This window comes from Ictalurus punctatus, chromosome 2 (genome assembly GCF_001660625.3).
Source record: "Ictalurus punctatus breed USDA103 chromosome 2, Coco_2.0, whole genome shotgun sequence".
Lineage (NCBI taxonomy): Eukaryota > Metazoa > Chordata > Actinopteri > Siluriformes > Ictaluridae > Ictalurus > Ictalurus punctatus.
In genome coordinates, this window is record NC_030417.2 from 20,935,214 (window position 1) to 21,077,329 (window position 142,116).

The 142,116-nt window shown below is 38.2% G+C and overlaps 12 protein-coding genes across 25 annotated transcripts in view; 2 read left to right on the forward strand and 10 right to left on the reverse strand.

Moving 5' to 3' along the window:
* The first annotated feature begins 9,629 nt into the window (after positions 1-9,629).
* On the forward strand, positions 9,630-14,425 carry LOC108276419 (GTPase IMAP family member 8). The gene is made up of 3 exons (XM_017488071.3): positions 9,630-10,960; positions 11,861-12,688; positions 14,279-14,425. The coding sequence occupies exons 1-3, from the start codon at positions 10,930-10,932 to the stop codon at positions 14,350-14,352; spliced, it is 933 nt and encodes a 310-aa protein (XP_017343560.1). The 5' UTR covers positions 9,630-10,929; the 3' UTR covers positions 14,353-14,425.
* A 51-nt stretch (positions 14,426-14,476) lies between these two features.
* On the reverse strand, positions 14,477-23,396 carry LOC128628829 (uncharacterized). Of its 2 annotated transcripts, none has more exons than XM_053673741.1 (5): positions 23,263-23,396; positions 19,227-19,814; positions 19,083-19,118; positions 16,189-16,290; positions 14,477-16,062 (listed from the first exon to the last, which is right to left on the reverse strand). In XM_053673741.1, the coding sequence occupies exons 1-5, from the start codon at positions 23,283-23,285 to the stop codon at positions 15,132-15,134; spliced, it is 1,680 nt and encodes a 559-aa protein (XP_053529716.1). In that variant the 5' UTR covers positions 23,286-23,396; the 3' UTR covers positions 14,477-15,131. The 2 variants fall into 2 exon arrangements, with proteins under 2 accessions (XP_053529716.1, XP_053529719.1); XM_053673744.1 differs by lacking the exon at positions 23,263-23,396 and adding an exon at positions 21,026-21,543.
* Positions 23,397-23,594: 198 nt separating this feature from the next.
* LOC128628700 (apolipoprotein L1) lies at positions 23,595-30,405 on the reverse strand. Of its 3 annotated transcripts, XM_053673754.1 has the most exons (6): positions 30,199-30,404; positions 28,752-28,839; positions 27,101-27,625; positions 26,986-27,024; positions 25,551-25,649; positions 23,596-25,399 (listed from the first exon to the last, which is right to left on the reverse strand). In XM_053673754.1, the coding sequence occupies exons 2-6, from the start codon at positions 28,766-28,768 to the stop codon at positions 24,457-24,459; spliced, it is 1,623 nt and encodes a 540-aa protein (XP_053529729.1). In that variant the 5' UTR covers positions 28,769-28,839; positions 30,199-30,404; the 3' UTR covers positions 23,596-24,456. The 3 variants fall into 3 exon arrangements, with proteins under 3 accessions (XP_053529732.1, XP_053529729.1, XP_053529735.1); XM_053673757.1 differs by lacking the exon at positions 28,752-28,839 and having other exon boundaries at positions 23,595-25,399; positions 30,199-30,405; XM_053673760.1 differs by lacking the exon at positions 30,199-30,404 and having other exon boundaries at positions 23,598-25,399; positions 26,986-27,021; positions 28,752-28,976.
* A 6,026-nt stretch (positions 30,406-36,431) lies between these two features.
* Positions 36,432-45,552, reverse strand: LOC128628831 (uncharacterized). Of its 2 annotated transcripts, none has more exons than XM_053673763.1 (5): positions 45,417-45,552; positions 41,366-41,953; positions 41,223-41,258; positions 38,153-38,254; positions 36,432-38,025 (listed from the first exon to the last, which is right to left on the reverse strand). In XM_053673763.1, the coding sequence occupies exons 1-5, from the start codon at positions 45,437-45,439 to the stop codon at positions 37,086-37,088; spliced, it is 1,689 nt and encodes a 562-aa protein (XP_053529738.1). In that variant the 5' UTR covers positions 45,440-45,552; the 3' UTR covers positions 36,432-37,085. The 2 variants fall into 2 exon arrangements, with proteins under 2 accessions (XP_053529738.1, XP_053529741.1); XM_053673766.1 differs by lacking the exon at positions 45,417-45,552 and adding an exon at positions 43,165-43,683.
* Positions 45,553-46,054: 502 nt separating this feature from the next.
* LOC128628834 (apolipoprotein L1) lies at positions 46,055-52,424 on the reverse strand. Of its 3 annotated transcripts, XM_053673774.1 has the most exons (6): positions 52,229-52,424; positions 50,782-50,869; positions 49,133-49,657; positions 49,018-49,056; positions 47,556-47,654; positions 46,055-47,404 (listed from the first exon to the last, which is right to left on the reverse strand). In XM_053673774.1, exons 2-6 carry the CDS (start codon positions 50,796-50,798, stop codon positions 46,462-46,464), a joined length of 1,623 nt encoding a protein of 540 aa, XP_053529749.1. In that variant the 5' UTR covers positions 50,799-50,869; positions 52,229-52,424; the 3' UTR covers positions 46,055-46,461. The 3 variants fall into 3 exon arrangements, with proteins under 3 accessions (XP_053529749.1, XP_053529750.1, XP_053529751.1); XM_053673775.1 differs by lacking the exon at positions 50,782-50,869; XM_053673776.1 differs by lacking the exon at positions 52,229-52,424 and having other exon boundaries at positions 49,018-49,053; positions 50,782-50,986.
* Positions 52,425-58,460: 6,036 nt separating this feature from the next.
* Positions 58,461-67,587, reverse strand: LOC108276392 (uncharacterized). 2 transcript variants are annotated; one of them, XM_047150820.2, is made up of 5 exons: positions 67,453-67,587; positions 63,396-63,983; positions 63,253-63,288; positions 60,183-60,284; positions 58,461-60,055 (listed from the first exon to the last, which is right to left on the reverse strand). In XM_047150820.2, exons 1-5 carry the CDS (start codon positions 67,473-67,475, stop codon positions 59,116-59,118), a joined length of 1,689 nt encoding a protein of 562 aa, XP_047006776.2. In that variant the 5' UTR covers positions 67,476-67,587; the 3' UTR covers positions 58,461-59,115. The 2 variants fall into 2 exon arrangements, with proteins under 2 accessions (XP_047006776.2, XP_017343520.2); XM_017488031.3 differs by lacking the exon at positions 67,453-67,587 and adding an exon at positions 65,195-65,710.
* Positions 67,588-68,090: 503 nt separating this feature from the next.
* LOC124627613 (apolipoprotein L1) lies at positions 68,091-74,526 on the reverse strand. 3 transcript variants are annotated; one of them, XM_053673793.1, is made up of 6 exons: positions 74,322-74,525; positions 72,820-72,907; positions 71,169-71,693; positions 71,054-71,092; positions 69,592-69,690; positions 68,091-69,440 (listed from the first exon to the last, which is right to left on the reverse strand). In XM_053673793.1, the coding sequence occupies exons 2-6, from the start codon at positions 72,834-72,836 to the stop codon at positions 68,498-68,500; spliced, it is 1,623 nt and encodes a 540-aa protein (XP_053529768.1). In that variant the 5' UTR covers positions 72,837-72,907; positions 74,322-74,525; the 3' UTR covers positions 68,091-68,497. The 3 variants fall into 3 exon arrangements, with proteins under 3 accessions (XP_053529768.1, XP_053529775.1, XP_053529778.1); XM_053673800.1 differs by lacking the exon at positions 72,820-72,907 and having other exon boundaries at positions 74,322-74,526; XM_053673803.1 differs by lacking the exon at positions 74,322-74,525 and having other exon boundaries at positions 71,054-71,089; positions 72,820-73,750.
* Positions 74,527-78,958: 4,432 nt separating this feature from the next.
* On the reverse strand, positions 78,959-94,318 carry LOC128628844 (uncharacterized). 3 transcript variants are annotated; one of them, XM_053673810.1, is made up of 5 exons: positions 94,235-94,318; positions 84,651-85,175; positions 84,536-84,571; positions 83,004-83,102; positions 78,959-82,851 (listed from the first exon to the last, which is right to left on the reverse strand). In XM_053673810.1, exons 1-5 carry the CDS (start codon positions 94,294-94,296, stop codon positions 81,918-81,920), a joined length of 1,656 nt encoding a protein of 551 aa, XP_053529785.1. In that variant the 5' UTR covers positions 94,297-94,318; the 3' UTR covers positions 78,959-81,917. The 3 variants fall into 3 exon arrangements, with proteins under 3 accessions (XP_053529785.1, XP_053529781.1, XP_053529788.1); XM_053673806.1 differs by having other exon boundaries at positions 84,536-84,574; XM_053673813.1 differs by lacking the exon at positions 94,235-94,318 and adding an exon at positions 89,320-89,683 and having other exon boundaries at positions 84,536-84,574.
* Positions 93,957-104,679, reverse strand: LOC128628847 (uncharacterized). Its single transcript, XM_053673816.1, has 5 exons — positions 104,318-104,679; positions 99,649-100,173; positions 99,534-99,569; positions 98,002-98,100; positions 93,957-97,849 (listed from the first exon to the last, which is right to left on the reverse strand). Exons 1-5 carry the CDS (start codon positions 104,332-104,334, stop codon positions 96,916-96,918), a joined length of 1,611 nt encoding a protein of 536 aa, XP_053529791.1. The 5' UTR covers positions 104,335-104,679; the 3' UTR covers positions 93,957-96,915.
* Positions 104,680-110,449: 5,770 nt separating this feature from the next.
* LOC108276380 (apolipoprotein L3) lies at positions 110,450-114,219 on the reverse strand. Of its 2 annotated transcripts, XM_017488009.3 has the most exons (5): positions 114,110-114,195; positions 113,743-113,808; positions 112,496-113,170; positions 112,277-112,372; positions 110,450-112,175 (listed from the first exon to the last, which is right to left on the reverse strand). In XM_017488009.3, the coding sequence occupies exons 1-5, from the start codon at positions 114,118-114,120 to the stop codon at positions 111,242-111,244; spliced, it is 1,782 nt and encodes a 593-aa protein (XP_017343498.1). In that variant the 5' UTR covers positions 114,121-114,195; the 3' UTR covers positions 110,450-111,241. The 2 variants fall into 2 exon arrangements, with proteins under 2 accessions (XP_017343498.1, XP_017343489.1); XM_017488000.3 differs by lacking the exon at positions 113,743-113,808 and having other exon boundaries at positions 114,110-114,219.
* A 6,725-nt stretch (positions 114,220-120,944) lies between these two features.
* On the reverse strand, positions 120,945-125,030 carry LOC108276408 (uncharacterized). The gene is made up of 5 exons (XM_017488059.3): positions 124,949-125,030; positions 123,106-123,693; positions 122,985-123,020; positions 122,050-122,148; positions 120,945-121,909 (listed from the first exon to the last, which is right to left on the reverse strand). Exons 1-5 carry the CDS (start codon positions 124,957-124,959, stop codon positions 120,970-120,972), a joined length of 1,674 nt encoding a protein of 557 aa, XP_017343548.1. The 5' UTR covers positions 124,960-125,030; the 3' UTR covers positions 120,945-120,969.
* A 7,795-nt stretch (positions 125,031-132,825) lies between these two features.
* Positions 132,826-142,116, forward strand: part of gtpbp1 (GTP binding protein 1) — a 12,285-nt gene continuing 2,994 nt past the window's right edge. The window contains exons 1-10 of one of the 2 annotated variants that reach the window (XM_017487979.3): positions 132,826-133,344; positions 136,621-136,732; positions 136,835-137,015; positions 138,876-139,224; positions 139,374-139,497; positions 140,144-140,258; positions 140,408-140,552; positions 141,115-141,297; positions 141,411-141,546; positions 141,768-141,946. In XM_017487979.3, coding sequence (XP_017343468.1) covers positions 133,165-133,344; positions 136,621-136,732; positions 136,835-137,015; positions 138,876-139,224; positions 139,374-139,497; positions 140,144-140,258; positions 140,408-140,552; positions 141,115-141,297; positions 141,411-141,546; positions 141,768-141,946 — 1,704 coding nt within the window. In that variant the 5' untranslated portion in view covers positions 132,826-133,164. The remainder of the gene's footprint in view (positions 133,345-136,620; positions 136,733-136,834; positions 137,016-138,875; positions 139,225-139,373; positions 139,498-140,143; positions 140,259-140,407; positions 140,553-141,114; positions 141,298-141,410; positions 141,547-141,767; positions 141,947-142,116) is intronic. The other variant, XM_017487988.3, reaches the window with a different exon arrangement.

Consider the following 142,116-nt stretch of genomic DNA (forward strand, 5'->3'; position numbering starts at 1 on the left):
AAGGTCTCTTTAATGTCCTATGTTATTGTAACTGTGACCTTTATTGCCTAATGCCTGTAAACTATTAGTGTCTTAAGGACTGTTCCACAGGTGCATGTGCAATAATTGTTTATGGTTCATTGAACAAGCATGAAAAACATTGTTTAAACCCTTTCCAATAAAGATCTGTGAAGCTTATTTAGATTTTACAAAATTATCTTTAAAATACAGTCTCCTGAAAAAGGGATGTTTCTTTTTTGCTGAGTATGTACACATACATATATTGTGTGTGTGTGTGTGTGTGTGTGTGTGTGTGTGTGTGTGTGTGTGTGTGTTAGAGATGCACGATACTAAATTAATCAGCCAATACCGATAACCGATTATTCAGAGTGATATCGGCTGATACCGATAACTGATACTAATAGTTCTGCCTTTTATGTCTTCTTATAAATTAATAATGATTGATTTAAAAGAATTTTGAAGGAAATGGAAATAAAAACTTTATTTTTTCCATTTCAACAACTTGTTTCACAGTAACTGGTCTCATAAACAGAAAACACATTACTCTAATCAACATTAACACATGAACTCAATTCTGAAGATTAAATGAAGATTTCTTAACTTATTGAATGTTATTAATTCATATTAATATTGACTGAATTCTAAAAAACCTCCTGTTAGTCTCACATTCACTCACCACAGACAAAAGCATTTCTACTTCATCACTGAACATCAAACTGGTAATATATAATATCAACTTTTTCTGCCCAATATATACTTTTTTTGTCAACTCATCTTCATTTAAATCTTTCACGGTGTACTGGCCCTTAAATTCAGCATGAGGGCGAGTGGGGGGGCGGGGTTTGACTCTACGCCGAAACTTCTGCGTCATAAAATTTACTTCCAGTGTAAAATTTTAGTAGTGCAGAGATTACCGAGTTTACAAACTGCAGTTTTGTCATCATTCCACACAAGAGACATCCTCTTTACACACAGCACGAAATTGATGTGTTTTCCCGCTCTCTTTTGATTGACAGGGTACAATCGGCCTGATCATCGGATGTTTTTAAACTATCGGCCGATAGAGGAAAATTAGCCTTTATCGGCCAATACATCGGAGATTTAGGAGCCTTCTGATGATCTTCAAGTAAGCCATTATGTGGTTTTCACTGAGGAGTGGCTTCCACTTCCACTGGGCTGTCCATAAAGTCCTGAATGATGGAATGCTTCAAAGGTGGTGGTTCTTCTAGCTGCTTCTGGAGTTCCATCAGAGTGAACTTTGGGTACTTGCTCTCCACCCCAGGTTGCCTCCAGGTCTAGTTACAGTTACATTTATATTGCACATTTGTAGACACTCAAAGTGCTTTTTTTTTTTACATAGTCTTGGGGGGGGGGGGTCTCCTTAACCAACACTTGTGTGTCATACCACTTAATAACTCCTTAATTACTTAATCGGTGCATCTCTAGTATGTATATATGGATGGTTAGTGGTTCTAATTTCTATTTAGATCCTTTCTGTAAAGTTCACCTCTGCTGTCAGGTTCTACCTGGAAACTTTACTGCTTCATCCAAATGATTAAACTGAACATTTTATTAGGAGTCATTTTTATTTTTTTTTCTAATGTAAAACACATTTTAGTTTAAATTTTAGTGTTTCTAAAATGTTTATACTCTTAGGAAACCTGGAGGGATTTCATATAGTTATAGTGCAAATTACAGTGATCTGTCGTTTTTGCAAAAGAGAAGAGACAAATATTAAGACATTATGATTATTTGTGAAAAACATTAACTAACATTTCCACATGGTAATACATCTTTCCACTTTTGAGCCAGTTCTTCACTTTACAGTTTGATTTAATTAATTTGTAGGAGGTTCCATGTCTAGGTCTTGTTCTGGGCTTCTTTTGTATACATTAACAAAATATACCCACACCTGGGCGATGTTCAAATACTCAATAATTCAGATTATTTAAAATATTAATTTACCTCTGAGGTCACCCTGCTTTACCTACAGGTGGATGTCTAAGGTTTGGAAGAAGACTGTTACCGTATACCTCATGGATTAAGTAGAAAAAAAATACTGTTAGTAGAGAGATTTGAACCTACAAGACTTTGTGGACAATTCATTATCCATTTTTTCTTCGATTAGTTGTCAGCAATATCACAAGAGGACTTTATCATACACACAGCAATCAGATAAAGAAGAGAGTATAAGGACATCAACTTTTAAATGAGTAGCCTAATTACCACTTTGTGAAATATTTTTATAGTTTATCTGAATCTGCTACCAATACCGTATAACACTGCGGGGATTACAATTTACTGATAGTTATTTTATTGTTTACAATTAAAATTACTTTAGGATTCATGTGAATTAAAATATAACCTACGCATTTACACGGTCAGTTGTGATTTTTTTTTTCTTCACAGTACTGTTTTTTTGCTGGTATTATATATTTGAATTCCTTTAAAACAGGGGTCTTCAGCCTTGTCCACAAAGTGCCCATGTGGCTTCAGGCTTTCATACCAGCCAAATAAAGGCACAGCTGATAGTTGATTGGAGATGAAGGTAAACTGATTTAACAAGTGGAATCAGGTACGGCTCCTGCCTGGTTGGAATGAAAGTCTGCAGACACACTGGCCCTTTGTGGATAAGATTGAAGACTGATGCTTTCATGGAATTCATTATAATAATTTGGATTTTGGCTGTAAATATCCTAAATCACTCCATCTCTGGCTTTTCCAACAAGTATTACAGCCAATGTGAGCACCACCCTTTTTAAAGTGAACACCAACAGGACTTGATGAAGAAAGCCTGGCTCAACTTAATAATGAGACTTTATTGATCACATATACATATGTACAAGGAAATTCATTTCTTCACATACCCCAGCATGTCAGGAAGCTGGGGTCAGAGCACAGGGTCAGCCATGATACAGCGCCCCAAGAGCAGAGAGGGTTAAGGGCTTTGCTCAAGGGCCTAACAGCAGCAGCTTTGCAGTGGCTTGAACCCCCAACCTTCCAATCAGTAACCCAGAGTTTTAACCACCAAGCCACCACTGCCCTTGAGTTGTGAGGTGAAAATGCTACCTACTGCACCATCAAAACCATCAGGGTTCTGTTATAGAGCTCGATATGATATGTTCATGCGTTTCATAAGACCAGGCCCTGTAAAAGTGGAACTGTAAAAGTGGGGAGAACTCTGAGAACCTGGGCTGGTTCTTCTCTGTGCTAGATAACCAGCACCCCCTGAAGACTCTTGTGTATGGAGGAGATGAGGAGATGTTGGTGTGGAAACTTCATTACTGGGAGAGAAAGAGGTGTGTTAAATCAGGAAAACACTGAAATGCGGAGGACAGAGTGTCCTCCAAGACCAGATTTGGGAACCTCTGTTCTACAGAAACCTCTTCTAGTTTTTATGCTCTTGGACTTAGTGTGGACTCCTGGTGATCTGCATTAGCATAATAATCCTATTGAATGTTTGTTTTCCAAGTAGACAATCAAGAATTTTTCTACATTATTCTAAACGGGAGGCATAAATGGAAATTGTAAATGAAAGAAGGAATGGCTATTTTTTTCATTAGATAAGGATGAGGCCAAACTCAAACCAAGGAACATGATGGGCATTTTAGCAGCCATCTGTGTTTCCATAAATAGATTAGACGTAAAGAGATTCAGAAGGTTTATCGTATCCGTTCATCAGATCACATCCATTCGAATTTGACGATGAGGATATTTTCATTATGGAATCCATTAGTATACAACAAATGTGCTCATGTGAAATAATCAAATGATTTTTTTTTTCACCAAATGGAATTACGCCGGATAAAAACCCACTGACGTTCAGCAAGCTGTTCATCTGTTTGTGTGACAGCGTCTCGATTTTAATTATGTTTAAGCTGAATGGGTGGGAAATTGCGTCATTTCTGCTGAAACAATGAAGAGCGATGGTGAGGATGGTGATGGGGTGTTTGAGAAGAACAATTACTGTAAAGTGATACAGCCTCTCCATTTCACATCGCCTTCATGATTACTGAGATCTACTGCTGCAGTGATGTTCTCCTGGACCAAACTACCTTCTCAGAGAATAAATTCAAGATGCTAAACACTGCAAAGGCACCAGGTGCATGAGAGGCATTTTTATTTTTAGTCTTCTAATAAAAATGCATGGATTCAGAATATAATGCAATACCACAGGTTTATGAGGGTTTTTTATGCCTCACAGCCTGAAGTGAAGGTAGTGGAAAATTCTCTTCATATTAAATATTATAGTACTGTTGTTTTTCCACATTGCAATATTACTGATGCTTTTACTGTGACATAGTCCACTAAACCTGCACTAAACTGACCTCAGGAGCTCCAGACCAGACCAGCTCCACCTGTCCTATGTACACAGACCTCCAGAACTTTCCTCCAACATGATCATCTAAAATATTTATCACAAGGACCCTTGCATTTAATTGTGGAGAAATGCTCACTCGTACTGTGTTTTATATTATTGTTTATAAGAAGGTTTTAGAATTTCAGAATAGTGATCTAAATCTTTCTGCACTATTTCTAGGTTCCTATCTTAACATAAGTAAATTTGTGATATTGAGAATTCTGTTAACTGCTTTGTAACAAAGTTCAAATCAAAGATTTTCCTCATGCCTAATCTCTTCTATTGACGCATGTGATCAGATGGCACTCCAATTTCTTTGATCTAAAATGGATCATAAGGTTTTGCACAAATGTGTGGAGTCCATGCCTGCTCGAGTGAACACTGTCATTAAAGCAAAAAGGGGATGAACAAATACTAAGAAGCACTGAAATGAATGTAAATATTTCAGAAATTCTACATTTCACTCAAGTTGCTGTCAATAATATAATTTGTACTGAAAATTGTTCATATATATATATATATATATATATATATATATATATATATATATATATATATATATATATATATGGTCACGTCATAAATATCACATTACATTTTAACAATCATTGAAAAGATGTTAAACTCTGAGAGCTGTGTATTTAGTGTGTATAAGAGTGGATTTAAAACATTAGCACTGAACTTGTGCCTTTGTATCTGCTTAAATACCTCATTTACCACACACACACACACACACACACACACACACACACACACACACACACACACACACACACACACACACACACACACACACACACACACACACACACACACACCTGCACTTCATTACACTAATAAACAAGTTCACACTTGTCTTTGTGAAGTGAATTTCTTCCGAGGTTAATTTTTTGCCTCAAACACACTCTGGAGATTTTGTGCAGCATTGAATGAAAGCTTTCAGTAAATGTAACAAGCACATAATATAGAGTATGTTTTATTTAATTTATTACTAAAGAACTGAGTTTGAGTGATTTCGCAGTCTTATAAAGCTCAATCAGGATGATTTTAGGCATTAAAATCTGAGCTTTTTATTAAAATATAATCAGTAACCATGTTTATCAGATGACATTCTGTCACTTTTTTAAAAGCATAAATAAACTGTTTCATCATGTTTGTTTTAAATGAAAATCTCACAAACCTGCTGCAGTTTCAGCTCCAGCCTCTAGGAAATGGCTGAAAATGGCTGTCAAGGACATACACACACACACACACACACACACACGCACAGAGAGAGGGAGGGAGGGAGAGAGAGAGAGAGAGAGAGAGAGAGAGAGAGAGAGAGAGAGAGAGAGAGAGAGAGAGAGAGACACACACAACCGGTGAAATGTAAACTGCTGTAACACAAATTGTTTTGTAACACATTTTATTGTAATATTCGATATTGCTATAACATCTTACACTCCCATACATGCACTCCCTTTGTGTTAACCAGCCCTTTTCCATTTCTCTTTTCTTCCTTTTGTAAGCCTTACTTATGCAAACCTACTTTGCAAGAGTAAATGTTTCAAATATCCAGAGACCCCATACACATAAGAAAATGTCTTTAATTAGTCACAAATGTTTGCCTGTGTGTGTGTTTGACTAGTTAAAGCCTTCTGAACTACGGAATTCTTACTTACTCATTATATTGTAGCTTTGTAAACTGAGTAAACGTCCTAAAATCCTGTGAGTTGAGCCGCTGTAATGTTTTGTATTTTGAATCATGCTCCTGAGGCACATTTTGCCCTGCTGTATAAACCTGTGAATTGATTGAATAACAATAAAATAAGATTTGAGTTCAATAGTGGCACCAAAGCACTAGCGCTGCTAATAAATTACATTTGTTTTAGTTCACAACAAGAAAATACATGTATTTAATATGAAGAAATATTTGTTTATAGCAAATGCACTGCAGTGAAGTGCTCTTGTCTAGCTGAATCTGTCTCCAGGCAATCAAGGACAGTCACACCACTGAATCATCCTCAAACACTGCAGGTAAAAGTTTTATAAAAGATAGAGGACCACGACGGTACACACCATCAGTGCACTGATGTATAAAAGATGCAACATGTATTTCATCCTCATTTTTCACAATGCAAGATTTGAATCCTTTTTTTGCTACTTTCACCTAGTTTTGGTGTCTGTTTCTCAACATTTAACAAGGACAAATAAATAGATCTTGTGGCATCGAGGATCATAATCCTCTCCTCTAGTAGCTCAGTATGATGTCAACCATATGTTCTGAAATAGAGAATGTTAAAACTGAAGTAAATGCCACTGAAGAACATAACTCACACAGGCACTATTATTAATAATCTCTGAATTGACCCTGAACACAGCTCTGAGTCATTTTGATGTGTGTGTGTTCTGTTTTGTTGATACGTGATGATGTCACTGATTATTGTGTATCAGTCTATTGAAATTTTATAACACTGCTCTGTTGTGTGCCAGACGTAATTCACAAGGGGAAAAATTCAAACCCCACCACCGCTGTGTGATTTTCAGCACACTTCAGTATAAGACCGAGCTTACTTTACCATCTGCTAAAGTACAGACACCATCCCAAACCTTTAAATCCCAGCCTTATAAATTTCTGTTCCATTCCTGAAAATTAATGGAATTGTTTTCACTTCATGCCAATGCGCTTTTGAATCCTGGATTGTGAATGGTCAGAAGGTGTTGATTCATTTTCTATAACAGCTGCTCTGACAGCAGTTCTGCCGGGACTGCCGGTATCCCCAGCTGCCCTCTGAAATCCTGTGCTTTCTCTGCAAATGGGTTCTCAGCTCCTTCACCAGCTAAGCTCAAGTGTCTAAGGTGGGAGACTACACAATATATATATCCAGTACACTCACCCTGAACATCGGAGCCCCCAAGGCTACGCCCCACTATTTTCCATCTACACTAACCATTCTGTGGTCACCAACAGCTCCAGTTTGCTGATGATATAGTGGTGAGTGATATGAGAACGATCTGGTCATGAGAAGGCCTACATGAAGCAAGGGGATGATCTAGCTTACTGGTGCCTGGCTAAGGTCAGTCAAACCAAGGAGATTGAAATAGCATCTTTTTGATTATTGAAATAATCATCAACAGGACTCGGGGGAAAGAGTGACCAGCTTTGAATACCTCGTTGTGCACATCACCAAAAACCTCTCTTGGTCACTCAACATCCATAACACAATAAAATAAGTGAGGCAACAGCTTTACCACCTCAGACATCTCTGGGTGGTCACAGTCTCTTCCCACATCCTAAGGACATTCTATACCTGTGCAGCTGAGCGCATTCTGACAAGTAACATCGCTACCTGGTACGGCAACAAATTTTCTGCAAAGAGTGTTTTGTTCAACAAATGATTTACCAACACTTCCCTCCCTGCAGGACACCTACATCAGGCAGGTCAGGCTGCGAGTCCTGAAAATTATCAAGGACACTTCCTACCCCAAGCACAGACTGTTCAGGCTGTTGAGGTCAGCAAACACCTCTGCAACCATATGCCCTACACTGAACGACTCAGGACGAGCTTTTATCCACAGGCCATTAGGATCCTGAACTCCCACTAACCGAACTGCTACTGCATGCACACACCACGTTAGTCCACCTAGCTGCCTGCCACCTACATATACACATGGTACAAAAAGAAAAAAAAAAAAAAGTTCAATGATTGGATATTATTAGTGACAGCAGATAAACGTGTCTGCCAGAGAAGTAAATTCTAATTGATTTGGTGTTGTAATCCTGGAAGGCACGATTGAATAAAGCAGCTTTGCAGGTTGATCTTGCTGCAGGAAATGTTTTAATTTTTGGCAGGAATTCGGTTTGCGAACTTGCTCACAATTCACAGCCATATGCACAAACATTTACTGATATTTGCTGGCTTAATTTTGTCGATGCTTCAGGAAATTCTGCAGTGCAACAGAGTAAGGATGCCATGAACATCTGATGATCCAGAGAATGATAAATACAGCAGATATTTAAATATGTTGGCTTGATTTCTATTTACTGCAATTTGACAGTGTTCTCTGATCTATTTCTGCTTATCCAATATGTGGTCTGTTAAATAGACAGTAAGTGAGATGCACTCTGGTCATAGAGGCCATATTTATCCTAGCCATGATAGTTATATCTCTTTTGAGCCACATGTAATCACAGGAATGCAGAGCCATAACTATAGGCAAAGGGATTCAAGAATGAAGTTTCACGCATTTGCCAGTCCATTGTGGGAGAATGGTTTTGAATATCAGAGTTCCACAGATAACTTTTGTTTAGACAGCTCTCAAGATGATGTGAGCCACATTTGGTGAAGATTGGACGGAATTTGAGGGAGAAGTAGCAAAAAAAATATACAATTTTTGACAAAATTGGACTCATCTTGACTCAGGGAATCCAGAGATGTACATTTACTACTCCTTTGGCGTACTGTTTTTGCCTACTGTGTAGTATGGTAGTAGGGATATTCGGACACAGCTGAAATTACAACTTTACCTCTAACTGTTACAAAGAGCTGACGCTGGAGATAAATGATACATAAAACGTCTCCTTCATATCAATGATTACACGTTTTTAATCTGTTTGTGTGGAGCGTTCACTGTACACGTCCTTGTGAATGATCTGTTACTATAGAAACGATAATGTATTAGAAAGAGCACATCAATTATAAATAAACCTGTGATTCTCAGCTGCAATACTATCAGAGCTGCTGTTATAGAAAATTAAAAAACACCTTTTGATCAATCAGGATCCAGAACTCAGCAGCACTGTGGGAGAAATGTCTATACTTTGGTCTTTGTGCGTTTTTATGGATCATGTGACCCCAGACAATCAGATTCCACATTCATTGAATGTGAGATTGAATCCAGCACCAACAGCACCAGAGAACAGCTAAATGTACCCCCGGGGTAACCTGGGTGTAGAGGAGAGTGTAATGATGTAGAGGGTGTTGTGTAACTTGCAGGTGTGTTCTGCCCCCTGCTGGCCATTACTGTTACTGCACTGAACGCTCCATCGCAGTGATGGATTGATGCTGTGCAGGAAGTGCGCCATCATTATTGCTTTACTGAATAAGTACGTACCATGGAGTGATAACGTACAGTACTTTATTAATACGCAAAAAAAAAATTAAATAGTGGAAAACACAGCTCTGTTTTACAGTGAAACTAAACACACTGCTGTGAATGCATTTCTTTGTTCATCAAATACATTCCTTAAAGTAAACCCTGAAACACAATTAATATGTTTATATTCAAATATATGTGATGTGTTTAATGATTCTGGTGGTATGCAGACTTTGAATTCATTCGTTGTGAAAAACAATGTGAGGTTTTCTTCTCATTCTGCTTCACTGACTCGATTTATAGCACAAATCAGTCAAGAGGAGAATAAAATCATCTTCACCATAACTGACAATCCCATGGTAGGCGATCATTGTAGTGGTTTCTTCTTCCAAATGATTATAAAGTGAATTTGCTCTATATTTCATCAGAACAGGCAAAAAAGTTTGTTTTGTTTTGTTTTGTTTGTTTTTTTTAAATCACATAACACTGGACTGAATTATTGATATTCTTTAACACCACTTAATATTCCTGAGACACAAAATACACTAATATCCTAGTGATCAGTTCTCATTTCTTTTATTCCCATGTGAATTGAAATGGCAGATTCTTTATCCTCTCCTGATAAATCTGCTGAAACATCTCGTTCTGGGCCACTGTGAATGTATTCTACCCATCTTCCAGCCTTCTTCAGGTTCTTGAAGGTTGTTTTCTCCATGACATGACGCAGAGCAGCTTCACTCAGATCTCGACGCAAGAACCTGCTGATCTTCTCCACAGCTGACCTCAGATCCTGAAATGTGCAGGACACATGTCCAGACACCAGGCTGACATCACGCTCAACAGAACTCATCAGAAGAGTGTAGGTTCTGCTGTTTATAACACAAACCTACAATATCTTCATAACTTTTTTAAATTCTATAGTACATTCCCACTGAACACAAATTCAGCATCTGAAATTCTTTATAGTCAGTTTCTATAAGAAGAAATGTTTCATTTAATTCTTTCTGAAGTGTCTTTACTTTAGAGAAATCCTATCTTTCTTTCTTTCTTTCTTTCTGTCTTTCTTTCTTTCTTTCTTTCTTTCTTTCTTTCTTTCTTTCTTTCAGATGCACTGAATATATCCTATGCTGTATATACTGTATATAAAAGGAGCTTTTTTTCTGTTCATAACCATCATGTGCTATGTTAATCTACCTTTAGCCCTGTTACAGTGCTTGTGTGTGTACTTTGAGTTAGCATGATAATAAAATAGGTTGTAAAAGCAGGTTAATCACAAACCCTGCAATCCATACGAGGGAAAAGATTACTGCGGTTAGATTTACTGTCATTCACACTGTCTTCCTGATCAGTTGTATGACTCAATACAGGTAAAGTTCAGGGTTTTATTTTGGAGTTTATTGGTTAAGCTTGAAACAGTGAATGAGTTTTAGAATTTAGACTCTTAAAGTTTCTTGAAAGTTTGATCAAAAAGGGATGCAACAACACTGAAGGCTATGGGAGAACCACGAGGATCACTCAGTCACGGTCAGTTTAAACATTTAACTGTATTTAAACCACCGCGATGTTCAATTCTTGAGTCAGAAGGTGTTGATTAATTTTCTATAACAGTGGCTCTGACAATAGCACAGGCTGTAATTCAAATTACAGGTTTATATTACGTTATTGTTGTATATGTGTTATCATTTCTATAGTAACAGCTCATTCACAGGGATTTGTGTATAACATAAATGGATTAAACAAACTTGTTGAAGTGAAAGAACAACTGTTTATAACTGCTATAAGGGAGAACAAGAACTAACTTGCTTCAGCGAGGTTACAAAACATTATATGTAACTATAAACAGATCAAATGTATGATGTGTTGTGCCTTATTAAATAACAATTGTAATCGCTGGTAAATTGCTGTGGTGTGAGAGGAATAAAACACTTGGGGTCATGCTGTTATAGGAAAATAATCAGCTTCAGGGTGGTAACAGTAACTCTGCTTCATCACACTACATCATCGTTAATTGTTTTGTTAATATACCACAGAGTGTTTTATTCTTTGTGTATTATATTTCTATTCAAATACTGGTATACTGTATGTCCCAAATCTAAGCTATAATCACACAATCTTTTAATCAACCTACTGTACATATAAATCTATTTCTAGTCTTGTTGTGAAAATCTGTTAATATCAGTTTATATGCTATGTTTAATAATAATTGTAACCTTGTATATTCCATTAAGTCATTATGTCACATGACCTCGGTATTCTATATAAATCAGTCACTGAATTTTTAATGAATTTTCCAGTTAGAGTTCAGTTGAGTTTTAAAATGGGAAAAACAACAAATGACTTTTGCCGGTAGTAAGTTCTTCCAAACTGCCGTGGTTCTTTTTTTTTACTTGTGGCAATAGACGTTGTTTCACTTTATTCCTCCAGACCATTCTCAGACCCTGTCTCCTGTCCAGACCATAAACCTGGTCCTGATTGGTGAGAGAGAGGCTGGGAAGAGTGCAGCTGGAAACGCCATCTTGGGAACCATGGCCTTCGACCAGGTCGGGGTGAGAACCAGGACAAGCGTGCGTCGAGAAGGTGTAGTAAGAGGAAAGCGTGTTGTGGTGGTGGACACACCAGGCTGGGACTGGTTTAACCTGAGCGGCTCCTTTGCATCCCCTGTCACTGTGAGGAAGGAGATGATCTCAAGTATGACCCTGTGCCGCCCAGGTGCTCACGCTCTGCTGCTGGTGGTTCCTCTATCGTTCTCCTTCACCGCAAGGGAGCGCCATGTTGTGGAGGAACATGTAGATCTGTTTGGACCACAAGCCTGGAGACACGCACTGGTCCTGTTCACTGTGATGGACACCAAGCGCCTCCGTGACTCCACCTTGCAGGATGAGGTGGAGGTGAATAGCGAGCTGCAAAAGCTGGTGGAGAAGTGTGGCGGGTGGTACCATGCTCTCCATGGAAGACCCACGAGAGGAGAAGACCAGGTCGCAGAGCTTTTGTCTAAAATCCAAGAGATGGTGTTTGCTGACGGAGAATCGATGCTCCTCAGTGACCAAGTGCTCAAATGGTACAGGGAGAGAGAGGAGCAGGAGGAGAGGCAAGAAGAAGAAGAGATGAGAAAGAGAGAAGAGAAGATGCAAAGAGTCAAGCAGTCTCTCAGGAAGAAGGAGATGGAAAGGAGGATGAGAAGAGATAAAATAAAAGTTGGTGAAAAGGAGGAAAACAGATGGCAGAAAAAAGATGTTCACAAGGAAATGAATGGTGAGTAGAAAAGCTCGTTGGCACTAAATACAAAATAATTCCACAGTACACAATTTCATTCTCAAACACTTTTACACTATTAGCTAAAATGTTGTGGAAATGTAACAGTAGTGTTAAAATGTGTCATTAAGCATGCCAGACATTTACATTTGCATATTTTGCATCTTTGATGCAAAGACCAGGTACAGGTTTCTGTTCAACCAAATAAAAACCACATGTAATAGCCACTTAACAAGCAAGGCTAGATAATTAAAATGAGTGGAACCAGGTGTGTCTCCTGATTGGCTGGAATTAAAACCTGCAAACTCACCTATTCTAAATCATCACATAAACTCCACATGCTTCAGAGAATTACTCAGACATACTTATTAAGTTTACAATATTACCAAATATAAAAAGCCTTGTTTAAAAAAAGAACTCAGAAATGATGTTCAAACTAAAGATCTTAACAGTATAATTCAATTATGTTTCATTTATATACTATTTTAAAAATGGAGATTGTCACAAAGCAGCTTCACAGAAATCCAGATATAGATTTAAATCTACAGTGCCTTTCAAAAGTATTCAACCCCCTTAAAATCATCTGATTCATCTGGACTACGAAGGACATGTACACAGACTGTTCCAGTCAGTATTTTTATTGCAACCCAAAATGATCTTAAATTAACACTTCAAAGAGAAAATTCATTCGCTGTTGACAGAGCTTGAATAAATTATTCAAAACTGAAAAATGTTGCCCCTTTCAGACTAGTACTTGGTAGAAGCAGCTTTTGCTGCAGTAACAGCTGTAAGTGTGTTGGGGTCGAAGTTCATACCAGCTCTGCACACTGTTTGGAATTTTCCCAATTCTTTCTGGCAGATTTGCTCTGCAAAATCTGCAGGATTTTGTTTGTTGACTGCAGTTTTCAAAAGGTGCCATAGATTCACAGTGGGATTCAGATCTGGACCACTGTAGAACATTTTTTTAACCACTCCTGCATTGCTTTGGCCTTGTGTTTGGGACCATCATCCTGCTGAAGAATGAAGTATCTCCCAAGCTTTAGTTTTGTTTTAGTTTTGTTTTAGCAGAAAACACAATACAGTATCCCCCTGTATTTTGCTCCAGTCATTCTCTCTTCAATTATGACAAGAAGCCCAGATTCTGAGGATGAAAAGCATCCTTAGAGCATGATGCTGCCAACACCATGTTTAACTATAAAGATGGTGTTATTTGAGGTACAGCCCACTTGGTTTGCACCACAATTTCGGTCTCATCACACACATAAAACAAAATCTTCACTGGGTCATTCTCATGCTTTCATACAGCTATACTTGAGCAACGGTTTCTTTCTAGCCACACCTCCCATGCAGTCCCCAGTTATGCAGAGCATCAAAGGAGACGTATATTGCATAATCTAAATGGATTGAACAAAAAAATCTATATAAACGTGTGTAACCCATATCTGAATGTTATGATCTTTCAGATTTTAAGTACTGATGTCAATTTTGGACTCTGAAAACACCCCTTTTCTTTAGTAATTTTAGTATTTTTTGCAAACAGATTGAAATATGGTGTTGCACTAATGTTGTAATAACGTGTTTAATCCACAGGTACAGAACTTCAGGAGCCATCAGTGACTGTGCGAGATGGGACATATTTCACTCAGGTCTGTAAGACACAGTAGAAGAAACAGGAAAAGATGGAGAGGTGCAAGCTACTACACAAGTTGATTTATTTATTTTTTGGAGACTCTTGGACTTTTGTATTCAGTCACACCCAAACCACAGACACACACTAGTGAGTTAAGCCTCTTTTGTAATGACAACATTTATTTGACTGTGTACACAGTGGTTTAATCATACAAGAGATTTACAGTCAACAAAGAGTTAAGAAAACGCAAGCAAAATGCACATATATGTGACTGAATAGTCTTCTTTACCAGCCTAACCACAACATGTTTCCTGTTTGATTACTTAATTTTGTTTATAAAGTTTATACAGCACTGCTTAGAAATAGAAAAAACATTTACAGTAGCACAGAAATTTTGTGTAGAAATAGAAGAGATGTAAAAAGTCATTTCAGGTTTTTTTTCAGGAATTTTGGAGTATTAATCAACACTTTGTGATTGTCATCTGCATGTTAATTATTGAAATAGTCATTATTTATACAGTTACGTTGATTACCTGTTTAACAAAATGAAATTTGAACATGACAACAATGGAAATAAACAAATCCCAGACATGATCCAAAGCTGTGCCATATATTTAGTGACATCACACACTTAGCCCCACCCCAGAATGAGTTTTAGACAGAAACTCTCTGTATTGTGTCTATGTTTGTGTGCACTGTTACAATCTTGACCCTGACACCCAAACCAAAATACTCAAAATCAGCTATCAAACAGGAGTTTTAACAACATTTTACCAAACCATCTTGTTTGAGTTCAAGGTGATGTTAAGGATGTTAAGGACGGAACGGTTGCTCTAGTATTTCCCGACTGTTGTAAAAGCTTGACATTGCTTCACACAGCTGGTTATGGATATTCTCCCACGCCTTCACCTCTGAGCTCCACAAAGCTGATCTGGAGCGAATGAGCTGAGCCACTTCATTTTTGCTTCCTTTGGCCAGACTGATACTGTCTTTGCAGATAAACAGAACATCCAGACCAATAAATAAGGCATTTAAGCCGATGAACCCTGCCCTGGCTGACTTTGAAAGGGCCAGAGGAGTTCCTTTAGCCAGTTGCCCAATGTCAGGAAGATCAGCAGCAAGCTGGGGAATGTTCCGAACTGCTTTAGCTTCCTGAAGTCCCACGTTAACTGCAGCTGAAACCATTTCCTCCGCTCTGAGAGCCTTTGTAGCCAAAGCTCCATCCACAAGAGCATCAATACGATTGCCTGCTGCTACAGCCAGTTTCCCAGCTTCAAGGCCTTTAGCATCCCCATCAGTACCTGGTACAATACCTTCCCTGTTGGCCACTTCTTCTACACAATCTAGGATCTTCTGCACATCTTCCATAAACCTGATGAAGATGTTGTTGGCATTTTTCCCATGATGACTGTTGACTGCCATTTCAGTGATGCCAGTAACAATGCCATTAACACCACTGGTGACTCCGAGACCAACACCTGTTAGCGTGAGAGCCAAAGATGCGCCTGCAGTGACGGGAGCGAGAGCTAAACCTACGATGGACAAAACACCTCCTGCAATACCGACTGAACTTCCAGCCACAGTGGAAATGTTGGAGCCCTTCTTCATGTTGTCCAGCTCAACTGCAGCCTTCTCTAAATCATCCAGAAACTCAAGCATTCTACAGTGGCGCTCACTGAATATAAAGATGAAGTCCTGTGCCTTTACATCGAATAGGAAAGTCAGCCTGAATGACTCGTCCATCCTGTAAAGAAAAGGTTCTGAATACTAATAGCAGATTTCTACATTTCAAAAGTCAATCACTAAACCTCTAAGAACAATCTGGTCAGAATCTTCAAAATGCTAAATAAATAAATGGAAATGCTTTTACCTGATTTTGGTTAGCTGGAGTAAATGGTCATATAGTTTTTGCACAGACTCCTCACTCATGTTCAAATAAAACGTTGTGTGTGAAGATTTTCCATTTTTACATCTGTAACACAATAGATACGATGTAAAACACCTAAACCCTGTGTGAACGTGATTTTCCACAAGCAGGACATGTTCTTGTTTGACCAATCATTTGCTGTTCTTACCATAACAATTCTTTTAACAAATCACTGTCACCTGACATAATCAGTATGCACCTCCTACTCCATTCCAAGCAAGAAATGTATCATGTAGTTATGTATTTTCTATTTGAGCAAAATTGTTTTCAATTGCACTGCAAAATTTTCAGCACTTTGGTATTGTAAGAAATTACAGACTGCCTCTAAGTGGATTCCACTCCAAGGTAGGTTTTACAACAAGCTCATCTCCCAAAAAGGCTTAATTATCATAGACACGATTCATCTCTGTCTCAGCACTATATGGATAATACCACCTGAAGTGACATTCAATAATTTATTGCATGGGAGCAGCAATGGGACATCAACAGCCATCCTTGAACAAATGGGTATGTGACCATAATTATTATTCAGACAGACATCTATGTAGACAATCAAATCACCCACACCATTTGGGTAGTCACACCTGTAACATCAATAATGTAAGACTTCATTTATAGTACAGGCAGGAAAACTGGGATGAAAAACAGTATAAAATGTCTGAGCTGATATTGCTCGTGGTTCACTTTGACTCCGATGAACCCAAAACGTTCCATGTACTTTTTCAGTGCGAAGTTATTCTTCGTTAAGATCTTCGACGTCCTCATATATTTTTCTTACAGCACTCAAACTTGTCTACTGCTACAAGACATCTAAACAACTATTTCTGAAAACTGTCAAAGTACAGCATTTCAAGATCGTAGAAAAGGTTTCAGTTCTGCAGTTAGGGTCATACTTGCACAGAATGGTGAATGGCCTGCACTTATATAGCACTTTTTTCTAAAGTGCTTTACACTGTGTCTCATTCACCCATTCACACAAATAACAATGGCAGCAGAGCTGCCATGCAAGGCGCTAACTTGCCATCGGGAGCAACTTGGGATTCAGTGCCTTGCCCAAGGACACTTCGGCATGTGGAGTCATTTGGGCCAGGAATCAAACCGCCAACCCTATGATTAGTGGACAACCCGCTCTACCGCCTGAGCCACAGCCGCCCTATAAGAGCACTTTCATGAAATCTTTCAGTTGGAATTTTGGCCTCATCATGGTACTGAGACAACACTGGTTAAAGTAATAAATGACCTACTACTGCCATCTGATTAGGGATGAAACGGTTACCAGTTTCACGATAAACCACGATCAAATTTCCAGACGGTCAGCATTACCGTGTCACATTTAATTATCATTAAAACCGTGCGCGATTATCGTGATTTTAAAACTCATGATTTCATATATCACGTGACGAAAGTGAGGCGAGATGGCGGAAGATTTGGTTTAATATAAGCGAGTTGGTCATTGTACTGTTTTGTTATTGTTGTGCTTTTCATTAAGAGTAATAATGAACACACCATTCAAGTAATTGCTGCCTCCAAATTGCCGCAAATTCGAAAGCAAAAGTGAAACGCGTGTGGACGCACGAGCATTCGTAAGGAATTTAAAAGCGATTGGGAAAAGAGGGAAAAGCACCAACGAAGCACCAAAACCTCCTTTCACATAAACTTTCTTCTGGCAAGCTATGCAGACAGGGTTTCCATCTTCTATTAAGTTTCCCTCAGCATCTTTAAAAAATCCAAAATATGACCACACTTGGGATTTGGTCCTCTTGGAAGGTTGGAAATTCTCCGTCGCTGATTTCCGCCATGTTCTCTAACTGAAATAAATGATCGCACCAAGCCTAGTGACAACCATCCATCACTTTATAGTCAGATATAAAAACCTGTTTAAACGATCTCAGTGTGTGTATCTTTTTGGATATTTTCAGCACATTTTAACAATACCATGATAATACTGATAAACATGATAGTTTTGGTCACGATAATCATGATATAAATTTTTCATACAGTTACATCTCTACATCTCTGATCAGGTCTCTGCTTCTGTTGCTTGATATCAGTTTAGCTCTTGATACCAAAGATCATAATATACTTCTAGACAGACTACAAAATGTTGTCAGGGTTAAGGGAACGTCTCACTCCTGGCTCAGGTCTTATCTAGCTAATCATTAAGTTTGTAGATGTAAATGGTGACTTCTGTGAGCATACAAATGTAAAGTCTATTTTAGGCCCACTGCCTTTTCTCTATATACAGTATTCTACCTCTGGGTGCAATTATTTGTAAACATGGTGTTAGCCTTTACTGCTATAATGATGAGATACAGCTGTATGTTTCATCTAGATTCCTCAATAGAACGCATCAAGATTATCCAAAATCTTGAATTGTAAATAAAATATTACTAATGGCCTCTTAAGCACCGAATGGTCTCACCCCACAGTACCCAAGCAAACGTTTGGTTTATTGTGATTTGTGACACCGGCTTCAATCAAAAGACTCTTTATTAATACCTAGAATAATAAAGACTACAGTCCCCCCACCTATGGAACACCCTTCCGATTACTACTCAGGATTCAGACACTGTCTCAGTATTTATCTCTCCATTGAACACCCGTGTTTAATCAGGCTATTCATGAGGTAAAGATCCACATCTGGGATATGTGATATGGGTGAATACGTCCTCACACCTTCTAAATCTGCCTGATAAAGACACATTTATCTAGGAACATGCCATACTTGAAGAAATAATTGAAAAAATCCAGATATAGCAAACTGGCCTTAAAGTTAAGCTCTAAGTATTTATAAGCCAACATGAAAGGAGAGAAGACCTTATCTGGATGACACTTACTTATGAATATCACCATAACATGAAATGCTCTTGGACCTGCAAAGAGAAATCACAGTTTGTCAAAACTATTTGGTTTAACGACTAAAAGCTCTATTCATGCAATCCAGTTAGACTTTTTTTTTAGTATAAGGATATGTTCAATACTTTTTCTCCATCTTCTCACAGATCTGCTGAGTGATACAGATGTATTTGTCCAGCTGGATGGCCAGGACATCCACATTCCTGAGGATCGGCAGAAAGAACGCTCCTGCATCTCTCTTGAAGTAGACGAGGAGTGGAGACACGATTCTGGCTGCAGAGATCACTGAACGTACGGACATGGAGCTCACACCCTTTGGCATGAAGCTCTCGCCCACGAACACAAACAGTGAGGTGACGGCTAGCTTCTCCACTGCATCCAGGAAGTGTTGGAGTTTCTCCAGTCCTTCTAAAGTGTTCTTCAGAACTTCTCCTAGCTCCTTCTCCAGCTCCTGCCTTCTGGAATCTGCTGTAACCTGAGTCAGGCCACTCCACATGTACTCTCCAAAAGCTTTGGCCTTGTCCTCAGCCTTCTGAACATGGTCAAACTTCAGAGTGATCTGATCGGCCCGGTCTTTGATGTCTCTCATCATATCGAGCTCGGTCTCTCTCTGTAAGGTCCATTTTGATTCTCCGTCACAAAACTCCTTTATGGTTTCAATGTATTTGACAGTATCTAAGATGTACTCGCCCAGCTGCTCCTGCAGTTTCTCTCTGTGATAAAAACATCACTGAATCAGTACAAATTCCTAAAGCTGCCCTACAAACTGAGGTTAAAATTTAAAGTCATCACATGCTACATATTGAAAAGGTGTTATTTTTTAGAAACATGAACACTATCAGATAAACCTGAATACCCAACATGTGGACAGTGATATATATATATTTTTTTAAGTTGACTAAGTCAGGGGTTTGTCTGTGTAGATTAAAAATAGATTTAAAAAACATGCATAATCAATGATCTAGGGAAGATTTGGATAAGGAGTGGTAACAGTAACTCATCACACCACGCCACCAATCGGTATTCTACCATAACAGCAACACACGCTTATTATTTATTACTTAATCGTTTAATATGATCTCTAAAGTCCACCGTGGTGCCACTGTGGCGAAGTTAGAACCAGGAAGTGTTTAACACAGTGTTTAAAACCTGCCACACATGAATACCACACATCACATCAACACAAGAGGAATGCAAGGTGTTGCACTTTAACTTGTATTATTAAAAACACTGACATTTAAATTAAAAAAGCTTAATTCTTAACCCAAATTGTAATGACCAACTCTAAATAAAGTTCAATGAATAAAAGCAGTGACCATTAATCAAGATAAAATTTTACAGATTTTACAGAATCTTCTACAGAATATAGAGAAGAAAATAATTCTGATGTACAGCACTGGAACCTGCAGTATCTGACATTATGCAAAATAAAGAGCGAGGAAGTGCATGTAAATTAATCTCTAAATTAATTCTCGGACTCTCTGTACCACACCTGAACCCGTAATCGTTGTGTAATGCACACAAAAGCTCCACCTAATCCTGTTCTGATACGTTCTGATCTATTCTTAGGTTCTACATTATACACAGCACTTAAAGCAAAAAAAGATGTGAACATCTCTGATATCATTTAAGTTGAAATATTATTTCTATGAACAGTGACACCAAAAGAAATCAATCCAGTAAAAGCATTAATGCCTCTAAGGCCTAATAAGTGCAGATTCCAATATGGTTCTTTTAAAAGCAAATCTGTGTACACATTAAGGACAAAGGCACTGTTTATGGTGTGAAAATGTGCAGTACAGAACAGAACAGAGATGATCACTGCATTTACAGCTGTTTAACCAGAAACGTTTCATTATTATTATTATTATCTGAGCTGCATGGGAGGGACATTAACTCCTGTTCGATACCACAAACCACAAACCTGCTTTTGGAACCCATTGAATCAGAATTGTAGCTTTTCCTAGTCCACTTCGTCTGCTCTAAATCATAGAATGTGGATCAGTTCTTCTTCGTCGTCTCTTCTTCTCCTTCTTCTTCTTCTTTTTCTTCTTCTCTGTAGAATGAAGAAGTTTCTCAAAACTTGGTCACATTTGTCGACGTTTCCGGGTGTTTCAATTCGTTTACGACACTTTTAAACACAAATTCGTCGTAACTCTTTGCATGTCGCAGGGTGTATAGGCGTGTTAGAACAAAAACAAACGACGGGTTCAAGCTTTTCTCTGTATTCGCTTTCAGTCCTGAGCGAAACATCAAGAAAGGACGGTCAGAAAACACTGCTTAAGATCCAATAAAAAGTCTAATGTTAGCAAAAATAACAGGATGAAGATGATGATGAAGAAGAAGAAAAGGAATAATAGTGCCTCCACGTCTCGTTGAAAACACAGTGGACTTCACTTCACTGCTGTTAAAAAAAATAGTTATCAACGTTCGGTTCTTTTCCAAACGATTCTTTTCAGTGAGTCAGGAGAATCGATTCACTAAGAATAATAATCCTCTCACGTTGTCGCATTGCTATTTAAACAAAGTTATGTTATATATGTTATAGCATGAGATTGTGCCTCTTTTTAATACGTCAACGTTCTAAAACTGCATCCTATGGGATATTGACAGATCCTGCTCTGAGTGAATCAAATGAACCGAAACGTTTCGTTAAAACCGGTTTGTTCAAAAGAGTCAGTGAAGTGCCTGTTTCACTTTCTTTTCTGTGACGTATTAAATTGCGAGATTAGAGCACACATCTCAAGCTTTCTGCCGAGTTCAACGACAGAGGACGGGATCTGTTAGAGATCCTGTTTTAGTTCTGGGAGATTCCTTTAAAGCGCCCGGACCGGACTGAACACTGAAGAGACTGTGATATCAGTAATAATCCATCCATCCATTATCTTTTTCAGGGTCATGGGGAAACCTGGAGCCTATCCCAGGGAGCATCGGGCACAAGGCGTGATACACCCTGGACAGGGTGTCAATCCATCGCATGGCTCTACGGACACTTTGGACATGCCAATCAACCTACCATGTCTAGCATGTCTTTGGACTGAGGGAGGACTCGGGGAGGAAACCACCGCAGCACGGGGAGAACATGCAAACTCCGCACACACAGGTGTGTGTGGGAATCGAATCCCCGACCCTGGAGGTGTGAGGCGAACGTGCTCTCCATTAAGCCACCGTGCGCATCAGTAATAATATAAATATTTAATATCATAAATACATACCAAACATAAATGCATAAACTACTTGGAAATATTGATGGATGAATTTGAGTTAAAATAATAAAGATGTCTCATTCATTTATATATCAGGTTATTACAACATATTATGAAGACTGGCCTGAAGTTAGTCTACAAGTAAATGATTCTTACCTGCATCAGGTTTAAATAGCCTATAGTTAGCCTGAGGGTTATTTTTTGTGATTGTGTGTTTAACACTGTTTAGTGGATTCTCTGTAGAATATCTTCTTAAAAAGCACTGAGATTCTCTGGTTGATGAATTTTGATTCTCCAAGTGAATAAAGGACAACATCATACATATCAGCACTAACAACTTACTGAATGTGTGTATGTGGTTAGTTTCAGACACACAAACACCTAGTAGCTATTAACATTCCTGTATGAAATTTTATATATATATATATATATATATATATATATATATATATATATATATATATATATATATATATATATAAACTCCACTTTCTCATCTAAGAATTAACAAAAGACCCTCTTCAAGTTTACTTAATCGTACAATCCAGATACACACACTTTAGGAAAACTCCTTCTATTATTTTAGTTTTTCAGCTGTGTGGACTTGTTCAGATGTGCAGCTCAGTGTTTAATCAGTTTAAAATATGACACTGCTCCAGATAAACACCACGGGACAGGTCAGCTTCCAGCAGAACAATGAAATGTTTTGTTAAAGCACCAGTACTGATGAGGGAGAGTCACAGCACTGTGCCCCGTTATAGACACAAACTCAACCTCAACCAAGAAAAACAGGCCGTCTAGTCAAATCGCACAATCAGATGTTAGAGTCAACTTAAATACTACATTTAATCAACTACCAGCTCACATTGAGGTCCTCTATGACAAACACATCTCACAGGGTTTCTGTTCATCAGTCACACAAATACTACAGAAACATCATCATAATGTGCTTTACCTCAAGGATAAATGTGAAGCCATCCTGTAGAAGTGAATTACGATGTGTTGAATCAGGAGTTCATGGATGTGAAACTGTCAGTAAACACATGCTGGAAAAAGTTCAGGAGCAGAGTTAGCTGTCCTACTAACTGCACTGTCCCAAGTGTATGAGACAAAACTTCCTGTCACGAGCCTGAAACAAAGCCCTCACTGTCTAAACTCCTAGATTCAGTGTCCTGGATAATAGAGGGTCTGTATTTATTAAAAACAAATATGCTTAATATAAGTTCTCAACAATAAATAAAGAACTAAAGGCAGTAATGGATTTATTATCAAATGAGACACACCAGCTTGGATAACAGAGAAAGAGGAGGAGAAGGACGTTCTAGTGTGAACATTTTATTTAAAAAATAAACTAATTACTGATGCATGTATAGTAATTTATACTGATGGGGGAATTGGAGAATTATAAATAATTATTAATAAACGTGTTTCAGTAAGCGCTATTCTAAAGAGACTGTAGTTATCTCTCATATCAACTAAATAAACTGGAGAAAAACATTTTCTTTATAAAGCACACATCATAGAAACTTTAATGCATCATTTATTGAATTTCAACACATTTACTAACAGTATATTAATGATTTGTGACTCTGATCACGTTTATTCATTTGATTTTATTTTGATATGCACTTATTACTCATGAGTTACTCATTACCAAAATGAAAGCTGAATATGATAATAACATGATTGTAAAAAAAAAAAAAGAAAAAATAATAAATAAAAAAAGAAGCAATTTTTCATGAATCAAAAATTTTAAAAATGAAGCAGAAAATAATTCAGATCCAATACAGTGAAGCACATGTAGCAAGGAAAATAATTCATTTAATTTTTACAGAAAATGAATCTTCAATCAGGATTCCGGATTCTATTTTCTTTGGTGTTAACGAAAAGCTCGCTGAAAGCACTGCAGAGGCTATAAAGTGAGCCGAAGCACCATGGAAAAGATTAGCGTAAAAGAGTCCTCCATTATAAACAGATACCCACCGGGTTCTACAGACCGGGTTCTAGAGATAAACATAGAAATCAACTGCAGTAGCCTACAGTATGTGAATGACTGCAGACTAATTGATCACCATTAACAACTTCAGCATTTTAAACAGAATATTTAAGATCATAGGATAAAATAATCGCTTAAAGAATATAATCATGCTCACTGCCAGGTCAGCATTTTTATGTAATTCATTATTTTAGAGTAGAGAGGCTGTTCTAAAATTTCTTTATTCTTGTAAGACCCTGCGATTCCTTCAAACAGACGGTTATAGATCTTCTCCCACGCCTCAACCTCTGAGCGCCACAGAGCTGATCTGGAGCGAATGATCTGAGCCACTTCATTTTTGCTCCCTTTGGTCAGACTCATACTGTCTTTACAGATGAAAAAAACATCTACACCAATAAAGAGGGCATTTAAGGCAATGAACCCTGCCCTGGCTGACTTTGAAAGGGCCAGAGAAGTTCCTTTAGCCATCTGCCCAATGTCAGGAAGATCTGCAACAAGCTGGGGGATGTTCCGAACTGCTTTAGCATTCTGAATCGACAAATCAGCTGTTGTTGTAACCACATCCTCAGCTCTGACAGCGTTTACAGTTGAAGCTGCAACCACAATATCATCAAAACACTGGGCTACTGAACCAGCACTAGCGGCCAGTGTCCTAGCTTCAGTAACCTCCCTGCTGGCTACGTCTTCCACACACTCTAGGATCTTCTGCACATCTTCCATAAATCTCAAGAAGATGTCATTGGCTTTTTTCCCTTGATGACTGTTCACTGCAATTTCAGTGATGCCTGTAACAATGCCATTAACGCCGCTGGTGACTCCAAGACCAACACCTGTTAGCGTGAGGGCCAAAGATGCGCCTGCAGTGACTGGAGCGAGAGCTAAACCTACGATGGACAAAACACCTCCTGCAATACCGACTGAACTTCCAGCCACAGTGGAAATGTTGGAGCCCTTCTTCATCTTGTCCAGCTCAACTGCAGCCTTCTCTAAATCAGACAGGAACTCAAGCATTCTAGAGTAGCGCTCTCTGAATATAAAGATGAAGTCCTGTGCCTTTACATCGAATAGGAAATTCATCCTGAATGACTCATCCTTCCTATAAGAAAAGGTTTTGAAATACTAATAGCAAATTTGTCCATTTCAAATATCAATTACAAATTCTTCTGATAAAAATCTTGAACATAAAATACGAAAGTCACCATTCAGAATAAAATTAATGGAAAATTAAATGAAAGGAAATGTTTTACCTGATTTTGGTTAGCTGGAGTAAATGGTCATACAGATCCTGCGCAGACTCCTCACTCACGTTCAAAATCAAGTTTCGTGAAGATTTCCTATTTTTCCATCTATAACATAATACATGTGATGTTAAACATCTAAACCACATGTGAACAGAATTTCTTCAAATAGGACCCCTGGATGTTCATCCAACATTTCTAAAAACCAGTCACTGTCATATGCTGTCATCAGGATGTGCATTCTACTTCCCCCAAACCTGACCTATGGGAAATTCAGACAGCAAAGTTCAAGAGATATAGATACATAAAACTATGGGTACACCATTACTCACAATTTACCAGTAAAGTTAAATTAGCCAGGCCTTTGGTTAAGGTGTTGGACTACTGCTCAGAAGGTTGTGAGCACCGCAGAACAGCCACTGTTGGGCCTTTGAGCAAGGCCCTTAAACCTCAATTGTTCAGATGTATAATGTACATTACATTACATGTATAATGTAAATGTAAGTCACTCTGGATTAGAGCGTCTGCCAAATGCCGCAAAATGTAAAAAATGTAAAAAGCTATAATTAGCGCTCTGCTGGTTAAGCTTAAGCTTCATTCGGTAAGCTTAGAAGCAACAATGGTGTGATTATTAATTATAATCTGGTTACTATCTCGATCTAAATTTGATGTCAGCCAGCAGCGATAGTTATTCAGCTAAGCCCAAGCTCCAGGGAAAAGTTGATGGCCTGACTGCTGATTACAGTTTACAGTACACTTAATTTTAGCCACTGAATTCTCGATGAAATAGCATCATTTGGGTTTTTAGCCTTATTACTAAATTACTTCCTCTTGCCAATTCTGTATGTCCAGCTATGATTGTGCTTGTGCACTATAATAATCTATGTGGATGCTAGTTCTGCATTGAGCTTTTGTCTGTGCTCAGTTGTTTTAGCCTGACAAAACATGTTGATTTTCACATTCACTCTCATGGTCACATGCTGGATTTAATTTGTTCTACTGGTGTACACATCACCTCTGTTTCTGGGCGTCTGATTGGTGTTGCTGATCACAAACTCCACAAAATCCCTTATCTCCACCTGCAAATTCAAGCCTGTGGATCCTCACACCTTTTTGGCACTTCTTCAAATTCTCTCCCTTTTCATCTGTCTCTCAGCTCTCTGGCCCTGATCACATTCTGTGATGTTTTATGTTTGTATGCAGTGTATGTAGAGTCATGGCCCCCAAATTCTGGAACTCTTTACTTCAATATCTTCAACTTGTTCCGTTCTTCACTTTCCACCTACAAAACCCAAAACCATTCTTTTTTCCCAGCACTTTCACTTTTCTTCTCACTCCAGTTGATTTTTTAATTTATTTTTTTACACTCCTAATCACTTAAACTATATACAGAATTTATCAAAGAAAAATAAAGGAGAAAAGCCCCTGCCTGGATGATACTTACTCATGAACACCCCCAGAACCAGATACACTCCTGGATCTGCTAAGAGAAAACACAATTAGTCAGATGTATTTTGGAGTGACTATAATACTACATGAAATCAGGATATGTTCAATACCCTTCCTCCATCTTCTCAATGATCTGCTGAGTGATGCGGATGTATTTGTCCAGCTGGAAGACCAGGACTTCTACATTGCTGAGACTCGGCAGGAAGAACGCTCTTGCATCTCTCTTGAAGTGGACGAGGAGTGGAGACACAGTTATGGCTGCAAAGATCACTGAACGTACGGACATGGAACTGAAACTGTCATCCATGAAGACATCCAGTGAGGTGACGGCTAGCTTCTCCACTGCATCCAGGACGTGTTGGAGTTCCTCCAGGCCTTCTAAAGTGTTGTTAAGAACTTCTTCTAGCTCCTTCTCCAGCTCTGGCCTACTGGAAACATTTGTCAGGCTTTTCCATATGTACTGTCCCCAAGTCTGGTTCTTGTCCTCAGCCTTGGCCTTGATGCCTGTCATTTTATCGAGCTCAGTCTTTCTCTGTGAGGTCCATTTAGATTTTCCGTCACAAAACTGCTTGACAGTTTCAGTGTATTTGAGAGTGTCTAAGATGTACTCGCCCAGCTGCTCCTCCAATTTCTCTCTGTGATTTAAAAAAGTAATAATAATTAACACAATTCCTAAAGCATTAAACTATTTTCATCTGACTCTGCGATCATTTGCTAAAGTTTTATGTCCATTTATGTATTTTAATTAATAATCTTTGTCACACATTTATGACTTTATGTTGTATTACTTATACCTTTTTCTACCACAGGCTTACCAACTGACCTCAGATCCAGTAAATGTTCAAGTCATTACACACTTCATGTTGTATAATATGTGACACTATGGGACTTAATATGCAACAAGTGGACAGTGATCTTTTTTTTTTTTTATCAGTTAAAGATGGCTGAGGCTCTTCTTTGTCCCTGGACTAAAACTGGGTAATAACATTGTCTTAAAGGCATATAAGTGATGCCAAGGCTACATGGTAAATGGTAAACATCAGAGCTTGTAAATGCCTGTGGGTCACACCAGCCACAGTCAATTCCTTGCAACGCCACCAGAGGGCATCCTCTCCTCAAATTTTGAATGTATTTTTTGAAAGTGTTTTCTATTTACTGTTCACAGCAGATGAAAAGCAAAAGAAAAATGCCTTGGACCCATTCGTGTTAGTTCTGAGCCGTTATTATCCTTAATGAAACATTCAGTAATGTGTCAATCTTAATAAAGCATTTATATTTAATAGCTTTACTACTACAAAAACGTTGGGGTTACGCATGTAGGAAATTTTTTTTGAAGATTGTAAGATTTGTGATTTCATTCAGCCACACATTTAAAATATCATTGAGAACTGGCCTCATTTAGCAAGCTGTATACAAATTTATTCATAAATCCTAAGTTTTTACGTAAGAAATTTGGTAGTCCTATAATAGGGTACAGGTAAATCCTGCAAATTTCTACTCATGGTCTTCAGTGTGTGTAAATTTCCATATAAGAAGACTAACCTTGACTTCAAATGATATAATCTGCAAGGATCATACCCTAGATCTTTAGGACAAATACAATTTTTTGGTGTGAACAACAGTACAGTATACTACAGAACAGAGATGAAAATTCCATGTACTGCTGTTCCTTATTTTAAGACTGAATCAGTTACAGTACAAAGAAAATGATATGGTGATGGACAAACTTCTGTTCTATTAAAAATAACTTAAATCACCAACCTTATTGTGGAATCCATTTGAGCCAAAGCTGTAGATTTTCCTGTAGATTTGATATTCCCCAACTATATATCCCTTCAAATTGCAGTGTCTGTTTGTAAGTTGCAGAGCAAAATAAGCAACTTTTATTACCTTTAAGTGCTAAACAAAACTTCAGAAACTACCTCATCATCCAACTCAGCTCTCTGACTCTAACAGGAAAGATTAAGAATGATAAGAAATGACTCCTCCCCTGTGCTCTAGCTGACAAAAAACTTTTCAGACTTTAAAGCTGTTAAACAGGTTTAACATTGTATCCAGGGGAAGGCAGAGTTAATTACCCTGATTCCAGTTCAATGACAAACCTTGAACTAAAAGCACTGAAACTAAACTATGTGGCAGGACTGTTGCCTACACGTAACAAACAAAGCGCAAATGACACTTAAAAGACAGTATCTGAATAGTCAGACTGGCTAATTTGATACACAGTTTTGTTGTTTTGTTGTTCAGTCTCTACCTGTAAATGTTCAGTTCAGATTTGGCTAAATTAGCTGTGTAAAAGCAGGGAACTGAAATCTGTAATGATTACTCCAGATCTTACAGACCGATGTATGAAAATGTCTACAGAATATGAAATACGGTTGAATTGAGAGACTTGAGCCTGAGATTGTTATTTACCCACAGCCTGAGTTCTGGATGAACAGGAACATCTGCTGTAGTTATAACTTTAGTTTCAGTATGAACTAAAGGAATGAGGGAGTGCTTATAAATCTACTTTTCTATCTTTAAACAGGCAAAACAGGTAACTGCCACGTCACCTGATCATGGAAGGCCTATAAATAGGTATGATTTTACACAAGCTTCAGATACCAGTCACGCGCAAGAGGCGCTTCCCATAGTGTTATGCTAAACGCAACGTCGAAGTTCCCTTTGAAAGGGAACAGCTGTTTGTTTTCGACAAAAACATTATACAAAAATGTAAGCAAACAAAAATGAAGACTGTAAAATTTGTGATTTCATTCAGCCACACATTTAAAATATCATTGAGAACAGGCCTCATTTAGCAAGCTCGATACAAATGGATTTATTCATAAATTGTTTATATAAGTTTTTACAAAAGAAATCTGATACTCCTGTAACAGGGTACAGGTAAATCCTGCAAATTTCTATTCATGCTCTTCAGTGTGTGAAACTTTCCGCATAAAAAGACTAACCTCGACTTCAAATGATATAATCTGCACGGAGCATACCCTAGATCTTTAGGACAAATACAATTTTTATGGTGTGAACACAAGTACAGTATATTACAGAACAGAGATGAAAATTCCATGTACTGCTGTTCCTAATTTTAACTATAAAGTCTGAATTATTTTCTGAAATGCTGAATCAGCTACAGTACAAACAGTACAAATGGTTACAGTGTGGTGATGGACAAACTTCTGTTCTATTAACAATAACTTAAATCACCAACCTGATTGTGGAATCCATTTGAGTCAAAGCTGTAGATTTTCCTGTAAATTTGATATTCCCCAACTATGTATCCCTTCAACTTGCAGTGTATGTTTGTAACTTGCCGAGCAAAAATAAGCAACTTTTATTACCTTTCAGTGCTAAACAAAACTTCAAAAACTACCTCATCATCCAACTCAGCTCTCTGACTCTAAGGGGAAGGAAATAAAAATGAGAAGAAATGACTCCTCCCCTGTGCTCATGCTGACAAAATTTCAGACTTTAAAGCTGTTAAAAAGTTTTCAGATTCTGCTCTTTTCTCAACAACTGGGTTTTCTCAACAACTGGGATTATGGGTAACATAACCACAAAGAAAATCATTGACTTTATCATTTTCTTCTAAATGTACACAAACTATCTATATGTGGACAAACCAAGTGATAAGCCCGTAAAGTGAATAGTGAAGTTTCACTTTCTGTTCTGTGAGCTATCACCACACCACAGAGTTAAAACACAGAATCTGTTAAAGCTCCAGATTTATTTATAGGAGATTCATTTGTAGCACACACAGGAAAAATAAAAACATGCCTCATGTTTACTCCTTCTGACAAACAGTAAAATGGAAGTGTTCTTAGACATACACATGAGAATCAGCAAGGGTGTGTGGATCGAATTAGGCTTCTGATGCATTACTATATATTCTGTATAGTCTGTGTGACCAATACACTTCATATAGATAATTAATATCTGTTTTAGTAAAAACAATGTACAGAAGAGTTATCCTATAAAGGAATGAGGCAATACATGTAAATATGTAAACTAGTTTTCTGTACCACACCCAAACTTTTTTTTTTACGTTCACAAAAGCCCCAGCTAATCCAGGTTTTCTATCAAACAGCAATGCAGAAACTTGTGCTGTGGCTCTAAACTATACACTAAATTACATTTAAGCAAAATCACACAAGCAAGGCTGCGGTTATACTGAATATCAGCATGGCTATGATTTGGCAGCTGGTGTAACTGGGATGCTTGTCAACGAAATGTTTTGTCAAACTGTTGGCAAATTGCTGTGGTATAAGAGAAGTGAAATACTTGGAGATGTGCTGTTATATGAAAATAATCAACTTTGCAGTGATAACAGTAACTCATTGTTGGTTCGAATTTAGCCTATTACCCAAAAACATTTAAAATTCAACTTAGAAGCCAATACTCACATCTACCTCTGAGACCAGTTGGAGATAGAAAAAATACACCAGCCATGAGTGAGAAGAAGCAAGGGTCCAGCTTTATTGTTTCATTCCACCACACGAGATCCACACCGATGAGAATTCTCAGAAGTGATCCCCCTATCCTGAGCTTAAGCTCCAGTATTTATACTGTATTTACACACTAGATAACCCATAGGTTTCCAGAAAAGGCCTATTTCACTTACCCATAGAATTGAAACCAGGGGTTTTAATTTACACATAAAATCAGAACCCAGGCATTTCCAACAACCCAGGAAACAAAAACCCAGAGTTTCTAGTTACCTAGGTTGTCAAAAACCAGGATTCTCATTTACCTAGGTTTTCAAAAACCAGGATTCTCAATTCCCTAGGTTAAAAAAATGACGTAAGCAAGACGACTAAACAACCGGGAGGGACCTTGGTCTTATCGTTATCTCGAGGGGGGGGGCAGCCACCCTTATAACTGGCTTTCTTCATGGTTCTCTAAAAATTAAGGCTTTCCTTGCGAGACGAGAATCTTCACCATCTGAATCATGAGTAAGTTATATTTTCCTGTTTTTTCCTGTATTTCTCGTTTATAATTTATTTTCATATTTGCACTATATTTCTTATTTTATATATATTTATACTACTTGAAAAGCGGTTTACTGTACTTCCAACTTCTTAATATCATTACAGTTCTACTGTCCTGCATATCCTACAATTCTGCTTTTTATAGTTTCTCTATTACTATAAGATTCTATTAAAGTTATTCATGTGTGTGTATGAGGAAGAGAGTGTGTGTGTATGTATGTTTTTAGCACTCCTCAGCTCGTACACTTCTTTTTGACTTTTTTACTATTACTGCTCTTAAATTGCTCGTAATTCCAATCCGCCTAATCCCGCTTCTATGTGTCCAGGTGCCGGTGCCCGTCGTCAGTCCCCTCTCTCTCCGTTACTGGACCTGGATCAGGGTTTGGACCTGGATCTGGACACTCATTACCAGCTTGTGCATCTCACTGCTGATATCATGATGCTACTTAACTATCTTCGCAGCACCCCCCCTAAGAATGGAGATCCGGGGTTCCCCCCTCTTCTTCGGTACAGAATCTGCCCCACGAACGTGCGTGTTGACGCCTCTACACAGTCAGACCCAGAACCCCCCTCCAGCTTCCAATCCGAGGATGATGATGTTGTCTTCTCCGATCCGGGCCCCGACCATCCGTCCCTCTTCTCACCCACCAGTCCGCCCGACTCTCAGTGGTCCGCTCACTTCACCCACCCTGATTTCCCCATGTCCCCAGGACGCACCCCATTTTCCTCCCCCTCTTACTCTCCTCCAGACTACGCACCCACCCGTCCTGTGAATTACCAATAAAATTACATTTTTACTCATACTCAATCTCCCTCGTGTTTATTTCATGTCATTTTTATCCACAACATCATCAAGTTTTGTCCTTATCATGCCACCGGTGAGAAGAGAAATGAGGATGAAATTGGGCCCAATGCAAGACACACTGAGGAGCCTGTTTATGAGATCCATTTACCCTATATCTGTATGCAGTGGTTTATTCTCAGTACAACACTGACATTGTTATGATTGTGTTTATTGTGCAAGTATGAGTGGATCAGCTGCAGCAGTGCTGGTGTTGATATCTGTAAAGTAAGAAACATCCCATCAGAGTATAAAGGGTGATTAATACTCAGTATAAAGCATATGGAAACACTTTCAGTCTCTACCTGTAAGTGTTCAGTTCAGATTTGGCTAAATTAGCTGTGTAAAAGCAGGGAACTGAAATCTGTAATGATTACTCCAGATCTTACAGACCGATGTATGAAAATGTCTACAGAATATGAAATACGGTTGAATTGAGAGACTGAGCCTGAGATTGTTATTTACCCACAGCCTGAGTTCTGGATGAACAGGAACATCTGCTGTAGTTCTAACTTTAGTTTCAGTATGAACTAAAGGAATGAGAGAGTACTTGTAAATATACTTTTCTATACCACACCTGAACCAGTCATATTTACGGTATTCACTTATGCACACAAAACCCCACCAAACCACAAAACAGCTGTGTGTATTTTGGAATATACTTTGTGTCACGATGTCACCAAAGTGGGAAATGCAAAATCATTAGGAGACTGTTTACATGGTTTCAGTGTCAACAGTCTCTCTCTAACACTTCCCGTTTCCAGGTGATCGAATGCTTTACATAATTCTTGTTCAAAATTTGCGTAGGTTTGATACATCAGCATGGAGTTAAACATGTCTGCTTTGCTTAGCACCTGTCAGATTTTATATAAATCTCTGGAAAAATACACAAGAGCACTAACAAAGAGAAACTCATATTACATTAGGAAACCTTTTTGCATTTGCCTGAAGAACCATCATGTTTTTTTGAGGAATCACTTCTGGGTCAGCGGAAGTGGTTGCGTTACTCACATGGGAGCCTGGATGTGGTGTGGTTGCTGCTTGTTGGTCCCCTCTACCATTTTGGAGAATTTCCTCGATGACACTTATGGAATCTGCTGTTCATGGATGCCAAGCAACTGGCCTTGGGAGGTCAGTTGTCTGAAGGTTATGCACCTCAACTGGTTCAATGGTGTGAGGTGAAGTCTTCTGTAATGAAGGACTCATTTGTCTTTCAAGACAAAGATATTTTTGGGGATAAACCTGTGGGTTTTTTTTTTTTTTTTGAGAGCAGAGAATTTGTGTGATTTTTTAAACAAAAGCTCAAAAGGTTAAACAATAAAGCCAATTCTTCACAGCCTTTTTTTGCTCTTATTTACCAAGGGTGCCAATATTAGTGGAGGACACTGTATTAAAATCAAATATGAGAGAACATTTTAAAAGTGAATTAATGAGTATAGAATTCAAATGGAATTAAACAGGCTCAGACAATATAGAAAGTGGGGGAGTAGAATGTTATAATGTAAAGCTTTTATTTCCAAAAATGGAACATTTCAGGAATTTCAGTACAATTATTACCAATTTATTAACAATTTGTGTCTTTTATCATGTTTATTCAGTTTATTTCAATCTCTGGCATGACACATTTTAACTCACTCACCGAAATGAAACCTGAATATGATACAATAATAATGTTTTTAAACATACAATGCAAATTTTACTTTCTAAAACTGCAAAAATGCTCTGATTACACATTACTCTGCTTTCATTGAAAACTTAATTTTTTCCTGAAGTCTATAAATGTGAAAGATTTTAATGGAAAATTAATATTCATTCAGGAATATAGAAGGCAGAATTGCCTCTGGAAATGTAGTGATACTTTGGCACAGCCCAAGCCTCTGTATAGCTTTATTTTTGTACAATTTAAATCTAGACATCATGCTAAACAAATTACAACTCTACTGCATGTAAATAACATTTTACCATGTCTATGTGTGCTTAGTTTGATATTATTTTAATTTTGTACATTCTCTTTTATTTTTGTTTAAACATTAAAAAAAATATATTACATATGTCATATTACATAAGGCTAGATAATTAAAATGAGTGGAACCAGGTGTGTCTCCTGATTGGTTGGAATTAAAACCTGCAAGCTCACCTATTCTAAATCATCACATAAACTCCACATGCTTCAGAGAATTACTCAGACATACTTATTAGGTTTACAATATTACCAAATATAAAAAGCCTTGTTTAAAAAAAGAACTCAGAAATGATGTTCAAACTAAAGATCTTAACAGTATAATTCAATTATGTTTCATTTATATACTATTTTAAAAATGGAGATTGTCACAAAGCAGCTTCACAGAAATCCAGATATAGATTTAAATCTACAGTGCCTTTCAAAAGTATTCAACCCCCTTAAAATCATCTGATTCATCTGGACTACGAAGGACATGTACACAGACTGTTCCAGTCAGTATTTTTATTGCAACCCAAAATGATCTTAAATTAACACTTCAAAGAGAAAATTCATTCGCTGTTGACAGAGCTTGAATAAATTATTCAAAACTGAAAAATGTTGCCCCCTTCAGACTAGTACTTGGTAGAAGCAGCTTTTGCTGCAGTAACAGCTGTAAGTGTGTTGGGGTCAAAGTTCATACCAGCTCTGCACACTGTTTGGAATTTTCCCAATTCTTTCTGACAGATTTGCTCTGCAAAATCTGAAGTTTTTTGTTTGTTGACTGCAGTTTTCAAAAGGTGCCATAGATTCACAGTGGGATTCAGATCTGGACCACTGTAGAACATTTTTTAACCACTCCTGCATTGTTTTGGCCTTGTGTTTTGGACCATCATCCTGCTGAAGAATGAAGTATCTCCCAAGCTTTAGTTTTGTTTTAGTTTTGTTTTAGCAGAAACCACAATACAGTATCCCCCTGTATTTTGCTCCAGTCATTCTCTCTTCAATTATGACAAGAAGCCCAGATTCTGAGGATGAAAAGCATCCTTAGAGCATGATGCTGCCACCACAAAGTTTAACTATAAAGATGGTGTTATTTGAGGTACAGCCCACTTGGTTTGCACCACAATTTCGGTCTCATCACACACATAAAACAAAATCTTCACTGGGTCATTCTCATGCTTTCATACAGCTATACTTGAGCAACGGTTTCTTTCTAGCCACACCTCCCATGCAGTCCCCAGTTATGCAGAGCATCAAAGGAGACGTATATTGCATAATCTAAATGGATTGAACAAAAAAATCTATATAAACGTGTGTAACCCATATCTGAATGTGATGATCTTTCAGATTTTAAGTACTGATGTCAATTTTGGACTCTGAAAACACCCCTTTTCTTTAGTAATTTCAGTATTTTTTGCAAACAGATTGAAATATGGTGTTGCACAAATGTTGTAATAACGTGTTTAATCCACAGGTACAGAACTTCAGGAGCCATCAGTGACTGTGCGAGATGGGACATATTTCACTCAGGTCTGTAAGACACAGTAGAAGAAACAGGAAAAGATGGAGAGGTGCAAGCTACTACACAAGTTGATTTATTTATTTTTTGGAGACTCTTGGACTTTTGTATTCAGTCACACCCAAACCACAGACACACACTAGTGAGTTAAGCCTCTTTTGTAATGACAACATTTATTTGACTGTGTACACAGTGGTTTAATCATACAAGAGATTTACAGTCAACAAAGAGTTAAGAAAACGCAAGCAAAATGCACATATATGTGACTGAATAGTCTTCTTTACCAGCCTAACCACAACATGTTTCCTGTTTGATTACTTAATTTTGTTTATAAAGTTTATACAGCACTGCTTAGAAATAGAAAAAACATTTACAGTAGCACAGAAATTTTGTGTAGAAATAGAAGAGATGTAAAAAGTCATTTCAGGTTTTTTTTCAGGAATTTTGGAGTATTAATCAACACTTTGTGATTGTCATCTGCATGTTAATTATTGAAATAGTCATTATTTATACAGTTACATTGATTACCTGTTTAACAAAATGAAATTTGAACATGACAACAATGGAAATAAACAAATCCCAGACATGATCCAAAGCTGTGCCATATATTTAGTGACATCACACACTTAGCCCCACCCCAGAATGAGTTTTAGACAGAAACTCTCTGTATTGTGTCTATGTTTGTGTGCACTGTTACAATCTTGACCCTGACACCCAAACCAAAATACTCAAAATCAGCTATCAAACAGGAGTTTTAACAACATTTTACCAAACCATCTTGTTTGAGTTCAAGGTGATGTTAAGGATGTTAAGGACGGAACGGTTGCTCTAGAATTTCCCGATTGTTGTAAAAGCTTGACATTGCTTCACACAGCTGGTCATGGATATTCTCCCACGCCTTCACCTCTGAGCTCCACAAAGCTGACCTGGAGCGAATGAGCTGAGCCACTTCATTTTTGCTTCCTTTGGACAGACTGATACTGTCTTTGCAGATAAACAGAACATCCAGACCAATAAATAAGGCATTTAAGCCGATGAACCCTGCCCTGGCTGACTTTGAAATGGCCAGAGGAGTTCCTTTAGCCAGCTGCCCAATGTCAGGAAGATCTGCAGCCAGTTTTGGGATGCTCCGACCTGCATTAGCTTCCTGAAGCCCCATATTAACTGCCTTTGCAATCACCTCCTCACTACTGAGAACTTTTACAGCTGAAACTCCATCCACTATAGCATCAATACTTTTGCCTACTGCTCCAGCACGAGCGGCCAGTTTCCCAACTTCAACAGCTGCGGTAACTCCATGTACACTTGCTATAGGACCCTCAACTCTGGCAACTTCTCCCATATAACCTTGGATCTTCTGCACATCTTCCATAAACCTGATGAAGATGTTGTCGGCATTTTTCCCATGATGACTGTTCACTGCAATTTCAGTGAAGACTGTAACGAGGCTGTTGACGCCGCTGGTGACTCCGAGACCAACACCTGTTAGCGTGAGGGCCAAAGATACGCCTGCAGTGACGGGAGCGAGAGCTAAACCTACGATGGACAAAACACCTCCTGCAATACCGACTGAACTTCCAGCCACAGTGGAAATGTTGGAGCCCTTCTTCATCTTGTCCAGCTCAACTGCAGCCTTCTCTAAATCATCCAGAAACTCAAGCATTCTACAGTGGCGCTCACTGAATATAAAGATGAAGTCCTGTGCCTTTACATCGAATAGGAAAGTCAGCCTGAATGACTCATCCATCCTGTAAAGAAAAGGTTCTGAAATACTAATAGCAGATTTCTACATTTCAAAAGTCAATCACTAAACCTCTAAGAACAATCTGGTCAGAATCTTCAAAATGCTAAATAAATAAATGGAAATGCTTTTACCTGATTTTGGTTAGCTGGAGTAAATGGTCATACAGTTTTTGCACAGACTCCTCACTCATGTTCAAATAAAACGTTGTGTGTGAAGATTTTCCATTTTTACATCTGTAACACGATAGATAAGATGTAAAACACCTAAACCCTGTGTGAACGTGATTTTCCACAAGCAGGACATGTTCTTGTTTGACCAATCATTTGCTGTTCTTACCATAACAATTCTTTTAACAAATCACTGTCACCTGACATAATCAGTATGCACCTCCTACTCCATTCCAAGCAAGAAATGTATCATGTAGTTATGTATTTTCTATTTGAGCAAAATTGTTTTCAATTGCACTGCAAAATTTTCAGCACTTTGGTAGTGTAAGAAATTACAGACTGCCTCTAAGTGGATTCCACTCCAAGGTAGGTTTTACAACAAGCTCATCTCCCAAAAAGGCTTAATTATCATAGACACGATTCATCTCTGTCTCAGCACTATATGGATAATACCACCTGAAGTGACATTCAATAATTTATTGCATGGGAGCAGCAATGGGACATCAACAGCCATCCTTGAACAAATGGGTATGTGACCATAATTATTATTCAGACAGACATCTATGTAGACAATCAAATCACCCCAACATTTGGGTAGTCACACCTGTAACATCAATAATGTAAGACTTCATTTATAGTACAGGCAGGAAAACTGGGATGAAAAACAGTGTAAAATGTCTGAGCTGATATTGCTCGTGGTTCACTTTGACTCCGATGAACCCGAAACTTTCCATGTACTTTTTCAGTGCGAAGTTATTCTTCATTAAGATCTTCGACGTCCTCATATATTTTTCTTACAGCACTCAAACTTGTCTACTGCTACAAGACATCTAAACAACTATTTCTGAAAACTGTCAAAGTACAGCATTTCAAGATCGTAGAAAAGGTTTCAGTTCTGCAGTTAGGGTCATACTTGCACAGAATGGTGAATGGTCTGCACTTATATAGCACTTTTTTCTAAAGTGCTTTACACTGTGTCTCATTCACCCACTCACACAAATAACAATGGCAGCAGAGCTGCCACGCAAGGCGCTAACTTGCCATCGGGAGCAACTTGGGATTCAGTGCCTTGCCCAAGGACACTTCGGCATGTGGAGTCATTTGGGCCAGGAATCGAACCGCCAACCCTACGATTAGTGGACAACCCGCTCTACCACCTGAGCCAGAGCCGCCCTATAAGAGCACTTTCATGAAATCTTTCAGTTGGAATTTTGGCCTCATCATGGTACTGAGACAACACTGGTTAAAGTAATAAATGACCTACTACTGCCATCTGATTAGGGATGAAACGGTTACCAGTTTCACGATAAACCACGATCAAATTTCCAGACGGTCAGCATTACCGTGTCACATTTAATTATCATTAAAACCGTGCGCGATTATCGTGATTTTAAAACTCATGATAAATGCTCTCCACACTCAGCCAGCATGAGTCTCACGCAGGTGCAGCATGCAACATTGTTTTTTGAGCATGAAAGCGGACGCTACAATTTAAAACTGAACGCGTCTGCTCAGTTCAGCCGAATTAGTCAAAATGAGCTGAATGAGTCAGAGTCGCAGCACAGATCAGCAGGAGTCAGATTACATATATCACGTGACGAAAGTGAGGCGAGATGGCAGAAGATTTGGTTTAATATAAGCGAGTTGGTCATTGTACTGTTTTGTTATTGTTGTGCTTTTCATTAAGAGTAATAATGAACCCACCATTCAAGTAATTGCTGCCTCCAAATTGCCGCAAATTCGAAAGCAAAAGTGAAACGCGTGTGGACGCACGAGCATTCGTAAGGAATTTAAAAGCGATTGGGAAAAGAGGGAAAAGCACCAACGAAGCACCAAAACCTCCTTTCACATAAACTTTCTTCTGGCAAGCTATGCAGACAGGGTTTCCATCTTCTATTAAGTTTCCCTCAGCATCTTTAAAAAATCCAAAATATGACCACACTTGGGATTTGGTCCTCTTGGAAGGTTGGAAATTCTCCGTCGCTGATTTCCGCCATGTTCTCTAACTGAAATAAATGATCGCAACAAGCCTAGTGACAACCATCCATCACTTTATAGTCAGATATAAAACCTGTTTAAACGATCTCAGTGTGTGTATCAGTACTTTTTGGATATTTTCAGCACATTTTAACAATACCATGATAATACTGATAAACATGATAGTTTTGGTCACGATAATCATGATATAAATTTTTCATACAGTTACATCTCTACATCTCTGATCAGGTCTCTGCTTCTGTTGCTTGATATCAGTTTAGCTCTTGATACCAAAGATCATAATATACTTCTAGACAGACTACAAAATGTTGTCAGGGTTAAGGGAACGTCTCACTCCTGGCTCAGGTCTTATCTAGCTAATCATTAAGTTTGTAGATGTAAATGGTGGCTTCTGTGAGCATACAAATGTAAAGTCTATTTTAGGCCCACTGCCTTTTCTCTATATACAGTATTCTACCTCTGGGTGCAATTATTTGTAAACATGGTGTTGGCCTTTACTGCTATAATGATGAGATACAGCTGTATGTTTCATCTAGATTCCTCAATAGAACGCATCAAGATTATCCAAAATCTTGAATTGTAAATAAAATATTACTAATGGCCTCTTAAGCACCGAATGGTCTCACCCCACAGCACCCAAGCAAACGTTACTTGTGATCTGTGACACCTGCTTCAATCAAAAGACTCTTTATTAATACCTAGAATAATAAAGACTACAGTCCCCCCACCTATGGAACACCCTTCCGATTACTACTCAGGATTCAGACACTGTCTCAGTATTTATCTCTCCATTGAACACCCGTGTTTAATCAGGCTATTCATGAGGTAAAGATCCACATCTGGGATATGTGATATGGGTGAATACGTCCTCACACCTTCTAAATCTGCCTGATAAAGACACATTTATCTAGGAACATGCCATACTTGAAGAAATAATTGAAAAAATCCAGATATAGCAAACTGGCCTTAAAGTTAAGCTCTAAGTATTTATAAGCCAACATGAAAGGAGAGAAGACCTTATCTGGATGACACTTACTTATGAATATCACCATAACATGAAATGCTCTTGGACCTGCAAAGAGAAATCACAGTTTGTCAAAACTATTTGGTTTAACGACTAAAAGCTCTATTCATGCAATCCAGTTAGACTTTTTTTTAGTATAAGGATATGTTCAATACTTTTTCTCCATCTTCTCACAGATCTGCTGAGTGATACAGATGTATTTGTCCAGCTGGATGGCCAGGACATCCACATTCCTGAGGATCGGCAGAAAGAACGCTCCTGCATCTCTCTTGAAGTGGACGAGGAGTGGAGACACGATTCTGGCTGCAGAGATCACTGAACGTACGGACATGGAGCTCACACCCTTTGGCATGAAGCTCTCATCCATGAACACAAACAGTGAGGTGACGGCTAGCTTCTCCACTGCATCCAGGAAGTGTTGGAGTTTCTCCAGTCCTTCTAAAGTCTTCTTCAAAACTTCTCCTAGCTCCTTCTCCAGCTTCTGCCTTCTGGAATCTGCTGTAACCTGAGTCAGGCCACTCCACATGTACTCTCGAAAAGCTTTGGCCTTGTCCTCAGCCTTCTGAACATGGTCAAACTTCAGAGTGATCTGATCGGCCCGGACTTTGATGTCTCTCATCATATCGAGCTCGGACTCTCTCTGTAAGGTCCATTTTGATTCTCCGTCACAAAACTCCTTTACTGTTTCAATGTATTTGACAGTATCGAAGATGTACTCGCCCAGCTGCTCCTGCAGTTTCTCTCTGTGATAAAAACATCACTGAATCAGTACAAATTCCTAAAGCTGCCCTACAAACTGAGGTTAAAATTTAAAGTCATCACATGCTACATATTGAAAAGGTGTTGGTTTTTAGAAACATGAGCACTATCAGATAAACCTGAATACCCAACATGTGGACAGTGATATTTTTTTTTTTTTAAGTTGACTAAGTCAGGGGTTTGTCTGTGTAGATTAAAAATAGATTTAAAAAAACATGCGTAATCAATGATCTAGGGAAGATTTGGATAAGGAGTGGTAACAGTAACTCATCACACCACGCCACCAATCGGTATTTTACCATAACAGCAACACACGCTTATTATTTATTACTTAATCGTTTAATATGATCTCTAAAGTCCACCGTGGTGCCACTGTGGCGAAGTTAGAACCAGGAAGTGTTTAACACAGTGTTTAAAACCTGCCACACATGAATACCACACATCACATCAACACAAGAGGAATGCAAGGTGTTGCACTTTAACTTGTATTATTAAAAACACTGACATTTAAATTAAAAAAGCTTGATTCTTAACCAAATTGTAATGACCAACTCTAAATAAAGTTCAATGAATAAAAGCAGTGACCATTAATCAAGATAAAATTTTACAGATAGTGTATGAAATCTTCTACAGAATATAGAGAAGAAAATAATTCTGATGTACAGTACTGGAACCTGCAGTATCTGACATTATGCAAAATAAAGAGCGAGGAAGTGCATGTAAATTAATCTCTAAATTAATTCTCGGACTCTCTGTACCACAACTGAACCCGTAATCGTTGTGTAATGCACACAAAAGCTCCACCTAATCCTGTTCTGATACGTTCTGATCTATTCTTAGGTTCTACATTATACACAGCACTTAAAGCAATAAAACATGTGAACATCTCTGATATCATTTAAATTGAAATATTATTTCTATGAACAGTGACACCAAAAGAAATCAATCCAGTAAAAGCATTAATGCCTCTAAGGCCTAATAAGTGCAGATTCGAATATGGTTCTTTTAAAAGCTAATCTGTGTACACATTAAGGACAAAGGCACTGTTTATGGTGTGAAAATGTGCAGTACAGAACAGAACAGAGATGATCACTGCATTTACAGCTGTTTAACCAGAAACGTTTCATTATTATTATTATTATCTGAGCTGCATGGGAGGGACATTAACTCCTGTTCGATACCACAAACCACAAACCTGCTTTTGGAACCCATTGAATCAGAATTGTAGCTTTTCCTAGTCCACTTCGTCTGCTCTAAATCATAGAATGTGGATCAGTTCTTCTTCGTCGTCTCTTCTTCTCCTTCTTCTTCTTCTTCTCTGTAGAATGAAGAAGTTTCTCAAAACTTGGTCACGTTTGTCGACGTTTCCGGGTGTTTCAATTCGTTTACGACACTTTTAAACACAAATTCGTCGTAACTCTTTGCATGTCGCAGGGTGTATAGGCGTGTTAGAACAAAAACAAATGACGGGTTCAAGCTTTTCTCTGTATTCGCTTTCAGTCCTGAGCAAAACATCAAGAAAGGACGGTCAGAAAACACTGCTTAAGATCCAATAAAAAGTCTAATGTTAGCAAAAATAACAAGATGAAGATGATGATGAAGAAGAAGAAAAGGAATAATAGTGCCTCCACGTCTCGTTGAAAACACAGTGGACTTCACTTCACTGCTGTTAAAAAAAATAGTTATCAACGTTCCGTTCTTTTCCAAACGATTCTTTTCAGTGAGTCAGGAGAATCGATTCACTAAGAATAATAATCCTCTCACGTTGTCGCATTGCTATTTAAACAAAGTTATGTTATATATGTTATAGCATGAGATTGTGCCTCTTTTTAATACGTCAACGTTCTAAAACTGCATCCTATGGGATATTGACAGATCCTGCTCTGAGTGAATCAAATGAACCGAAACGTTTCGTTAAAACCGGTTTGTTCAAAAGAGTCAGTGAAGTGCCTGTTTCACTTTCTTTTCTGTGACCTATTAAATTGCGAGATTAGAGCACACATCTCAAGCTTTCTGCCGAGTTCAACGACAGAGGACGGGATCTGTTAGAGATCCTGTTTTAGTTCTGGGAGATTCCTTTAAAGCGCCCGGACCGGACTGAACACTGAAGAGACTGTGATATCAGTAATAATCCATCCATCCATTATCTTTTTCAGGGTCATGGGGAAACCTGGAGCCTATCCCAGGGAGCATCGGGCACAAGGCGTGATACACCCTGGACAGGGTGTCAATCCATCGCATGTCTACGGACACTTTGGACATGCCAATCAACCTACCATGTCTAGCATGTCTTTGGACTGAGGGAGGACTCGGGGAGGAAACCACCGCAGCACGGGGAGAACATGCAAACTCCGCACACACAGGTGTGTGTGGGAATCGAATACCCACCGTGCGCATCAGTAATAATATAAATATTTAATATCATAAATACATACCAAACATAAATGCATAAACTACTTGGAAATATTGATGGATGAATTTGAGTTAAAATAATAAAGATGTCTCATTCATTTATATATCAGGTTATTACAACATATTATGAAGACTGGCCTGAAGTTAGTCTACAAGTAAATGATTCTTACCTGCATCAGGTTTAAATAGCCTATAGTTAGCCTGAGGGTTATTTTTTGTGATTGTGTGTTTAACACTGTTTAGTGGATTCTCTGTAGAATATCTTCTTAAAAAGCACTGAGATTCTCTGGTTGATGAATTTTGATTCTCCAAGTGAATAAAGGACAACATCATACATATCAGCACTAACAACTTACTGAATGTGTGTATGTGGTTAGTTTCAGACACACAAACACCTAGTAGCTATTAACATTCCTGTATGAAATTTTATATATATATATATATATATATATATATATATATATATATATATATATATATATAGATAGATATATATATAGATATATATATATATATATATATATATATATATATATATATATATATATATATATATATATAAACTCCACTTTCGCATCTAAGAATTAACAAAAGACCCTCTTCAAGTTTACTTAGTCGTACAATCCAGATACACACACTTTAGGAAAACTCCTTCTATTATTTTAGTTTTTCAGCTGTGTGGATTTGTTCAGATGTGCAGCTCAGTGTTTAATCAGTTTAAAATATGACACTGCTCCAGATAAACACCACGGGACAGGTCAGCTTCCAGCAGAACAATGAAATGTTTTGTTAAAGCACCAGTACTGATGAGGGAGAGTCACAGCACTATGCCCCGTTATAGACACAAACTCAACCTCAACCAAGAAAAACAGGCCGTCTAGTCAAATCGCACAATCAGATGTTAGAGTCAACTTAAATACTACATTTAATCAACTACCAGCTCACATTGAGGTCCTCTAGAACAAACACATCTCACAGGGTTTATGTTCATCAGTCACACAAATACTACAGAAACATCATCATAATGTGCTTTACCTCAAGGATAAATGTGAAGCCATCGTGTAGAAGCGAATTACGATGTGTTGAATCAGGAGTTCATGGATGTGAAACTGTCAGTAAACACATGCTGGAAAAAGTTTAGGAGCAGAGTTAGCTGTCTTACTAACTGCACTGTCCCACGTGTATGAGACAAAACCTCCTGTCACGAGCCTGAAACAAAGCCCTCACTGTCTAAACTCCTAGATTCAGTGTGCTGGATAATAGAGTGTCTGTATTTATTAAAAACAAATATGCTTAATATAAGTTCTCAAAAATAAATAAAGAACTAAAGGCAGTAATGGATTTATTATCAAATGAGACACACCAGCTTGGATAACAGAGAAAGAGGAGGAGAAGGACGTTCTAGTGTGAACATTTTATTTAAAAAATAAACTAATTACTGATGCATGTATAGTAATTTATACTGATGGGGGAATTGGAGAATTATAAATAATTATTAATAAACGTGTTTCAGTAAGCGCTATTCTAAAGAGACTGTAGTTATCTCTCATATCAACTAAATAAACTGGAGAAAAACATTTTCTTTATAAAGCACACATCATAGAAACTTTAATGCATCATTTATTGAATTTCAACACATTTACCAACAGTTTATTAATGATTTGTGACTCTGATCACGTTTATTCATTTGATTTTATTTTGATATGCACTTATTACTCATGAGTTACTCATTACCAAAATGAAAGCTGAATATGATAATAACATGATTGTAAAAAAAAATTTAAAAATAATAAAAAAAAAGAAGCAATTTTTAACGAAAAGCTCGCTGAAAGCACTGCAGAGGCTATAAAGTGAGCCGAAGCACCATGGAAAAGATTAGCGTAAAAGAGTCCTCCATTATAAACAGATACCCACCGGGTTCTACAGACCGGGTTCTAGAGATAAACATAGAAATCAACTGCAGTAGCCTACAGTATGTGAATGACTGCAGACTAATTGATCACCATTAACAACTTCAGCATTTTAAACAGAATATTTAAGATCATAGGATAAAATAATCGCTTAAAGAATATAATCATGCTCACTGCCAGGTCAGCATTTTTATGTAATTCATTATTTTAGAGTAGAGAGGCTGTTCTAAAATTTCTTTATTCTTGTAAGACCCTGCGATTCCTTCAAACAGACGGTTATAGATCTTCTCCCACGCCTCAACCTCTGAGCGCCACAGAGCTGATCTGGAGCGAATGATCTGAGCCACTTCATTTTTGCTACCTTTGGCCAGACTCATACTGTCTTTACAGATGAAAAAAACATCTACACCAATAAAGAGGGCATTTAAGGCAATGAACCCTGCCCTGGCTGACTTTGAAAGGGCCAGAGAAGTTCCCTTAGCCATCTGCCCAATGTCAGGAAGATCTGCAGCAAGCTGGGGGATGTTCCGAACTGCTTTAGCATTCTGAATCGACAAATCAGCTGTTGTTGTAACCACATCCTCAGCTTTGACAGCGTTTACAGTTGAAGCTGCAACCACAATATCATCAAAACACTGGGCTACTGAACCAGCACTAGCGGCCAGTGTCCTAGCTTCAGTAACCTCCCTGCTGGTTACGTCTTCCACACACTCTAGGATCTTCTGCACATCTTCCATAAATCTCAAGAAGATGTCATTGGCTTTTTTCCCTTGATGACTGTTCACTGCAATTTCAGTGATGCCTGTAACAATGCCATTAACGCCGCTGGTGACTCCAAGACCAACACCTGTTAGCGTGAGGGCCAAAGATGCACCTGCAGTGACGGGAGCGAGAGCTAAACCTACGATGGACAAAACACCTCCTGCAATACCGACTGAACTTCCAGCCACAGTGGAGATGTTGGAGCCCTTCTTCATCTTGTCCAGCTCAACTGCAGCCTTCTCTAAATCAGACAGGAACTCAAGCATTCTAGAGTAGCGCTCTCTGAATATAAAGATGAAGTCCTGTGCCTTTACATCGAATAGGAAATTCATCCTGAATGACTCATCCTTCCTATAAGAAAAGGTTTTGAAATACTAATAGCAAATTTGTCCATTTCAAATATCAATTACAAATTCTTCTGATAAAAATCTTGAACATAAAATACGAAAGTCACCATTCAGAATAAAATTAATGGAAAATTAAATGAAAGGAAATGTTTTACCTGATTTTGGTTAGCTGGAGTAAATGGTCATACAGATCCTGCGCAGACTCCTCACTCACGTTCAAAATCAAGTTTCGTGAAGATTTCCTATTTTTCCATCTATAACATAATACATGTGATGTTAAACATCTAAACCACATGTGAACAGAATTTCTTCAAATAGGACCCCTGGATGTTCATCCAACATTTCTAAAAACCAGTCACTGTCATATGCTGTCATCAGGATATGCATTCTACTTCCCGCAAACCTGACCTATGGGAAATTCAGACAGCAAAGTTCAAGAGATATAGATACATAAAACTATGGGTACACCATTACTCTCAATTTACCAGTAAAGTTAAATTAGCCAGGCCTTTGGTTAAGGTGTTGGACTACTGCTCAGAAGGTTGTGAGCACCGCAGAACGGCCACTGTTGGGCCTTTGAGCAAGGCCCTTAAACCTCAATTGTTCAGATGTATAATGTACATTACATTACATGTATAATGTAAATGTAACTCACTCTGGATTAGAGCGTCTGCCAAATGCCGCAAATTGTAAAAAATGTAAAAAGCTATAATTAGCGCTCTGCTGGTTAAGCTTAAGCTTCATTCTGTAATCTTAGAAGCAACAATGGTGTGATTATTAATTATAATCTGGTTACTATTTCCATCTAAATTTGATGTCAGCCAGCAGCGATAGTTATTCAGCTAAGCCCAGGCTCCAGGGAAAAGGTGATGGCCTGACTGCTGATTACAGTTTACAGTACACTTAATTTTAGCCACTGAATTCTCGATGAAATAGCATCATTTCGGTTTTTAGCCTTAAAACTTAATCGATCCAAAATATTCAGTCTGAATTCATAAAATTATTTCCTCTTGCCAATTCTGTATGTCCAGCTATGATTGTGCTTGGGCACTATCATAATCTATGTGGATGCTAGTTCTGCATTGAGCTTTTGTCTGTGCTCAGTAGCCTGACAAAACATGTTGATTTTCACATTCACTCTCATGGTCACATGCTGGATTTAATTTGTTCTACTGGTGTACACATCACCTCTGTTCCTGGGCGTCTGATTGGTGTTGCTGATCACAAACTCCACAAAATCCCTTATCTCCACCTGCAAATTCAAGCCTGTGGATCCTCACACCTTTTTGGCACTTCTTCAAATTCTCTCCCTTTTCATCTGTCTCTCAGCTCTCTGGCCCTGATCACATTCTGTGATGTTTTATGTTTGTATGCAGTGTATGTAGAGTCATGGCCCCCAAATTCTGGAACTCTTTACTTCAATATCTTCAACTTGTTCCGTTCTTCACTTTCCACCTACAAAACCCAAAACCATTCTTTTTTCCCAGCACTTTCACTTTTCTTCTCACTCCAGTTGATTTTTTTATTTATTTTTTTACACTCCTAATCACTTAAACTATATACAGAATTTATCAAAGAAAAATAAAGGAGAAAAGTCCCTGCCTGGATGATACTTACTCATGAACACCCCCAGAACCAGATACACTCCTGGATCTGCTAAGAAAAAACACAATTAGTCAGATGTATTTTGGAGTGACTATAATACTACATGAAATCAGGATATGTTCAATACCCTTCCTCCATCTTCTCAATGATCTGCTGAGTGATGCGGATGTATTTGTCCAGCTGGAAGACCAGGACTTCTACATTGCTGAGACTCGGCAGGAAGAACGCTCTTGCATCTCTCTTGAAGTGGACGAGGAGTGGAGACACAGTTATGGCTGCAAAGATCACTGAACGTACGGACATGGAACTGAAACTGTCATCCATGAAGACATCCAGTGAGGTGACGGCTAGCTTCTCCACTGCATCCAGGACGTGTTGGAGTTCCTCCAGGCCTTCTAAAGTGTTGTTAAGAACTTCTTCTAGCTCCTTCTCCAGCTCCGGCCTACTGGAAACATTTGTCAGGCTTTTCCATATGTACTGTCCCCAAGTCTGGTTCTTGTCCTCAGCCTTGGCCTTGATGCCTGTCATTTTATCGAGCTCAGTCTTTCTCTGTGAGGTCCATTCAGATTTTCCGTCACAAAACTGCTTGACAGTTTCAGTGTATTTGAGAGTGTCTAAGATGTACTTGCCCAGCTGCTCCTCCAATTTCTCTCTGTGATTTAAAAAAGTAATAATAATTAACACAATTCCTAAAGCATTCAACTATTTTCCTCTGACTCAGCGATCATTTGCTAAAGTTTTATGTCCATTTATGTATTTTAATTAATAATCTTTGTCACACATTTATGACTTTATGTTGTATTACTTATACCTTTTTCTACCACAGGCTTACCAACTGACCTCAGATCCAGTAAATGTTCAAGTCATTACACACTTCATGTTGTATAATATGTGACACTATGGGACTTAATATGCAACAAGTGGACAGTGATCTTTTTTTTTTTATCAATTAAAGATGGCTGAGTCTCTTCTTTGTCCCTGGACTAAAACTGGGTAATAACATTGTCTTAAAGGCATATAAGTGATGCCAAGGCTACATGGTAAATGGTAAACATCAGAGCTTGTAAATGCCTGTGGGTCACACCAGCCACAGTCAATTCCTTGCAACGCCACCAGAGGGCATCCTCTCCTCAAATTTTGAATGTATTTTTTGAAAGTGTTTTCTATTTACTGTTCACAGCAGATGAAAAGCAAAAGAAAAATGCCTTGGACCCATTCATGTTAGTTCTGAGCCGTTATTATCCTTAATGAAACATTCAGTAATGTGTCAATCTTAATAAAGCATTTATATTTAATAGCTTTACTACTACAAAAACGTCGGGGTTACGCATGTAGGAAATTTTTTTTGAAGATTGTAAGATTTGTGATTTCATTCAGCCACACATTTAAAATATCATTGAGAACTGGCCTCATTTAGCAAGCTGTATACAAATTTATTCATAAATCCTAAGTTTTTACGTAAGAAATTTGGTAGTCCTATAATAGGGTACAGGTAAATCCTGCAAATTTCTACTCATGGTCTTCAGTGTGTGTAAATTTCCATATAAGAAGACTAACCTTGACTTCAAATGATATAATCTGCAAGGATCATACCCTAGATCTTTAGGACAAATACAATTTTTTGGTGTGAACAACAGTACAGTATACTACAGAACAGAGATGAAAATTCCATGTACTGCTGTTCCTTATTTTAAGACTGAATCAGTTACAGTACAAAGAAAATGATATGGTGATGGACAAACTTCTGTTCTATTAAAAATAACTTAAATCACCAACCTTATTGTGGAATCCATTTGAGCCAAAGCTGTAGATTTTCCTGTAGATTTGATATTCCCCAACTATATATCCCTTCAAATTGCAGTGTCTGTTTGTAAGTTGCAGAGCAAAATAAGCAACTTTTATTACCTTTAAGTGCTAAACAAAACTTCAGAAACTACCTCATCATCCAACTCAGCTCTCTGACTCTAACAGGAAAGATTAAGAATGATAAGAAATGACTCCTCCCCTGTGCTCTAGCTGACAAAAAACTTTTCAGACTTTAAAGCTGTTAAACAGGTTTAACATTGTATCCAGGGGAAGGCAGAGTTAATTACCCTGATTCCAGTTCAATGACAAACCTTGAACTAAAAGCACTGAAACTAAACTATGTTGCAGGACTGTTGCCTACACGTAACAAACAAAGCGCAAATGACACTTAAAAGACAGTATCTGAATAGTCAGACTGGCTAATTTGATACACAGTTTTGTTGTTTTGTTGTTCAGTCTCTACCTGTAAATGTTCAGTTCAGATTTGGCTAAATTAGCTGTGTAAAAGCAGGGAACTGAAATCTGTAATGATTACTCCAGATCTTACAGACCGATGTATGAAAATGTCTACAGAATATGAAATACGGTTGAATTGAGAGACTTGAGCCTGAGATTGTTATTTACCCACAGCCTGAGTTCTGGATGAACAGGAACATCTGCTGTAGTTATAACTTTAGTTTCAGTATGAACTAAAGGAATGAGGGAGTGCTTATAAATCTACTTTTCTATCTTTAAACAGGCAAAACAGGTAACTGCCACGTCACCTGATCATGGAAGGCCTATAAATAGGTATGATTTTACACAAGCTTCAGATACCAGTCACGCGCAAGAGGCGCTTCCCATAGTGTTATGCTAAACGCAACGTCGAAGTTCCCTTTGAAAGGGAGCAGCTGTTCGTTTTCGACAAAAACATTATACAAAAATGTAAGCAAACAAAAATGAAGACTGTAAAATTTGTGATTTCATTCAGCCACACATTTAAAATATCATTGAGAACAGGCCTCATTTAGCAAGCTCGATACAAATGGATTTATTCATAAATTGTTTATATAAGTTTTTACAAAAGAAATCTGATACTCCTGTAACAGGGTACAGGTAAATCCTGCAAATTTCTATTCATGCTCTTCAGTGTGTGAAACTTTCCGCATAAAAAGACTAACCTCGACTTCAAATGATATAATCTGCACGGAGCATACCCTAGATCTTTAGGACAAATACAATTTTTATGGTGTGAACACAAGTACAGTATATTACAGAACAGAGATGAAAATTCCATGTACTGCTGTTCCTAATTTTAACTATAAAGTCTGAATTATTTTCTGAAATGCTGAATCAGCTACAGTACAAACAGTACAAATGGTTACAGTGTGGTGATGGACAAACTTCTGTTCTATTAACAATAACTTAAATCACCAACCTGATTGTGGAATCCATTTGAGTCAAAGCTGTAGATTTTCCTGTAAATTTGATATTCCCCAACTATGTATCCCTTCAACTTGCAGTGTATGTTTGTAACTTGCCGAGCAAAAATAAGCAACTTTTATTACCTTTCAGTGCTAAACAAAACTTCAAAAACTACCTCATCATCCAACTCAGCTCTCTGACTCTAAGGGGAAGGAAATAAAAATGAGAAGAAATGACTCCTCCCCTGTGCTCATGCTGACAAAATTTCAGACTTTAAAGCTGTTAAAAAGTTTTCAGATTCTGCTCTTTTCTCAACAACTGGGTTTTCTCAACAACTGGGATTATGGGTAACATAACCACAAAGAAAATCATTGACTTTATCATTTTCTTCTAAATGTACACAAACTATCTATATGTGGACAAACCAAGTGATAAGCCCGTAAAGTGAATAGTGAAGTTTCACTTTCTGTTCTGTGAGCTATCACCACACCACAGAGTTAAAACACAGAATCTGTTAAAGCTCCAGATTTATTTATAGGAGATTCATTTGTAGCACACACAGGAAAAATAAAAACATGCCTCATGTTTACTCCTTCTGACAAACAGTAAAATGGAAGTGTTCTTAGACATACACATGAGAATCAGCAAGGGTGTGTGGATCGAATTAGGCTTCTGATGCATTACTATATATTCTGTATAGTCTGTGTGACCAATACACTTCATATAGATAATTAATATCTGTTTTAGTAAAAACAATGTACAGAAGAGTTATCCTATAAAGGAATGAGGCAATACATGTAAATATGTAAACTAGTTTTCTGTACCACACCCAAACTTTTTTTTTTACGTTCACAAAAGCCCCAGCTAATCCAGGTTTTCTATCAAACAGCAATGCAGAAACTTGTGCTGTGGCTCTAAACTATACACTAAATTACATTTAAGCAAAATCACACAAGCAAGGCTGCGGTTATACTGAATATCAGCATGGCTGTGATTTGGCAGCTGGTGTAACTGGGATGCTTGTCAACGAAATGTTTTGTCAAACTGTTGGCAAATTGCTGTGGTATAAGAGAAGTGAAATACTTGGAGATGTGCTGTTATATGAAAATAATCAACTTTGCAGTGATAACAGTAACTCATTGTTGGTTCGAATTTAGCCTATTACCCAAAAACATTTAAAATTCAACTTAGAAGCCAATACTCACATCTACCTCTGAGACCAGTTGGAGATAGAAAAAATACACCAGCCGTGAGTGAGAAGAAGCAAGGGTCCAGCTTTATTGTTTCATTCCACCACACGAGATCCACACCGATGAGAATTCTCAGAAGTGATCCCCCTATCCTGAGCTTAAGCTCCAGTATTTATACTGTATTTACACACTAGATAACCCATAGGTTTCCAGAAAAGGCCTATTTCACTTACCCATAGAATTGAAACCAGGGGTTTTAATTTACACATAAAATCAGAACCCAGGCATTTCCAACAACCCAGGAAACAAAAACCCAGAGTTTCTAGTTACCTAGGTTGTCAAAAACCAGGATTCTCATTTACCTAGGTTTTCAAAAACCAGGATTCTCAATTCCCTAGGTTAAAAAAATGACGTAAGCAAGACGACTAAACAACCGGGAGGGACCTTGGTCTTATCGTTATCTCGAGGGGGGGGGCAGCCACCCTTATAACTGGCTTTCTTCATGGTTCTCTAAAAATTAAGGCTTTCCTTGCGAGACGAGAATCTTCACCATCTGAATCATGAGTAAGTTATATTTTCCTGTTTTTTCCTGTATTTCTCGTTTATAATTTATTTTCATATTTGCACTATATTTCTTATTTTATATATATTTATACTACTTGAAAAGCGGTTTACTGTACTTCCAACTTCTTAATATCATTACAGTTCTACTGTCCTGCATATCCTACAATTCTGCTTTTTATAGTTTCTCTATTACTATAAGATTCTATTAAAGTTATTCATGTGTGTGTATGAGGAAGAGAGTGTGTGTGTATGTATGTTTTTAGCACTCCTCAGCTCGTACACTTCTTTTTGACTTTTTTACTATTACTGCTCTTAAATTGCTCGTAATTCCAATCCGCCTAATCCCGCTTCTATGTGTCCAGGTGCCGGTGCCCGTCGTCAGTCCCCTCTCTCTCCGTTACTGGACCTGGATCAGGGTTTGGACCTGGATCTGGACACTCATTACCAGCTTGTGCATCTCACTGCTGATATCATGATGCTACTTAACTATCTTCGCAGCACCCCCCCTAAGAATGGAGATCCGGGGTTCCCCCCTCTTCTTCGGTACAGAATCTGCCCCACGAACGTGCGTGTTGACGCCTCTACACAGTCAGACCCAGAACCCCCCTCCAGCTTCCAATCCGAGGATGATGATGTTGTCTTCTCCGATCCGGGCCCCGACCATCCGTCCCTCTTCTCACCCACCAGTCCGCCCGACTCTCAGTGGTCCGCTCACTTCACCCACCCTGATTTCCCCATGTCCCCAGGACGCACCCCATTTTCCTCCCCCTCTTACTCTCCTCCAGACTACGCACCCACCCGTCCTGTGAATTACCAATAAAATTACATTTTTACTCATACTCAATCTCCCTCGTGTTTATTTCATGTCATTTTTATCCACAACATCATCAAGTTTTGTCCTTATCATGCCACCGGTGAGAAGAGAAATGAGGATGAAATTGGGCCCAATGCAAGACACACTGAGGAGCCTGTTTATGAGATCCATTTACCCTATATCTGTATGCAGTGGTTTATTCTCAGTACAACACTGACATTGTTATGATTGTGTTTATTGTGCAAGTATGAGTGGATCAGCTGCAGCAGTGCTGGTGTTGATATCTGTAAAGTAAGAAACATCCCATCAGAGTATAAAGGGTGATTAATACTCAGTATAAAGCATATGGAAACACTTTCAGTCTCTACCTGTAAGTGTTCAGTTCAGATTTGGCTAAATTAGCTGTGTAAAAGCAGGGAACTGAAATCTGTAATGATTACTCCAGATCTTACAGACCGATGTATGAAAATGTCTACAGAATATGAAATACGGTTGAATTGAGAGACTGAGCCTGAGATTGTTATTTACCCACAGCCTGAGTTCTGGATGAACAGGAACATCTGCTGTAGTTCTAACTTTAGTTTCAGTATGAACTAAAGGAATGAGAGAGTACTTGTAAATATACTTTTCTATACCACACCTGAACCAGTCATATTTACGGTATTCACTTATGCACACAAAACCCCACCAAACCACAAAACAGCTGTGTGTATTTTGGAATATACTTTGTGTCACGATGTCACCAAAGTGGGAAATGCAAAATCATTAGGAGACTGTTTACATGGTTTCAGTGTCAACAGTCTCTCTCTAACACTTCCCGTTTCCAGGTGATCGAATGCTTTACATAATTCTTGTTCAAAATTTGCGTAGGTTTGATACATCAGCATGGAGTTAAACATGTCTGCTTTGCTTAGCACCTGTCAGATTTTATATAAATCTCTGGAAAAATACACAAGAGCACTAACAAAGAGAAACTCATATTACATTAGGAAACCTTTTTGCATTTGCCTGAAGAACCATCATGTTTTTTTGAGGAATCACTTCTGGGTCAGCGGAAGTGGTTGCGTTACTCACATGGGAGCCTGGATGTGGTGTGGTTGCTGCTTGTTGGTCCCCTCTACCATTTTGGAGAATTTCCTCGATGACACTTATGGAATCTGCTGTTCATGGATGCCAAGCAACTGGCCTTGGGAGGTCAGTTGTCTGAAGGTTATGCACCTCAACTGGTTCAATGGTGTGAGGTGAAGTCTTCTGTAATGAAGGACTCATTTGTCTTTCAAGACAAAGATATTTTTGGGGATAAACCTGTGGGTTTTTTTTTTTTTTTTGAGAGCAGAGAATTTGTGTGATTTTTTAAACAAAAGCTCAAAAGGTTAAACAATAAAGCCAATTCTTCACAGCCTTTTTTTGCTCTTATTTACCAAGGGTGCCAATATTAGTGGAGGACACTGTATTAAAATCAAATATGAGAGAACATTTTAAAAGTGAATTAATGAGTATAGAATTCAAATGGAATTAAACAGGCTCAGACAATATAGAAAGTGGGGGAGTAGAATGTTATAATGTAAAGCTTTTATTTCCAAAAATGGAACATTTCAGGAATTTCAGTACAATTATTACCAATTTATTAACAATTTGTGTCTTTTATCATGTTTATTCAGTTTATTTCAATCTCTGGCATGACACATTTTAACTCACTCACCGAAATGAAACCTGAATATGATACAATAATAATGTTTTTAAACATACAATGCAAATTTTACTTTCTAAAACTGCAAAAATGCTCTGATTACACATTACTCTGCTTTCATTGAAAACTTAATTTTTTCCTGAAGTCTATAAATGTGAAAGATTTTAATGGAAAATTAATATTCATTCAGGAATATAGAAGGCAGAATTGCCTCTGGAAATGTAGTGATACTTTGGCACAGCCCAAGCCTCTGTATAGCTTTATTTTTGTACAATTTAAATCTAGACATCATGCTAAACAAATTACAACTCTACTGCATGTAAATAACATTTTACCATGTCTATGTGTGCTTAGTTTGATATTATTTTAATTTTGTACATTCTCTTTTATTTTTGTTTAAACATTAAAAAAAATATATTACATATGTCATATTACATAAGGCTAGATAATTAAAATGAGTGGAACCAGGTGTGTCTCCTGATTGGTTGGAATTAAAACCTGCAAGCTCACCTATTCTAAATCATCACATAAACTCCACATGCTTCAGAGAATTACTCAGACATACTTATTAGGTTTACAATATTACCAAATATAAAAAGCCTTGTTTAAAAAAAGAACTCAGAAATGATGTTCAAACTAAAGATCTTAACAGTATAATTCAATTATGTTTCATTTATATACTATTTTAAAAATGGAGATTGTCACAAAGCAGCTTCACAGAAATCCAGATATAGATTTAAATCTACAGTGCCTTTCAAAAGTATTCAACCCCCTTAAAATCATCTGATTCATCTGGACTACGAAGGACATGTACACAGACTGTTCCAGTCAGTATTTTTATTGCAACCCAAAATGATCTTAAATTAACACTTCAAAGAGAAAATTCATTCGCTGTTGACAGAGCTTGAATAAATTATTCAAAACTGAAAAATGTTGCCCCCTTCAGACTAGTACTTGGTAGAAGCAGCTTTTGCTGCAGTAACAGCTGTAAGTGTGTTGGGGTCAAAGTTCATACCAGCTCTGCACACTGTTTGGAATTTTCCCAATTCTTTCTGGCAGATTTGCTCTGCAAAATCTGAAGTTTTTTGTTTGTTGACTGCAGTTTTCAAAAGGTGCCATAGATTCACAGTGGGATTCAGATCTGGACCACTGTAGAACATTTTTTAACCACTCCTGCATTGTTTTGGCCTTGTGTTTTGGACCATCATCCTGCTGAAGAATGAAGTATCTCCCAAGCTTTAGTTTTGTTTTAGTTTTGTTTTAGCAGAAACCACAATACAGTATCCCCCTGTATTTTGCTCCAGTCATTCTCTCTTCAATTATGACAAGAAGCCCAGATTCTGAGGATGAAAAGCATCCTTAGAGCATGATGCTGCCACCACAAAGTTTAACTATAAAGATGGTGTTATTTGAGGTACAGCCCACTTGGTTTGCACCACAATTTCGGTCTCATCACACACATAAAACAAAATCTTCACTGGGTCATTCTCATGCTTTCATACAGCTATACTTGAGCAACGGTTTCTTTCTAGCCACACCTCCCATGCAGTCCCCAGTTATGCAGAGCATCAAAGGAGACGTATATTGCATAATCTAAATGGATTGAACAAAAAAATCTATATAAACGTGTGTAACCCATATCTGAATGTGATGATCTTTCAGATTTTAAGTACTGATGTCAATTTTGGACTCTGAAAACACCCCTTTTCTTTAGTAATTTCAGTATTTTTTGCAAACAGATTGAAATATGGTGTTGCACAAATGTTGTAATAACGTGTTTAATCCACAGGTACAGAACTTCAGGAGCCATCAGTGACTGTGCGAGATGGGACATATTTCACTCAGGTCTGTAAGACACAGTAGAAGAAACAGGAAAAGATGGAGAGGTGCAAGCTACTACACAAGTTGATTTATTTATTTTTTGGAGACTCTTGGACTTTTGTATTCAGTCACACCCAAACCACAGACACACACTAGTGAGTTAAGCCTCTTTTGTAATGACAACATTTATTTGACTGTGTACACAGTGGTTTAATCATACAAGAGATTTACAGTCAACAAAGAGTTAAGAAAACGCAAGCAAAATGCACATATATGTGACTGAATAGTCTTCTTTACCAGCCTAACCACAACATGTTTCCTGTTTGATTACTTAATTTTGTTTATAAAGTTTATACAGCACTGCTTAGAAATAGAAAAAACATTTACAGTAGCACAGAAATTTTGTGTAGAAATAGAAGAGATGTAAAAAGTCATTTCAGGTTTTTTTTCAGGAATTTTGGAGTATTAATCAACACTTTGTGATTGTCATCTGCATGTTAATTATTGAAATAGTCATTATTTATACAGTTACGTTGATTACCTGTTTAACAAAATGAAATTTGAACATGACAACAATGGAAATAAACAAATCCCAGACATGATCCAAAGCTGTGCCATATATTTAGTGACATCACACACTTAGCCCCACCCCAGAATGAGTTTTAGACAGAAACTCTCTGTATTGTGTCTATGTTTGTGTGCACTGTTACAATCTTGACCCTGACACCCAAACCAAAATACTCAAAATCAGCTATCAAACAGGAGTTTTAACAACATTTTACCAAACCATCTTGTTTGAGTTCAAGGTGATGTTAAGGATGTTAAGGACGGAACGGTTGCTCTAGAATTTCCCGATTGTTGTAAAAGCTTGACATTGCTTCACACAGCTGGTCATGGATATTCTCCCACGCCTTCACCTCTGAGCTCCACAAAGCTGACCTGGAGCGAATGAGCTGAGCCACTTCATTTTTGCTTCCTTTGGACAGACTGATACTGTCTTTGCAGATAAACAGAACATCCAGACCAATAAATAAGGCATTTAAGCCGATGAACCCTGCCCTGGCTGACTTTGAAATGGCCAGAGGAGTTCCTTTAGCCAGCTGCCCAATGTCAGGAAGATCTGCAGCCAGTTTTGGGATGCTCCGACCTGCATTAGCTTCCTGAAGCCCCATATTAACTGCCTTTGCAATCACCTCCTCACTACTGAGAACTTTTACAGCTGAAACTCCATCCACTATAGCATCAATACTTTTGCCTACTGCTCCAGCACGAGCGGCCAGTTTCCCAACTTCAACAGCTGCGGTAACTCCATGTACACTTGCTATAGGACCCTCAACTCTGGCAACTTCTCCCATATAACCTTGGATCTTCTGCACATCTTCCATAAACCTGATGAAGATGTTGTCGGCATTTTTCCCATGATGACTGTTCACTGCAATTTCAGTGAAGACTGTAACGAGGCTGTTGACGCCGCTGGTGACTCCGAGACCAACACCTGTTAGCGTGAGGGCCAAAGATACGCCTGCAGTGACGGGAGCGAGAGCTAAACCTACGATGGACAAAACACCTCCTGCAATACCGACTGAACTTCCAGCCACAGTGGAAATGTTGGAGCCCTTCTTCATCTTGTCCAGCTCAACTGCAGCCTTCTCTAAATCATCCAGAAACTCAAGCATTCTACAGTGGCGCTCACTGAATATAAAGATGAAGTCCTGTGCCTTTACATCGAATAGGAAAGTCAGCCTGAATGACTCATCCATCCTGTAAAGAAAAGGTTCTGAAATACTAATAGCAGATTTCTACATTTCAAAAGTCAATCACTAAACCTCTAAGAACAATCTGGTCAGAATCTTCAAAATGCTAAATAAATAAATGGAAATGCTTTTACCTGATTTTGGTTAGCTGGAGTAAATGGTCATACAGTTTTTGCACAGACTCCTCACTCATGTTCAAATAAAACGTTGTGTGTGAAGATTTTCCATTTTTACATCTGTAACACGATAGATAAGATGTAAAACACCTAAACCCTGTGTGAACGTGATTTTCCACAAGCAGGACATGTTCTTGTTTGACCAATCATTTGCTGTTCTTACCATAACAATTCTTTTAACAAATCACTGTCACCTGACATAATCAGTATGCACCTCCTACTCCATTCCAAGCAAGAAATGTATCATGTAGTTATGTATTTTCTATTTGAGCAAAATTGTTTTCAATTGCACTGCAAAATTTTCAGCACTTTGGTAGTGTAAGAAATTACAGACTGCCTCTAAGTGGATTCCACTCCAAGGTAGGTTTTACAACAAGCTCATCTCCCAAAAAGGCTTAATTATCATAGACACGATTCATCTCTGTCTCAGCACTATATGGATAATACCACCTGAAGTGACATTCAATAATTTATTGCATGGGAGCAGCAATGGGACATCAACAGCCATCCTTGAACAAATGGGTATGTGACCATAATTATTATTCAGACAGACATCTATGTAGACAATCAAATCACCCCAACATTTGGGTAGTCACACCTGTAACATCAATAATGTAAGACTTCATTTATAGTACAGGCAGGAAAACTGGGATGAAAAACAGTGTAAAATGTCTGAGCTGATATTGCTCGTGGTTCACTTTGACTCCGATGAACCCGAAACTTTCCATGTACTTTTTCAGTGCGAAGTTATTCTTCATTAAGATCTTCGACGTCCTCATATATTTTTCTTACAGCACTCAAACTTGTCTACTGCTACAAGACATCTAAACAACTATTTCTGAAAACTGTCAAAGTACAGCATTTCAAGATCGTAGAAAAGGTTTCAGTTCTGCAGTTAGGGTCATACTTGCACAGAATGGTGAATGGTCTGCACTTATATAGCACTTTTTTCTAAAGTGCTTTACACTGTGTCTCATTCACCCACTCACACAAATAACAATGGCAGCAGAGCTGCCACGCAAGGCGCTAACTTGCCATCGGGAGCAACTTGGGATTCAGTGCCTTGCCCAAGGACACTTCGGCATGTGGAGTCATTTGGGCCAGGAATCGAACCGCCAACCCTACGATTAGTGGACAACCCGCTCTACCACCTGAGCCAGAGCCGCCCTATAAGAGCACTTTCATGAAATCTTTCAGTTGGAATTTTGGCCTCATCATGGTACTGAGACAACACTGGTTAAAGTAATAAATGACCTACTACTGCCATCTGATTAGGGATGAAACGGTTACCAGTTTCACGATAAACCACGATCAAATTTCCAGACGGTCAGCATTACCGTGTCACATTTAATTATCATTAAAACCGTGCGCGATTATCGTGATTTTAAAACTCATGATAAATGCTCTCCACACTCAGCCAGCATGAGTCTCACGCAGGTGCAGCATGCAACATTGTTTTTTGAGCATGAAAGCGGACGCTACAATTTAAAACTGAACGCGTCTGCTCAGTTCAGCCGAATTAGTCAAAATGAGCTGAATGAGTCAGAGTCGCAGCACAGATCAGCAGGAGTCAGATTACATATATCACGTGACGAAAGTGAGGCGAGATGGCAGAAGATTTGGTTTAATATAAGCGAGTTGGTCATTGTACTGTTTTGTTATTGTTGTGCTTTTCATTAAGAGTAATAATGAACCCACCATTCAAGTAATTGCTGCCTCCAAATTGCCGCAAATTCGAAAGCAAAAGTGAAACGCGTGTGGACGCACGAGCATTCGTAAGGAATTTAAAAGCGATTGGGAAAAGAGGGAAAAGCACCAACGAAGCACCAAAACCTCCTTTCACATAAACTTTCTTCTGGCAAGCTATGCAGACAGGGTTTCCATCTTCTATTAAGTTTCCCTCAGCATCTTTAAAAAATCCAAAATATGACCACACTTGGGATTTGGTCCTCTTGGAAGGTTGGAAATTCTCCGTCGCTGATTTCCGCCATGTTCTCTAACTGAAATAAATGATCGCAACAAGCCTAGTGACAACCATCCATCACTTTATAGTCAGATATAAAACCTGTTTAAACGATCTCAGTGTGTGTATCAGTACTTTTTGGATATTTTCAGCACATTTTAACAATACCATGATAATACTGATAAACATGATAGTTTTGGTCACGATAATCATGATATAAATTTTTCATACAGTTACATCTCTACATCTCTGATCAGGTCTCTGCTTCTGTTGCTTGATATCAGTTTAGCTCTTGATACCAAAGATCATAATATACTTCTAGACAGACTACAAAATGTTGTCAGGGTTAAGGGAACGTCTCACTCCTGGCTCAGGTCTTATCTAGCTAATCATTAAGTTTGTAGATGTAAATGGTGGCTTCTGTGAGCATACAAATGTAAAGTCTATTTTAGGCCCACTGCCTTTTCTCTATATACAGTATTCTACCTCTGGGTGCAATTATTTGTAAACATGGTGTTGGCCTTTACTGCTATAATGATGAGATACAGCTGTATGTTTCATCTAGATTCCTCAATAGAACGCATCAAGATTATCCAAAATCTTGAATTGTAAATAAAATATTACTAATGGCCTCTTAAGCACCGAATGGTCTCACCCCACAGCACCCAAGCAAACGTTACTTGTGATCTGTGACACCTGCTTCAATCAAAAGACTCTTTATTAATACCTAGAATAATAAAGACTACAGTCCCCCCACCTATGGAACACCCTTCCGATTACTACTCAGGATTCAGACACTGTCTCAGTATTTATCTCTCCATTGAACACCCGTGTTTAATCAGGCTATTCATGAGGTAAAGATCCACATCTGGGATATGTGATATGGGTGAATACGTCCTCACACCTTCTAAATCTGCCTGATAAAGACACATTTATCTAGGAACATGCCATACTTGAAGAAATAATTGAAAAAATCCAGATATAGCAAACTGGCCTTAAAGTTAAGCTCTAAGTATTTATAAGCCAACATGAAAGGAGAGAAGACCTTATCTGGATGACACTTACTTATGAATATCACCATAACATGAAATGCTCTTGGACCTGCAAAGAGAAATCACAGTTTGTCAAAACTATTTGGTTTAACGACTAAAAGCTCTATTCATGCAATCCAGTTAGACTTTTTTTTAGTATAAGGATATGTTCAATACTTTTTCTCCATCTTCTCACAGATCTGCTGAGTGATACAGATGTATTTGTCCAGCTGGATGGCCAGGACATCCACATTCCTGAGGATCGGCAGAAAGAACGCTCCTGCATCTCTCTTGAAGTGGACGAGGAGTGGAGACACGATTCTGGCTGCAGAGATCACTGAACGTACGGACATGGAGCTCACACCCTTTGGCATGAAGCTCTCATCCATGAACACAAACAGTGAGGTGACGGCTAGCTTCTCCACTGCATCCAGGAAGTGTTGGAGTTTCTCCAGTCCTTCTAAAGTCTTCTTCAAAACTTCTCCTAGCTCCTTCTCCAGCTTCTGCCTTCTGGAATCTGCTGTAACCTGAGTCAGGCCACTCCACATGTACTCTCGAAAAGCTTTGGCCTTGTCCTCAGCCTTCTGAACATGGTCAAACTTCAGAGTGATCTGATCGGCCCGGACTTTGATGTCTCTCATCATATCGAGCTCGGACTCTCTCTGTAAGGTCCATTTTGATTCTCCGTCACAAAACTCCTTTACTGTTTCAATGTATTTGACAGTATCGAAGATGTACTCGCCCAGCTGCTCCTGCAGTTTCTCTCTGTGATAAAAACATCACTGAATCAGTACAAATTCCTAAAGCTGCCCTACAAACTGAGGTTAAAATTTAAAGTCATCACATGCTACATATTGAAAAGGTGTTGGTTTTTAGAAACATGAGCACTATCAGATAAACCTGAATACCCAACATGTGGACAGTGATATTTTTTTTTTTTTAAGTTGACTAAGTCAGGGGTTTGTCTGTGTAGATTAAAAATAGATTTAAAAAAACATGCGTAATCAATGATCTAGGGAAGATTTGGATAAGGAGTGGTAACAGTAACTCATCACACCACGCCACCAATCGGTATTTTACCATAACAGCAACACACGCTTATTATTTATTACTTAATCGTTTAATATGATCTCTAAAGTCCACCGTGGTGCCACTGTGGCGAAGTTAGAACCAGGAAGTGTTTAACACAGTGTTTAAAACCTGCCACACATGAATACCACACATCACATCAACACAAGAGGAATGCAAGGTGTTGCACTTTAACTTGTATTATTAAAAACACTGACATTTAAATTAAAAAAGCTTGATTCTTAACCAAATTGTAATGACCAACTCTAAATAAAGTTCAATGAATAAAAGCAGTGACCATTAATCAAGATAAAATTTTACAGATAGTGTATGAAATCTTCTACAGAATATAGAGAAGAAAATAATTCTGATGTACAGTACTGGAACCTGCAGTATCTGACATTATGCAAAATAAAGAGCGAGGAAGTGCATGTAAATTAATCTCTAAATTAATTCTCGGACTCTCTGTACCACAACTGAACCCGTAATCGTTGTGTAATGCACACAAAAGCTCCACCTAATCCTGTTCTGATACGTTCTGATCTATTCTTAGGTTCTACATTATACACAGCACTTAAAGCAATAAAACATGTGAACATCTCTGATATCATTTAAATTGAAATATTATTTCTATGAACAGTGACACCAAAAGAAATCAATCCAGTAAAAGCATTAATGCCTCTAAGGCCTAATAAGTGCAGATTCAAATATGGTTCTTTTAAAAGCTAATCTGTGTACACATTAAGGACAAAGGCACTGTTTATGGTGTGAAAATGTGCAGTACAGAACAGAACAGAGATGATCACTGCATTTACAGCTGTTTAACCAGAAACGTTTCATTATTATTATTATTATCTGAGCTGCATGGGAGGGACATTAACTCCTGTTCGATACCACAAACCACAAACCTGCTTTTGGAACCCATTGAATCAGAATTGTAGCTTTTCCTAGTCCACTTCGTCTGCTCTAAATCATAGAATGTGGATCAGTTCTTCTTCGTCGTCTCTTCTTCTCCTTCTTCTTCTTCTTCTCTGTAGAATGAAGAAGTTTCTCAAAACTTGGTCACGTTTGTCGACGTTTCCGGGTGTTTCAATTCGTTTACGACACTTTTAAACACAAATTCGTCGTAACTCTTTGCATGTCGCAGGGTGTATAGGCGTGTTAGAACAAAAACAAATGACGGGTTCAAGCTTTTCTCTGTATTCGCTTTCAGTCCTGAGCAAAACATCAAGAAAGGACGGTCAGAAAACACTGCTTAAGATCCAATAAAAAGTCTAATGTTAGCAAAAATAACAAGATGAAGATGATGATGAAGAAGAAGAAAAGGAATAATAGTGCCTCCACGTCTCGTTGAAAACACAGTGGACTTCACTTCACTGCTGTTAAAAAAAATAGTTATCAACGTTCCGTTCTTTTCCAAACGATTCTTTTCAGTGAGTCAGGAGAATCGATTCACTAAGAATAATAATCCTCTCACGTTGTCGCATTGCTATTTAAACAAAGTTATGTTATATATGTTATAGCATGAGATTGTGCCTCTTTTTAATACGTCAACGTTCTAAAACTGCATCCTATGGGATATTGACAGATCCTGCTCTGAGTGAATCAAATGAACCGAAACGTTTCGTTAAAACCGGTTTGTTCAAAAGAGTCAGTGAAGTGCCTGTTTCACTTTCTTTTCTGTGACCTATTAAATTGCGAGATTAGAGCACACATCTCAAGCTTTCTGCCGAGTTCAACGACAGAGGACGGGATCTGTTAGAGATCCTGTTTTAGTTCTGGGAGATTCCTTTAAAGCGCCCGGACCGGACTGAACACTGAAGAGACTGTGATATCAGTAATAATCCATCCATCCATTATCTTTTTCAGGGTCATGGGGAAACCTGGAGCCTATCCCAGGGAGCATCGGGCACAAGGCGTGATACACCCTGGACAGGGTGTCAATCCATCGCATGTCTACGGACACTTTGGACATGCCAATCAACCTACCATGTCTAGCATGTCTTTGGACTGAGGGAGGACTCGGGGAGGAAACCACCGCAGCACGGGGAGAACATGCAAACTCCGCACACACAGGTGTGTGTGGGAATCGAATACCCACCGTGCGCATCAGTAATAATATAAATATTTAATATCATAAATACATACCAAACATAAATGCATAAACTACTTGGAAATATTGATGGATGAATTTGAGTTAAAATAATAAAGATGTCTCATTCATTTATATATCAGGTTATTACAACATATTATGAAGACTGGCCTGAAGTTAGTCTACAAGTAAATGATTCTTACCTGCATCAGGTTTAAATAGCCTATAGTTAGCCTGAGGGTTATTTTTTGTGATTGTGTGTTTAACACTGTTTAGTGGATTCTCTGTAGAATATCTTCTTAAAAAGCACTGAGATTCTCTGGTTGATGAATTTTGATTCTCCAAGTGAATAAAGGACAACATCATACATATCAGCACTAACAACTTACTGAATGTGTGTATGTGGTTAGTTTCAGACACACAAACACCTAGTAGCTATTAACATTCCTGTATGAAATTTTATATATATATATATATATATATATATATATATATATATATATATATATATATATATATATATATATATAGATAGATATATATATATATATATATATATATATATATATATATATATATATATATATATATATATATATAAACTCCACTTTCGCATCTAAGAATTAACAAAAGACCCTCTTCAAGTTTACTTAGTCGTACAATCCAGATACACACACTTTAGGAAAACTCCTTCTATTATTTTAGTTTTTCAGCTGTGTGGATTTGTTCAGATGTGCAGCTCAGTGTTTAATCAGTTTAAAATATGACACTGCTCCAGATAAACACCACGGGACAGGTCAGCTTCCAGCAGAACAATGAAATGTTTTGTTAAAGCACCAGTACTGATGAGGGAGAGTCACAGCACTATGCCCCGTTATAGACACAAACTCAACCTCAACCAAGAAAAACAGGCCGTCTAGTCAAATCGCACAATCAGATGTTAGAGTCAACTTAAATACTACATTTAATCAACTACCAGCTCACATTGAGGTCCTCTAGAACAAACACATCTCACAGGGTTTATGTTCATCAGTCACACAAATACTACAGAAACATCATCATAATGTGCTTTACCTCAAGGATAAATGTGAAGCCATCGTGTAGAAGCGAATTACGATGTGTTGAATCAGGAGTTCATGGATGTGAAACTGTCAGTAAACACATGCTGGAAAAAGTTTAGGAGCAGAGTTAGCTGTCTTACTAACTGCACTGTCCCACGTGTATGAGACAAAACCTCCTGTCACGAGCCTGAAACAAAGCCCTCACTGTCTAAACTCCTAGATTCAGTGTGCTGGATAATAGAGTGTCTGTATTTATTAAAAACAAATATGCTTAATATAAGTTCTCAAAAATAAATAAAGAACTAAAGGCAGTAATGGATTTATTATCAAATGAGACACACCAGCTTGGATAACAGAGAAAGAGGAGGAGAAGGACGTTCTAGTGTGAACATTTTATTTAAAAAATAAACTAATTACTGATGCATGTATAGTAATTTATACTGATGGGGGAATTGGAGAATTATAAATAATTATTAATAAACGTGTTTCAGTAAGCGCTATTCTAAAGAGACTGTAGTTATCTCTCATATCAACTAAATAAACTGGAGAAAAACATTTTCTTTATAAAGCACACATCATAGAAACTTTAATGCATCATTTATTGAATTTCAACACATTTACCAACAGTTTATTAATGATTTGTGACTCTGATCACGTTTATTCATTTGATTTTATTTTGATATGCACTTATTACTCATGAGTTACTCATTACCAAAATGAAAGCTGAATATGATAATAACATGATTGTAAAAAAAAATTTAAAAATAATAAAAAAAAAGAAGCAATTTTTAACGAAAAGCTCGCTGAAAGCACTGCAGAGGCTATAAAGTGAGCCGAAGCACCATGGAAAAGATTAGCGTAAAAGAGTCCTCCATTATAAACAGATACCCACCGGGTTCTACAGACCGGGTTCTAGAGATAAACATAGAAATCAACTGCAGTAGCCTACAGTATGTGAATGACTGCAGACTAATTGATCACCATTAACAACTTCAGCATTTTAAACAGAATATTTAAGATCATAGGATAAAATAATCGCTTAAAGAATATAATCATGCTCACTGCCAGGTCAGCATTTTTATGTAATTCATTATTTTAGAGTAGAGAGGCTGTTCTAAAATTTCTTTATTCTTGTAAGACCCTGCGATTCCTTCAAACAGACGGTTATAGATCTTCTCCCACGCCTCAACCTCTGAGCGCCACAGAGCTGATCTGGAGCGAATGATCTGAGCCACTTCATTTTTGCTACCTTTGGCCAGACTCATACTGTCTTTACAGATGAAAAAAACATCTACACCAATAAAGAGGGCATTTAAGGCAATGAACCCTGCCCTGGCTGACTTTGAAAGGGCCAGAGAAGTTCCCTTAGCCATCTGCCCAATGTCAGGAAGATCTGCAGCAAGCTGGGGGATGTTCCGAACTGCTTTAGCATTCTGAATCGACAAATCAGCTGTTGTTGTAACCACATCCTCAGCTTTGACAGCGTTTACAGTTGAAGCTGCAACCACAATATCATCAAAACACTGGGCTACTGAACCAGCACTAGCGGCCAGTGTCCTAGCTTCAGTAACCTCCCTGCTGGTTACGTCTTCCACACACTCTAGGATCTTCTGCACATCTTCCATAAATCTCAAGAAGATGTCATTGGCTTTTTTCCCTTGATGACTGTTCACTGCAATTTCAGTGATGCCTGTAACAATGCCATTAACGCCGCTGGTGACTCCAAGACCAACACCTGTTAGCGTGAGGGCCAAAGATGCACCTGCAGTGACGGGAGCGAGAGCTAAACCTACGATGGACAAAACACCTCCTGCAATACCGACTGAACTTCCAGCCACAGTGGAGATGTTGGAGCCCTTCTTCATCTTGTCCAGCTCAACTGCAGCCTTCTCTAAATCAGACAGGAACTCAAGCATTCTAGAGTAGCGCTCTCTGAATATAAAGATGAAGTCCTGTGCCTTTACATCGAATAGGAAATTCATCCTGAATGACTCATCCTTCCTATAAGAAAAGGTTTTGAAATACTAATAGCAAATTTGTCCATTTCAAATATCAATTACAAATTCTTCTGATAAAAATCTTGAACATAAAATACGAAAGTCACCATTCAGAATAAAATTAATGGAAAATTAAATGAAAGGAAATGTTTTACCTGATTTTGGTTAGCTGGAGTAAATGGTCATACAGATCCTGCGCAGACTCCTCACTCACGTTCAAAATCAAGTTTCGTGAAGATTTCCTATTTTTCCATCTATAACATAATACATGTGATGTTAAACATCTAAACCACATGTGAACAGAATTTCTTCAAATAGGACCCCTGGATGTTCATCCAACATTTCTAAAAACCAGTCACTGTCATATGCTGTCATCAGGATATGCATTCTACTTCCCGCAAACCTGACCTATGGGAAATTCAGACAGCAAAGTTCAAGAGATATAGATACATAAAACTATGGGTACACCATTACTCTCAATTTACCAGTAAAGTTAAATTAGCCAGGCCTTTGGTTAAGGTGTTGGACTACTGCTCAGAAGGTTGTGAGCACCGCAGAACGGCCACTGTTGGGCCTTTGAGCAAGGCCCTTAAACCTCAATTGTTCAGATGTATAATGTACATTACATTACATGTATAATGTAAATGTAACTCACTCTGGATTAGAGCGTCTGCCAAATGCCGCAAATTGTAAAAAATGTAAAAAGCTATAATTAGCGCTCTGCTGGTTAAGCTTAAGCTTCATTCTGTAATCTTAGAAGCAACAATGGTGTGATTATTAATTATAATCTGGTTACTATTTCCATCTAAATTTGATGTCAGCCAGCAGCGATAGTTATTCAGCTAAGCCCAGGCTCCAGGGAAAAGGTGATGGCCTGACTGCTGATTACAGTTTACAGTACACTTAATTTTAGCCACTGAATTCTCGATGAAATAGCATCATTTCGGTTTTTAGCCTTAAAACTTAATCGATCCAAAATATTCAGTCTGAATTCATAAAATTATTTCCTCTTGCCAATTCTGTATGTCCAGCTATGATTGTGCTTGGGCACTATCATAATCTATGTGGATGCTAGTTCTGCATTGAGCTTTTGTCTGTGCTCAGTAGCCTGACAAAACATGTTGATTTTCACATTCACTCTCATGGTCACATGCTGGATTTAATTTGTTCTACTGGTGTACACATCACCTCTGTTCCTGGGCGTCTGATTGGTGTTGCTGATCACAAACTCCACAAAATCCCTTATCTCCACCTGCAAATTCAAGCCTGTGGATCCTCACACCTTTTTGGCACTTCTTCAAATTCTCTCCCTTTTCATCTGTCTCTCAGCTCTCTGGCCCTGATCACATTCTGTGATGTTTTATGTTTGTATGCAGTGTATGTAGAGTCATGGCCCCCAAATTCTGGAACTCTTTACTTCAATATCTTCAACTTGTTCCGTTCTTCACTTTCCACCTACAAAACCCAAAACCATTCTTTTTTCCCAGCACTTTCACTTTTCTTCTCACTCCAGTTGATTTTTTTATTTATTTTTTTACACTCCTAATCACTTAAACTATATACAGAATTTATCAAAGAAAAATAAAGGAGAAAAGTCCCTGCCTGGATGATACTTACTCATGAACACCCCCAGAACCAGATACACTCCTGGATCTGCTAAGAAAAAACACAATTAGTCAGATGTATTTTGGAGTGACTATAATACTACATGAAATCAGGATATGTTCAATACCCTTCCTCCATCTTCTCAATGATCTGCTGAGTGATGCGGATGTATTTGTCCAGCTGGAAGACCAGGACTTCTACATTGCTGAGACTCGGCAGGAAGAACGCTCTTGCATCTCTCTTGAAGTGGACGAGGAGTGGAGACACAGTTATGGCTGCAAAGATCACTGAACGTACGGACATGGAACTGAAACTGTCATCCATGAAGACATCCAGTGAGGTGACGGCTAGCTTCTCCACTGCATCCAGGACGTGTTGGAGTTCCTCCAGGCCTTCTAAAGTGTTGTTAAGAACTTCTTCTAGCTCCTTCTCCAGCTCCGGCCTACTGGAAACATTTGTCAGGCTTTTCCATATGTACTGTCCCCAAGTCTGGTTCTTGTCCTCAGCCTTGGCCTTGATGCCTGTCATTTTATCGAGCTCAGTCTTTCTCTGTGAGGTCCATTCAGATTTTCCGTCACAAAACTGCTTGACAGTTTCAGTGTATTTGAGAGTGTCTAAGATGTACTTGCCCAGCTGCTCCTCCAATTTCTCTCTGTGATTTAAAAAAGTAATAATAATTAACACAATTCCTAAAGCATTCAACTATTTTCCTCTGACTCAGCGATCATTTGCTAAAGTTTTATGTCCATTTATGTATTTTAATTAATAATCTTTGTCACACATTTATGACTTTATGTTGTATTACTTATACCTTTTTCTACCACAGGCTTACCAACTGACCTCAGATCCAGTAAATGTTCAAGTCATTACACACTTCATGTTGTATAATATGTGACACTATGGGACTTAATATGCAACAAGTGGACAGTGATCTTTTTTTTTTTTTATCAATTAAAGATGGCTGAGTCTCTTCTTTGTCCCTGGACTAAAACTGGGTAATAACATTGTCTTAAAGGCATATAAGTGATGCCAAGGCTACATGGTAAATGGTAAACATCAGAGCTTGTAAATGCCTGTGGGTCACACCAGCCACAGTCAATTCCTTGCAACGCCACCAGAGGGCATCCTCTCCTCAAATTTTGAATGTATTTTTTGAAAGTGTTTTCTATTTACTGTTCACAGCAGATGAAAAGCAAAAGAAAAATGCCTTGGACCCATTCATGTTAGTTCTGAGCCGTTATTATCCTTAATGAAACATTCAGTAATGTGTCAATCTTAATAAAGCATTTATATTTAATAGCTTTACTACTACAAAAACGTCGGGGTTACGCATGTAGGAAATTTTTTTTGAAGATTGTAAGATTTGTGATTTCATTCAGCCACACATTTAAAATATCATTGAGAACTGGCCTCATTTAGCAAGCTGTATACAAATTTATTCATAAATCCTAAGTTTTTACGTAAGAAATTTGGTAGTCCTATAATAGGGTACAGGTAAATCCTGCAAATTTCTACTCATGGTCTTCAGTGTGTGTAAATTTCCATATAAGAAGACTAACCTTGACTTCAAATGATATAATCTGCAAGGATCATACCCTAGATCTTTAGGACAAATACAATTTTTTGGTGTGAACAACAGTACAGTATACTACAGAACAGAGATGAAAATTCCATGTACTGCTGTTCCTTATTTTAAGACTGAATCAGTTACAGTACAAAGAAAATGATATGGTGATGGACAAACTTCTGTTCTATTAAAAATAACTTAAATCACCAACCTTATTGTGGAATCCATTTGAGCCAAAGCTGTAGATTTTCCTGTAGATTTGATATTCCCCAACTATATATCCCTTCAAATTGCAGTGTCTGTTTGTAAGTTGCAGAGCAAAATAAGCAACTTTTATTACCTTTCAGTGCTAAACAAAACTTCAGAAACTACCTCATCATCCAACTCAGCTCTCTGACTCTAACAGGAAAGATTAAGAATGAGAAGAAATGACTCCTCCCCTGTGCTCTAGCTGACAAAAAACTTTTCAGACTTTAAAGCTGTTAAACAGGTTTCTAATTCTGCTCTTTTCTCAACAACTCTTTTACATCTCAAGCAAATCCCAGTTTGACCATTGTATCCAGGGGAGGGCAGAGTTAATTACCCTGATTCCAGTTCAATGACAAACCTTGAACTAAAAGCACTGAAACTAAACTATGTGGCAGGACTGTTGCCTACACGTAACAAACAAAGCGCAAATGACACTTAAAAGACAGGATCTGAATAGTCAGACTGGCTAATTTGATACACAATTTTGTTGTTTTGTTGTTCAGTCTCTACCTGTAAATGTTCAGTTCAGATTTGGCTAAATTAGCTGTGTAAAAGCAGGGAACTGAAATCTGTAATGATTACTCCAGATCTTACAGACCGATGTATGAAAATGTCTACAGAATATGAAATACGGTTGAATTGAGAGACTTGAGTCTGAGATTGTTATTTACCCACAGCCTGAGTTCTGGATGAACAGGAACATCTGCTGTAGTTATAACTTTAGTTTCAGTATGAACTAAAGGAATGAGGGAGTGCTTATAAATCTACTTTTCTATCTTTAAACAGGCAAAACGCGTAACTGCCACGTCACCTGATCATGGCAGGCCTATAAATAGGTATGATTTTACACAAGCTTCAGATACCAGTCACGCGCAAGAGGCGCTTCCCATAGTGTTATGCTAAACGCAACGTCGAAGTTCCCTTTGAAAGGGAGCAGCTGTTTGTTTTCAACAAAAACATTATACAAAAATGTAAGCAAACAAAAATGAAGACTGTAAAATTTGTGATTTCATTCAGCCACACATTTAAAATATCATTGAGAACAGGCCTCATTTAGCAAGCTCGATACAAATGGATTTATTCATAAATTGTTTATATAAGTTTTTACAAAAGAAATCTGATACTCCTGTAACAGGGTACAGGTAAATCCTGCAAATTTCTATTCATGCTCTTCAGTGTGTGAAACTTTCCGCATAAAAAGACTAACCTTGACTTCAAATGATATAATCTGCACGGAGCATACCCTAGATCTTTAGGACAAATACAATATTTATGGTGTGAACACAAGTACAGTATATTACAGAACAGAGATGAAAATTCCATGTACTGCTGTTCCTAATTTTACCTCTAAAGTCTGAATTATTTTCTGAAATGCTGAATCAGTTACAGTACAAACAGTACAAATGGTTACAGTGTGGTGATGGACAAACTTCTGTTCTATTAACAATAACTTAAATCACCAACCTGATTGTGGAATCCATTTGAGTCAAAGCTGTAGATTTTCCTGTAAATTTGATATTCCCCAACTATGTATCCCTTCAACTTGCAGTGTATGTTTGTAACTTGCCGAGCAAAAATAAGCAACTTTTATTAACTTTCAGTGCTAAACAAAACTTCAAAAACTACCTCATCATCCAACTCAGCTCTCTGACTCTAACAGGAAAGAATTAAGAATGAGAAGAAATGACTCCTCCCCTGTGCTCATGCTGACAAAATTTCAGACTTTAAAGCTGTTAAAATGTTTTCAGATTCTGCTCTTTTCTGAACAACTGGGTTTTCTCAACAACTGGGATTATGGGTAACATAACCACAAAGAAAATCATTGACTTTATCATTTTCTTCTAAATGTACACAAACTATCTATATGTGGACAAACCAAGTGATAAGCCCGTAAAGTGAATAGTGAAGTTTCACTTTCTGTTCTGTGAGCTATCACCACACCACAGAGTTAAAACACAGAATCTGTTAAAGCTCCAGATTTATTTATAGGAGATTCATTTGTAGCACACACAGGAAAAATAAAAACATGCCTCATGTTTACTCCTTCTGACGAACAGTAAAATGGAAGTGTTGTTAGACATACACATGAGAATCAGCAAGGGTGTGTGGATCGAATTAGGCTTCTGATGCATTACTATATATTCTGTATAGTCTGAGTGACCAATACACTTCATATAGATAATTAATATCTGTTTTAGTAAAAACAATGTACAGAAGAGTTATCCTATAAAGGAATGAGGCAATACATGTAAATATGTAAACTAGTTTTCTGTACCACACCCAAACTTTTTTTTTACGTTCACAAAAGCCCCAGCTAATCCAGGTTTTCTATCAAACAGCAATGCAGAAACTTGTGCTGTGGCTCTAAACTATACACTAAATTACATTTAAGCAAAATCACACAAGCAAGGCTGCGGTTATACTGAACATCAGCACGGCTGTGATTTGGCAGCTGGTGTAACTGGGATGCTTGTCAACGAAATGTTTTGTCAAACTGTTGGCAAATTGCTGTGGTATAAGAGAAGTGAAATACTTGGAGATGTGCTGTTATATGAAAATAATCAACTTTGCAGTGATAACAGTAACTCATCAAGTTTTGTCCTTATCATGCCACCGGTGAGAAGAGAAATGAGGATGAAATTGGGCCCAATGCAAGACACACTGAGGAGCCTGTTTATGAGATCCATTTACCCTATATCTGTATGCAGTGGTTTATTCTCAGTACAACACTGACATTGTTATGATTGTGTTTATTGTGCAAGTATGAGTGGATCAGCTGCAGCAGTGCTGGTGTTGATATCTGTAAAGTAAGAAACATCCCATCAGAGTATAAAGGGTGATTAATACTCAGTATAAAGCATATGGAAACACTTTCAGTCTCTACCTGTAAATGTTCAGTTCAGATTTGGCTAAATTAGCTGTGTAAAAGCAGGGAACTGAAATCTGTAATGATTACTCCAGATCTTACAGACCGATGTATGAAAATGTCTACAGAATATGAAATACGATTGAACTGAGAGACTGAGCCTGAGATTGTTATTTATCCACAGCCTGAGTTCTGGATGAACAGGAACATCTGCTGTAGTTATAACTTTAGTTTCAGTATGAACTAAAGGAATGAGAGAGTACTTGTAAATCTACTTTTCTATACCACACCTGAACCAGTCATATTTACGGTATTCACTTATGCACACAAAACCCCACCAAACCACAAAACAGCTGTGTGTATTTTGGAATATAATGTGTGTCACGATTTCCCCTCACCAAAGCGCTGGAGCACGCGGCGCGCTCTAAAACCTGAAGGTTTCGCTTCCGGGTTTGTCAGTGACATTGACTTTGTTTACTTTTGACACGTGTATTTTGTTAGGATTTCTATCCTGTCTCCGCCCCTGTATTGTCATTGGTTGTTTTCCTTATGTGTCATTAGTCCCAGTTGTTTTGTGTTTCACCCCGATTATGTTTAGTAAACCCCTCGTGACTCACTGCTCAGCGCTAAGTATTGCGTGAGTTGTCTGTGTACCGAGCCTTTGTTCCTCGTTTCATGGTTGAAAGTTTTGATCTTGTTCACACCCTCGTTCTTCGATTCTGTTTTGCTTCGTTTAAACCCATTTGCCAATCACCTGACCTTTGCCTGTTAATGACCATGTTTCACGATTTGGATTTATCTGCCTGTCTCTCGTATAATATTATCTGCACTTGTATCCGTCCTAACCTCCATTACGTACATTACATTTAAACTGTTTATGTTTATTAGGTTTACAGCGTTTAGCAGACACCCTTATCCAGAGCCACTTATAGAAGAGCTTTGGAATCGCGACAAACACACATCCTCATGCTAGTTCACTCAGTCAGGGACTCGGAGCACAATCCAGAACATTTAGTGAAAATCTGTCATTTTATTTTATTGGCATTAATTAAAGAATAATAAACTGAAAAAGTATCAAGAAAAGGAGCCAACACAAACCCCTAAATTAAGACAAATAAAATCATATAAATAATTGAATTGTGTTGGTGTATAAACAGAGAACGAGCCGGCCTGTCTGCGCAGAGCCTGCACAGCATTTATTACCAACCTGTTCACAGAGGTAGATGTGAATGACATTGCAGAACAGATGGATAAACACATGCCTCAGTGCTTCAGTTTTCAAAGCTAATACCACAACATGAGCTTTTGGTGGGGAATACATTAGGTGAGACCAGAGAGCCTGATCGAAAAGTCTTGAAGTTATTTTTGTTGAATTATTTTGATGATAACTGCCAGTTGCCTTCAACATCAGTTACGATACATCAATGGATCCATGCTACACTGACTGGGTTTTGTACTGTGTAGAGTTATGTGTGTGCCCAATAAAATTTGAACTGAATTTGAATTTGAAAACACGGTTTAGAACTCACATGATTTTCCTGGCAAATTGTGAGGCTTAGCATGGAAGTTCAAGTTTATGTGCTTTTTATAGCAGTTCAACAGAAGAAGTGATTCAATATTCAGGGGAGGCTGCCTTCTGGTTGCTAGATGTTACAAATATATTTCCCCTAGGGTCCACAAGATTGAGACTCTTTCTGTTCCTGTTTTTTTTTTTTTTTTTTGAGAGCAGAGAATTTGTGTGATTTTTTAAACAAAAGCTCAAAAGGTTAAACAATAAAGCCAATTCTTCACAGCCTTTTTTTGCTCGTATTTACCAAGGGTGCCAATATTAGTGGAGGACACTGTATTGAAATCAAATATGAGAGAACATTTTAAAAGTGAATTAATGAGTATAGAATTCAAATGGAATTAAACAGGCTCAGACAATATAGAAAGTGGGGGAGTAGAATGTTATAATGTAAAGCTTTTATTTCCAAAAATGGAACATATCAGGAATTTCAGTACAATTATTACCAATTTATTAACAATTTGTGTCTTTTATCATGTTTATTCAGTTTATTTTGATCTCTGGCATTACACATTTTAACTCACTCACCGAAATGAAACCTGAATATGATACAATAATAATGTTTTTAAACATACAATGCAAATTTTACTTTCTAAAACTGTAAAAATGCTCTGATTACACATTACTCTGCTTTCATTGAAAGCATAATTTTTTCTTGAAGTCTGTATAAATGTGAAAGATTTTAATGGAAAATTAATATTCATTCAGGAATATAGAAGGCAGAATTGCCTCTGGAAATGTAGTGATACTTTGGCACAGCCCAAGCCTCTGTATAGCTTTATTTTTGTACAATTTAAATCTAGACATCATGCTAAACAAATTCCAACTCTACTGCATGTAAATAACATTTTACCATGTCTATGTGTGCATCGGATTTCTATAACATAATTTATATATGAGTTTTTTAAAAAATTGCATTAGTTTGATATTATTTTAATTTTGTACATTCTCTTTTATTTTTGTTTAAACATTAAAAAAAATATATTACATATGTCATATTACATAAGGCTAGATAATTAAAATGAGTGGAACCAGGTGTGTCTCCTGATTGGTTGGAATTAAAACCTGCAAACTCACCTATTCTAAATCATCACATAAACTCCACATGCTTCAGAGAATTACTCAGACATACTTATTAGGTTTACAATATTACCAAATATAAATGAGGAGAGCAAACCTGTTAGACACATGAAGCGGAGAGAAGTGGTCCTCCCATGGGCGAACCTTAGCATTAGCTTTGGCTTTGCGATTATACCACTGAGTCATCACCCATTCAACCACTGTGAGGGCTCTAATGCCGGAGTTGGGGGATTGCTATTTCTGCCTGAGACATCCAGACTTTCCCCTACAGAAACTATGCTGCTCTCACTCTCACTAACCCTGTCTAGAGTCTGCATGTGGACCTCTAATGCTGCAATCTTCCAAAACTCACTAATATACTGTTGTGGATAAAAAATGTCATAAAATAAACATAAGGGAGACCTAGCATCCAGCAAAGGGGAGAAGAAGAAAAGACGGGCACCTAAACACATAGAAGCGGGATTAGGCGGACATTGACAAATTGGAATTACACTTTAAAGATCTTTAAGAGCAGTAATAGTCAAAAAAGTCAAAAAGAGGTATACGAGCTGAGCTGAGGAGGGCTAAAACACACACACACACACACACCCTCGTACAGTCAAGGGCGGGCAAGTAGACATAACACACACACACACCATCTCTCTCACACATACTATTATAACTTTATAAGAATAATAAAAAGGAATATTAAGATATTATAAGGGTAATGTCTTATAATAAAAGGTATATATATATATATACTTTTTATAAAAATTTTATTAAGAAGTAGGAAGTACAGTAAACCGGTTTTTCAAGCAGCATATATAATAAGAGATATAGAGTAAATCTGAAAATAAAAACTAGAAATACAGGAAAATATAACTTACTCATGATTCAGATGGTGAAGATTCTCGTCTCGCAAGGAAGGCCTTAATTTTAAGAGAACCATGAAGAGAGCCAGTTATAAGGGTGGCTGGGTCAAACTGCCCCCCTCGAGATAACGATAAGACCAAGGTCCCTCTAGGTTGTTTAGTCTTGTCCACGTTCTATCCTCTGGGTAATTGAAAAGTGAAGTTTCTGATGCCCTAAGGTAACTGAAAATTCTGGTTTCTGATGCCCTAAGGTAACTGAAAATTCTGGTTTCTGATCCTCTGAGTAACTAGAAACTCTGGGTTTTTATTTTCTGGGTTATTAGAAATGCCTGGGTTCTGATTTTATGTGTAAATTAAAACCCCTGGTTTCAATTCTATGTGTAAGTGAAATAGCCCTTTTCTGGAACATAAGAGTAAGGTAAATGAGCTCTTTTTTAACCCTATTGGTAGTGAGATCATAGTCTTCTTGAAACATATGGGTTATTTAGTGTGTAAATACAGTATAAATACTGGAGCTTAAGCTCAGGGTATTGGGATCACTTCTGAGAATTCTCATCGGTGTGGCTCTCGTGTGGTGGAATGGAACAATAAAGCTGGACCCTTGCTTCTTCTCACTCATGGCTGGTGTATTTTTTCTATCTCCAACTGGTCTCAGAGGTAGATGTGAGTATTGGCTTCTAAGTTGAATTTTAAATGTTTTTGGGTAATAGGCTAAATTTGAGCCAACAATACACTTAGCACAAGTACTAACAACAGAGGAAGAATAACAAAAAATCCTGCACTCAACACACTGAACAATCTGAATGTTTGCCATGGTGCCATTGTTTACCTTAGTCAAAGCTTTGTGGAGATTATTTTAGGCAGATTTGACAGTGATGGCCTCTGCTTTCTATCTTTAAACTAAAAAATAAAAGCATTCTTTGAGAAAATGAAAAATGCGAGAGAAGGGGTGAAAAATAAGTGAAAAAAGTGAAAAATACAATGTAAAAAAATTATACCGCAAAATTAATGGTGTCACTGAGGCCTTTTGGAAACACGGTTTTCAACACTGTTTCATTCCACCGGCTCACTGCAACCAAAGTAGGAAATGCAAAATCATTAGGAGACTGTTTACATGGTTTCAGTGTCAACAGTCTCTCTCTATCACTTCCCGTTTCCAGGTGATTGAATGCTTTACATTATTCTTGTTCAAAATTTGCATAGGTTTGATACATCAGCATGGAGTTAAACATGTCAGCTTTGCTTAGCACCTGTCAGATTTTATATAAATCTCTGGAAAAATACACAAGAGCACTAACAAAGAGAAACTCATATTACATTAGGAAACCTTTTTGCATTTGCCTGAAGAACCATCATATTTTTTTGAGGAATCACTTCTGGGTCAGCGGAAGTGGTTGCGTTACTCACATGGGAGCCTGGATGTGGTGTGGTTGCTGCTTGTTGGTCCCCTCTACCATTTTGGAGAATTTCCTCGATGACACTTATGGAATCTGCTGTTCATGGATGCCAAGCAACTGGCCTTGGGAGGTCAGTTGTCTGAAGGTTATGCACCTCAACTGGTTCAATGGTGTGAGGTGAAGTCTTCTGTAATGAAGGACTCATTTGTCTTTCAAGACAAAGATATTTTTGGGGATAAACCTGTGGGTTTTTTTTTTTTTTTAATTTGATATGTATGAGAGCAGAGAATTTTTGTGGTTTTTTAAACAAAAGCTCAAAAGGTTAAACAATAAAGCCAATTCTTCACAGCCTTTTTTTGCTCTTATTTACCAAGGGTGCCAATATTAGTGGAGGACACTGTATTAAAATCAAATATGAGAGAACATTTTAAAAGTGAATTAATGAGTATAGAATTCAAATGGAATTAAACAGGCTCAGACAATATAGAAAGTGGGGGAGTAGAATGTTATAATGTAAAGCTTTTATTTCCAAAAATGGAACATTTCAGGAATTTCAGTACAATTATTACTAATTTATTAACAATTTGTGTCTTTTATCATGTTTATTCAGTTTATTTTGATCTCTGGCATGACACATTTTAACTCACTCACCGAAATGAAACCTGAATATGATACAATAATAATGTTTTTAAACATACAATGCAAATTTTACTTTCTAAAACTGTACAAATGCTCTGATTACACATTACTCTGCTTTCATTGAAAACATAATTTTTTCCTGAAGTCTATAAATGCGAAAGATTTTAATGGAAAATTAATATTCATTCAAGAATATAGAAGGCAGAATTGCCTCTGGAATTTTAGTGATACTTTGGCACAGCCCAAGCCTCTGTATAGCTTTATTTTTGTACAATTTAAATCTAGACATCATGCTAAACAAATTCCAACTCTACTGCATGTAAATAACATTTTACCATGTCTATGTGTGCATCGGATTTCTATAACATAATTTATATATGAGTTTTTTTTAAAAATTGCATTAGTTTGATATTACTTTAATTTTGTACATTCTCTTTTATTTTTGTTTAAACATTTTTTAAAAATTATTACATATGTTTGGGATTTACGTTATTATTTTCTGTTATTATTATTTTTCTGTCACTGCTATTGTTAGTTGTTACTGTTATACACTGTTACTAAAATCACCAGTTTAAGCTGAATTAATTTTAAGATTAAATTATTGCTTAAAAAATATAATCACCCTCACTGCCAGGTCAGTATTTTGGTCAAATTTGTTCTTTAAAAGTAGAGAGGCTGTTCAAGAATTTCTAGATTCTTGTAAAACCCCGTGATTCCTTTACACAGATGGTTATAGATCTTCTCCCATGCCTTCACCTCTATGCACCACAGAACTGATCTGGAGTGAATGAGCTGGGCTTCTTCATTTTTGCTGCCTTTGGTCAGACTAATGCCACTGTTAACAATGGAAAAAATATCTGCACCAATAAAGAGGGCATTTAAAGTAACGAGCCCCGCCCTGGCTGACTTTGAAATGGCCAGAGGAGTTCCTTTAGCCAGCTGCCCAATGTCAGGAAGATCTGCAGCCAGTTTTGGGATGCTCCGACCTGCATTAGCTTCCTGAAGCCCCATATTAACTGCCTTTGCAATCACCTCCTCACTTCTGAGAACTTTTACAGCTGAAACTCCATCCACTATAGCATCAATACCTTTGCCTACTGCTCTAGCACGAGCGGCCAGTTTCACAAAAGCTACGGTAACTCCATGTACACTTGCTATAGGACCCTCAACTCTGGCAACTTCTTCCATATAACCTTGGATCTTCTGCACATCTTCCATAAACCTGATGAAGATGTTGTTGGCTTTTTTCATTTGATGACTGTTGACTGCCATTTCAGTGACGCCTGTAACAATGCCATTAACGCCGCTGGTGACTCCGAGACCAACGCCTGTGAGTGTGAGGGCCAAAGATGTGCCTGCAGTGACGGGAGCGAGAGCTAAACCTACGATGGACAAAACACCTCCTGCAATACTGACTGAACTGCCAGCCACAGTGGAGATGTTGGAGCCCTTCTTCATCTTGTCCAGCTGAACCGCAGCCTTCTCTAAATCAGACAGGAACTCAAACATTCTGGTGTGGCGCTCAGTGAATAGCTTAATGAAGTCTGCTGCCTTCACATTGAATAGGAAATTCATCCTGAATGACTCATCCATCCTATAAGAAAAGATTTTGAAATACAATAGCAAATTTGTCCATTTCAAACATCAATTTCAAAATCTTCTGATAAAAATCTTGAATATAAAATGCGAAAGCCACCATTCAGAAATAAAATTAATTGAAAATTAAATGAAAGGAAATGCTTTTACCTGATTTTGGTTAGCTGGAGTAAATGGTCATACAGATCCTGCGCAGACTCCTCACTCATGTTCAAAATCAAGTTTCGTGAAAAGTTCCTGTTTTTCCATCTGTAACATAATACATGTGATGTTAAACATCTAAACCATGGTCACTGTCATATGCTGTCATCAGGATGTGCATTCTACTTCCCCCAAACCTGACCCATGGGAAATTCAGACAGAAAAGTTCTAGAGATATAGATACATAAAACTATGGGTGCACCATTACTCACAATTTACCAGTAAAGATAAATTAGCCAGGCTTTGGTTAAGGTGTTAGACTACTGCTTAGAAGGTTGTGAGTTCAAATCCCAGCACCGCCAAACTGCCACTGTTGGGCCCCTGAGCAAGGCCCTTAACCCTCAATTGTTCAGATGTATAATGTACATGAACATTACATGTATAATGTAAATGGAAGTCGCTCTGGATTAGAGCCTCTGCTAAATGCTGTAAAATTTAAAAATAAATAAATTAATTAATTAATTAAAAATCCATAGTTAGCTCTCTACTGGTTAAGCTTAAGCTTCATTCGGTAAGCTTACAAGCAACATAGAAAACTTGGTGTGATTATTAATTATAATCTGGCTACTATCTCCATCTAAATTTGATGTCACCCAACGGCTATAGTTATACAGCTAAGCTCAGGCTCCACGGAAAAGGTGGTGGCCTGACTGCTGTTTACAGTTTACAGTACACTTAACGTTAGCCACTGAATTGTCCATGAAATAGCATCATTTGGGTTTTTAGCCTTAAAACTTAATTTATATAAATATTCAAGCTGAATTCATTAAATTACTTCCTCTTGCCAATTCTGTATGTCCAGCTATGATTGTGCTTGGGCACTATAATATATAGCACATCCACTATGTGGATGCTAGTTCTGCATTGAGCTTTTGTCTGTGCTCAGTTGTTTTAGCCTGACAAAACATGTTGATTTTCACATTCACTCTCATGGTCACATGCTGGATTTAATTTGTTCTACTGGTGTACACATCACCTCTGTTCCTGGGCCTCTGATTGGTGTTGCTGATCACAAATGCCACAAAAAATAAGGGATTATCTCCACCTGCAAAATCAGGGCTGTGGATCCTTGCACCTTTTTGGCTCTTCTTCAATCCTCTCCCTTTTCATCTGTCTCTCAGCTCTCTGGCCCTGATCACATTCTGTGATGTTTTATGTTTGTATGCAGTGTATGTAGTGTCATGGCCCCCAAATTCTGGAACTCTTTACTTCAATATCTTCAACTTGTTCTGTTCTTCACTTTCCACCTATAAAAGCCCCAAACCCTTCTTTTTTCCCAGCACTTTCACTTTTCTTCTCACTCCAGTTGGTGGGTTTTTTATAGTTTCTTCTTAGATACCTTAAGAATTTGAAATTCCCAAGAGACTGCAAGCATGATTAGAACATGCGCTGCTCATTTTAACACTCCTAATCCCTTAAACTATAAATTATTTATCAAAGAAACAATAAAGGAGAAAAGCCCCTGCCTGGATGATACTTACTCATGAACACCCCCAGAACCAGATACACTCCTGGATCTGCTAAGAAAAAACACAATTAATCAGATGTATTTTGGAGTGACTATAATACTACATGAAATCAGGATATGTTCAATACCCTTCCTCCATCTTCTCAACGATCTGCTGAGTGATGCGGATGTATTTCTCCAGCTGGACGACCAGGACTTCTACATTGCTGAGACTCGGCAGGAAGAACGCTCTTGCATCTCTCTTGAAGTGGATGAGGCGTGGAGACATGATTCTGGCTGCAAAGATCACTGAAGGTACTGACATGGAATTGAAACTATCATCCATGAAGACATGCAGTGAGGTGACTGCTAGCTTCTCCACTGCATCCAGGAAATGTTGGAGTTTCTCCAGGCCTTCTAAAGTGTTGTTAAGAACTTCTTCTAGCTCCTTCTCCAGCTCTGGCCTACTGGAAACATTTGTCAGGCTTTTCCATATGTACTGTCCCCAAGTCTGGTTCTTGTCCTCAGCCTTGGCCTTGATGCCTGTCATTTTATCGAGCTCAGTCTTTCTCTGTGAGGTCCATTCAGATTTTCCGTCACAAAACTCCTTCACAGTTTCAGTGTATTTGAGAGTGTCTAAGATGTACTCGCCCAGCTGCTCCTCCAGTTTCTCTCTGTGATTTAAAAAATAATAATAATTAACACTATTCCTAAAGCATTAAACTATTTGCCTCTGACTCTGTGATCATTTTCTAAACTTTTATGTCCATTTATGTATTTTAATTAATAATCTTTGTGACACATTTATGACTTTATGTTGTATTACTTATTCCTTTTTCTACCACAAGTCTACCATATGACCTCTGATCCAATAAATGTTCAAGTCATTACACACTTCATATTGTATAATATGTGACACTATGTGACTTAATATGCAACAAGTGGACAGTGATCTTTTCTTCATCAGTTAAAGAGACACTTCTCTGTCCCTGGACTAAAACTGGTTAATAAAATTGTATTAAAGGCATAGAAGTGATGCCAAGGCTATAGGGTAAATGGTAAACAGCAGAGCTTGTAAGTGCCTGTGGGTCACACCAGCCACAGTCAATTCCTTGCAACGCCACCAGAGGGCATCATCTCCTCAAATTTTGAATGTATTTTTTGAAAGTGTTTTCTATTTCCTGTTCGCAGCAGATAAAAAGAAAAAGAAAAAGCCCTTGGAACCATTCATGTTAGTTCTTGGACCAATTCATGTTAGTTCGGAGCCGTTATTATCCTTATTGAAATATTCAGTAATCTGTAAAGCTTAATAAAGCATTTATATTTAATAACTTTATTCCTTCCAAAACACTGTAGAATTTATTCGTTTTCTATAGCAGCAGCTCTGACAGAAGTGCAGCTGCAAATCACAGGGTTTTATTAATGCGCTCATTCTAATATCTTATCGTTTCTATAGTAACAGCTCATTCACAGGGATGTGTACAACGGACACTGTACAACCCTGTGATGATTACTCAAAAAATAAAATCTTACTGATTTGATGTATGAAGATGTTTACAGAATATGAAATAAGGTTGAAGTAAGATACTAAGACTATTTTTCCACATTCTGGATGAACAGGAAAAGCCTGCTATAATTATATATTTCCTTATTCTCTCAGTATGAACTACAGGAATGAAGCAGTGCTTATAAATCTGCAATCTAATTTTCTGTACCACATCTGAACACATTTTTGTGTTATTGTTCTATGCAAACAAAAGATCCTGCCTAATCCTGTTCTCCACAAAACGTCTGGGTTACGCATGTAACCCTGTTCCCTGAGAAGGGAACGAGACAGCATAACACTATGGGAAGCGTTTCTCGCGTGTGACTGGTATCTGAAGCTTGTGCAAAATCATGCCTATTTATAGGCCTGCCATGATTAGGTAACGTGTCAATTAAGCGCGTCGCGTGATATAAATATGGCACCTGTGAACCGCGCCATCAGCCTCTATTAGCTGAAGCAAAGATGCCGTTCACAGGCCTGCCCTGGTATGACAAAGCTAGGCAACATCTCATTCCCTTTTCAGGGAACTGGCTTACATGCGTAACCCAGACATTCCCTTTCAAAGGGAACTTCGATGTTGCATTTAGCATAATACTATGGGAGAGCTTGTAGTTCTCCTACTCGCTTGAGAGATGTGAGGGCCAACAGAAGAGCTACCTTTAGAGTCAGAAGCTTCTCAGAGGCTGACCCTAAGGGATCAAATGGGGTTCCTGACAGACCTTCCAGGACCACAGAAAGGTCCCAGGAAGGTATGCGCGGCCTGCAGATGGGCCTCAGCCGCCTGACACCACGCATGAACCTCGAAATTAGAGGATGTTGTCCCACAGAGGCTCCATCAACAGGGGCATGGCTGGCTGAAATGGTGGTCACGTAAACCCTGATTGTAGAAGGAGCCCACCCCACTGAGAAACGTTCTTGTAAGAACTCCAGGACTGTAGCTATTGCACAGTTCACTGGGTCTAGCTCACGTTCCTCACACCACAAGACAAAAAGCTGCCACTTGAATGCATACAATTTCCTTGTGGATGGTGCTCTATTGTTCTATCTGCTCTAAGTAGACAGAACCCATGGAGACACATTTGGCAGTAGTTTCCACGCTGCCCGATGGTCTTTTAGTGACGTTAACTATTCCACAATCTATTGGAGGGAAAGCATCAAATTTTCGTTGCCCTGTGACAGCTCACTGACCAGAGAACACTGAAAACTTAGGGACCGCCTTGGCTAGGGGAGGCCCTACAGTAGCACTGGGGGCTAGCTGCCCTAAAAACCTCATGTCCCCTTACTCGTCCCTCCACGGCCCCTCAGGACCACTCTTCTTTGCCTGCTTGGCCTTTATGACCATTCTTAGATCAGGCCTATTAGTAGGCCTTAATTGTGGCTGCCCGGTTCCCCTGGCTGTCTGCAGGGGTTGGTGGGCTGCCATACTCGCCTTCTGGGTCTCCCTCGCTTTAGCACTGGCCCGGGCTCCACTCGTGGATGCCTGGGTGAGCTCGACACAACAGGTAAGGAATTGGCTGAATGCCACCATATGTCGAGCTCACTCAGCAGGTCTGCTTGGTAGGCCTGCAACACTGTCATTGTCTGGAGTGACCCACAAGCAAGACTACTACCGCATAGGCCTTGCCCACCAATGCCACGGTGAACTTACCCGGTGGTTTGATGGCAAAGCCGGCCCCCCAATTACCTGCCATCGATGGAGAGAGGTAGCTCGCAAGCGCCTACTCCCCCTTCAGCATAGCTAAATAGCCATGCCGTTCATTCCCCACAATGGCCGAATAATCCAACATTGTGGGGTTATAAATACAGCATATGCAGGGTTTTCCCCCAGAAGCCTGATATTTTGTCATGCACTTCTGGAAAAAAGGGGAGTTTTCTGAAGTGTGAGGGATTTACTTTCACTGGGGAGAAAAAGGCTCATCCAGCCTTAGTAATCATTTCAAGCAGCTCTTTATATTCTGCTCTCAGTTTTTAGCACGTCCTTCTGGCTCCTCAGAGTCAGAGAGGAATTATTACTATTATTTTTGTGTGTTTTTATTTTCCTTTTTGACTTTCCATAGCGGAAGGAGGAGTCGCGACGCAAGCTCCAGCCAAAATCCAGCGGGGAGCCGGACCCGGAAGACGGAGCAAGAGATTGAACAGCGTTCGTCTCCAGCTCCTCTTCTGGATCCATAAGAGGTCCCCCGAACCTGAGACGGCTAGCTCCGGCCCAAATCGCTTCGGCTTCCGAGAAGAGCGCGAGTCACGAGCCGAGCTGCTTAATGTAGGCATTACCATTCACAGCCTCTCGAGCTGCCATCGCATGCTACACTCCTAAACACTTCACCCAGAAAGTGTGCACTATTCCCCATGATGAAACGGGAGCAAGCCGTAACACACTTCCTGAATTCTCTCACTCATATTTTTCTCTCTCGCTCATTCCTTTTTTGTTTCTTCTCTTTTTTTAAAGGGATAGAAAAGTTCTGAGCTTTTGAGAAAAGATAGCGAGGAAATGAAGCGTCTTTTTGTTTCTTTACACAAACAACCGACATGCAGTCTTTCACTGAAGATAATAAAAAGGCTGATGGCGCGGTTCCCAGGTGCCATATTTATATCAGGCAAAATGCGTAACTGCCACGTCACCTGATCATGGCAGGCCTATAAATAGGTATGATTTTACACAAGCTTCAGATACCAGTCATGCGCAAGAGGCGCTTCCCATAGTGTTATGCTAAACGCAACGTCGAAGTTCCCTTTGAAAGGGAGCAGCTGTTTGTTTTCAACAAAAACATTATACAAAAATGTAAGCAAACAAAAATGAAGACTGTAAAATTTGTGATTTCATTCAGCCACACATTTAAAATATCATTGAGAACAGGCCTCATTTAGCAAGCTCGATACAAATGGATTTATTCATAAATTGTTTGTACAAGTTTTTACAAAAGAAATCTGATACTCCTGTAACAGGGTACAGGTAAATCCTGCAAATTTCTATTCATGCTCTTCAGTGTGTATAACTTTCCGCATAAAAAGACTAACCTCGACTTCAAATGATATAATCTGCACGGAGCATACCCTAGATCTTTAGGACAAATACAATTTTTATGGTGTGAACACAAGTACAGTATATTACAGAACAGAGATGAAAATTCCATGTACTGCTGTTCCTAATTTTACCTCTAAAGTCTGAATTATTTTCTGAAATGCTGAATCAGCTACAGTACAAACAGTACAAATGGTTACAGTGTGGTGATGGACAAACTTTTGTTCTATTAACAATAACTTAAATCACCAACCTGATTGTGGAATCCATTTGAGTCAAAGCTGTAGATTTTCCTGTAAATTTGATATTCCCCAACTATGTATCCCTTCAACTTGCAGTGTATGTTTGTAACTTGCCGAGGAAAAATAAGCAACTTTTATTACCTTTCAGTGCTAAACAAAACTTCAAAAACTACCTCATCATCCAACTCAGCTCTCTGACTCTAACAGGAAAGAATTAAGAATGAGAAGAAATGACTCCTCCCCTGTGCTCATGCTGACAAAATTTCAGACTTTAAAGCTGTTAAAATGTTTTCAGATTCTGCTCTTTTCTGAACAACTGGGTTTTCTCAACAACTGGGATTATGGGTAACATAACCACAAAGAAAATCATTGACTTTATCATTTTCTTCTAAATGTACACAAACTATCTATATGTGGACAAACCAAGTGATAAGCCCGTAAAGTGAATAGTGAAGTTTCACTTTCTGTTCTGTGAGCTATCACCACACCACAGAGTTAAAACACAGAATCTGTTAAAACTCCAGATTTATTTATAGGAGATTCATTTGTAGCACACACAGGAAAAATAAAAACATGCCTCATGTTTACTCCTTCTGACAAACAGTAAAATGGAAGTGTTGTTAGACATACACATGAGAATCAGCAAGGGTGTGTGGATCGAATTAGGCTTCTGATGCATTACTATATATTCTGTATAGTCTGAGTGACCAATACACTTCATATAGATAATTAATATCTGTTTTAGTAAAAACAATGTACAGAAGAGTTATCCTATAAAGGAATGAGGCAATACATGTAAATATGTAAACTAGTTTTCTGTACCACACCCAAACTTTTTTTTTACGTTCACAAAAGCCCCAGCTAATCCAGGTTTTCTATCAAACAGCAATGCAGAAACTTGTGCTGTGGCTCTAAACTATACACTAAATTACATTTAAGCAAAATCACACAAGCAAGGCTGCGGTTATACTGAACATCAGCACGGCTGTGATTTGGCAGCTGGTGTAACTGGGATGCTTGTCAACGAAATGTTTTGTCAAACTGTTGGCAAATTGCTGTGGTATAAGAGAAGTGAAATACTTGGAGATGTGCTGTTATATGAAAATAATCAACTTTGCAGTGATAACAGTAACTCATCAAGTTTTGTCCTTATCATGCCACCGGTGAGAAGAGAAATGAGGATGAAATTGGGCCCAATGCAAGACACACTGAGGAGCCTGTTTATGAGATCCATTTACCCTATATCTGTATGCAGTGGTTTATTCTCAGTACAACACTGACATTGTTATGATTGTGTTTATTGTGCAAGTATGAGTGGATCAGCTGCAGCAGTGCTGGTGTTGATATCTGTAAAGTAAGAAACATCCCATCAGAGTATAAAGGGTGATTAATACTCAGTATAAAGCATATGGAAACACTTTCAGTCTCTACCTGTAAATGTTCAGTTCAGATTTGGCTAAATTAGCTGTGTAAAAGCAGGGAACTGAAATCTGTAATGATTACTCCAGATCTTACAGACCGATGTATGAAAATGTCTACAGAATATGAAATACGATTGAACTGAGAGACTGAGCCTGAGATTGTTATTTATCCACAGCCTGAGTTCTGGATGAACAGGAACATCTGCTGTAGTTATAACTTTAGTTTCAGTATGAACTAAAGGAATGAGAGAGTACTTGTAAATCTACTTTTCTATACCACACCTGAACCAGTCATATTTACGGTATTCACTTATGCACACAAAACCCCACCAAACCACAAAACAGCTGTGTGTATTTTGGAATATAATGTGTGTCACGATTTCCCCTCACCAAAGCGCTGGAGCACGCGGCGCGCTCTAAAACCTGAAGGTTTCGCTTCCGGGTTTGTCAGTGACATTGACTTTGTTTACTTTTGACACGTGTATTTTGTTAGGATTTCTATCCTGTCTCCGCCCCTGTATTGTCATTGGTTGTTTTCCTTATGTGTCATTAGTCCCAGTTGTTTTGTGTTTCACCCCGATTATGTTTAGTAAACCCCTCGTGACTCACTGCTCAGCGCTAAGTATTGCGTGAGTTGTCTGTGTACCGAGCCTTTGTTCCTCGTTTCATGGTTGAAAGTTTTGATCTTGTTCACACCCTCGTTCTTCGATTCTGTTTTGCTTCGTTTAAACCCATTTGCCAATCACCTGACCTTTGCCTGTTAATGACCATGTTTCACGATTTGGATTTATCTGCCTGTCTCTCGTATAATATTATCTGCACTTGTATCCGTCCTAACCTCCATTACGTACATTACATTTAAACTGTTTATGTTTATTAGGTTTACAGCGTTTAGCAGACACCCTTATCCAGAGCCACTTATAGAAGAGCTTTGGAATCGCGACAAACACACATCCTCATGCTAGTTCACTCAGTCAGGGACTCGGAGCACAATCCAGAACATTTAGTGAAAATCTGTCATTTTATTTTATTGGCATTAATTAAAGAATAATAAACTGAAAAAGTATCAAGAAAAGGAGCCAACACAAACCCCTAAATTAAGACAAATAAAATCATATAAATAATTGAATTGTGTTGGTGTATAAACAGAGAACGAGCCGGCCTGTCTGCGCAGAGCCTGCACAGCATTTATTACCAACCTGTTCACAGAGGTAGATGTGAATGACATTGCAGAACAGATGGATAAACACATGCCTCAGTGCTTCAGTTTTCAAAGCTAATACCACAACATGAGCTTTTGGTGGGGAATACATTAGGTGAGACCAGAGAGCCTGATCGAAAAGTCTTGAAGTTATTTTTGTTGAATTATTTTGATGATAACTGCCAGTTGCCTTCAACATCAGTTACGATACATCAATGGATCCATGCTACACTGACTGGGTTTTGTACTGTGTAGAGTTATGTGTGTGCCCAATAAAATTTGAACTGAATTTGAATTTGAAAACACGGTTTAGAACTCACATGATTTTCCTGGCAAATTGTGAGGCTTAGCATGGAAGTTCAAGTTTATGTGCTTTTTATAGCAGTTCAACAGAAGAAGTGATTCAATATTCAGGGGAGGCTGCCTTCTGGTTGCTAGATGTTACAAATATATTTCCCCTAGGGTCCACAAGATTGAGACTCTTTCTGTTCCTGTTTTTTTTTTTTTTTTTTGAGAGCAGAGAATTTGTGTGATTTTTTAAACAAAAGCTCAAAAGGTTAAACAATAAAGCCAATTCTTCACAGCCTTTTTTTGCTCGTATTTACCAAGGGTGCCAATATTAGTGGAGGACACTGTATTGAAATCAAATATGAGAGAACATTTTAAAAGTGAATTAATGAGTATAGAATTCAAATGGAATTAAACAGGCTCAGACAATATAGAAAGTGGGGGAGTAGAATGTTATAATGTAAAGCTTTTATTTCCAAAAATGGAACATATCAGGAATTTCAGTACAATTATTACCAATTTATTAACAATTTGTGTCTTTTATCATGTTTATTCAGTTTATTTTGATCTCTGGCATTACACATTTTAACTCACTCACCGAAATGAAACCTGAATATGATACAATAATAATGTTTTTAAACATACAATGCAAATTTTACTTTCTAAAACTGTAAAAATGCTCTGATTACACATTACTCTGCTTTCATTGAAAGCATAATTTTTTCTTGAAGTCTGTATAAATGTGAAAGATTTTAATGGAAAATTAATATTCATTCAGGAATATAGAAGGCAGAATTGCCTCTGGAAATGTAGTGATACTTTGGCACAGCCCAAGCCTCTGTATAGCTTTATTTTTGTACAATTTAAATCTAGACATCATGCTAAACAAATTCCAACTCTACTGCATGTAAATAACATTTTACCATGTCTATGTGTGCATCGGATTTCTATAACATAATTTATATATGAGTTTTTTAAAAAATTGCATTAGTTTGATATTATTTTAATTTTGTACATTCTCTTTTATTTTTGTTTAAACATTAAAAAAAATATATTACATATGTCATATTACATAAGGCTAGATAATTAAAATGAGTGGAACCAGGTGTGTCTCCTGATTGGTTGGAATTAAAACCTGCAAACTCACCTATTCTAAATCATCACATAAACTCCACATGCTTCAGAGAATTACTCAGACATACTTATTAGGTTTACAATATTACCAAATATAAATGAGGAGAGCAAACCTGTTAGACACATGAAGCGGAGAGAAGTGGTCCTCCCATGGGCGAACCTTAGCATTAGCTTTGGCTTTGCGATTATACCACTGAGTCATCACCCATTCAACCACTGTGAGGGCTCTAATGCCGGAGTTGGGGGATTGCTATTTCTGCCTGAGACATCCAGACTTTCCCCTACAGAAACTATGCTGCTCTCACTCTCACTAACCCTGTCTAGAGTCTGCATGTGGACCTCTAATGCTGCAATCTTCCAAAACTCACTAATATACTGTTGTGGATAAAAAATGTCATAAAATAAACATAAGGGAGACCTAGCATCCAGCAAAGGGGAGAAGAAGAAAAGACGGGCACCTAAACACATAGAAGCGGGATTAGGCGGACATTGACAAATTGGAATTACACTTTAAAGATCTTTAAGAGCAGTAATAGTCAAAAAAGTCAAAAAGAGGTATACGAGCTGAGCTGAGGAGGGCTAAAACACACACACACACACACACCCTCGTACAGTCAAGGGCGGGCAAGTAGACATAACACACACACACACCATCTCTCTCACACATACTATTATAACTTTATAAGAATAATAAAAAGGAATATTAAGATATTATAAGGGTAATGTCTTATAATAAAAGGTATATATATATATATACTTTTTATAAAAATTTTATTAAGAAGTAGGAAGTACAGTAAACCGGTTTTTCAAGCAGCATATATAATAAGAGATATAGAGTAAATCTGAAAATAAAAACTAGAAATACAGGAAAATATAACTTACTCATGATTCAGATGGTGAAGATTCTCGTCTCGCAAGGAAGGCCTTAATTTTAAGAGAACCATGAAGAGAGCCAGTTATAAGGGTGGCTGGGTCAAACTGCCCCCCTCGAGATAACGATAAGACCAAGGTCCCTCTAGGTTGTTTAGTCTTGTCCACGTTCTATCCTCTGGGTAATTGAAAAGTGAAGTTTCTGATGCCCTAAGGTAACTGAAAATTCTGGTTTCTGATGCCCTAAGGTAACTGAAAATTCTGGTTTCTGATCCTCTGAGTAACTAGAAACTCTGGGTTTTTATTTTCTGGGTTATTAGAAATGCCTGGGTTCTGATTTTATGTGTAAATTAAAACCCCTGGTTTCAATTCTATGTGTAAGTGAAATAGCCCTTTTCTGGAACATAAGAGTAAGGTAAATGAGCTCTTTTTTAACCCTATTGGTAGTGAGATCATAGTCTTCTTGAAACATATGGGTTATTTAGTGTGTAAATACAGTATAAATACTGGAGCTTAAGCTCAGGGTATTGGGATCACTTCTGAGAATTCTCATCGGTGTGGCTCTCGTGTGGTGGAATGGAACAATAAAGCTGGACCCTTGCTTCTTCTCACTCATGGCTGGTGTATTTTTTCTATCTCCAACTGGTCTCAGAGGTAGATGTGAGTATTGGCTTCTAAGTTGAATTTTAAATGTTTTTGGGTAATAGGCTAAATTTGAGCCAACAATACACTTAGCACAAGTACTAACAACAGAGGAAGAATAACAAAAAATCCTGCACTCAACACACTGAACAATCTGAATGTTTGCCATGGTGCCATTGTTTACCTTAGTCAAAGCTTTGTGGAGATTATTTTAGGCAGATTTGACAGTGATGGCCTCTGCTTTCTATCTTTAAACTAAAAAATAAAAGCATTCTTTGAGAAAATGAAAAATGCGAGAGAAGGGGTGAAAAATAAGTGAAAAAAGTGAAAAATACAATGTAAAAAAATTATACCGCAAAATTAATGGTGTCACTGAGGCCTTTTGGAAACACGGTTTTCAACACTGTTTCATTCCACCGGCTCACTGCAACCAAAGTAGGAAATGCAAAATCATTAGGAGACTGTTTACATGGTTTCAGTGTCAACAGTCTCTCTCTATCACTTCCCGTTTCCAGGTGATTGAATGCTTTACATTATTCTTGTTCAAAATTTGCATAGGTTTGATACATCAGCATGGAGTTAAACATGTCAGCTTTGCTTAGCACCTGTCAGATTTTATATAAATCTCTGGAAAAATACACAAGAGCACTAACAAAGAGAAACTCATATTACATTAGGAAACCTTTTTGCATTTGCCTGAAGAACCATCATATTTTTTTGAGGAATCACTTCTGGGTCAGCGGAAGTGGTTGCGTTACTCACATGGGAGCCTGGATGTGGTGTGGTTGCTGCTTGTTGGTCCCCTCTACCATTTTGGAGAATTTCCTCGATGACACTTATGGAATCTGCTGTTCATGGATGCCAAGCAACTGGCCTTGGGAGGTCAGTTGTCTGAAGGTTATGCACCTCAACTGGTTCAATGGTGTGAGGTGAAGTCTTCTGTAATGAAGGACTCATTTGTCTTTCAAGACAAAGATATTTTTGGGGATAAACCTGTGGGTTTTTTTTTTTTTTTAATTTGATATGTATGAGAGCAGAGAATTTTTGTGGTTTTTTAAACAAAAGCTCAAAAGGTTAAACAATAAAGCCAATTCTTCACAGCCTTTTTTTGCTCTTATTTACCAAGGGTGCCAATATTAGTGGAGGACACTGTATTAAAATCAAATATGAGAGAACATTTTAAAAGTGAATTAATGAGTATAGAATTCAAATGGAATTAAACAGGCTCAGACAATATAGAAAGTGGGGGAGTAGAATGTTATAATGTAAAGCTTTTATTTCCAAAAATGGAACATTTCAGGAATTTCAGTACAATTATTACTAATTTATTAACAATTTGTGTCTTTTATCATGTTTATTCAGTTTATTTTGATCTCTGGCATGACACATTTTAACTCACTCACCGAAATGAAACCTGAATATGATACAATAATAATGTTTTTAAACATACAATGCAAATTTTACTTTCTAAAACTGTACAAATGCTCTGATTACACATTACTCTGCTTTCATTGAAAACATAATTTTTTCCTGAAGTCTATAAATGCGAAAGATTTTAATGGAAAATTAATATTCATTCAAGAATATAGAAGGCAGAATTGCCTCTGGAATTTTAGTGATACTTTGGCACAGCCCAAGCCTCTGTATAGCTTTATTTTTGTACAATTTAAATCTAGACATCATGCTAAACAAATTCCAACTCTACTGCATGTAAATAACATTTTACCATGTCTATGTGTGCATCGGATTTCTATAACATAATTTATATATGAGTTTTTTTTAAAAATTGCATTAGTTTGATATTACTTTAATTTTGTACATTCTCTTTTATTTTTGTTTAAACATTTTTTAAAAATTATTACATATGTTTGGGATTTACGTTATTATTTTCTGTTATTATTATTTTTCTGTCACTGCTATTGTTAGTTGTTACTGTTATACACTGTTACTAAAATCACCAGTTTAAGCTGAATTAATTTTAAGATTAAATTATTGCTTAAAAAATATAATCACCCTCACTGCCAGGTCAGTATTTTGGTCAAATTTGTTCTTTAAAAGTAGAGAGGCTGTTCAAGAATTTCTAGATTCTTGTAAAACCCCGTGATTCCTTTACACAGATGGTTATAGATCTTCTCCCATGCCTTCACCTCTATGCACCACAGAACTGATCTGGAGTGAATGAGCTGGGCTTCTTCATTTTTGCTGCCTTTGGTCAGACTAATGCCACTGTTAACAATGGAAAAAATATCTGCACCAATAAAGAGGGCATTTAAAGTAACGAGCCCCGCCCTGGCTGACTTTGAAATGGCCAGAGGAGTTCCTTTAGCCAGCTGCCCAATGTCAGGAAGATCTGCAGCCAGTTTTGGGATGCTCCGACCTGCATTAGCTTCCTGAAGCCCCATATTAACTGCCTTTGCAATCACCTCCTCACTTCTGAGAACTTTTACAGCTGAAACTCCATCCACTATAGCATCAATACCTTTGCCTACTGCTCTAGCACGAGCGGCCAGTTTCACAAAAGCTACGGTAACTCCATGTACACTTGCTATAGGACCCTCAACTCTGGCAACTTCTTCCATATAACCTTGGATCTTCTGCACATCTTCCATAAACCTGATGAAGATGTTGTTGGCTTTTTTCATTTGATGACTGTTGACTGCCATTTCAGTGACGCCTGTAACAATGCCATTAACGCCGCTGGTGACTCCGAGACCAACGCCTGTGAGTGTGAGGGCCAAAGATGTGCCTGCAGTGACGGGAGCGAGAGCTAAACCTACGATGGACAAAACACCTCCTGCAATACTGACTGAACTGCCAGCCACAGTGGAGATGTTGGAGCCCTTCTTCATCTTGTCCAGCTGAACCGCAGCCTTCTCTAAATCAGACAGGAACTCAAACATTCTGGTGTGGCGCTCAGTGAATAGCTTAATGAAGTCTGCTGCCTTCACATTGAATAGGAAATTCATCCTGAATGACTCATCCATCCTATAAGAAAAGATTTTGAAATACAATAGCAAATTTGTCCATTTCAAACATCAATTTCAAAATCTTCTGATAAAAATCTTGAATATAAAATGCGAAAGCCACCATTCAGAAATAAAATTAATTGAAAATTAAATGAAAGGAAATGCTTTTACCTGATTTTGGTTAGCTGGAGTAAATGGTCATACAGATCCTGCGCAGACTCCTCACTCATGTTCAAAATCAAGTTTCGTGAAAAGTTCCTGTTTTTCCATCTGTAACATAATACATGTGATGTTAAACATCTAAACCATGGTCACTGTCATATGCTGTCATCAGGATGTGCATTCTACTTCCCCCAAACCTGACCCATGGGAAATTCAGACAGAAAAGTTCTAGAGATATAGATACATAAAACTATGGGTGCACCATTACTCACAATTTACCAGTAAAGATAAATTAGCCAGGCTTTGGTTAAGGTGTTAGACTACTGCTTAGAAGGTTGTGAGTTCAAATCCCAGCACCGCCAAACTGCCACTGTTGGGCCCCTGAGCAAGGCCCTTAACCCTCAATTGTTCAGATGTATAATGTACATGAACATTACATGTATAATGTAAATGGAAGTCGCTCTGGATTAGAGCCTCTGCTAAATGCTGTAAAATTTAAAAATAAATAAATTAATTAATTAATTAAAAATCCATAGTTAGCTCTCTACTGGTTAAGCTTAAGCTTCATTCGGTAAGCTTACAAGCAACATAGAAAACTTGGTGTGATTATTAATTATAATCTGGCTACTATCTCCATCTAAATTTGATGTCACCCAACGGCTATAGTTATACAGCTAAGCTCAGGCTCCACGGAAAAGGTGGTGGCCTGACTGCTGTTTACAGTTTACAGTACACTTAACGTTAGCCACTGAATTGTCCATGAAATAGCATCATTTGGGTTTTTAGCCTTAAAACTTAATTTATATAAATATTCAAGCTGAATTCATTAAATTACTTCCTCTTGCCAATTCTGTATGTCCAGCTATGATTGTGCTTGGGCACTATAATATATAGCACATCCACTATGTGGATGCTAGTTCTGCATTGAGCTTTTGTCTGTGCTCAGTTGTTTTAGCCTGACAAAACATGTTGATTTTCACATTCACTCTCATGGTCACATGCTGGATTTAATTTGTTCTACTGGTGTACACATCACCTCTGTTCCTGGGCCTCTGATTGGTGTTGCTGATCACAAATGCCACAAAAAATAAGGGATTATCTCCACCTGCAAAATCAGGGCTGTGGATCCTTGCACCTTTTTGGCTCTTCTTCAATCCTCTCCCTTTTCATCTGTCTCTCAGCTCTCTGGCCCTGATCACATTCTGTGATGTTTTATGTTTGTATGCAGTGTATGTAGTGTCATGGCCCCCAAATTCTGGAACTCTTTACTTCAATATCTTCAACTTGTTCTGTTCTTCACTTTCCACCTATAAAAGCCCCAAACCCTTCTTTTTTCCCAGCACTTTCACTTTTCTTCTCACTCCAGTTGGTGGGTTTTTTATAGTTTCTTCTTAGATACCTTAAGAATTTGAAATTCCCAAGAGACTGCAAGCATGATTAGAACATGCGCTGCTCATTTTAACACTCCTAATCCCTTAAACTATAAATTATTTATCAAAGAAACAATAAAGGAGAAAAGCCCCTGCCTGGATGATACTTACTCATGAACACCCCCAGAACCAGATACACTCCTGGATCTGCTAAGAAAAAACACAATTAATCAGATGTATTTTGGAGTGACTATAATACTACATGAAATCAGGATATGTTCAATACCCTTCCTCCATCTTCTCAACGATCTGCTGAGTGATGCGGATGTATTTCTCCAGCTGGACGACCAGGACTTCTACATTGCTGAGACTCGGCAGGAAGAACGCTCTTGCATCTCTCTTGAAGTGGATGAGGCGTGGAGACATGATTCTGGCTGCAAAGATCACTGAAGGTACTGACATGGAATTGAAACTATCATCCATGAAGACATGCAGTGAGGTGACTGCTAGCTTCTCCACTGCATCCAGGAAATGTTGGAGTTTCTCCAGGCCTTCTAAAGTGTTGTTAAGAACTTCTTCTAGCTCCTTCTCCAGCTCTGGCCTACTGGAAACATTTGTCAGGCTTTTCCATATGTACTGTCCCCAAGTCTGGTTCTTGTCCTCAGCCTTGGCCTTGATGCCTGTCATTTTATCGAGCTCAGTCTTTCTCTGTGAGGTCCATTCAGATTTTCCGTCACAAAACTCCTTCACAGTTTCAGTGTATTTGAGAGTGTCTAAGATGTACTCGCCCAGCTGCTCCTCCAGTTTCTCTCTGTGATTTAAAAAATAATAATAATTAACACTATTCCTAAAGCATTAAACTATTTGCCTCTGACTCTGTGATCATTTTCTAAACTTTTATGTCCATTTATGTATTTTAATTAATAATCTTTGTGACACATTTATGACTTTATGTTGTATTACTTATTCCTTTTTCTACCACAAGTCTACCATATGACCTCTGATCCAATAAATGTTCAAGTCATTACACACTTCATATTGTATAATATGTGACACTATGTGACTTAATATGCAACAAGTGGACAGTGATCTTTTCTTCATCAGTTAAAGAGACACTTCTCTGTCCCTGGACTAAAACTGGTTAATAAAATTGTATTAAAGGCATAGAAGTGATGCCAAGGCTATAGGGTAAATGGTAAACAGCAGAGCTTGTAAGTGCCTGTGGGTCACACCAGCCACAGTCAATTCCTTGCAACGCCACCAGAGGGCATCATCTCCTCAAATTTTGAATGTATTTTTTGAAAGTGTTTTCTATTTCCTGTTCGCAGCAGATAAAAAGAAAAAGAAAAAGCCCTTGGAACCATTCATGTTAGTTCTTGGACCAATTCATGTTAGTTCGGAGCCGTTATTATCCTTATTGAAATATTCAGTAATCTGTAAAGCTTAATAAAGCATTTATATTTAATAACTTTATTCCTTCCAAAACACTGTAGAATTTATTCGTTTTCTATAGCAGCAGCTCTGACAGAAGTGCAGCTGCAAATCACAGGGTTTTATTAATGCGCTCATTCTAATATCTTATCGTTTCTATAGTAACAGCTCATTCACAGGGATGTGTACAACGGACACTGTACAACCCTGTGATGATTACTCAAAAAATAAAATCTTACTGATTTGATGTATGAAGATGTTTACAGAATATGAAATAAGGTTGAAGTAAGATACTAAGACTATTTTTCCACATTCTGGATGAACAGGAAAAGCCTGCTATAATTATATATTTCCTTATTCTCTCAGTATGAACTACAGGAATGAAGCAGTGCTTATAAATCTGCAATCTAATTTTCTGTACCACATCTGAACACATTTTTGTGTTATTGTTCTATGCAAACAAAAGATCCTGCCTAATCCTGTTCTCCACAAAACGTCTGGGTTACGCATGTAACCCTGTTCCCTGAGAAGGGAACGAGACAGCATAACACTATGGGAAGCGTTTCTCGCGTGTGACTGGTATCTGAAGCTTGTGCAAAATCATGCCTATTTATAGGCCTGCCATGATTAGGTAACGTGTCAATTAAGCGCGTCGCGTGATATAAATATGGCACCTGTGAACCGCGCCATCAGCCTCTATTAGCTGAAGCAAAGATGCCGTTCACAGGCCTGCCCTGGTATGACAAAGCTAGGCAACATCTCATTCCCTTTTCAGGGAACTGGCTTACATGCGTAACCCAGACATTCCCTTTCAAAGGGAACTTCGATGTTGCATTTAGCATAATACTATGGGAGAGCTTGTAGTTCTCCTACTCGCTTGAGAGATGTGAGGGCCAACAGAAGAGCTACCTTTAGAGTCAGAAGCTTCTCAGAGGCTGACCCTAAGGGATCAAATGGGGTTCCTGACAGACCTTCCAGGACCACAGAAAGGTCCCAGGAAGGTATGCGCGGCCTGCAGATGGGCCTCAGCCGCCTGACACCACGCATGAACCTCGAAATTAGAGGATGTTGTCCCACAGAGGCTCCATCAACAGGGGCATGGCTGGCTGAAATGGTGGTCACGTAAACCCTGATTGTAGAAGGAGCCCACCCCACTGAGAAACGTTCTTGTAAGAACTCCAGGACTGTAGCTATTGCACAGTTCACTGGGTCTAGCTCACGTTCCTCACACCACAAGACAAAAAGCTGCCACTTGAATGCATACAATTTCCTTGTGGATGGTGCTCTATTGTTCTATCTGCTCTAAGTAGACAGAACCCATGGAGACACATTTGGCAGTAGTTTCCACGCTGCCCGATGGTCTTTTAGTGACGTTAACTATTCCACAATCTATTGGAGGGAAAGCATCAAATTTTCGTTGCCCTGTGACAGCTCACTGACCAGAGAACACTGAAAACTTAGGGACCGCCTTGGCTAGGGGAGGCCCTACAGTAGCACTGGGGGCTAGCTGCCCTAAAAACCTCATGTCCCCTTACTCGTCCCTCCACGGCCCCTCAGGACCACTCTTCTTTGCCTGCTTGGCCTTTATGACCATTCTTAGATCAGGCCTATTAGTAGGCCTTAATTGTGGCTGCCCGGTTCCCCTGGCTGTCTGCAGGGGTTGGTGGGCTGCCATACTCGCCTTCTGGGTCTCCCTCGCTTTAGCACTGGCCCGGGCTCCACTCGTGGATGCCTGGGTGAGCTCGACACAACAGGTAAGGAATTGGCTGAATGCCACCATATGTCGAGCTCACTCAGCAGGTCTGCTTGGTAGGCCTGCAACACTGTCATTGTCTGGAGTGACCCACAAGCAAGACTACTACCGCATAGGCCTTGCCCACCAATGCCACGGTGAACTTACCCGGTGGTTTGATGGCAAAGCCGGCCCCCCAATTACCTGCCATCGATGGAGAGAGGTAGCTCGCAAGCGCCTACTCCCCCTTCAGCATAGCTAAATAGCCATGCCGTTCATTCCCCACAATGGCCGAATAATCCAACATTGTGGGGTTATAAATACAGCATATGCAGGGTTTTCCCCCAGAAGCCTGATATTTTGTCATGCACTTCTGGAAAAAAGGGGAGTTTTCTGAAGTGTGAGGGATTTACTTTCACTGGGGAGAAAAAGGCTCATCCAGCCTTAGTAATCATTTCAAGCAGCTCTTTATATTCTGCTCTCAGTTTTTAGCACGTCCTTCTGGCTCCTCAGAGTCAGAGAGGAATTATTACTATTATTTTTGTGTGTTTTTATTTTCCTTTTTGACTTTCCATAGCGGAAGGAGGAGTCGCGACGCAAGCTCCAGCCAAAATCCAGCGGGGAGCCGGACCCGGAAGACGGAGCAAGAGATTGAACAGCGTTCGTCTCCAGCTCCTCTTCTGGATCCATAAGAGGTCCCCCGAACCTGAGACGGCTAGCTCCGGCCCAAATCGCTTCGGCTTCCGAGAAGAGCGCGAGTCACGAGCCGAGCTGCTTAATGTAGGCATTACCATTCACAGCCTCTCGAGCTGCCATCGCATGCTACACTCCTAAACACTTCACCCAGAAAGTGTGCACTATTCCCCATGATGAAACGGGAGCAAGCCGTAACACACTTCCTGAATTCTCTCACTCATATTTTTCTCTCTCGCTCATTCCTTTTTTGTTTCTTCTCTTTTTTTAAAGGGATAGAAAAGTTCTGAGCTTTTGAGAAAAGATAGCGAGGAAATGAAGCGTCTTTTTGTTTCTTTACACAAACAACCGACATGCAGTCTTTCACTGAAGATAATAAAAAGGCTGATGGCGCGGTTCCCAGGTGCCATATTTATATCAGGCAAAATGCGTAACTGCCACGTCACCTGATCATGGCAGGCCTATAAATAGGTATGATTTTACACAAGCTTCAGATACCAGTCATGCGCAAGAGGCGCTTCCCATAGTGTTATGCTAAACGCAACGTCGAAGTTCCCTTTGAAAGGGAGCAGCTGTTTGTTTTCAACAAAAACATTATACAAAAATGTAAGCAAACAAAAATGAAGACTGTAAAATTTGTGATTTCATTCAGCCACACATTTAAAATATCATTGAGAACAGGCCTCATTTAGCAAGCTCGATACAAATGGATTTATTCATAAATTGTTTGTACAAGTTTTTACAAAAGAAATCTGATACTCCTGTAACAGGGTACAGGTAAATCCTGCAAATTTCTATTCATGCTCTTCAGTGTGTATAACTTTCCGCATAAAAAGACTAACCTCGACTTCAAATGATATAATCTGCACGGAGCATACCCTAGATCTTTAGGACAAATACAATTTTTATGGTGTGAACACAAGTACAGTATATTACAGAACAGAGATGAAAATTCCATGTACTGCTGTTCCTAATTTTACCTCTAAAGTCTGAATTATTTTCTGAAATGCTGAATCAGCTACAGTACAAACAGTACAAATGGTTACAGTGTGGTGATGGACAAACTTTTGTTCTATTAACAATAACTTAAATCACCAACCTGATTGTGGAATCCATTTGAGTCAAAGCTGTAGATTTTCCTGTAAATTTGATATTCCCCAACTATGTATCCCTTCAACTTGCAGTGTATGTTTGTAACTTGCCGAGGAAAAATAAGCAACTTTTATTACCTTTCAGTGCTAAACAAAACTTCAAAAACTACCTCATCATCCAACTCAGCTCTCTGACTCTAACAGGAAAGAATTAAGAATGAGAAGAAATGACTCCTCCCCTGTGCTCATGCTGACAAAATTTCAGACTTTAAAGCTGTTAAAATGTTTTCAGATTCTGCTCTTTTCTGAACAACTGGGTTTTCTCAACAACTGGGATTATGGGTAACATAACCACAAAGAAAATCATTGACTTTATCATTTTCTTCTAAATGTACACAAACTATCTATATGTGGACAAACCAAGTGATAAGCCCGTAAAGTGAATAGTGAAGTTTCACTTTCTGTTCTGTGAGCTATCACCACACCACAGAGTTAAAACACAGAATCTGTTAAAACTCCAGATTTATTTATAGGAGATTCATTTGTAGCACACACAGGAAAAATAAAAACATGCCTCATGTTTACTCCTTCTGACAAACAGTAAAATGGAAGTGTTCTTAGACATACACATGAGAATCAGCAAGGGTGTGTGGATCGAATTAGGCTTCTGATGCATTACTATATATTCTGTATAGTCTGTGTGACAATACACTTCATATAGATAATTAATATCTGTTTTAGTAAAAACAATGTACAGAAGAGTTATCCTATAAAGGAATGAGGCAATACATGTAAATATGTAAACTAGTTTTCTGTACCACACCCAAACTTTTTTTTTACGTTCACAAAAGCCCCAGCTAATCCAGGTTTTCTATCAAACAGCAATGCAGAAACTTGTGCTGTGGCTCTAAACTATACACTAAATTACATTTAAGCAAAATCACACAAGCAAGGCTGCGGTTATACTGAATATCAGCATGGCTGTGATTTGGCAGCTGGTGTAACTGGGATGCTTGTCAACGAAATGTTTTGTCAAACTGTTGGCAAATTGCTGTGGTATAAGAGAAGTGAAATACTTGGAGATGTGCTGTTATATGAAAATAATCAACTTTGCAGTGATAACAGTAACTCATCAAGTTTTGTCCTTATCATGCCACCGGTGAGAAGAGAAATGAGGATGAAATTGGGCCCAATGCAAGACACACTGAGGAGCCTGTTTATGAGATCCATTTACCCTATATCTGTATGCAGTGGTTTATTCTCAGTACAACACTGACATTGTTATGATTGTGTTTATTGTGCAAGTATGAGTGGATCAGCTGCAGCAGTGCTGGTGTTGATATCTGTAAAGTAAGAAACAACCCATCAGAGTATAAAGGGTGATTAATACTCAGTATAAAGCATATGGAAACACTTTCAGTCTCTACCTGTAAGTGTTCAGTTCAGATTTGGCTAAATTAGCTGTGTAAAAGCAGGGAACTGAAATCTGTAATGATTACTCCAGATCTTACAGACCAATGTATGAAAATGTCTACAGAATATGAAATACGGTTGAATTGAGAGACTTGAGCCTGAGATTGTTATTTATCCACAGCCTGAGTTCTGGATGAACAGGAACATCTGCTGTAGTTATAACTTTAGTTTCAGTATGAACTAAAGGAATGAGAGAGTACTTGTAAATCTACTTTTCTATACCACACCTGAACCAGTTATATGTACAGTATGTAATTCGTTTATGCACACAAAGCCCCACCTAACCTTGTTCTCCACAAAATAGCTGTGTGTATTTTGGAATATAATGTGTGTCACGATTTCTCCTCACGCAAAGCACTGGAGCACGCCGCGCGCTCTGAAACCCGGAGCTTTCGCTTCCGGGTTTGTCAGTGACATTGACTTCGTTTTATTTTGACACGTGTATTTTGTTATGATTTCTGTCCTGTCTCCACCCCATATTGTCATTGGTTGTTTCCATTATGTGTCATTAGTCTCAGCTGTTTTGTGTTTCACCCCAATTATGTTTAGTATTTAAACCCCCTCGTGACTCACTGCTCGGCGCGAAGTATTGCGTGAGTTTTCCGTGTACCAAGCCTTTGCTCTTGTTTCATGGTTGATAGTTTTGATCTTGTTCTTGCCCTCATTCTTCGATTCTGTTTTGCTTTGTTTAAGCCCATTTGCCAATCACCTGACCTTTGCCTGTTAATGACCATGTTTCACGATTTGGATTTGTCTGTCTGTCCCTCGTATAATAAAGCTCTTATCTACACTTGCATCCGTCCTAACCTCCATTACGTACATTACATTTAAACTGTTTATGTTTATTAGGTTTACAGCGTTTAGCAGACACCCTTATCCAGAGCCACTTATAGAAGAGCTTTGGAATCGCGACAAAAACACATCCTCATGCTAGTTCACTCAGTCAGGGACTCGGAGCACAATCCAGAACATTTAGTGAAAATCTGTCATTTTATTTTATTGGCATTAATTAAAGAATAATAAACTGAAAAAGTATCAAGAAAAGGAGCCAACACAAACCCCTAAATTAAGACAAATAAAATCATATAAATAATTGAATTGTGTTGGTGTATAAACAGAGAACGAGCCGGCCTGTCTGCGCAGAGCCTGCACAGCATTTATTGCCAACCTGTTCACAGAGGTAGATGTGAATGACATTGCAGAACAGATGGATAAACACATGCCTCAGTGCTTCAGTTTTCAAAGCTAATACCACAACATGAGCTTTTGGTGGGAATACACTAGGTGAGACCAGAGAGCCTGATCGAAAAGTCTTGAAGTTATTTTTGTTGAATTATTTTGATGATAACTGCCAGTTGCCTTCAACATCAGTTACGATACATCAATGGATCCATGCTACACTGACTGGGTTTTGTACTGTGTAGAGTTATGTGTGTGCCCAATAAAATTTGAACTGAATTTGAATTTGAAAACACGGTTTAGAACTCACATGATTTTCCTGGCAAACTGTGAGGCTTAGCATGGAAGTTCAAGTTTATGTGCTTTTTATAGCAGTTTGACAGATGAAGTGATTCAATATTCAGGGGAGGCTGCCTTCTGGTTGCAAGATGTTACAAATATATTTCCCCTAGGTTCCACAAGATTGAGACTCTTTCTGTTCCTTGAGCTGAACAAACATGTAAAAACACTCAAAGTTTGTTATAGTAACCTAATTAACATAAAATTAGATCATACTGAATGCACAGCCAGCACCTTTGATCTGAAGCTAGGGCTATTAAATTTTAGATCTCTTACATCTAAATCACATATTGTTAATGAAAACTTTACTGATCAGGAGTTTAATATAATGTGTTTAACAGAAACATGGATTAAACTAAATGAAGCCAGTCCTCATGGATATAGTTATATACATCAGTCCTGTCTAACTGACACAGGAGGAGGTGTCGCAATCATTTATAATGATAATCTAGGCATCACACAAAAACCTAGTCATAAATTCCACTCTTTTGAAGTACTTTATACTAGTATAACATATGAAGCAACAAAAAAAATCCACTCAACCTTGATTGGATCACCCTCTGATCTCACAGAACTTGATCAGATGACCGAAAGCTTAGAGTTAATGTTAGATGCTAGATACGGTAGCTACACTTATAAGAAAAATAATTACAAAAACTAGCACCCTGGTATAACGATCACACACGCACACACCTTAAAACAGACCACTTGAAAATAAACTAGAAATCCTTTTCAAAGATCTTGGAGATAAAGAAGAGGTCTGATATTGGCCTATAGTTGGACAGCTGACAGAGGTTGAGGTCAGGTTTCTTTAATCAAGCGTTTGATAACTGCTACACAGTAAAATCCTAGTGTTGAATTAACACCCAGAGTGTTTATATGAGGCCAGTGGACTTACATAAATACTGAAGGGTGTGAATTCAACATTGTGGGTGTTAAATCAACACTGGCGATTTTGCTGTGTAGTTTAAAATATTTAAGTACATACATTTCTGTTTGTATGTATGTATGTAGGTTCTGTTTGAAGAAACATGTAGGTAAGGCATCTAGTATTCAAGTTGTTGAGGGAATTGTGAAATTAGTTTGGTCTCTTGAAGGGAAGAAAAACATTGTAATTGGTTATCTGATGTGGTTATGTTGACTTTACATTAATATTTAAGTTAATTTGATGTATACAATAAAATATTACTAATAATGAAATGAATAATAGATTTGTTTTGCCTGATATGTTCAGTATTGTCATTGAAAAATTCATGAAATCCTCTTATTACATATTGATGGTGTGCATGTTTCTGTTGTGGTCATATTCCTGGTTAATCTTTCATCCATCCATCATCCAGCAGTTCAGCAACCATAAGCTGCTGTAAGCTACAGCGCCGCACCACATTGGAATGGGGCCAAAGCATATTACTGCATCGTACATCGCTTTCACTAATTTACACACCTCTACAATGTTACTCTTAGTAACCTCTGACTGACAAAGGTGTATATCATTACCACCTGCATGAAAAACTATCTTTGAAAACCTGTGCTTGCCTAAGATCCTCAGATTACCTGCTATGTCTGGTGCACTGGCTCCTGGTATACACCTAACTAAAGCTGCTGGAGCCCCTAACGGGCTAACTAACTTCACGTGCCTTAAGATAAGAGTCTTCTATAACCAGAGCTCTTTCAGGTTTCCCAGCGGGTGCTTCAATGAGGAGAGCAAACCTGTTAGACACATGAAGCGGAGAGAAGTGGTCCTCCCATGGGCGAGCCTTAGCATTAGCTTTGGCTTTGCGATTATACCACTGAGTCATCACCCATTCACCCCACTGTGAGGGCTCTAATGCCGGAGTTGGGGGATTGCTATCTCTGCCTGAGACATCCAGACTTTCCCCTACAGAAACTATGCTGCTCTCACTCTCACTAACCCTGTCTAGAGTCTGCATGTGCACCTCTAATGCTGCAATCTTCAAAAGCTCACTAATATACACTTAGCACAAGTACCAACAACAGAGGAAGAATAACAAAAAATCCTGCACTCAACACACTGAACAATCTGAATGTTTGCCATGGTGCCATTGTTTACCTTAGTCAAAGCTTTGTGGAGATTATTTTAGGCAGATTTGGCAATGATGGCCTCTGCGTTCTATCTTTAAACGAAAAAACAAAAGTGTTCTTTGAGAAAATGAAAAATGCGAGAGAAGGGATAAAAAATAAGTGAAAAAAGTGAAAAATACAATTTGAAAAAATTATACCGCAAAATTACCGGTGTCACTGAGGCCTTGTGGAAACATGGTTTTCAACACTGTTTCATTCCACCGGCTCACTGCAACCAAAGTGGGAAATGCAAAATCATCAGGAGACTGTTTACATGGTTTCAGTGTCAACAGTCTCTCTCTATCACTTCCCGTTTCCAGGCGATCGAATGCTTTACATAATTCTTGTTCAAAATTTGCGTAGGTTTGATACATCAGCATGGAGTTAAACATGTCAGTAGCTCAGGTGAGCTCTCTGCTTTGCTTAGCACCTGTCAGATTTTATATAAATCTCTGGAAAAATACACAAGAGCACTAACAAAGAGAAACTCATATTACATTAGGAAACCTTTTTGCATTTGCCTGAAGAACCATCATGTTTTTTTGAGGAATCACTTCTGGGTCAGCGGAAGTGGTTGCGTTACTCACATGGGAGCCTGGATGTGGTGTGGTTGCTGCTTGTTGGTCCCCTCTACCGTTTTGGAGAATTTCCTCGATGACACTTATGGAATCTGCTGTTCATGGATGCCAAGCAACTGGCCTTGGGAGGTCAGTTGTCTGAAGGTTATGCACCTCAACTGGTTCAATGGTGTGAGGTGAAGTCTTCTGTAATGAAGGACTCATTTGTCTTTCAAGACAAAGATATTTTTGGGGATAAACCTGTGGGGTTTTTTTTTTTTTAATTTGATATGCATGAGAGCAGAGAATTTGTGTGATTTTTTAAACAAAAGCTCAAAAGGTTAAACAATAAAGCCAATTCTTCACAGCCTTTTTTTGCTCTTATTTACCAAGGGTGCCAATATTAGTGGAGGACACTGTATTAAAACATTTTAAAAGTGAATTAATGAGTATAGAATTCAAATGGAATTAAACAGGCTCAGACAATATAGAAAGTGGGGGAGTAGAATGTTATAATGTAAAGCTTTTATTTCCAAAAATGGAACATTTCAGGAATTTCAGTACAATTATTACCAATTTATTAACAATTTGTGTCTTTTATCATGTTTATTCAGTTTATTTTGATCTCTGGCATTACACATTTTAACTCACTCACCGAAATGAAACCTGAATATGATACAATAATAATGTTTTTAAACATACAATGCAAATTTTACTTACTTTTAACTGTACAAATGCTCTGATTACACATTACTCTGCTTTCATTGAAAACATAATTTTTTCCTGAAGTCTGTATAAATGTGAAACATTTTAATGGAAAATTAATATTCATTCAGGAATATAGAAGGCAGAATTGCCTCTGGAAATGTAGTGATACTTTGGCACAGCCCAAGCCTCTGTATAGCTTTATTTTTGTACAATTTAAATCTAGACATCATGCTAAACAAATTCCAACTCTACTGCATGTAAATAACATTTTATCATGTCTATGTGTGCATCGGATTTCTATAACATAATTTATATATGAGTTTTTAAAAAATTGCATTAGTTTGATATTATTTTAATTTTGTACATTCTCTTTTATTTTTTTTAACATTTTTTAAAAATTATTACATATGTTTGGGATTTACGTTATTATTTTCTGTTATTATTATTTTTCTGTCACTGCTATTGTTAGTTGTTACTGTTATACACTGTTACTAAAATCACCAGTTTAAGCTGAATTAATTTTAAGATTAAATTATTGCTTAAAAAATATAATCACCCTCACTGCCAGGTCAGTATTTTGGTCAAATTTGTTCTTTAAAAGTAGAGAGGCTGTTCAAGAATTTCTAGATTCTTGTAAAACCCCGTGATTCCTTTACACAGATGGTTATAGATCTTCTCCCATGCCTTCACCTCTACGCGCCACATAACTGATCTGGAGCGAATGAGCTGGGCTTCTTCATTTTTGCTGCCTTTGGTCAGACTAATGCCACTGTTAACAATGGAAAAAATATCTACTCCAATAAAGAGGGCATTTAAAGTAATGAACCCTGCCCTGGCTGACTTTGAAATGGCCAGAGGAGTTCCTTTAGCCAGCTGCCCAATGTCAGGAAGATCTGCAACCAGTTTTGGGATGCTCCGACCTGCATTAGCTTCCTGAAGCCCCATATTAACTGCCTTTGCAATCACCTCCTCACTTCTGAGAACTTTTACAGCTGAAACTCCATCCACTATAGCACCAATACCTTTGCCTACTGCTCTAGCACAAGCGGCCAGTTTCACAAAAGCTACGGTAACTCCATGTACACTTGCTATAGGACCCTCAACTCTGGCAACTTCTTTCATATAACCTTGGATCTTCTGCACATCTTCCATAAACCTGATGAAGATGTTGTTGGCATTTTTCATTTGATGACTGTTCACTGCCATTTCAGTGATGCCTGTAACGAGGCTGTTGACGCCGCTGGTGACTCCGAGACCAACGCCTGTTAGCGTGAGAGCCAAAGATGCGACTGCAGTGACGGGAGCGAGAGCTAAACCTACGATGGACAAAACACCTCCTGCAATACCGACTGAACTTCCAGCCACAGTGGAAATGTTGGAGCCCTTCTTCATGTTGTCCAGCTCAACTGCAGCCTTCTCTAAATCAGACAGGAATGCAAACATCCTGGAGCGGCGCTCACTGAATAAATTAATGAAGTGCTGTGTGTTTGCACCAAAGACAAATGTTAACCTGAATGACTCGTCCATCCTGTAAAGAAAAGGTTACACTTCTAAATAAATTAAATGCAATAATTTTCCCCATAAATCTATCTACAGTATATTTGACCAAAAAAAATGAAATAATTTTACCTGATTTTAATTAGCTGGATTAAATATTTGTCCAGTTTCTTCACAGACTCCTCACTTTTTCTCCTAAACTTCAATGTTAGCTTGCCATTTTTCCATCTGAAACATATTAGATAAAAAACATGACTACATAACAAAACAAGGAATTTACCCCTGCACTGTAGCTCAGTTTAAGAGCAGAAGAAAGAAAGATCAAAGTTTATTAGTCTGCATGATACTTACTCATGATTACCTCCAAATAATACACCAAATAATCCGCAGAGAAATAACCACAGTTTTGTAAAACAGTTTGTTTTGACTTCATGGTGAGAAAAAAACATCTTTTCACAGATCTGCTGAGTGACATGGATGTATTTGTCCAGCTGCAAGGCCAGGACATCCACGTTGCTGAGGCTTGGCAGGAAGAACTTTTTTGCATTTCTCTTGAAGTGGATGAGAAGTGGAGACACGATCCTGGCTGCGGAGATCACTGAACACACATTCTTAGCACACACTCCCATTGGCATTAATCTCTGGCTCTTAAACACAAACAGTGAGGTGACGGCTAGCTTCTCCACTGCATCCAGGAAGTGTTGGAGTTTCTCCAGTCCTTCTAAAGTCTTCTTCAAAACTTCTCCTAGCTCCTTCTCCAGCTCATGACTTCTGGAATCTGCTGTAACCTGAGTCAGACCACTCCACATGTACTCTCCAAAAGCCTTGGCCTTGTCCTCAGCCTTCTGAACATGGTCAAACTTCAGAGTGATCTGATCGGCCCGGTCTTTGATGTATTTCACTCTCCTGAGTTCAGATTTTCTCTGTAAGGTCCATTTTGATTCTCTTTCACAAAACTCCTTTACTGTTTCAATGTATTTGACAGTATCTAAGATGTACTCGCCCAGCTGCTCCTGCAGTTTCTCTCTGTGATAAAAAACATCACTGAATCAATACAAATTCCTAAAACTGCCCTACAAACTGAGCTCTGTGATTAAGATCCTGTGGTTAAGTGAATTCCCTGAGATTACTTTTGCATATTGCATATGTAAAGTATAATGTGTTTGTTTTCTGGAATACATGAACACAATGAATAGATCAGCATATTTCTGCATATTCAAATGCTGTCTTTTTTAAGGATAAAAATACAGAGATGTTCCTATATATATATATATATATATATATATATATATATATATATATATATATATATAGGGTATATATATAATCATATCAATGATTATATACAATCATATATAATGCATACAGCAGGTCTGTTCTGTGCATCCTGATGTTGCACATAAAATGATAATAGTAATAAATAATAAATAATGGGTATTTATAATGTGAATATATCAGTATATTATAAAAGAGACATGCAAGTTTTGTTACAGCACCTAATGGTTTTCTTTATCATCTCAGCTGCTGAATGAGTTTCAAAACTTAAATAGAGGCAACAGTTCTATAAACCAGACTTCCCAGTACATTAGAGCAATAACCTTAATTTGGGATCCATTTTAATCAGAGTTGTGCGTTCTCCTGCCTGTTCTTCCTCAGGTCTAAATCTTAAGATGCAGAAAAATATATATTAAGAAATGTATTGTTAATCCTGAGGATCATCTCATCAGTCCTAAACTGTGGAATAGTGTTCTAGATCATCAGGAGCTCTACAGCTCTATGTGTGTGTTTCAATCCTGGTCTAAAATATTCCTCTTTAACATGCCTTTATCCTCTTAAATATACTTTATAAAACTGTGGCGTTTTGACTTTGACATCACAATAGACTTATTTTACATTAGATTTTTAGATTATGATATAATAATACAAATTATTTTAAAACCACAAGAGAAGATTTACTGGACTTACTTTTTCATCATCCTGCTCTGTTCAGGAGCTCTGAGTCTAATATGAACTCCCTCTCTTCTGACCAAGACAAAAGAAATACTGCACTTTGTACCTTTTATATCTAGGTAAGTTTCGGTTCTTTTGAAGTGACTCTTTTAAGTGAGTCGAGCGAATCGATTCACAAGGCAAAAATAAGAGTTTCCGAGCACGCTGCAATACTGCAGCGCTAGCTCGAGGGGAAATCATGACAGTCACCAAAAGCTGTTACAAAAACATGAATGTTGAATATTATACAGGTGTAAAATTGTAGTTTAGAGAATATTTATCCATAGATGATTTAATTTAACTGTCAATGATTGATACATTTATAGTGATTTCTTTGAAAGAATCGACTCAGTGAACTGATTCATCTAATCCAGGCACTGTAAGTTTCACTTTCCTTTCCACACTGCAGAACGCTTATCACATTTTATCATTAACAACCCGGGTTTATAAACTGCTCAAGATGAAATGAAACTTTTACAACAAACGAAATAACACTGTATGCAAAAACATAAAGAAATAAAGCTCCTTTCAAGTGCCCACATTTGGTTGTCTTTTAATTGTATTAAATTGGAAAAAGATTTAAATAATAAATTACAAAAAAAAAGAATACATATTTTCTAAAGCAAAACATTTTTCCATAAGCAAATAGATACTTTACACATTACTGAAAAAAATGTCTAAAGCTAACGAACCAGGCTTTACAACAAACATGATTATATTATGGAAATAATTTGGTATAAGTAAAAGGCACATGCTGATATACTGTATGTCTCACTGTATGTCTTGGGTAAAAGACTTCACAGTAACATGATTTATTTTAAGATAATTTTTACTCAGATATTGCATGCATAATAGGAAGGAATTGAGCCTGAAACCTACTGTGGTATGAAAAATAAATGACAGTGACATGACAGTATCAAGTCTAGATGACATGATAGCCATTTTGGAGTCCAGTTTTTGCTGTCTCCACTACTTCTATGTTGGATTTCTCATTAATATGACATGGAAAGGTGATGGAAAACAGTGAGTTAGAAAAAAAAATCCTGCTCTTTTGTTTTTAGGAGCAAACAGTGAAAATGGAATGGTATTCCTTATGTTTAGGATTGTTAGGGGTTTTTTCCCATCAAATACCAAGTTCAAGTTCACGTTATTGTCATTTCAACCATATACAGCTGGTACAGTACACAGTGAAATGAAACAGCATTCCTCCAGGAGCATGGTGCTACATAAAACAACACACTAACCATGAGATGACACAGAACTAAATAAGATCTATACATTTTTACATAAAGTGCGCATGAAGATGTGTGCTAACAACACAGGACAGTACAGTACTACTAAAATAGGACAGTAGGCACAATAAATCCCTGCTGAAAAAAAACAGCTAAAACCATCCTAAGCTGGTTGGCTGGTCTTAGCTGATCTCCCAGCCTGGTCATAACTTGTAGAGCAGGCTGGTTTTAGAGGGGTTTTGGCCACTTTTTTTAGCTGGTCAGGCTGGCCTTAGCTGGTCAGTGTTGGTCAAGCTGGTCATAGCTAACCAGACTTAACTGCTGATGTGGGCTGGGTAACATATAGACTAGTTCATTGTATTAAAAAAAAAAAAAGCTAAAAAAAATCACTGATTGATCTGATTAACAGTCTGTTTGATTAACTGATCACACACAGCAAATTTGAAAGTGTTACATTCACACTCACAGTGTGAAAATTATCACTTATCCAGAGTTTATATAGGTCCACACTAAATAGAGTTAAATTTACACTTTAAGTTATTTTTTATACACTCAGTGCTTTTTCAACACTATGAAAGTGTTCACTGTTAACATCATTGGTGCAGATTTTTACTCCTCACAGGCTCCATTTACACTAAGCAAGTGTTGAATCTACACTAAATGTGTCAATAGCTCAACACTATGGCAGTTATTTTCAACACTAAATAGTGTTCATACCCAGATTGAGGTCATTAAATATAATCTACACCCTTTATGCCTAAAAATGCATACCTTTAAAATGTGTGTACTCGTCAATAAAAGAACAGCTAACATATCAGTTGCTGTATCAAGTTGAACTTTTATTTTCAACGCAGTATCTTAGAAGTAACAAACCAGCATGAACTGAGGTACAATATATTCACCATCACCCATATGGACTCTGTAGATCGAAAGGCCTCTAGAACTTCAAACTCTGGGCTTTTACGAGTTCACCCAAGTCACATCTGTGTACTTTAAATGCATGGTGATGCTCTGAGAAAAGTTCTGTGAGAAGTTTGTCCACAAAACTGTCAGCTACAGCCACACTGCGCACATAATAACTTAAACTTTAACAAAGGATAGAATCTGTGCGTGACTCTCGTGGCTATTTGCATAGCCGACTTTGACAACAGCAACACTAACATTAAACCTAGTTCAAAAGTTTTGCACACAATTCCTTTACTCTGGGAGACTCACTGGTGAGACCAGCATCAATGTTGTAGCTTGTAGTCTGCAGGAAGGTAAAGATGTTAGTTAATGTTAACTTATGAAGTGCACTGTGTAATGTAGTTAACTAATACAACAAATTGAACCTTATTGTAAAGTGTTACCATTATTATTTTACTGCATATTATTATGCAATAGTAATAGATTCGTGGTAACATTTCCATTAAAGCCCATTTATAATGCATTGTAATTGCATTTTTTTTAGTGGTGTCTACAGCGCCCATTGCCCTGACGACTGGATCACGTGTTTTTTCCTTCTTCAGCGAACAGCACTGGGTCAGTGCAGTGGCAGTCATTATTGTTATCAACCTTTCTGTTGCATAAAAAAGGGGCTGCTTTTGTAATACTTTTTATTCGCTCACGTGCTCCTAAAAACATTTCAAAGTTTGCACACATCTATTTTTTAGTCACAAATGTGAGTGAAACGTCCACACTGTCCAACCCTGCTTCAAACACATGTTCATAACATGAGAAGTGAACATGAACAGTTAATATCATACTTGGCCAGGAAATAAACATTCAAAGCGCTTCTTCCCAGCTGTTTCTTGCTGTGTTGGCTGATATTTTCTCTGTACTGTCTTCAGTTAAAAAAGAGTGTAACATGCGCTTCACGGAAATTCCGCACTATACTCAGCTGCGCACGCAGGTGCACGTTTAATTTTAAACAAGAAATCGCGTGTTTTTGAGTTCTGTTCACTTACACTTAAACTGTCAGCGAATATCCGAGAACATAATAATGCACGACTTAATTAAAATATAAAACAAATAGCATTTCATGGCCATAATCTGCCAGCGCCACAGGAAGTGGGGAAAATTACATACTGCATTATTTGTGTTAATATGTTTTAACGCATTAAACATTAATCACATAAATTAACAAGTTATTTTTTTCCCGGAAAAAAATTCTAAAATATAACAAAACCCAAATCTAGTGAGGAAACTGATAAACCTAACCATTTAAAATACTTTTAAAACCCTTACCTCATCTTGCCAGATAATTAGCTATCTAGCTAGCCTGGTGGCTCCTCTCGGTTCTCTGCCGTATGATCTAAAACGAAACAATATTAGCAATCTATTAGCAATTTTGGAAAACTTACATGTGTTGTTAGAAATTTTGAGAAACTTAAATCAAATATTAAAATTGATAGAATTAAGTGGTCCAAAAGTATCACGCTTACATTGTGCTAAAACAGGCTACACTTAAGACAGAAATGTGGTGTAAATGTGAAATTCATGCTTTTAGGCACCACACGGAGAAAAGTAAACATAACATGTCGAGACATACCACTCAAATTCTTAATGTTTGAGAAAATGGGAAACATACTGTATAATACACTCACAGATATTAGACTGACTTTAAATCACATTTTTATAGCGGTCAGTAATGTATAGTAGTTAAGGACAGTTTCGGATAGATCGACAGGCTTCTAGTTAGCAACTACACAAACGACGACAAATAATCCGTTAAAATGTTTCGCTGTATCTGAAATAATTTAATTAACGGTACCTATATAAGTATATTTGCACACAGAAAGTCTATCAAATGCAAACTTTTAAGTAGCTTTACTCACCCATTGCTCTTTTTTTCCATCCTCTGTGAAGTGAGAAAAAATATGGCGTCTGGAAAATTCTTCAGCGACAGATGCTCAACAGATATCAAATGCTGCTATTACTTAGTGTAAATAGCCGCTGCCTTCAGATAATGACATCATGTATAACCAAAAAAAGCACGCTGATATTTTTTAAAATCTAGAACAGAATGATATAATTGGTCAAGTGTGGAATACCCGCACAATTGTGAGCGTGGGAACTGGTTGAAATGCGTGTGTCTCACTGTGAATGCGTGAGGTTTCAGAGCCTTGTGTTTGTATGTTTATTAGTGCTTGTTAGAGCAGATGAGCGGAGTGTTGAAGCTTGAATGTGCTCAGAGTGAGTGATGTGTAATGATGATGCTGAGCAGCAGAGGGCAGCACTGTGACACACATGTGAACCGCCATGTTATTGCTGCAGCTGGCACATTCTCTACTTAGATTCTACTTAGATTTGGGGTTAAAATTTGTGAATTAATTCAGAAGTGTGATTGTGAAATATTAGTTAATTTTGCACAACATACGGTACACTTCTCACTTTAACAAGAAAAAGACAGGTGTAAAACAAATACAGATAATAAGTGAATATCTCATGCTGTTGTACAATGTGATACAGATAAAGTAATAACTAAGGCAGTTATTATATGGATTTATGGAACTGATCAAATTATTTTTTGCAGAGAATGCTAATTACAGCATAACTTACTTAAAGCATCATGAAACATTATTAAAGCGTCATGAAACACTAAACTACATTTTAACAGATTTTAACAAAGGTGTTCGTGTTGTACATCATAAAAGACAATCTTAGCATCCGTTAATTTTAATTGTAGGAGATAACTGGTTAATTTTAAACTTTTTCCCGCTATTTTCGTCTTCCTGGTTTAAAATCTCGCCGTGTCAGACGTCACAGGCATGTCGATGACGTGTCGGTGTCTCATAATTATTAATGAGCCTACATGTTCTTCGATGCGGTCTCTTAATTATTCATGACAGTACGTGATGCTGTCTACACAGATGTAGTAGATGAGAGAGACGTTCAAATGGGTCGCAAGAGTTTTGTTCAGTGGTGCAAGAGTTCGAGTGTGTTCTCTCAGGAGAGAGAATTGGAGAAAGATGGACTTCGGACTTGCTCATGTTTGTGACGAATTGCATCATCACACAATGATGCGGTACTCAGTCCCGAGGACTTTCCCATCATTTCAAATGAGGCATGTGTCTAATTTTTAACCATAACAGTTTACTTGCCTTTTGAGCTAATTAAACCGCTTTAAGCTCCACGGGCGCAGACGGGCCGTCGAGTGCAATACTATGCAATGAGAGTCTGCGTTGAAGGGAATAGCCTTCCCCTTTTATTCGTGAAAAGCTCGAGCCTATTAGCTAGCCACCATTCCGACACTTGTCCCATCCGCGCAGCCTCCGGTTTTGTTTTGTTTTCCTCCATAGTCATGCCAGGGGCTAATGATTCAAATTGATAGGGCAGTCATTCTGCACTGCTAGAATGACTAACGTGAAGAATGACTCTAACATGAAGAATGAATCTAATGTGAAGAATGACTCCTCCCTGTGTTCTAGCTGACAGAATGACTGACCTCACAGGTTAAAACAATTATCATCTTCTGTTTTTTTCTGTGAGTCAGTAGAATCAATTCACAAAATCATTGTACTTGTACAATTCAATATATATTTTAGTCAAATACTTAATTAAATTATGTGCAGAAAGGGAGTTATTCTACACTGATAATAATGTAGCATGTTCAAAAACATTTACTGTTCATATTTTCAGTATTGGGTGTATCTTAGTTGTTAGTGTGTAAAAGCCTCACTCCTGTGAACTCATCTTTCTCCTCTTTTATATGGCGTGATTGTGTAAGTGAAAACATGTTGTGAAAAGCTTGACACAAAGCTCTGGCTGTCTGAAATCCCAGATTCATTCTGCTGGTGTAAACAGTGTGGATTTATTCAACCTAAATAAGAGTGATCGTTTGAAAAAATCAATTAATAAATAAAGTCAGTATAATTTCTCATAGAGCAAGCGATTATGTGTAGTAATTTATACTGATATGAGAACTGGGGAAATATAAATCATTTTAAATACAGTGCACAAAAGCATTTCAGCTTTTCTTAAAAGCATGTAGCTCACATCCATTCAATTCAGGACAAATGCAGTTCTATCTTCCAAGAACATTATTATTATTTTAAATTGACGTTTATTGAGTTTTAGGACCTTCAATATGTTCAGTAATAAGTGATTAACAATTTATTATCAATAAGTGGCTCTTGTCATGTACATTCATCTCAAATTCTACCTGCTTTACTCATTTATCAAAATGAAAACTGAATATGATTAAAAAGGCACAAACAAATTCTCATTAAATAAAATATATAAAAGCTCTCTAAAAGTTAGACATTTTATTTTTGACTATCTTTTACTTTCCATGTTGTTTCAGCTGCATTTTAAATATATGAAAGCTGTGATTACACACATTACTACATTTTCAAGACATTAAACAGAGTTTCTAAAGGAATGCAAAAATAAATCATATTACATATTCCAATGTTTAAAATATAATTTTTATACATGGAATAAATGTTAAAAATAAGAATAGTAAACATACATAGCAATCAACTGCAGTACAGTATGCGAAAGACTTCAGACTAATTACCAAAATCACCATTTTAAGTAGAATTTATTTTAGGATAAAAAATTATTGCTTAAAGAATATAATCACTCTCACTGCCAAGTCACTATTTTGGTCAGATTTATTTTTTAAAAGTAGAAACGTTGCTCTAGAATTTCCTGATTCTTGTGAAACCCTGCGATTCCTTCAAACAGATGGTTATAGATCTTCTCCCACGCCTCCATTTCCAAGCGCCACAGAGCCAATCTGGAGCGAATGAGCTCAGCCACTTCATTTTTGCTCCCTTTGGCCAGACTAATACCACTTTTAGTGATGAAAAAAGCATCTACACCAATAAAGAGGGCATTTAAAGTAATGAACCCTGCCCTGGCTGACTTTGAAATGGCCAGAGGAGTTCCTTTAGCCAGCTGCCCAATGTCAGGAAGATCTGCAGCCAGTTTTGGGATGCTCCGACCTGCATTAGCTTCCTGAAGCCCCATATTAACTGCCTTTGCAATCACCTCCTCACTTCTGAGAACTTTTGCAGCTGAAGCTCCATCCACTATAGCATCAATACATTTTCCTACTGCTCCAGCACCAACAATCAGTTTCCCAGCTTTAAATACCATTTGAACGCCATTGGCACTTTCTTCAGCACAGATGCTGTTGGCCACGTCTTCCATATAATCTAGGATCTTCTGCATGTCTTCCATAAACCTGGTGAAGATGTCATTGGCATTTTTCCCTTGATGACTGTTGACTGCCATTTCAGTGATGCCTGTAACGAGGCTGTTGACGCCGCTGGTGACTCCGAGACCAACACCTGTGAGTGTGAGAGCCAAAGATACGCCTGCAGTGACGGGAGCGAGAGCTAAACCTATGATGGACAAAACACCTCCTGCAATACCGACTGAACTTCCAGCCACAGTGGACATGTTGGAGCCCTTCTTCATCTTGTCCAGCGCAGCTGCAGCCTTCTCTAAATCAGACAGGAATGCAAACATCCTGGTGTGGCACTCATGGAATAAATTAATGAAGCCTTGTGCCTTTTCGCCAAATAGGAAATTCATCCTGAACAACTCGTCCCTCCTGTAAAGAAACTGTTCTGAAATACTAATAGCAAATTTGTCCATTTCAAACATCAATTACAATTACATAATCAGTGATAAGACTGATAAAAATCTGAGTAAATTAATAAATCATAAATAAGTAAAACAGAATGCTTTTACCTGATTTTAGTTAGCTGGAGTAAATGGTCATACAGATCGTGCACAGACTCCTCACTCACGTTCAAATTAAATGTCAGTGAAGATTTCCCATTTTTCCATCTGTAACATAATACATGTGATGTCAAACATTTAAACCCTGTGTGGACAGAATTTCTTTACATGGATGTTCTTCCTGGGAAACATTTTTTTCCATAACCAACCACAGTCATCTGTTGTCACTAGGATGACATTTGACTCCCCCCAGTACTCTCCCACGGAGATAGGCTCCAGGTTTCCTGTGACCCTGAAAAGGAGTAAGCGGTTGAAGATGGATGAAATTGGTGTTAATGAACCTCTTGCGTATGGATCCTAACCACTCCTCTAAGTCTCCCTCGTTACACTACCTCTGGGTACAGTTATTCACATGGCGTTAGGTTCCTCTGCCATGCTGATGACACACAGGTGTATGCGGGAGAGGAAAAAGTACTGAGAAATTATACTTCATTAAAAGTGCAGGTATCCAGCCAAATGATCTTCAATCTTATCCACAAAGGGCTGGTGTGGCTGCTGGCTTTCATTCTAACCAAGTAGGAGTCACACCTGATTCTACTTGTTTAATCGGTTCATCTTAGTCTCCAATCAAGTCCCACTGCCAAAATGTCAAACCACACTTTCTGATCATTGCCTCTATGGATTTAAAAAAATGTAAGAAACTTGCATGACTCCGATGCTCTCCTCCTGCTTCTTTATATACGAGTTATTTTCACTAATTCATATTCATCACATATTCGTTTATTTTCTTGCTGCAGTGGATAATATTTGCATGAGACCACAAAGACTTGAAATTCCTGAAGAACTGTTGTTGTAATTTAGCAGGTTGTGTTCATTTTAAGACTCCTTATTTAGCGAACAAGTCTAGAAGAAAGGAGAAAAGCCCCTGCCTGTATGATACTTACCCATGAAAACCTCCAGAACCTGATATGCACTTGGATCTACAAAGAGAAAACACAGTTGGTCAAACCTATTTGGGAATAATTATAAAACTATGTGGTGTAATCACAAAGTTATGCTCAATACATTTTCTCCATCTTCTCACAGATCTGCTGAGTGATACGGATGTATTTGTCCAGCTGGATGGCCAGGACTTCCACATTCCTGAGGATCGGCAGGAAGAACGCTCCTGCGTCTCTCTTGAAGTGGACGAGGAGTGGAGAAACGATTCTGGCTGCAGAGATCACTGAACGTACGGACATGGAGCTCACACCCTTTGGCATGAAGCTCTCGCCCACGAAGACAAACAGTGAGGTGACGGCTAGCTTCTCCACTGCATCCAGGAAGTGTTGGAGTTTCTCCAGTCCTTCTAAAGTCTTCTTCAAAACTTCTCCTAGCTCCTTCTCCAGCTTCTGCCTTCTGGAATCTGCTGTAACCTGAGTCAGACCATTCCACATGTACTCTCCAAAAGCCTTGGCCTTGTCCTCAGCCTTCTGAACATGGTCAAACTTCAGAGTGATCTGATCGGCCCGGTCTTTGATGTATTTCACCCTCCTGAGTTCAGATTTTCTCTGTAAGGTCCATTTTGATTCTCCGTCACAAAACTCCTTTACTGTTTCAATGTATTTGACAGTATCTAAGATGTACTCGCCCAGCTGCTTCTGCAGTTTCTCTCTGTGATAAAAACATAGCAAATTTGAATAAGTACAAATTCCTAAAGCTGCCTTTGGAAGCCGGAGTGTGCTCGAGCACTGGTTTGTGAATGGAGGATGGAGCTGGAGAAAGTGAGTGGTAAGGAACCTGCGGGAAACTGTACTAATAAGTGTGCTCTCTTGCCCTGCATCCCAATTGGCATATTTATGCTATGTACTAAAATTATGTACTTTTTTGCGAAGAAAAAATACATACTTTTAAGTGTGTAGTAAAAGAGTATGCAAGTATTGGGACATACGAACACGTCATGTAACAGAAGAGAACGTTGTTGCCCAGAAGAGAACACTGTCACCGTAAACAAACAGGAGGACACAGAACGCATCTTTGCAAGAATTGAGATGTGCTGTGAGCTTCCTGTTACACAGTGGATGCAGTGGACGTCCCAGCACATTTATACTAGTGGGACAGGACCATCGTCTCTTCAGTGCTCCTCCCTAAGTAATATGTTTCAGCTGGTTAATAGGTTTACTGTTAACTGGCTGATTAACCAAAAGTTAATTAAGCATGTTTTAATGTAGCAAGCTCTCCGTTTGCAATTGCAACCTCACATTAACTAAAAACTAAGTTAAAGAGTTTACATTTACCTCAGGATGGAAGCTAGCGCAGTTTCATTAAAATACTTCTGAGGGATAAATTCGGCTACTTATGGATTTTAGATACATATTTTGATTTATTTAGATTATTTTTGTTAAAAAGATGTTAAAACTACAAGTATGGGTTAGGCTTCCATCAGCCGCTATTGTTATGCTGCCATGACTCCTGGGACTTCTAGCGGGTTCAGTGCACTCAGGTCTGCATCCGATGCAGCCTCGTTATCGTTCAATTATTGAAACTGAACTTCGGCAGTGGATGATGACGTGGAACGAGTTCACAAGGACGGCAGCTCGCATAAGAACGCATATTGGTAAACAGCCAGTGTCCACGGATCCACACTTCTAAAATCTACCGCAAATGGTAGACCATCCGGGTAACCTTAGTATACTCAATTCAACATACAATACCGGTACTATTTAGTACACAAATTATTATTATATATACACTCCCAAATATTTTTGAGCATGCTGTACATTTATAAGCAAGGAAATGGTATATGTGAATGGAGAAATGTTTAGAAAACTATTAAAACAGTAAAGATTCCAAAACTCTTTATGATTGTAATTCACTCTATGATCAAATATAATAAAATAAATCACAAGAGAAAATTTACTGGAGTTACCTTTTCATCATCCTGCTCGGTTCAGGAGCTCTGAGTCTGATATGAACTCCCTCTCTTCTGCCCAAGACAAAAGAAATGCTAGACTTTGTACCTGTTATATCCAGATAACAATTTTAGGTTTCTTTTAAGTGACTCTTTCAAGTGAGTCAAACGAATCGATTCACAAGGCACCCAGAGATTTATTATCTTTATGGTTTTTATTTATTTATTTATTTATTTTTACAGATGGCTCTCCTTTATTTATCTTTCATTCATTTGTAATCAGTAATAATGAATCATCATAAATATGGTTGTAAGCAGCCATTAGAACAGTGGTCTGTGTAGTCACCAAAAACTGTTACAAAAACATTAACGTGGGTTATTATACAGGTGTAAAATTGTAGTTAGGAGAATATTTCTCCGTAGATGAGTTAATCTAATAAAACTCTCAATGAGTGATACATTTAAACTGATTTGTTTGAAAGAATCGACTCAGTGAAGTGAATCATCTATCCCGGCATTGTAAGTTTCACTTCCCTTTCTACACTGCAGAACGCTTATCATACTTTATCATTAACAACTAGGGGTTATAAACTGCTCAATATGTCAAAATACCACTTCTTCTCTATAGTTTAATGTGTAGTTTAATTTATATATTTATATACAGTTGCATTCAAAATTATTCAACTCCCAATATCTCATTACAAATCAGGTTTATTGTCAAAACTGAAGACTTTCAGCTGTTTGCAATGAACAAAACAAACAAAGGCAATTGAAATAGTTCAACGAATGCTTCAAGTGGTTTCCTCAAATTCAACTGAAACTGTAACTTATAATGATTTATCCGGTTTCAAAATTATTCAACCCCCTGAATAGAGTGTCTCACAACAGCAGAAATATGCAAAACAGGTGCAGTCTCAAACACATCTGATGCAACTTACGAAGAGCTTCATTAGTTGCACAGGGTGTGCTTGAGCTGGAACACATGAAATACCTGAACTGGCTATGGGCAGAAAATACATGAAATACCTGGATGGGGAAGAAAAGGAAGCTATACAATGACTGCAACCAAATTTCTGAGAAAGCAGGTGGTCATGTGACAATGATGTAGTATGGTGCAGTGGCTGCTGGAAAATGAAGTCCAGAGTTACCTCCTTGATATATGACACATTTACAGTGAACCTACTTTTTTATATTACATGTTATAATTCCTGGAATGTGATTATTGTAAATCTGTTATATTTGTTTAAGGGAATAATTTTGTTAGTCACTCGTGCTAGCTGTCTAACACTAGCTAGTTACGTCAAGACAAGCACGAGCGCGTCAGCTGGTCACTATGGTAACCACAGAGCCAGAGAGATTATTTTAATACATCTTTTTTAAATGTTTTGATAAGATATAAATAAAAGCAGTAATCCGTTCGTTCAGATATGTTTGTATGTTTATTATTGCTTGTGAGAGAAATGTAGATGGGCAGAGTGTTGAAGCTGAATGTGCTCAGAGTGAGTGATTTGTAATGATGATGCTGAGCAGGAGAGGTCAAGACTGTGACACACCTGAGCATCGCCATGTTACTGCTGCAGCTGGAAAATTCCCTGTTCTACTTAGATTTGGGGTTAATGTGGTTTTAAGAAGGAAAATATTACTTAATTTTATACAACACATACTGTACACTTCTGACTTTCACAAAAAAAAACAGAGGTATAAAACAAATACAGACAAGTGAATATCTCACTTTTGTACAATATGATACAGATAAACTAATAAATAAAAGTTATTAAATGGGTTTATGGAATTGATCAAGATCATTTTTTGTAGAGAATGCTAAGTACAACATAATACAGCATAATCTAAACTTCACTTAGAGCTACTATCCATTGTTTTCACAGACGTCACTGCGACCTATGTAATTACTCACAAGGCAATGAGTTTGTAACTCACACGGCCATTTTGGTTCTTTAGCTAAACACCCAAATTATTGGTCTTTTAAAAATTATCAAATTTGTTAAAACACAACATGAGGTACTCATAAAAATGTCCTACATTCAGCTGGTTCATGCCAGGGGACAGCTTACCTTCGTATACTTCAGCAGTAAGACAGGTGATGAGATCCCTCTTTGAAAAGCTTTGCTGTTCTCAATATTGTACAGATTTTTTTTTTTTATTGAAATGCTTAAGTTTATCAGAGTATGTATATGGGGTTGTGAGGATGAATGAGTAAATTAGTGCACAACATTTCATTTTAGTGAAATGGACCTTCAGGGAATTATGAGGGAATGTAACCAAGAATCAGTACTTCAGAATTCACCACATAAATTCATATCAACATCATTTTATTTCGTCAAAAACAAAGAAACATTGCAAGAACAAGATGTCAAGTCTCTGGCCCTAATTCATAACAACTTTCAGAACCGCTAAGAGTCTTAATCTCAACCCACGTTATGAGTGGCGCAAACAGCGTAAACAATTTTTGTTTTTCTTTAGAGTAATTACAGAAATTATATAATATATATATTCTTTTTACAGCTTCTATAACTTTAAAAGTTTCATCAATTTAACATGCTATGAAAATCAAGTGAATATGTATTCTTGTGCACAGACAGATAAGGTTCAAAATGTGTGCCAAATCTCTAGACATTCAATCATATAACTTATAATAACAATAGAGCAAACCTTAAGAATGTAAAAGAGTTTATCTGTGAGGGCGATGAACTCTCTTGAAGAAATGTTAAATTCAGTTAAAACTTTGCAATCTAACAAAGCTCCTGGCCCGGACGGGTTTCCAATTGAATTTTTTTAAACGTTTATTGGAAAATTAGCTGAAATTTTCCAATTGAAATTTTCGTTGAAAATTATTAAATGTTCAACGAATCCTTGGAATGTGAGTCTTTACCTCCAACTCTGACACAAGCCACTATAGCTCTTCTTCTTAAGGAGGGTAAGGATCCATCCTCCTGTGGTTCTTATAGAACGCTGTCTCTGCTTAATGCAGATGTAAAGGTGTTGGTGAAAGTAATGGCATCTCGTTCAGAGAATGTACTCCCTTATATTATATCTGAAGAGCAGAACGGTTTTTATAAAGGGACGTCAATTGTTTTTCAATACCCGTACAGTCTTTAATATACTTTATTCAAAGCATTCGGCTGAGCTTCCTGAGATTGTGATTTCTTTACCTACTGAAAAAGCATTTGATAGGGTTTAGTGGGAGTATTTATTTGCAGTCTTGAGGAAGTTCTGATTCGGGGATAAGTTTATTTCTTGGATTAGCCTCCTTTACTTATCCCCTAAAGCCAGGGTTCAGACAAATGATATTTATTCTGATTATTTTGCTCTCGGACGTGGGTGTCGCCAAGGCTGTCCTCTATCACCTCTGCTTTTTGCTGTCGCTATCGAGCCTCTGTCTATCGTATTAAGATCATCTCTCTTGTTTAAAGGAATAGTTTGATACGGTGTAGAATACAAATTGTTGCTATATGATGATGATTTGTTATTGTATGTAACCGAACCTATTGCCTCTATGCCTGCTGTCTTGGGTGTTCTGGAGACCTTCGTTATTGTCTCTGGTTATAAATTAAATTTGGACAAAAGTGACTGTTTTCTCATCAATACTGCAGCATTTTCTCTCCAACAGTCAGATCTACCTTTTCGATTTATTCAGTCAGGGTTTAAATACCTAGGTATCAATGTGACACCTTCTTTATCTAATCTTTTATCAGATAATTTCACTCCCCTTATCTCAAAAGTTAAATCCAACATTCAGAGTTGGGGTAACTTACCCCTTTCTCTAATTGGCAGGATTCATGTCATCAAAATTAATATATTACCAAAGTTTCTTTTCTTGTTCCAGCACGTTCCTCTTTTTCTGCCAAAATCATTCTTCGATTCATTGGATTAGATAATTAGTACTTTTATTTGGGGTGGGAAGCCACCAAGGGTTCGTAAGTCTTTATTGTAATAATGTAGACTTAGTGGAGGACTTGCATTACCCAATTTTCAATTCTATTACTGGGCTGCGCACATCCATAACCTTTGCTACTGGGTTAAATATCCTGGATCTTCTTAGTGTAAATTGGAACTATCTTCTTGTAGGGAATCCTCTTTACCTGCTTTATTTTATTCCTCTCTACCTACAAAACTCTCCCTATATACTGATAATCAAGTTGTCCTCAACACACTTAAGACTTGGTATCAATTTAGACGGCACTTTAAATTTGTAGGTGCATCCTCTTTGGGTCCTTTAGACAACAACCACCTATTTCCTCCATCGTATTTGGACTCGACATTTTCAGTGTGGTATGACAAGGTCATTAAACAAGTTAGAAATCTGTATGCCGATGGTGTCCTTGATAGCTTTGCCAATCTGTCATCTACTTATGACCTCCCTGTGACGCATCTCTTTCGTTATTTTCAAATTCGGAATTTCGTGTCTAGATGTTTTCCTAATTTCCCCTCTGCACCTCCTGAACAGGCTTGGGAAAGCTTGTTTTGAAACAATCCACATCAGAGAGGAATGATTTCTAGGATTTATTTTATTCTGGCGCTAGGTAGTGAGGTGAGCAGCAAAATTAAGAATGCGTGTGAAACGGAGTTAGGAGTACAGATAAGTGAAGAGTGTTGGGAACACGCTATAGGGAGGGTACAGTCTACCACTTTTTGTGCTCGTCTTGGATTTATCCAGTTCAAAGTTTTACAGAGTCCATCTGTCCAAGTTGAGACTTTCTGTAATATATCCGGACTTAGAGGACAAGTGTGATAAATGCCATGGCTTTCCCTGTCATCTTGGCCATATGTCCACTATTCTCAGGGTAGATTTAAAGCCTTGCCCTTTGATTGCTGTATCTGGGGTTCCTGATGCCTCAGTTCCATTGAGCTCGAAACAAAAGTATGTTATCACTTTCACATCCCTTATAGCAAGACAATCCCTACTGTTGCAATGGAAGTCTGCTAAATATCCATCTTTCTCCCAGTGGCTAAAGGACGTGATTTTTTTTTTTTTAACTCAACAAAATAAGGTATACAATGAAGGGTTGCACTGACAAGTTTATATATATATATATATATATATATATATATATATATATATATATCGCATATTTTATGGAGTCACAGACACTGCCTACTAAAATTTTTGCGCGTGTTGTTGGGTTTAACAATATCTATATAACCAGCAATAATTATTGGTTAGCCACGATGTTTTTGGTGTTTGTACTTTTTAATTTTGTTTGCCTTTGTTAGTGTAAAAAGAAAAAAACTGTGAATGATTATTTGTGAGTCCACATACAGCAGTTTGGTAGGACTGACAGTTTTCTCTTCCCTTCTTTATTATTATTATTATTATTATTATTATTATTATTATTATTATTATTATTATTATCTCAGTAGAATTTACTTGTGCGTTAAATTTGCCAAATATATCATGTACTGCTGATATGATGGAATGAGTCAATGGGGTGTGCCACTTGATAATAACCTGCCGCAAAAATACTGCACCTCTTGCGCTTCTCAATAAGTACTCTCTTTACTTATTTATTGCTCGAACCTGACTCTTTCCGTTAGCAAATATTTTACCGTTATTATCTCTCTCTCTCTATATATATATATATATATACCCGTCGGTATATATCTTAGTTTTGTAGCTGTGATCTAAGAAACACCAATATCTCTGCCGTCGCAGAGGTGAAGTTCCAGGAACTTCTTATAAGAAATCGCTCCATGTAATACTTCTCTCAATGTAACATGCGCATTTCTTATATCACTGATTCCCTTCCACACAGACAGCAATACACAATCACTTCTTAAAATTCTAATTCTAAATCATTGTCACCCTTCCATAAAGACAGCAATACACTATGACTTCATAAAATTCTAATTCTAAATTCTTGATGATTCCTACCAATCAATGGTAAGGCTGCATCGATCTTTCGCTCTGCATAATAAAGGGCAAACCGCCTTTGTGTCAACACAGACTTCAGGGTGAAACTTTTCCACGGGTGTCCTCAGGTTTACTTGTTGTCCAGAAAAGCTGAAAAGACTTGCGCTGTCCAGCCAGGATAAGCCAAATTGTCTTGGAAATTAGACAACACTCGCAGACTCGTCCTCTGGACTTAAAAAGGTTTATTACAGAAAAATGGTTAATACAGGATAAAATAAAGCAAGATAGAATAATGAGAGCACTCTGAAGCCCTTGTAATAAACCACTACTATATATATATATATATATATACATATATATATATATATATATATATATATATATATATATATATATATATATATATATATATATATGAAACGCAGAGCATGATAATTCTGTGTACCGATGAGAAGCAGTTTGAGGCAGTTCAAACAGGCTTTGTTTTAGGATCTTGCAAGATGTTTAGACGAACCTTGAACAGAAGAACATGTATGTTTCTCTGTAAGCAGATAAACATTCTGTACTGATCTCAGTGACATGACATGGCCTTCTTAGGCATTATCCTCACATGAGAATGAAACAGAACAAGAACAAAACAATTACAAAATAAAAATGAGTAATTTCCCTCACAGACTCAAAATAGAAAAAAGCACACGTTTGTATGACAACACGTAGAAACAAGCCACGAAAATATTACACAATTAAAATAAAAATTCATTTGATTTTAATAAGAAAATAACACGTGGGACACTATGACTGTGCTCCTTGTTAATTTGTTATTTCCCCTATGCTCCAATTCTACAAGCACAATTACACATACAGATGTGTAAAAGATTTTACAAAAATGTGTTTTCTGTGTTCTTAGTGGATAATTTCAGAAGGTGGTACAAAAATACGAACCAGTGGAAGTCAAAGAACTTAAAAACTAAATATGATAGAATTCTGAGAGCATTGAGTTACTGAAACTTTGGGCTGACATTCCGTTTATAGTTACATGTAATGTAATTAAAGGACTCAGATCCTGTTGTCGCTTACATTATAGCAGCTATAAATAGTCGTTCCCTCACCAGCCTCTCTTTATTCTCTCCAAGTGAAAAAGAAAAAAAAAACGCAATTTGTCATGTTACTGAGAAACCGCAAAGAAGCGTAAACTCCTGTGTCCTAAAGATGCCAGAAAATTTAAAGTTACAGCTTTACCTCTGACTGTTACAAAGCGCTGACACTTCCATAAACGTTACATAATCACATTTCTCCTTACAGAAAACTTCACTACGTCAACTTTTTAAAATCTGTTTATCATCAGTGGAGCGTCCGCCATAAACGCCCTGTGAATGAGCTGTGACTATAGAAACGATAACTTATTAGAACAAGTGCATTCATATAAACCTTTGATTTGCAGCTTCACTAATAATAATAATAATAATAATAATAATAATAATAATAATAATAAAGTTTACACTATTGTCAGAGCTGCTTTTATAGAGAATTAATCAACACCTTCTGACCAATAACAATCCAGAATTCTTGGTTGATTTGATATAGTTCTTTGTGTGATGGATTTAGCCTAAGGATTCATTCATGTGGCGTTTTGTTATTTTAGATAAAACTCTGTTATGGTGTTGAGGCTTGATTACGTGATGTCTGATGTAACACACCTGACTGGAAGGTAACCTGTGTGACGTGTTTGTTTTCAACCCCCCACACACACCTAGCTGAAGGTATGACATCACGTTCCAGATGTGAATATTCATGAATGGAAAACTTATATTGGATTTTTTTGTCAATATAACATCAAATATCCTTCTGTAATAATCATCAGTAAATAAGAACAAGAAGCCATATTCAATATATATTAAAGAAAATATTATACAGTATGAAATGTTTACATCACTCTGAGAGACTCTGATTAGCTGTTAGAGGCACGTGGTACATGGATTGAAAAGTAAAATCAGGATTGGCTCGCACAGATGCGACTTATGAATATTTAATGAGGAGGCGTTCCCTGGATAAACTACACATGCTAGCTGTTTTTATTTTACTTGTGTAATAAACACTGAAACACGGATGGTATGCTGGTTTGTGTGGCTTCGGCTTTTCAGTATGTAGTTAACACTCATGACAGGATTCAGTGTGTAAATCTGTATATCAGGGGTTTGGAGTTGAATTTGACTGGAGTATCTGCAGCAGCTGTTACTGTATGAGGAGCTAACTTAGCTACGCGGATCTTCTCTCTCAGCTCTGGAATTTAAACCGCGTCATTTAAAGATTCTTACTTTTACTTGTAGATTTTATTATTTTACTTTTAGATATATTTGTTTAGAACATGGCATCGATGGCGACTGCCGAGCCCGGTTTAAACCCAGGGCCAATGTCAGCCACTGAGTCTTTGGTTCCTGCTAGCATGTTCGCTCCACTCGGCCGGGGCTGTGGGGACGACGACGGGGCAGAGTGTTTCGAGGACGGCGAGGTGCTCAATGGCGAGACCGGGGATTTCTCCAGCAAGGTTCGCTACTAGGCCTCACACAGCTGGCTGATTTTTTTAGCGAGTAGCCTTTGTTTATATGCACTCTCGAAGAAAAGTATGAAACTATTTTGTCTTATTTGTGTTTTATTTATTAAATATTTGACGTTTATTTAAAATATTTTGAAACCATACAGTAGTTACTACACCGGTTCGGTATGAAGTGTACACACAACTGTAGCTAGCTAAATCGTTAACTAGCTAAATATGTAATAGAATAATTGTATCTAAGATGATATAATCTTATCTTATAGTTAATAATAAACAAACGTTAACTGCAATCTATAAGGCATACAGCTGGGTCAAGGTTATTTATTTATTTTACAGAGAGAGCGCTAGCGCAGACTACCATTAGCTGAATTCCAAATGACACTATATGCAAACCTGAGTTCACTACATGGGGTGAAAATGTCATTATACTATTGCCTTTGTAGTGCACTTACACAGGGGAGTAGTACGCCAAGTGAGACACGGACACAGTAAACCTGCCACTCTGAAAGTACAGAACTATACTGATGAAATACCAGTGCAACGTAGGCGAGAGAGAGAGAGAGAGAGAGAGAGAGAGAGAGAGAGAGAGAGATAGATAGATAATGTGCATGTTTGTACAAGGAGAAACATCAAAGCAGAAATAAAATTACTCCTTTTTAAATGGCCTATAGAGATAATCCAGATCTATAAGCTTTAAAAAAAAAAACTCTCACTTGTACATTACATTGTTCTACACATACAGTCTCCTTCGAAGCTATTGGAACACAAGGCCTATTCATTAGTTTGTAAGTTTCAGCTGTTATTTCCTGGTATTTACATCTAGCTGTGTTAAATGCCATCAAATCTTTAGTTGAGCAAAAGCATAGGAACAGTCAAGTCTCGAAGTAAATGAAGGTAAATACTTGCTTGAATAACTGCATAAAGCCTGTGACTCACTGACATCACCAAACTGCTGGTTTCTTCTTTTGTGGTGCTTTTCCAAGACTCTCTTAGCTGTTTTTTTTCTCAGGGTTTCTCCCTTCAATCTCCTCTTCAGGAGGTGAAATGCTACTCAGTTGGGTTAAAGTCTGGTGATTGACATGGCCAGTTTAAAACCTTCCACTTTTCCCCGTGATAGTCCTTTGTTGAGTTGACAGTGTGTTTTGGATCATTGTCTTGCTGCATGATGAAGTTCCTCCTAATCAGTTTGGATGCATTTCTCTGTAAATTGGCAGACAGTGTTTCTGTAGATTTCTGAATTTATTCTGCTGCTACCGTCATGAGATTATTGAGCCTGTTCCAGAAGCAGTCATGCAAGCCCAAGCTATGACACTACTGCCACCATGTTTCACAGATGAGCTTGTATGTTTTGTATCATGAGCAGATCTTTCTTTCTCCACACTTACCATCACTTTGGTAGAAGTTAATTTTGGTTTCAGAACTATTGTGGCTTGTCTCTGTATTTCTTTGCAAATTTCAATCTGGATTCCCAATTCTTACTGCTGATGAGTGGTTTGAAGCTTGTGGTATGGCATCTATATTTCTGCTCACGAAGTCTTCTTCCAGTGGTGGATTGTGATACTTTCACCCCTGACCTGTGGAGGTTGTTGATGTCACTGCTGACCCATTCGGTGTCTGTTGCTCGGTACACTAGCGTGTTCTTTTCTTTTTCAAGACATTCCAGATTGTTATATTGGCTATGCCCAAGGCTTGTGCAGTGCCTCTGATTGGTTTCCCCTCATTTCAAACCATAAAATGGCTTGCCTTTCTCCCATAGACAACTCTCTGATCTTCATGTTGGTTTTTTAAAAAACAAATGCAGGTGAAACTGAAGGCTAAAACCAAGACTAAATGTTCAGAACAATTTTTTAAATGTTCAATCTAGCAGGACACACCTGGGTAACAAGAAACACCTGTTAGTCATATGTTCCAATATTTTTGCTTGCCTACAAATTGGGTGGTCTGATACAAAATGTGCTATGTTCTATGTCATTCATCAGATCTACATATAAATAACAGGAAATAAAAGCTGAAATTCTAAACTCTTTTCATATCAAACCCAGATGTTTCCAGTCTACAGCAAAAACAAATGAATTGGCCTTGCTGTCACAGTAGTTTCAGAGGGAACTGTATATTATTTTATATTCTGATTATATTTTAATATACAGTTGCAATCAAAATTATTCCACCCCCATTGCAAATCAAGTTTCTTGGCAAAATTTAGACTTTCAGCTGTTTGCAATAAACAAATAAAACAAAAGCAATTGAAATATTTCAAAACAATAAATACTTCAAGTGGTTTCCCCAAATTCAACTGAAAATGCAAATAATAATGATTTCTCCAGTTTCAAAGTTATTCAACCCTCTGAATATAATCCCTCACAACAGCACAAATATGCAAAACCGGTGTTGTCTCAAGCACACCTTGTGCAACTAATCAAGGGCTTCATTAGTTGCACCAGGTGTGCTTGAGCTGGAAAACATGAAATGCCTGAACTGGCTATGGGCAGAAAAAAATATGAAATACCTGAATGGTTGTGGAAAAGTCTCGAGTGACTGCAAAAGCCCTGCAGCAAGACTTGGTGGCAGCAGCCACTGAGGTTTCAGTGAGAACAGTAAAGCGTGTACTAAACGCAGAAGGTTTCCATGCCAGAACTTCAAGACATACACCACTACTGACCCAAAAGCACAAGAAAAGCTCAAAATCATGTAAATAAGCCACAGAGGTTTGGGGATTCTGTTCTGTGGAGCAATGGAACAAAACTGGAACTTTTCGACACAATGGATCAGCAGTTTGTCTGGAGGAAGAAGGATGAAGAAAGAACATGCTGTCAAGCATGGTGGTGGATCAGTGATGCTCTGAACCTGTTTTGCATCCTCTGGCACTAGAAACTTGCTGTGTGTGGAAGGCAACATGGATTCATTGAAGTATCAGGAAATCCTTGTTTGCCATGAAGGGGTTGAATAATTTTGAGACTGGAGAAATCATAAGTTGCATTTTCAGTTGAATTTGGGGAAACCACTTGAAGCAGTCGTTGTGCTGTTCTATTTCAGTTGCTTTTGTTTGATTTGTTCATTGCAAACAGCTGAAAGTTCGTAAATTTTGACAATAAACCTGATTTGCAATGGGGGTTGAATAATTTTGATTGCAACTGTATCTTGTATCTCAGTGACTTATTAGTGAATTATTAATTACTTATTATTAATTAACTTTGTCTCTCTCTGTGTAAGCTGAGGTTCTAACTGTGTGTGTGTGTGTGCGCGCGCGCGCGTGTGTGTGTTCCACAGTTGGCTCTGGTCAGTCCTAATGGAGAGCAGTACGACTCGTTACTGCGGCAGTTGCGTGAGCGGATGGATGAGGGCTGTGGAGAGACCATTTATGTGGTGGGAGTGGGGTCAGGTGAGACTCACCTCACAGCGTGTACGCTTTACACTTCTCCGTAAACATGATGAGCAGAGTGAAAGACAGAAACTCATCAGTGTGTACACATTCCTGTGTCAGACGGCGGTGATTACGGTCTGAATGAGAGTGACATGGAGGCGTCGGTGGCCACGGTGCAGTCCCTGTGCGAGCAGATCGAAGCCGACCTCATCCTCCTGAGAGAGCGCGCGGAGAGTGGCGGCCAGGTCCGAGATTACCTCATCCGCCGCCGTGTGGGCGAGGCGGACTTCCTGGAGGTCAGGTGAGCAACCCTGAGATCAACACTCCATCATCATCATCATCATCATCATGACATGACTGACTCTGTTACTCACCACAGCAGCAACTAACCAGAGAGAGAATTTCTAGAGGTTTAACAAATTGTTAATCCAACCTTCTTAACCAAGTATTCACATGATTACTTTTCAAACACAATAAATAATACCTCTCTGATACCTTACAATAATTCTATTTTAAAACCAACAATTCTTCATACTTGTTTTCACTGAATACTCCCCACAGTCCTTACAGCAGAAAACTCTTTCATATGATTGACCAAATTAAAATAAGCATTCTCAGTTTTAATTTGAGCAGCCATCATCCCTTATAGCACATTCCCTACATCAATTGAACCACTGCCTAACATCTTATATTTCAGTTTCTTCCAAATAGCCATCTTGGCTGATCCCAACAGAAAATTAATTAAACAAACTTCTCCTTAGAAAATCCTTATACCTGGGGCCACTAATAAAGCATTTATGAGAAATTTTTTCATACAGAACACCCACTGACTTTGGGACGATGGAACAGGAACGGCTCGTTTCCAGGTTTTGTCCTTCAAAATGACGTCATCCCTGCACCACTCTATTGTGGCACCACCTAGAGATGTCTTTTCAGACTAGCTCTAGATTTACTCCACCAGCTGGCATTCTGACACTAGCCACTTGTTTGTCTTTTCTTTTGAAAAGGTGTGTCTAATTTAGCTGAGATGAGAGCACGTTCGATGCAGTTTTGTGTTTTTGGGTGTTGCACCCTGAAGAAGGCATTTCTGCTGAAATGAGTGGGTCTGCAGCACCTTACTGTGAAATATCCATTTAAATAACGGCTTTTTAATCATTTCAGTTGGAAGTATACCTCGTATTACTTTTTTTTTTTTCTTTCAGTTCTTTAAAATGTTTCCCAAACCATCTCTATCTCACACAGTGAACAAACAAATGGTCAACTTTCTCTTCAACCAAACAAAATGGACCATCCCTCCCCACTGCTGGATTCAGGTGTGCCACCTGTCTGTCTGTAGATACAGTACCGTGGATGAGTCTCCACTGTATGGGACTCAATAACATTTTTACAGCCGACCGGAACCTTTCTAACTACACTGGTGAACCTGCCGAAACCAAGAGAGCGCCCACTTAAAATATACACGTTGGGAATGAACGGTGGACCATTAGAAATCGTTACCTTAGATGTTGGAGAAACTAATGGTTGAACAGGAGCAAAAACGCCACTCGCCAAAATCCTGCTCTCGACCAACTGATTCACTAGTTGCTCTTGATTCAGAAAAAACACACCATAGCCGCCTTCAGCCTTCTTCAGTCTTCTTCAAAAGTGTACTCACTTTTGTTGCCAGCGGTTTAGACATTAATGGCTGTGTGTTGAGTTATTTTGAGGGGACAGCAAATGTACTCTGTTAAACAAGCTGTACACTCACTACTTTTACATTGTAGCAAAGTGTTATTTCTTCAGTGTTGTCACATGAAAAGATGTAATCAAATATTTACAAAAATGTGAGGGGTGTACTCACTTTTGTGAGATACAGTATATGATACTAATTTATAATTGATTTGATCAGAACTAAACCGAAACAAACCATAGAAAATACCCTTTCTAGTTTCCCTCTAAAAGTGAACACCCTCCCACACTTCTGCTTCCCAGCATGCACACAGAGACAGACAGAGAGAGAGAGAGAGAGGGGACATGGCATAGATCAGATCAGAGAAAATTTAGATTATGTATAATGAAAATAAACTAGATATTTCTAGATATTTACATTTAAATGTTCTACAGATCTTGGAGAACACCTTTCTGGAGGGCATCTCTTTATCTCTCTGTCTCTCTCTCTCAGGGTGGCGGTGGTAGGAAATGTGGATGCGGGAAAAAGCACGCTCCTTGGAGTCCTCACACATGGAGAGCTGGATAACGGTCGAGGTTTCGCTCGTCAGAAACTTTTCCGTCACAAGCACGAGCTGGAGAGCGGCCGTACCAGCAGTGTGGGGAACGACATCCTGGGCTTCGACCGTCGTGGCCACGTCGTCAACAAACCCGATAGCCACGGCGGCAGTCTGGACTGGACCAAGATCTGTGAGAAGTCCTCCAAGGTCATCACCTTCATCGACCTGGCGGGACACGAGAAGTACCTGAAGACCACCGTGTTCGGCATGACAGGCCACCTGCCCGACTTCTGCATGCTCATGGTGGGACACTCGTGTGTGTGTGTGTGTGTGTGTGTGTGTGTGTGTGTGTGTGTGTGTGTGTGTGTGTGTGTGTGTGTGTGTGTGTGTGTGTGTGTGTGTGTGTGTGTCCTTTGTGACTCTGTGTGTGTGCTCCTTCTGACCTGTTCCAGGTGGGCAGTAATGCAGGTATAGTGGGCATGACTAAAGAACACCTGGGCTTAGCGCTGGCTCTCAACGTGCCCGTGTTTGTGGTGGTCACTAAGATAGACATGTGTCCTGCTAACATCCTGCAAGGTGAGACAGACACACACACACACACACACACACGTTTACTTTACACCTATGTGTGTTAAAGCTCTGGGACAGTGCCCACATATTTAAAGTAACAAGGTGGTTGTTGGTCAGCTTAATCACTTTCCCTTGTCTCTTGAATGTAAGGTGGGTGTGGTTAGCAGAGAGTATATTTACATAAGCTCCACCCTCACCACTTATAAGGCTGCTGTCTAACCTAGCCAACATATCTATTGTATAACTTTATAACTGTGTGTTGAGGCACGAATTCTGATTCTGTGTTTAAGTGGTGTTGGAGTTTGGGACAGAGAGCTGATAATAAAATATGTTTATTAGAATATTAAGCCACACCCACCAGGGCAGTCTGAGTTCAGTGATTCAGCTGCTGTTTTTTTTTTTTTACTTCCTGTTTTTTTGTTTGTTTTTTTTTTGTTTTGTTTTTTTCAAACCTTGTTGTGTATCTGCAAAAAAAAACAACTTTATATTCTTTGTAGGAATTATTTTATTCAATAATAATGTTTAAAGTAGATTGGACAATGTTTGTTACAGCCAGTTTACTTGATAAACTCACGTACAGTGTACTGTTACAGTAACACTCACTAACTAAACCACCAAATAATTAACTAAACAATTGTTGCTGATGTGCCAGAGACGCTGAAGCTGCTGCAGAGGTTGCTGAAGTCTCCTGGCTGCAGAAAGATCCCGGTTCTGGTGCAGAACAAAGACGACGTCATCGTCACTGCCTCCAACTTCAGCTCCGAGCGGTACCAAACCCCCCCCCAACACACACACACTCACTCTCAACACATGTACACCTAACACGCAAGATCCTGTAGGGCAGTTTGTTCATCTCTACACCAGCTCTCTTTAACTCTTCTCTGTCTCTCTCTTTGTGTGTGTGTGTCTTCCTTAGAATGTGCCCAATTTTCCAGATTTCTAATGTCACTGGGGAGAACATGGACCTCTTGAAGATGTTCCTGAACCTGCTGTCCTCCAGAACGTCGTTTAAAGATGACGAGCCAGCCGAGTTTCAGATAGACGACACTTACTCAGTACCGGTAAGTGTGTGTGTGTGTGTCTTTAAAATGTTTCGTACATATAAAATCTATTATTTTCTGTAATCTCCTTTCAGTTGATCCAGAGCGACTAAAACAATCGCACCACCAGACACAGATTGTCTCCGATGGTTTATTTAGACTGGTGTGTTACTGACTTTCTGTTTGTGTGATGATTAAAGAACTATAGTAATAACTCTCTCAGCCTTATTTCACCTCCATAGCTGAGGTCAGTTCTTTTTCACCCCCTTCTGGATATATTCAGAACTGCAATAACATCCATACAGGCACTCAGAACCAAAAACAGTTCATATATTCGAGGCCTGTAATTTAGAAGTGAAGGCATTAACGAGATCACGGAGCCATACGGATTTGGAGAAAAGAAAAATTAAACTGAAAGTTGATGAAAAGCAACGAGAAATCAACGTGAAACGTTTTGTTTAACGTGTTAATACACTCCCTGGATGAGTGACTTATTCACTCCCAACTCACCTGTATGACTGAGAATTATAAATACAAGCTTTGTGTGTGTGTGTGTGTGTGTGTGTGTGTGTGTGTGTGTTAGGGTGTAGGGACTGTAGTATCAGGAACGACATTACGGGGGCTAATCCGGCTGAATGATACCATGCTGCTGGGGCCGGACCCCCTCGGTGCCTTTATCTCCATCGCTGTTAAATCCATCCACAGGAAGAGGATGCCTGTGAAGGAGGTGCGAGGAGGACAGACAGCATCTTTTGCTCTCAAAAAGGTTCAGACTTCCAGAATTACTGTTTAAAACATCTGTCTTACACATGCTATGAGTCTATGGCATGTCGTAATGCCGTCTTATATTTTCTCTCTCTCTCTCTCTCTCTCTCTCAGATAAAGCGCTCATCTATAAGGAAAGGGATGGTGATGGTATCACCGCGGTTAAACCCACAGGCATCATGGGAGTTCGAGGCAGAGATCCTGGTGCTCCATCACCCGACGACAATCTCACCCCGATACCAGGCCATGGGTGAAGTTATAAACCACATTTGTATTTAATGAGCAGTGCAATTAAATATGCTCATGCAGTGATCAGTATGTTAACACACACACACACACACACACACACACACACACACACACACACACACACACACACACGCGCGGTGTTAACACACTCGAATGTGATAACTGACCTGACTCGCAGCACTCCCCCGGTTTTGATCTGAGACCTGTACCCACTGTGTGCAGTGCATTGTGGGAGCATCAGACAGACGGCGACGATCCTGACGATGAACCGAGACTGTTTACGAACAGGAGACAAGGCCACGGTGCATTTCCGCTTCATCAAAACACCCGAGTACCTGCACGTGGACCAGAGACTGGTGTTCAGAGAGGGCAGGACGAAAGCTGTGGGCACCATCACCAAGGTCCTGACCACACACACACACACACACACACACACACACAGACAGAGAACTGCATGCGTACTATCTCTCTAAATGATAAGTCAATAAACTGTGTGATTTAAGTGAGGTTTAAAATCATTAACAACTTCCACAACTTTATTATGAATTTGGATCTATTTTTTTTCTTTATT

Bases quoted from the DNA above. Each gene is read 5' to 3' on its own strand.
- LOC128628847 (XM_053673816.1), bottom strand. The intron at 99,570-99,648 runs GTATTGAACATA...TTTTCTTAGCAG, and splicing joins GTTGAGAAGATGGAGGAAGG to ATCCAGGAGTGTATCTGGTT. The intron at 98,101-99,533 runs GTAAGTATCATC...ATTATGTTACAG, and splicing joins GGTTCTGGGGGTGTTCATGA to ATGGAAAAACAGGAACTTTT.
- LOC108276419 (XM_017488071.3), top strand. From the start codon at position 10,930: ATGGGAGAACCACGAGGATCACTCAGTCACG. The intron at 10,961-11,860 runs GTCAGTTTAAAC...TTATTCCTCCAG, and splicing joins ACGAGGATCACTCAGTCACG to ACCATTCTCAGACCCTGTCT. The intron at 12,689-14,278 runs GTGAGTAGAAAA...TTTAATCCACAG, and splicing joins TGTTCACAAGGAAATGAATG to GTACAGAACTTCAGGAGCCA.
- LOC128628844 (XM_053673806.1), bottom strand. From the start codon at position 94,296: ATGGTTCTCTTAAAATTAAGGCCTTCCTTGCGAGACGAGAATCTTCAC. The intron at 84,575-84,650 runs GTATTGAACATA...GTTTTTTCTTAG, and splicing joins GTTGAGAAGATGGAGGAAGG to CAGATCCAGGAGTGTATCTG. The intron at 82,852-83,003 runs GTAAAAGCATTT...CTTTTCTTATAG, and splicing joins CTCCAGCTAACCAAAATCAG to GATGGATGAGTCATTCAGGA.
- LOC128628700 (XM_053673757.1), bottom strand. The intron at 25,650-26,985 runs GTAAGTATCATC...ATTATGTTATAG, and splicing joins GGTTCTGGGGGTGTTCATGA to ATGGAAAAATAGGAAATCTT. The intron at 25,400-25,550 runs GTAAAACATTTC...CTTTTCTTATAG, and splicing joins CTCCAGCTAACCAAAATCAG to GAAGGATGAGTCATTCAGGA.
- LOC128628831 (XM_053673763.1), bottom strand. From the start codon at position 45,439: ATGGCTTCACATTTATCCTTGAG. The intron at 38,255-41,222 runs GTAAGTGTCATC...ATCGTGTTACAG, and splicing joins TGTTATGGTGATATTCATAA to ATGTAAAAATGGAAAATCTT. The intron at 38,026-38,152 runs GTAAAAGCATTT...TTTTCTTTACAG, and splicing joins CTCCAGCTAACCAAAATCAG to GATGGATGAGTCATTCAGGC.
- LOC108276392 (XM_047150820.2), bottom strand. From the start codon at position 67,475: ATGGCTTCACATTTATCCTTGAG. The intron at 63,984-67,452 runs GTAAAGCACATT...TTTTTATCACAG, and splicing joins GCTTCACATTTATCCTTGAG to AGAGAAACTGCAGGAGCAGC. The intron at 60,285-63,252 runs GTAAGTGTCATC...ATCGTGTTACAG, and splicing joins TGTTATGGTGATATTCATAA to ATGTAAAAATGGAAAATCTT.
- LOC108276380 (XM_017488009.3), bottom strand. The intron at 113,171-113,742 runs GTTATTGCTCTA...TTTTTATCACAG, and splicing joins AAAATGGATCCCAAATTAAG to AGAGAAACTGCAGGAGCAGC. The intron at 112,373-112,495 runs GTAAGTATCATG...AATATGTTTCAG, and splicing joins TTATTTGGAGGTAATCATGA to ATGGAAAAATGGCAAGCTAA.
- LOC124627613 (XM_053673800.1), bottom strand. The intron at 71,093-71,168 runs GTATTGAACATA...GTTTTTTCTTAG, and splicing joins ATTGAGAAGATGGAGGAAGG to CAGATCCAGGAGTGTATCTG. The intron at 69,441-69,591 runs GTAAAACATTTC...CTTTTCTTATAG, and splicing joins CTCCAGCTAACCAAAATCAG to GAAGGATGAGTCATTCAGGA.
- LOC128628829 (XM_053673741.1), bottom strand. From the start codon at position 23,285: ATGGCTTCACATTTATCCTTGAG. The intron at 19,119-19,226 runs GTATTGAACATA...TTCTCTTTGCAG, and splicing joins TGTGAGAAGATGGAGAAAAA to GTCCAAGAGCATTTCATGTT. The intron at 16,063-16,188 runs GTAAAAGCATTT...TTTTCTTTACAG, and splicing joins CTCCAGCTAACCAAAATCAG to GATGGACGAGTCATTCAGGC.
- LOC108276408 (XM_017488059.3), bottom strand. The intron at 122,149-122,984 runs GTAAGTATCATA...ATTATGTTACAG, and splicing joins GGTTCTGGAGGTTTTCATGG to ATGGAAAAATGGGAAATCTT. The intron at 121,910-122,049 runs GTAAAAGCATTC...GTTTCTTTACAG, and splicing joins CTCCAGCTAACTAAAATCAG to GAGGGACGAGTTGTTCAGGA.
- LOC128628834 (XM_053673775.1), bottom strand. The intron at 49,057-49,132 runs GTATTGAACATA...GTTTTTTCTTAG, and splicing joins ATTGAGAAGATGGAGGAAGG to CAGATCCAGGAGTGTATCTG. The intron at 47,405-47,555 runs GTAAAACATTTC...CTTTTCTTATAG, and splicing joins CTCCAGCTAACCAAAATCAG to GAAGGATGAGTCATTCAGGA.